At 48.2% G+C, this 126703-nt stretch overlaps 1 protein-coding gene and 2 long non-coding RNA genes across 5 annotated transcripts; 1 reads left to right on the top strand and 2 right to left on the bottom strand.

The window, feature by feature from the left end:
* Window positions 1-9822: 9822 nt before the first annotated feature.
* LOC148108164 (uncharacterized) lies at window positions 9823-12230 on the top strand. The gene is made up of 2 exons (XR_015721154.1): window positions 9823-10386; window positions 10910-12230. It is a non-coding gene; the product is annotated as an uncharacterized LOC148108164 (long non-coding RNA).
* A 6994-nt stretch (window positions 12231-19224) lies between these two features.
* Window positions 19225-21032, bottom strand: LOC148108163 (uncharacterized). Its single transcript, XR_015721153.1, has 3 exons — window positions 20852-21032; window positions 20275-20343; window positions 19225-19946 (listed from the first exon to the last, which is right to left on the bottom strand). It is a non-coding gene; the product is annotated as an uncharacterized LOC148108163 (long non-coding RNA).
* Window positions 21033-21295: 263 nt separating this feature from the next.
* On the bottom strand, window positions 21296-100870 carry LOC148108162 (focal adhesion kinase 1-like). Of its 3 annotated transcripts, XR_015721159.1 has the most exons (9): window positions 100690-100866; window positions 98982-99097; window positions 95985-96082; window positions 51625-51791; window positions 31327-31494; window positions 29928-30065; window positions 26853-27001; window positions 24749-24985; window positions 21300-22339 (listed from the first exon to the last, which is right to left on the bottom strand). XR_015721159.1 is itself a non-coding variant. In XM_087853871.1 (5 exons), the coding sequence occupies exons 4-5, from the start codon at window positions 62022-62024 to the stop codon at window positions 51621-51623; spliced, it is 366 nt and encodes a 121-aa protein (XP_087709997.1). In that variant the 5' UTR covers window positions 62025-62056; window positions 95985-96082; window positions 98982-99097; window positions 100690-100859; the 3' UTR covers window positions 51479-51620. The 3 variants fall into 3 exon arrangements, 1 of the variants encoding a protein (XP_087709997.1); XR_015721158.1 differs by having other exon boundaries at window positions 21296-22339; window positions 29928-31494; window positions 100690-100870; XM_087853871.1 differs by lacking the exons at window positions 21300-22339; window positions 24749-24985; window positions 26853-27001; window positions 29928-30065; window positions 31327-31494 and adding an exon at window positions 61830-62056 and having other exon boundaries at window positions 51479-51791; window positions 100690-100859.
* Between the last annotated feature and the right edge of the window lie 25833 nt (window positions 100871-126703).

Here is a 126703-nt window from a genome sequence, read left to right as displayed (position 1 = left end):
TTGCCCCCACCATCTTGGACGTCAGAACCTAGACATCTGACCTAACTCATACTGATCCTGAGGCCCCATTATCCAGAAGCAGGCCGTGAGTGATTCCAGAACAATCTCATTCCAACATTCACTCCATGTGTGACCTTGAGCTTGCAGCCTGGCCTCCCCAAGCCTGTTTTCTCATCGGGAAACATGACAACTCCACCTATCTCCCATGGTCTCCTGAGGACTCAGGGTCCTATTACTCTCATCATTGTTGTGGCCCTCAACCCAGCCCAACCCCATCACTGAGCACAGGTCTGTCCTCTGGGCTCTCCAGGTTTGTAGAGGCCCCCACCTGGACCAGCTGTCAACACAGAGAGAGAGGGTGTGTAGGCTAGGGAGTCTGCTTGGACACCACCTGCTTGCCCCCTCGCCGCCAACGGCATCCGCACCTAGGCTGTCGCCACATTCATGCCAAAGGCTTCCCCTCCCCAAGGAATGCTTCAGACCATTCCCGACTTCATCCACTCAGGATCCTATTCCCTCCCACCCCTCGTCTCTTTCCAGACCTGCACCTTCCAGGCTACCTTGATGAGCAGGTTCCTGCCCTGTGCGCTGTCCTTGCTGCACAGCTTTTGAAAGATCCTCAATGGCTTCCTGAAGAGAGGCAAGGGAGGCACGATCAATGGACGAATAATGTGGCAGGGTTGAGTGCGAGTGCCTTTTCTTTGAGAACCCCAGAGTGTCAACCTGCCTGGTTGAGGGTTTCTTCTGGGATCCTCTGAGCACTAAGGTCTTTGTAGGACATGGGAGGGAGCTCTCATGTGGCTCGTCCTGGGCCTCCCTTCCCATATTCATTGAGAAACACTGTTTGGGTCAATTTGGGGTTCAAATGGGCAGAGAGCTTAGTGGCTGTCAAGGAAACACGTGAAGAGATTTAATGCAGTTCAGCCCCGTGTGGGACATTTGGCAAAACTGATTTCTAAAGCGGGAGGCATGGTGGCCTCCTCACCAGGAAGGCTGAGAGACCTACCCACCAGCCCAGGTCCTGTGGTCAGGGTTTGCTGCCTCCCAGAAGGTCCAAGCTGCCTGAGGGGGAAGAGGACAAGCCTCTGGGAGCTCCCTCGTCCATCCTGGTCCCTCCATGGAGAGAGGCCTACTCACCTGGAAACCTTCCCCCACGTGTTCTCGAGGCGGTGAATGGAGACACTCTGTAGAGCCGAGAGGATGGCATGTAAGGACGAGTAGTTCCTCAGGGTTTGACAGGCCTGGGGAGGGAAGAGAATGGGATGTCACTTGGGGAGCCGGCACCTTATTGGCTCTCAAGCTTCAGTCCCCCTCAGGGGAAAGTGCTCCTGCTGGAGGAAGCCGCTGTCCAGGGACCTGCCGAAGGGCACACGTGAGGCCCAGAGGAGGAGGAAGATTTTACCTCACTCCAAGGAAGGAGCCAGGCAGAAACGGAGCATCCCAGCATGGGGCCATGCAAGGCAAGGTCAGCATGCCCCTGGACAGAAGAGCCTAGGGACTGCACAGTCCCTAGGGCAAAGACCAGGGCCTTCCACCCTGACACCTGATCAAGGGAAGAGCAGTGCCCGAGACTCAGGAGAGCACCTCGGCTGGGCTTCCCGTTGCATACCTTGGCCACCTTGATCCAGTGCTCCACCACCATGGCCCTGTCCCGGGCTGTCATGCTCGGGTTGCCAAGGCAGGTGGTGATGACACACTTGGCCACACCATTGAACTGGGCGACAGTGGCCCGGACTGTGGGTGCCAGGTGCTCATTGCCAGGCTTGTTGCGCTTGGACCAGACGGAGCCCAGGCACTGATGGGGCAGCAGCTTCTTGAACAGCTCCTAGAGAACAGGCGGACCTTGGTTCACCCAGCCATTTCCCATGCAAGACTCATGTCCTACGTAGGGGTCACAGGTCAGAGCTGGACCTCAGGGAGCTGAGAATCTGGCCTGAGCCTGGTTCGAGACTGTGGATTTCATTCCATTGTTTTTCCCTGAGGGAACCCAGTACACAATGACCCAGGAGCAAACAGAGCAAGGGAAGGAAGGAGGGCATTGGCACCCTGATCATGCTCAGGAACTCCCAGCTCCAGGTGGCACTGCAAGGTGGTCCAACCCAAGGGGGCTTCTTCCCCTCCCCTCCAACTGGTCATCCCCCTGGTCCTTCCCCCCTTTCAGATGCACATTCTCACACGGGAGCTGCAACCACACGTTTTTCCGTCTGCCCTGTCCTCATGGACACATCAGATGCCTAATCAATGCTGAGGGTACTCATCCTCCAAGTCACATGAGTGGGTGACCCATGGACTTGACTGAACACAGGGAGCTGCCCTCCTCCACCCACGGGACCAGGGCCTGCCCATTGGTCTCTCCATTCTGGCTCATTTCTTCTCCCTAGTACCTCCGTATCAGTGCTTATCAGGGTCTCTCGCTACAGTCCGCAGCTGGATAGGGAAAGCTTGGGGCTAAGCGCCTTGATGGGTTGACAGGGTTGGGAAGTGGTGGAGCTGAGATTTGGTCCCAGACCATAGGAGTCCACATCAGGGAAAGGCAGGTGTGGGGCAGGTGAGAGCAGAAGGAAGGCGTGCCCCTGGCCCACCCTGAGAGCCCAGCTGCTCACCGCATCCATATACGTGAGCTGCTCTGCCACCAGCCTGGGAGGGAAGTCCAGGAGGTCGGGCTTCTCCTCACCCAGCTGGTTCTTTGGGGTGACCCAGCGGTGGCAGGAAGCCTCTGGGGCCGCGGTGGGCTCTGTGGCTGTTGCTTGAGTGAAACTTTCCAGCAAAAAGGGTGGTCCAGCTGACTGCTGCTCAGCACCCGGCACACATGCAGAAGATGGGAGCACGGGTTGCAGTTCTGGAACAGCTGACAGAGGGGAGGCTGGCTCTGACACCGCAGGTGACAGTTGACACAGAGCCGGGGTCGCCTCTAGCTCTATAGGAGGCCCTGTTCCTGGCTCTGCCGCTGGAAGGAGCCCTGGAGCTGGCACTGGGGCAGGAGACAGAGAAAGGTTCATCCACATCACTGACTTTCCGGATGCCTTTGCAAAACCAGGACAGACCCCATGGCCTTGAAAGGAATACCCAGCCCATGAACCACATCCCAGTTAGCCTTCCCAGCTTGCCATCCCCCTTACCCTCCACCTCTGCCTCAGTGAGCGCCAGAAGTTCCCGCTGCATCAGGAGAAGGGGGACATGGTTTGTCAGGTCCCAGGCATGCCACTTCAGAACCATGGCCCCATGCACATAGGCCACCTTGATCTCGACACGGTCACGGCCCAGGGACTGATAGATAGCCTGCAAATTCTGGTCAGGCCAGGTACCCAAGAAGGGAGACAGGGTGCTGGGGAGAGTCATATGTGGAGCAGAGTCAGAGGCCTGGCCTTGCATTGCACATGCTACTCCCACAGCACCGTTCTTTCTGTATGGGTCCCAGAGGATGGCCCCAGCCCCCTTCCAACCCCTCTCTAGCTGCCCTCGTAGTGGGAGGCCTGGTCCTCCAGAAAACCTGAATGAGTCTGGTTTTTCCACTTCTCCTCTCCTCTACCTGGCCATGGGCCTGATCTACTCTATCCTCCATGCACACCAGTATCAAGGCTCAGGTTGGAGGCAGATTTGTGAGTGGTCGGCTCAGCACACCCTCGGTTCTTGGCCCCTGTTGGGGTGGTCAGCGGGGAGGGGCAGGCAGAGCAAGTTGGGACCGTCAAAGGGATGGGTGTTTCAGGCACCCACTGAGCCCAGACTGTGCTCTGCCGACCAGAGGGCCCGGGACCCCGTCCACAGCCTTCTTTGACTCATTTGCTTCTTCACATGAAGCCCCCCAGATGAAGCCCACCCACTGGAAATCAAGAGATCGGTGAGATCCCTGGTTTGGCAAATCCCTCCCCAGCCACCACCCCTGTAGTCCCCCACCCTGCTCTGTGGAGGCAGCCAGCCCTGCTTCTGGACCCAAACCCCTGTCCCAGTTTTACTTGATCATTTCATCTGTCCTATGATCCAGCTCTAGGTGGATCCTTTCAAAGCTAGAGGAGGCTACGAAGATGTCACATCTAACAACCATTGGAGATGCGTGCTTAGGGTGTGCAGAGTGCCTATCTGACCCTCTGACTAGAACTGAGACCCAGACACTGTATCTCCTCTCTCCATTCACATTCCTAGGTGCTTAATATACATTCTTGAACGACTACTTCCCAGCCCGCACTTTCCAAATCCTGAGTGGCCCGTGGGCTGGTCTGCCTGCTCCCAGTGTGCCCCTGAGCTGCTCACACAAAGGACAACTACCAGAACCATCTAGATGGAATCTCAGAAGTCCTTTGCACATAGAGAAACTGCCTGCTTTGCATTTCCTTTCGTCAACCCAGAAGGGCCACCGGCCTGTGAGGGTTGCACTTGAGAGCTTCTTGACCGGAGAGAGAGAACTATTAAGCAAGAAGATGCCCAGCACGTCCAGGAGCCCTTTCTACAGAGCCAAGCACCAGAGTAGCCCGTGCCATGTTTCCTCCCATGATTTCCTACAGTAACTGTATGAGGTTCATCCTCTTAACCACCCCACTTTTCAGAAGAGGAAAGGGAAGGTCAGAGAGGGGTAGTGCCATTCCCGAGATGTACACCCAGTAGATGGGAGGCTCACCCTGTGCTGTGCATGGGGTGGGCACTCACCGATTGAACTGCTGGCCCAGGACCTGTGTGGCTGAAGTGAACATCTCGTACATGCAGAAGATCGTTGAGGTGGTTGAGATGCTCCCATCTGGGAAGGATGGCACCAGGGACTGTACGAAACGCTCCATTGTGCCTTCTCGGAGCCTCAGCATCGTCTGGGCCTCATCCAGGGACAGGGATGATTCCTTTTCCCACCAGGTAGAGAAGGGGGGTGTGGGGGGCAATGGAGTCAGCTTCAACACCACGAACCACCAGGATGATCAGGGTCTGGGGCTCAGACCAGAGAGTCCCATCCCTTCGGGAACTTGTGCAAGAAAAGGGACTTGAGGGCCCACCTAGAAAAGGCTCTAGGCTTGAAAGTACAATTGCCTTTAGGGGTGAAATGAGAAAGCATTGGTCACTTCAACACATCTTGTTAGCTGAGCCACCACAGCCTTTCTCTCTCTGAATAGGCTTTATTAAGAACTGTATGCCTTTGAGTCATCAGTCAACATCCCTACTGCAGACAGGAGAAAGCAGAGGCTTAGCATCTCCAACGCTGCTCAAGATCATAGACGTTGGGCCTGAGAACTGTCCAGAGCATGGAATGCATGGCATTTCCCTATGCTGCTGCGGCCTGGTCTGTTCCTAAGGTGGGGAGAAAGGTTCAGGGGAAATCCACCTTCCTCGGCAGGCCCCAGGGGAGCTGGTTGTTTCTAGTGTGGGTTCTGGCCTTGCCGTGATCATCTGTGGGTCCTGAGATTGGACATCAATCTGGACCTGTTCTCACCCCAGACCAGCATTGGATGTTGTTGTGGGCTGAGGCACCTGCTGCTTGTCAAGGGAGATGGAGTAGCTGAGCCTTTGGAGCAAGCAGCTCCTCAAAGATGGCCTGGATTGAACTCTGAAAAGACAGAGTCCACTACCTGGGCCAGGAGGCATCAGAGGCCTTGCACCCAATCCGTGCTTGAAAGGCTGATTCACGGTGGCAGACAACCTCCCATATGGAGGTCCAAAAAGACATATGAGGACACAGCTTGTGACCCGGGGGACATACAATGAGTCGATGTGCTCTGAGAGGTGATACGTTACAGAGGAACATATAGAATGGCTTCTTCCCACCGTTCCTTTTATGTTCAATCACCCTGTGTGGGGTGAGGATTCATAAGGCCTTGGACACGTTCTCCAAGGACAGTGGAGCTGGGTTCTACACAGGATGGCTGGGGTGAGTCAAGAAAATACTCAAAACAGTAGCAAAATGCAAAGACACTCATGGCTGCGGGAAAAGTCACACAAAACAGAATGAAACAGAATAACCCACGCCCCAAACTGCAAAAAACACGAACACTATTCTCTACCATTCCCACCTATGGGAAGAGTGTCTTCCTACTTTCTCCCACAGCTGGTGGTGGAGGTGTGGATACTGGGATGACTTTGTGGTTGGGCCTGTGGGGCACTCATGTGGAAACACCATGGGAGGGCCCCAGGTTTGTCCCCATATTTGTGTGGGGGCCCTGGGTGTGTGGAACCCTCTTCCCATTCTCACCTCAGAGCGGCACTGATCCTGGGTGGCCTGGTGCACCTGCCACTTGTCTAGGGCGTTGTAGTTGAAGTCCCAGACCAGCTCTTCGATGACCTCCTGGGTGCAGCTCTGAAAATGCAGTGCCCCATAGACATGGGGTCAAGAGACATTAGTGTCCTCCCAGGACATTGCCACAAGGGGCCACCCGCATTAGAAATCCTGTTCTCCAGTTGAGGCAAAGAGGGGCAGCTGAAAAGACATCGAGCAAGGAGGTAGCCGGATGAAACTCTAGAGCTCATGATTAACATCGAGGTAGTTGAGCTTGGTCCCCAGTGCTCAGCTTCTCATCCCGCCTGCTATGACCTGGGGTGTGAACATGAAAGATGGGCCAGGCTTCCAACACCTGGCTGCTTCCTTCTGCCCAGGAAGGGTGTGTCCCACATCCTCTGTCCCCTTCTCTACACATAGACAACCAGCCCCCCACCCCAACACACACACAGGGACACACATAATGAGGGGCAAGAGGTGTGGGCCTGCTGAGGTGGCATCACAGTTGTTGCCTGCTCTCCAGTGGGCTGCCCTGAGCTGCCTCGTGTTACCTGTTGGTGTCTCCTGCCACATGTCCAGAGGGCTCGGAAAAGCGGGCTGAGCCGACGTCTACAATTATTTGCAAGTCTCTCTCTCTGGGCTTGCCTGGGCCCAGAGACCCTGAAGGGAGGAAGGCAGCAAGAGAACATCCTGTTCTCTCGAACGTCTCCACCAAAGTGAGCTGGAGAGCAGGTTGTCTTTTGAATCTGGGTGCCCGGTTACCAGAGTTCTAAGTTCAGTTGGGGCCTATCACAGAGGAAGTGAGGTCACTCTTTCAAGATTCTAATCCCTGGGACCATGTGTTCAGTCAGACCTATCCAGAGCCCCTTCTTGGCAGTTGACTCCTTAGCTTTCTCCCCCATGTCATCTCCTTAACTGGACACAATGAGCCAAAAAGGCCATAGCCACCACTCTCTGGAAATGGAACTAGGGTCTGAAGCTTCAGGAGGCAGAGCTGAATTCAGACCTTACGTTCTGTGTTTCTTTGCGCACTTGTGTGTCCTATGTCATTGTGTCTCTCACGTAGTCCCCACTTTCCCAGCCTGCAGTGTGGGGATCAGGCTAGAATCTACTTCCTTGGCACATCCTCTGGTGTCTGTGGATAAGAGTATTTATTACATGTGTGGGGTGGTCCCCTGTGTATCTGAGGCACAATTTTCAAGATGGAAGAATTACAAGAAGGGGTGGGACTTGGCATGGAGTGCTGCTCAGAAGAGGCCTGGGTTCCAGCCCTGTAATACTGCAACTGTCACTTTCCCTCTTGGCCTCATTTTAAGGTGGGCACCATGATGGTCTGGAAAAGCAAGAAGATGCAGGCATTGTCATCCTCTGTAGTAAAACCATGCAATTGTTTCCCGTTATATGAAGAACGAGACCCCGTTACCTCGTTTGGGTCTATGAGGGGAGCGGCTTTCACCATGGCTCCTAGGGATCCTGACCTGTGGTATAGGCATCAGACTGTAACCGCTAAGTGGTCAGTGACTGGCTTTTGACCCACAGGACATATTCAACGTGATGAAGTACCATGCCTAGAGCTTGTCTACATGTCATGCAAAGAGTTTCTCACTCCCTAGTTACTTTCCATCATGTTCCACTACTCACTCCTTCCCTTTCCCTTCTTCTTCTCTCTCTCTGAACCTGAACCAAGCACCGATGTTTTGAGCTGCCATCTACAGAGGCTCACAGGACAGAGAACGGAGGCAGTGCCAAGGCCAAAAGACACACAGGAACTCAGGTTCTGAGTCCAGATGGCATCCCGAGTCACGTGAGCCAACTTATGACAAAATCCTCTTCCAGTATGGCCCTGGTCACAGCCGCAGCCACTGACACACCTTGAGCCTGGGGAACCATGCTAATTTGGGCCCGCATTCTTCACCCACAAATACTGTTAGAAATTAAAGCGATGCACCTGCACATGCAGGGTATCAGGGCAATGCAGTCCCGGGGCAACTCTAGATAAGTAACAGTCTCCCAGGCCTCAGCATCTGTCCCTGCCTTCCTCCCTCCCCTCTGCTCTCCTCCTAGTGTCCCTGCAGCCACCCTGGCTGCCTTTTTCACTCCTCTGGCCAAACTGGCTTCTGTTATTGAGTGTCTGCAGCACAAGTCACTTCTTCCTGAAACGCTGCTCCCTGACGTGTGCAGGCCTAGCTCCCTTTGGTCAATCTGTTCTCAGCAACCTCAGCCTCAGTGAGGCCTTTCATATCTTTCCATGCAGTGACTCCCCAGCCTTCCTCCGTAGCACACTTCATTCCTAGTACAGAGCGCTTGCTCTTTTCTTTTACGTGCGTTCACTTTGGAGCTTTGGTCCATGTGTAGACTGGGAGCTCCTAAAGCAAAGGAGCCCTAGGTAATTTCAGCTCCGCGCACGGGCCCAGCAAGATACCTGGCATAGGGCAGTGCTCAGTGTGTAGTTACTCAATGAATAATTGAGAAGATCTTGGAGCCCACCTCCCCTCTTAAGCACCTAGACTGCAGAATGCTACTAAAACTTTCAAGCTGTTTCTGGGCAGGGGCGACAACCACAATGGCCTCTGCCTGACTCTTCCTGCTCCAGTTCCTCCAGCAGAACTCACCAGCTACCATGGACAAGGAAGCGCCCTGCACCCAGTTCTCCAGCTCTGGTGGCACAGCTCCACGCAGGCACACCAGCAAAAAAAGCCATGCCTTTTCTCGGGGGTCCTCAACGCAGTGCCTTTGCAGAGTCACAAAGCAAAGGAGCAGGATCTCTATTTTTCCCTTCTCTGTGGAATCTGAGACAAAGAAGAGAAAAGGAGGAAGACTAACTCAGAACAAGAAATCAGATAGAAGTAACCAGAAGCAGAGGGCGGAGGGGGTGCGGGAACTGAGTGAATGGTGAAAAGGTACAAATTCCAGTTTCAGATCAATAAGGAATAGGGATTTACAGTACACCCCAGGACTACAGTTCATTACTGCTCTATGGTGTATTTGAGAGGTGTGAAAAGAGCAAGTTCTGAGAGTTCTCATCACAAAGAAAAACCTCTCTTTCTTTTCTTTTTACTTCATTTTTGTATCTCTAGAGATGATGATGGCGGCGGACTAAATTTATTCTGGCGATCGTTTCACAGTATACGAAAGGAACATCATTACGCCAGGTATCTTAAACATACACAGTTCTGTATGTCAAATGTATCAAAACAACTGGAGCAAAAAAATATTTTAATATTCATAGAGAGCATCAGGAAATTGGACATGGTAAAAAGAACGTCACGTAAACAAAACTGAAAACAGCAGAACCGAAAGCCAGTAGGTTATCCTAGGGGTTAAAAACTTCAAGCCATTGGCATAGAAAGTTGATTCTGAAATTAAAAATCAGTGAATTAAAATTAAAGCAGATGAAATAGAATTTTAAAATGTTGTTCCATTTAACAATTTGTCAAAGAATAGAAAGTCTTAATAAGTGACGTCAGATAGTAACTTTTGAAAAAACTGTTCATGTTTTGGAAAATTCTGATTGTAAGCTTCCAAGTGGGCACAGAATGAGAACATTTTGTTTGATCAAAGTCGCCTCATGGAAAATGGCTGAAGCAAAATGTCTGAGATAGGACCTAAACAAAAGGATATAAATGGCTAGACGAAATTGTCCTGAGTTCGTTTCTCCGTATTTGCAGTTTACATTTATTTTCATGTCGTTAAGTCCATTAAGTTCATGGAGTACATTCTAAGGGTATTCCATGCATTAATATGTTTGAACAACCTCCCTGTAACCCAGCTTCACATCTCATTGTATCTTGTAAAACTCAAACTCTATACCATGAATCAGAAACTTCCGATGACCGCCTACTTCCAGCCCTTGGCAACACCATTCTACTGTCTTTGGCAATTTACTCTAGGTAGGTCCTAAGAGTGAAGTCAAAGTGTGTATTTTCATGAATACTCATCTACTTAGCATAATATCCTCAAGGTTCACCCATGTTGTGGCATATGTCAATGTCTTCTTCCACTTTGAAGAATCAATGCTATTCCAATATGTGTACATACAACATCTGTTCCTCCCTCGACAGATACTTGGATTGCTTTCATGGTTAAGCTATTATGAATAATGATGCCATGAAAATGTGTGTTCAGATATGTCTTCAAGACCATGCTGTCAATTAATTTGGGTATACACCCCAGAAGTGGAGTTACTGGAACACATAGTAAGTCTAATTTTAATTTTTTTTGAAACTACCATACTGATTTCACAACTATGCTGTTAAACATCCCTACCACACACATTGAATAAGGCTTCCATCTTCTCCACATCTTGGCCAACACTTGCTCTTTTTTCCCCTTCTGATTGCTTTTTTTTTTTTTTTTGGAAGAGTCATCTTAAAGGATGTAAAATGGTATCTCATTGCTTTTTATAATTTGCATTTCCCTTAACATTAGTGATGTATCTTTTCAAATTTCTTTTCACGTGCACATCTTTGAGGATATGCCTATTCCCAATTTGCACATTCACGCATTGCATTCATTTTGTTGTCTGTTGTTGAGTTCATGTGATCTCTATTCATTCTGGATATTGAGCCCCTGCCAGATAGACAGTTTGCAAATATGGTCTCCCATCTTGTGGATTGTGTTTTTACTTCATTGCTAATGTCTTTAACGTCACAAAGATTGTAAGTATTCTGAATGTCCTGTACGTGAATTTATTTTTCTTTTCTATCCTGTGCCTTGCAGGTCATATCCATTAAAGCATGGCCAAATCCTATTTTGTGAAGCTATGAAAATGAATATTATTGGGCTGCACTTCCGAGATGAAAAAGGTTCATTAGTGGAGTAAGAGAGCAGCATGAACTGGAGAAGCACTGGCATGATGATGGGGTCATGACGCTATGTGATCGCAAGAGGATAGGAATATGTATGATGGGCCAGCATGAGCTGTGTACTGGAAATGGGACCTTGTCCATTTTGTGCAGCACCTACGTGGATGATGGGAGCAGTGAGACATATGACTGGACGGATCCCCGAGCTCAGCCCTTCTTCCAAGTTAGACTTTCATTGCACTCTGATCCATTAACGTTTGAAGAGTTTCTTAATCAGATGAGGGACATAGTCTTACATGCTAGACGGTGATGAACATGGTGTGTGGGCGTGTCTGCAAGGAACTCCGTATCCCTCCCGTCTTGGTGAGCCACTGTCTGGAGTCAATGGCAAAGAAGGTTAGAGTACTAAATTACACTGGGGTCAAACCAAAGGGGAACAGTATGTCCCTCCTATGCTGAGCTGAAGTCAGGCAAGACCTTTATATGTTTGCTCTGTGTTCCCAGTTCATGGTCCCTAAGTTTTTTTTTTTTTTTAAGATTTTTATTTATTTATTTATTTGACAGAGACAGCCAGTGAGAGAGGGAACACAAGCAGGGGGAGTGGGAGAGGAAGAAGCAGGCTCCCAGCAGAGAAGCCTGATGTGGGGCTCGATCCCAGAACGCTGGGATCACGCCCTGAGCTGAAGGCAGACGTTTAACGACTGCGCCACCCAGGCGCCCCATGGTCCCTAAGTTCTGCATGTTCCTCTCTGGGAGAGAGGAGATGGACATGTTTGAGGGGGAGCTGGAGAGCTGTATCACCACCAGGAATGAGACCGAGAGCCGACTCCCAGTCATCGTGCAAGTGAAAAAATGGGATCAATGTCATCAAAGAGAAAACCATCAGCCAGCAGTATTCATGCCGCCTGTGAGGAAATCTTGTCGAGAGGCACTTGTAAGTGATGGAGGGTGCACACCTGTAGTAACTCTGTGGCAAGTACAGATGTTACCTGCTTGAGGTGACCCACCTTGAAGAAACAAAGTTTTTGCCACCCTGTCAAGGGTGCTCAGAATGGACTCGAAGGGCAAGAGGCCTGGAACTGAAAGCATGTTTGAAAGTCTCTTTAGGGCTGAAATGAAAAAGGCAGCATGCCCTGAAAACTGCCTCACCTTGAATAGGCTAGCTCCCTTCATTGCTTGTGGGAAGAAAAGAAATCATCCGGTATTTTTCGTATTGAAAACAAGAAAACACAGAACCTTGGATTTCTGTTATTTTTTTATTGAAATTCGATTAGCCGACATACAGTCCATCCTTATTTCAGATGTAGTGTTGAATAACTCATCAGTTGCATATACCACTCAGTGCTCATCACATCACGTGCCCTCCTTTATGCTCCTCACCCAGTTGCCCCATCCCCCCACCCAACTCCCCTCCAGCCACCCTCAGTTGTTCTCTGTGCTTAAGAGCCCCTCATGGTTTTGCTCCGTCTCTGATGGCTTCCCGGTCAGTTTTCCCTCCTTTCCCCTATGATTATCATCAGTTTTCACTCATATGTGGAACGTAAGAAACAGTGTAGAGGATCATAGTGGATTTTCTTTAAAAGGATGTTATTTTCTGTCTTTCCATGTTTGACCGCATTTCACTTTTCTTTAAAAATGACACGTTCAAATGATATGTCCATTGACCCTGGAGGGTTGGGCGTTCTTCACACTTCCTCAATGAGTTAGGACCCTGAACCAGGTGTCAGGAGAACCTCCTCTGTGTTATTGTTCCCCGGGTGCCCTTGTTGGGCTTCAGCTTCCTTATCTGTAACACGATGAGAGATACGAATGCTAAATATTTTCCGAAAGTTGTTCCCGCTCCAAACTTTCGATGGCTACCAAGAGTCGAATATTGCTTCATCCACGAGACAAAGGTTAGGAATCGTTATTTCAATTACTTCGTAAAGACACACAACCAAGTAGAATGAGAACACCAGAGGAGCATCGCTCCAATAGGACTCGAGTGAAACTCTGCTCCAACTGCCAGTAGCATAGGACGTTACCTTTTATGTGAACACAGAGGTGGGCCCTGGCCTTTCCATATAAACAGACTGTACTTTTGTCTTTGGACATTTTCATTTACCTTTCGTGTGGATTGACGTTCAGCCCGATGAGACCTCATGAGGAAACTCTGCGTATTCTAAGCTTAGATCTCATAGGACCGATTTTTCTTAAGTTTTGAAACTACACTATAATTGACAGACAGTGTTATATTCCTTTCAGGTGAACAGCAGGGACTCAATAGTTCTGTACATTACACAGTGCTCAGCACCATAAGTGTACTCTTAATCCCCATGATCTATTTCACCCATCCCCCCACCTGGCCATCCCCAGTCTGTGCTCTACATTTGAGACTGGTTTTTTGTTTGTTTTCTCTTTGTTCTTTCTTTTTGTCTCTTAAGTGCCACACAGGAGTCAAACCCATGTTAACATAACACACATCGACTTTAAAGCTTACCTCCATTTCATGGTCTGGATGAAATGTGCTGACTATACCACCACGTTGACTCCACAGTGGCTCCCAGGGATCCCCACCCGTGCTATATACCTCCCTGTCTATCCACTGCCTGGTTGCTAATAGGTTTCTGACCAAGAGAATATGACAAAACATTGTCACTTTCCTGTTACTCTCTTCTGTTCCCTTCCTTTCTTTCCTGTATCCCTGCACTGGGGAAGCAAGCACTGGTGTTTAGAACTGCCCTACATAGAGGCCCACAGAGGAAGGAACCTAGGGAGTGCCCAGGCTAATAGGCAGAAAAGAACTCAAATTCAGGATTTCGCTTAAACCCACTTTGTTGAGTCTGAGCTAAATCCTGACATTAGTCACATCAGTGACTTGGGAGCAAATCTTACCACAGTTGGGCCTCGGGTGAGGCGCAGACTGCATCACACAGAGACCTGGGGGCAGAAACACCCAGTCTCAACTGTGTGGAGATTCCAGCCCCCCCCGAATTGGGAGCTAGGAAATATCACGCTTCAGAAGTGCTAAGCTTTCTAGTAGTGTTCTCAGAGACAAACAGATAGCTAACTCAGGTAACCTGGCCCTCCCATCCACTGCCATCTCTTGTTCTCACCTCCCAGCCTCCACCAGCCACTCTGGCCACTTTCCGAATCTTCTCTGGTCAAACTAGTTTCTGTCTGAGAGATTTGGCCCCAGTGGTGCCCTCTCCCTGACACACTGTTCCCAGAGGTGTGCAGCTCTTGCTCCCTCTTGTCAATCTGCTACCAGCAGATGTCACCATGTGGAGGCCTTCCAGACCCTCCTCTCCTGTGACTCCCTAGCCCTCCCTACTACACTGTGCTGGTAACTGGAGTATAATATCTGCTCTGTTCTTTCACACATCTTGCTTTCAAGGTGTTCTCCATCAGAACAGCAGAAACAACTTGGCCATTTGCAGACTGCACTGGGGCGCACCAACTCACCTGGCACAGGCTGAGTGCTCAGAGCATAGTTGCTGAAAGAAGAAATGGGAAGGTCTTGGGGCCCTGCCTTCCATCCATGTCACCATGTCCATTCCTGAGCCCGTTATGCTAGCACTGGGATGGGCAATGTGAGAGGCTAGAATGGATATCAAGTGGCCAGGATGTACTCGGCTGCTTAGTGCCTTTTCCAGGTTGAATGCACTTGGGTGGATGTCAATGTGTGATGCAAAGATCATCATACCTGGTGCCCACTCCCATGGGTCCACCTACATGTCTGTTCCCCACGACTAATTGTCATAAATCTTCTTCCTCCCAGTCCCTGACCAACGAGCCAAATCATCTACCACTGCCACGAGCCAATGTATATTCTTTCCTCAGGCTGCTTTTCTTTCCATACCACCTGAAAGAATTGAAAGAATTTTGAAATGCTCGAAAGAATTTCCCGTCGCTGCATTCTATCAAGACTACCCTGAACGGGGCTGTAGTATATCTGCAGCCACTTTCCATCCTGCAGCCACATCCAAGCCCATTCAGCCATGGACCAACCTCAGTCTTTTCCCTCCTCTGTCGCCTGGAGCAATATTGGGTCTTCTGCCCGTCCTCTCTGAAGCTCCTCTGGCCCGTTCATGGGGACTTGCGAGGGAGCCCGTGCACCACACACAGAGTGGCCCCTAGCACCTGCCTCTGCCCACGTGCCAGGGCTGACTCAGGAGCTCAGGCTCCCACCTTACCCCCTTTCAGCCTCGGCCATCCCTCTTGGAAGGACTTTGTGCTCTGCACACATCGCAGAGATACAGGAGGGCACAGGAAAGAAAACCCACTGACCTAAAGAAGCTCCTAAACTATTGACCTCCTTCCATCCTGCCTCCATATGCCCTGGAAGAGAAGAAGAGGAGAGGCCTGCAGGTGTGGACAAAGCCCTGCCCTGGCTGTTTATCTTCCCGGCAATAAAAAGACCTCCTCGTTGCGGCCAAACTGTTGCTGAAAATTCTGTTTTCAGTGGTGAAACAGATAATTTTGGTCAAATGGCCTGCTGGCGCTGTTTGTCAGGGTGGTCCGTGGACAAGTGGCCTCAGCATCCGCAGAGGGCGTGTTGGAAATGCAGAGTCTCAGGTCGCTCCCAGTGTTACTGAATCAGAATCTGTATTTTCACGAGATCCCCAGGGGATCCGGGCCTAAGACGATGTCTCAAAAAACCACTGTTGAATGTTCCCCAAAGAGAAAGCTAATCGGCACCTTGATATACCAAATGGGGAAGGCATGGTTGTTTCCTGGGCCTTTTTGGCAGTTTCTAGCATTCTAGAATTCCATAAAGGGTTGATTCCCCGGTGGACATGGTGGGAGTTGTTGTGCAGGAAAGGAAAGAACACCATACCTGCTGGGAAATTGAGCAAGGACGGAAGCTATGCATGGGCCCAACAGCAAGAGCTCCAACGCGCCAAGGCTGATCCCCTGCTCTAGAGCTCTCTGCTGTTCTTATGCTAGATCCCTTTGTGTCAGGTGATGGGATGGGAGATTGTTCTTGCTTTTGGAGCTGGCCTGTATTGCTGTAACTGGTCCTCTAAGATTCACTTTTGTTGTATCCCAAAGTTTTGGGACGCTTGTCTTGTCATTGTTCTTGGATTCCATGTAATTTTTTTTCCTATTTTGAATTCCTGGTTGACCCACTCATTTCTCGGGAGCGTGTTCTTTCACCTCCTTGTGTTCATGGTCTTTCCAGGTTTTTCTCTTGTGGTTGATTTCTAGTCCATACCATTGTGGTCAGAAAAGATGTATGCCATGACTTCCATCTTTTTGAATTAGTAGAGACTTGTTCGGTAGCCTAATATGTGATCTGCTCTGGAGGACGTTCCATGTGCAATCGAAAGGAATGAGTATGTGCTGTTGGAGGATGGAATGTTCTGCATGCGTCTGTTAAAACCAGTGCATCACCCAAAGCCACTGTTTCCTTGTTGATTTTCAGTTTGGATCATGTGTCCATTAATAGAAGGGGGCTGTTAGATCCCCTACTGTATTGTATTACAGTCAATTAGTTGCCTGCTTTTTGTTATTAACTGTTTTATGTATTTGGGTCCTCCTATGCTGGGTGTCTAAAAATTTAAAATTGTTCTATCTTCTTGTTGCATTGTCTCCATGATTGGGACACAGTGTCCTTCTTTGTGACCCACTACTCTTTTATTTTTTATATTCTGTTTTGTCTGATAGAAGTATTCGTACCCCTGCTTTGTTTTGGCAACCAGTTGCATGCGAGATGCTTCTCATCTGCTCACTTTCAATGTGCAGGGGACCCAGTAGGTCTGGGGGCTCAGGCTGAGTACCTAATTTCGGACAAGTCAGTGTAAGTGTGCAAACTGAGACTGAGTGTGTAAACTGTTGAATATTAGTGACAATGGAATATTACTCAGCCATCAAAAAGAACGATTTCTCAACTTTTGCTGCAACATAGACGGGACTGGAGGAGATAATGCTAAGTCAAGTCAAACAGAGAAGGAAAATTATCATATGGTTTCACTCATTTATGGAACATACGAAGTAGGAAGATCAGTAGGAGAAGAAAGGGAAGAAGAAAGGGGGAGGTAAACAGAAGGGGGAATGAACCACAAGAGACTATGGACACTGGGAAACAAACTGAGGGCTTCAGAGAGGAGGGGAGTGGGGGATTGGGATAGGCTGGTGTTGGGTATTAAGGAGGGCACCTATTGCATGGTGCACTGGGTGTTAGACGCAAGTAATGAGTCATGGAACTTTACATCAAAAACTAGGGAAGTACTGTATGCTGACTAACATAATAAAAAAAAATTATTATAAAAGAAATAGAGATGATGGACTTCAGAAAACATGGACCTAAAAGTCATGACGGACAGCAAGGAGAGTGTGGGGTTTCTCTGGTCAAGGATATGGCCCCTTATCCTGGCAAGAAAGAGCCCGTCCCTGATCCATCAGATGCCAGCCAGGGAACAGTAGCTATTGTGCATCTGACCCAGAGCCTGGGGCCTGGAGGGAACTGCTGCTTCAGAAGAACCGCATAAGGAGATGCACGAAGGCTGGAAATCCTGGCTCCTAGGTCAGCATAGATGTTCATGGAACCAGGCTCAGGTGTGCCCTTTAAGGTACCCCTCCCATCTTTTCCCAACACACAAAACAAGCAGGAAAGGGTATCCAGAGATCACTGACAAGAATCCCAGAAAGATTCCAACTTGGTAAACGGCCAACGGGGAGACTGAGGCTGGAAAGCCCTGCCTGCCCTGAGTCCATCTGCAAATTATCTTCCTCTGGCTTTGTCCCCTTCACACACAGGATTTGATCTCCTTCCGTGTTTTTCCCCACTAGGTGCTGATGCAGTTCCAGAGATTGAACTACAATACAACAAGTTCCAAATACGGGGGCAATACAAAACCAAACACTAAACCAAAAAAGCATCTCAACGGAAGAAGCAGGACACAGTCTTCCTGGCCTTAGAGCGGAGAAAGGCAACCCCAGTCCTGGGGCAGGAAGGAGTTCTGGGGCGTACAAGTCTTAAAGACTCCCACTTTCAGTGGTTTTTGCTATTCCTGGGAAAGTCCCTGCAACCTCTAAATCTCAGGAGTTCTGAGGAGCTGTCTCTGCTGTTTACCCAAATTCACTGACTGAAATGGACGCGTGCTCTGAGTAAGGGGGATTTGGGGGTGCCCTCCAGTGGCTAGGGAGAAAGGCTGGCACTTCTCCTTCCTCCCACATACAGTAGCTGATGACTCTGGGAGATTTCCTAGGTCAGGAACGAATATGAGAGTCTGTGCAAGTTTTCCATTACTGCAGGAAGTAAAAGACCCAAACCACACACCTGTGCTCTAAAACAAAACAAGGGCTTTACTCTCCTAACATGCAAATCTATCACGGGACTGTTTAAAACAACTAAATGGTGCCCCCTACATAAGGAAATAGATGGGGGGAAGGGGTGTGGAGAAAATGGGCGCAAGGATGCAGCTGCTGAGGAATCCCTGCAGGGCCACTGGACACTTGCTCAGCCCTGAGGTTGACTGCGGCCAGTTCTTCTCCTTCTTGAGTGCTGCTGACCAGCTAGGACCGGGGCTCCAGCTGGCAGGACAGGGTGTAGCTAAGGACAGAGGGACACCTGTGAGTTGCCCAGGAGCTTCCATTCAAGAGTCCCTGCCAGTGTTTGCCCACAGCTGGAGTCTGGCGCCCCGGCAACAAGGCCTGAGGCTGCCCAGGGAAGGAGGATCCCAGGAGTGGCCAGCAGAAAGAGTCCACCCCGAACCTCACCGACCCAGCTCCTGATGGGCCTCACCTCTCAGCCTCGCTGAGCGGCTCCATAGCCTGGAACCAGGCCCAAAAAGGATCCTCGGGCAGTAGGGTGTAATTCTCGGCAGCCACCTGGAGCAGCATGATGTCCGTCATGACTTGATATTCCTGAGCAGAGAGAGAAGCACAGGATGTATAGGGAGCCTGGGGGGGCAGGGAGCTGCAGGGTCTGGTGAGGGTTGAGCAGCGGGACCGGGGACCCGTCCCCCGTCCTGGCACACATGGCCATCCTCCTCCCTGCAGATTCATCCGGTCTCCACCTGTTCTCAGAGGTGAGTATCAGTAGCCCCTCCTCCGGGAATCCTCCTGGATGCCATGCTCTGTCCCCATCTCCTAACGGGATGGGACTTGCACTGCTTTCTTCTCAAGGGATCCCAGGAAATGTGAGGTGGAGGGCATGGAGCCAAGCAATGTTCTTCCCAGGGACATCTCTGAGGCCCACTCCCTACCCTTCCCTGCGGGAAGCGCCACATATGCTCACCTTATTTCTTTTGTGGTGGTTGATCTCATTCCCCTGGAATGCAGACAAAGTCCATCAGAATGAGGCCCCTGGTTCTTAGGAGCACTTGATTCCCATCCCTTCTCATGCTGCACCATGGCCAGGACCCGTGAGGGGCTGTGCATACACAGATAGCGGGCCTGGGATCTAGGCCAGGCTCTGGGGTCCAGAGAAAGGAGGACATGGGGCAGATGGACTGGCTACAGGTCGGGACCCTGCAGCACCACCCTCTCAGAAGACAGTAGGGGAGGCCGAAGCCTCAGGCAGGAAGGGGCTGCTGCGGCTACGGAGGTGCTTGCTGACGTGGAGGGTCCTGACTTCATTCTCCCCCCACGAGCAAACTCACCGGGGGAGGCTGAGGTCCACTCAGACAGACCTCATGCAGCTTTGCCTTCAGGAAGCTCTGCTGCTTCACCAGTCTTCGGCACCGGGAGCCATGTCCTTACTGCAGTCTCGCCTCACTCATCGCTGAGATGGACAAGAGACCCCGGCCTCACAGACGCAGCTCTGAGGCTGTCATCAGGGTAGGTTTGCCGAGTCCTGAGAGCTCAGGGCTCATTACAGGGGTGCTCTATTCCCAAAGGTCCAGATTCTGGTCCATCCCCCACAATCTTCAGGCTCACCCACCTCCAGATAGACCTCCACTGCGGTATCCAACATCAGCAACTTGGTGAGGAAAGTGCCAAGGAAGGGCACGACACCCTGTGTCCTAAGGGGGAGAGTGGGATGAGTCACTGTTCTCTGTTGCCCACAAGGACCCTCCCCTGAAAAAGCTCCAGCCTCCTGGCCCACCCCAGGTGACCATGTGGAGCAGCTGTCGACACTAAGAGAGACGGTGTCAAGGCTAGGGAGTCTGCTTGGACACCACCTGCTTGCCCCCTCACCGCCAACAGCATCCTCACCTAGGCTGTCACCACATTCATGCCAAAGGCTTCCCCTCCCCAAGGAATGCTTCAGACCATTCCCGACTTCATCCTCGCAGGACCCTGTTCCCTCCCACCCCTCCTCTCTTTCCAGACCTCCACCTTCCAGGCTACCTTGATGAGCAGGTTCCTGCCCTGTGCGGTGTCCTTGCTGCACAGCTTTTGAAAGATCCTCAATGGCTTCTTGAACAGAGGCAAGGGAGGCAGGATCAATGGACGAATAATGTGGCAGGGTTGAGTGAGAGTGCCTTTTCTTTGAGAACCCCAAAGTGTCAACCTGCCTGGTTGAGGGTTTCTTCTGGGATCCTCTGAGCACTAAGGTCTTTGTAGGACATGGGAGGGAGCTCTCATGTGGCTCGTCCTGGGCCTCCCTTCCCATATTCATTGAGAAACACTGTTTGGGTCAATTTGGGGTTCAAATGGGCAGAGAGCTTAGTGGCTGTCAAGGAAACACGTGAAGAGATTTAATGCAGCTCAGCCCCGTGTGGGACATTTGGCAAAACTGATTTCTAAAGCGGGAGGCATGGTGGCCTCTTCACCAGGAAGGCTGAGAGACGCACCCACCAGCCCAGGTCTTGTGGTCGGGGTTTGCCGCCTCCCAGAAGGTCCAAGCTGCCTGAGGGGGAAGAGGACAAGCCTCTGGGAGCTCCCTCATCCATCCTGGTCCCTCCATGGAGAGAGGCCTACTCACCTGGAAACCTTCCCCCACGTGTTCTCGAGGCGGTGAATGGAGACACTCTGCAGAGCCGAGAGGATGGCATGTAAGGACGAGTAGTTCCTCAGGGCTTGACAGGCCTGGGGAGGGAAGAGAATGGGATGTCACTTGGGGAGCCAGCACCTGATTGGCTCTCAAGCTTCAGTCCCCCTCAGGGGAAGGCGCTCCTGCTGGAGGAAGCCGCTGTCCAGGGACCTGCCAAAGGGCACACGTGAGGCCCAGAGGAGGAGGAGGATTTTACCTCACTCCAAGGAAGGAGCCAGGCAGAAACGGAGCATCCCAGCATAGGGCCACGCAAGGAGAGGTCAGCATGCCCCTGGACCAAAGAGCCTAGGGACTGCACAGTCCTAGGGCAAAGACCAGGGCCTTCCACCCTGAGACCTGATCAAGGGAAGAGCAGTGCCCGAGACTCAGGAGAGCACCTCGGCTGGGCTTCCCATTGCATACCTTGGCCACCTTGATCCAGTGCTCCACCACCATGGCCCTATCCCGGGCTGTCATGCTTGGGTTGCCAAGGCAGGTGGTGATGACATACTTGGCCACACCGTTGAACTGGGCGACAGTGGCCCAGACTGTGGGTGCCAGGTGCTCACTGCCAGGCTTGTTGCGCTTGGACCAGATGGAGCCCAGGCACTAATGGGGCAGCAGCTTCTTGAACAGCTCCTAGAGAACAGGCGGACCTTGGTTCACCCAGCCATTTCCCATGCAAGACTTATGTCCTACGTAGGGGTCACAGGTCAGAGCTGGACCTCAGGGAGCTGAGAATCTGGCCTGAGCCTGGGTGGAGACCGTGGATTTCATTCCATTGTTTTTCACTGAGGGAACAGGGTAGAAGGACAACAGCCCCAGGCATGTAAAGCTCCACTTCCCAACAGAAGCAAGGCACTTCAATATCCCCCTCCAGTCCTGCAAACTATGTGCATTATTCTCTTTTTCTGTGTTGGAACAGCGCCACACTAAGATTCACGCTGCTCAACAACATGATGCAGCTGTGCGATTACTGAGAATCTATTTGTTTTAGGCTTCTAACAAAATATCTATTTTCTCTCTTTTGAACATATATCTCACTCAGTAGTGACAGCTCAAGTTCTTTTTCACAATGAATGATTCAGAAATAAGTATCAAAAACAGATTTGAAGAGAACAGAAGAGACAATTAAAAGATACAGAAACATCCTACTTAATAAAAGGCCATGTATTTATGTTCTGAGTCGAATTTTAAAGCTTTTAAAACATTTTATTCCTATAAATCCATCTTAGATAGCAACTGGACCTCACAGAAGCACTTAAATAAACGTTTACCAGTTGTATCCTGGCGAACAATATTTCTTGCTTTCTCAGCTCCCCGTGCCCCAGATGTGGTGGCGCTCCTCGATAGCACTGGCTCGGCCACATCCGGGTGGCTCCGCCAGCTGAGAGAACAGGATCTCCCCACGGTGGCTCCTTTCGGAGAATAGAACACAGCCTGATAAAGGATAAGAAAAGAAAAATAATCTAAAGGCTGACTTCCTTATCATTCATTGCATAGCCTGTGTTACTCAGCAGATTTCATAAATCCAACTGTATATAATCGGCAGCTTCTCTTGTTGCAAAATTAGGTATCACTTCTCTGCTTTCCTCTCCTAGAGCTCTGGTCAAGTATTTCAAATGAGTGGTCAAGGATCCAAGAGAAATACAGGAGATAAGAGACCAAGACAGAGATTTCTGCACAGGTAATGTGCTGGTGGCTGCCACCTATGGGTGGTTTTCACACCCAGGTTCCTGAGAGTATATTTTGTTTCCACAAATCCAGTGCTTAGAAGGCAAGTATTTTTATAATGAACATTTGAATTTATTTTTATTTTTAATTTAAAAAATTTTTTAAAAAAATATATTATGTTAGTCACCATACAGCACATCCCTGGTGTTTGATGCAAAGTTCGATGATTCATTAGTTGCGCATAACACCCAGTGCACCATGCAATACGTGCCCTCCTTACTACCCATCACCAGCCCATCCCATTCCCCCACTCCCCTCCCCTCTGTAGCCCTCAGTTTGTTTCTCAGAGTCCATAGTCTCTCATGCTTCATTCCCCCTTCTGATCACCCCCCTTTCTTTATCCCTTTCTTCCCCTACTGATCATCCTAGTTCTTATGTTCCATAGATGAGAGAAATCATATGATAATTGTCTTTCTCTGCTTGACTTATTTCACTTAGCATTATCTCCTCATAAGCAAGATGATAGATCAATCAGAAATATTTGCCAAAGGCATTAATTACATAATTGAATTCATTCTGTATCATTCCATAAACTGTTTTTCAGATTGTTTACCTTCCTATAAATAAATACAGCCACTCACAGACTGCAGCGAAGATATTATAAGAATCAGTCCCATTAATGACATGTTTATATGGTTAAGTAATCACCATAATTGGTTCACACCTCCCCACATCCACATCCTCTGTGGGCCTCTCCCACAATGACCCTGGGCTTCATCACATGACTTGCTTTGCTAGCAAAATGAGCAAGCAGAGATTTGAAATGCGTTGGAAAATCTGGGCTTGCCCTGTTGCTGCTCCTGGAAACCTAAAACCTCACCAAAAAAGCCTGAGCTGGCCTGCTGGGCAATAAAAGGTATGTGACCAAGTCCCCCCATCACTGCCCCAGCTGACAGCTGGCCAACCCTAGAGCTGCCTGGCTGATTATTTGACAGCCTAGCTGACTACAAACACAGAAGGGAATCCAGCAGAACTCCCAACTGTGTCCAACCCAAACTGCCAACTCATAAAATCATGATTTAAACAACTGGCTGTTCCTTTAAGTCACTATGTTTTGGGGTGATCTGTCACACAGGAAAAGCTGATACAGTCTATAATAAGGCTATTGTTGAGGCTATAGTCTACCCAAAGCAAGCAATGTATACTTTATGCATCTTGGGAGAAGAAACTCCTCCCAAGTTTTAGGACCAAGAAAAGCTATGTATCACCTAAGCTGTCGATGTTCCCCATTTGTAATCTGTGATCCTCTGCTGTAACCCTGTGAAGATCAGAGTCACATCTAAGCTTGCTCCCCTTCTCCCTCCCTAGCAAGAATAGGGGGCTCTCTGGCATGCATTCTGGCATCTTAACCACTCCGGCAACTCCGCTCCCTTTAAATTTGCCCCAGTGTCCTTACCCATTTTATCTATTGTATTATAGGTACTTCTATGAACTGCCTCAAAATCTTTACACAATAAATTGGAGTACAAGGGAATTAATCCCAAGACTGTGTCACAGCCTTAAAACAGTAATGAAGACAAATTGTTGTCCCCAGTAGAAACCACCATGGATGTTTTCCACCTTGATCTGACTCGAGGTCTCAAAACAACTTTTATCTAGAAACAAAAAAAGCCAAAATGACTCCCATCTGAAACACTCAGAATTTTTCTACCTTGCCTAAGCAGGCACTGGAATACGTCTTTCTAGTGTGGTGCCCGGAGCTGGACTTTCCCAGCTTCAATTTCTGGCTTTCCCACTTCTCAGCTAGGTACCTTGAGTGAGCCCATCACCATGGACTCTCTGTACTTCAGTTTCTGTCTGTGATACCTGGATAGTAACTCAGAAGTTACCAAGAGGGCGAAGAGAGAGAATACATACAAGCACGAGCCATTATTATTATTCCTGTTGCTACTACTGCTACTCCCCTTCATCTTCTTTCTTCCTCCACAGCCCCTTCATAAATTCATCATCCTTACTACGAGGACAGAGTGCTATGAAACACCATCCGACACCACCATTAAAAAGACACGGCCTGTATGGTTTATTCCAAAATTCCATGCATTAATTGCCTATATGTATAGACACACTCCGCCTCCATCTCAGACATCTGGTATTTCTCTGTAAGAGTAGAAGTACCTTTGTCTCGCTGCTTCTTTTCCTTTTGTTCACTTAGTTTGTCTAGAGGTAGGTTTGTCATCTCAACTCCGTAACAGTTCTCGCCAGCACTGCTGTCTAGGAGTCCATGACGTTGGCCCACTCGTTTATGAGTTCTTCCCATTCCGTGAGGGAGGACAGCACACCGAGGAAGTCATCCCAGAGCTCTTGAGAAATGTACACACACAGGTTTGCTCGGATCCACGCCACCATGAGTGTCTAAAACCAACAAGCCAACAAGAGAACTGAATCACCCTCATTTGGAAGAAGAATGAGTTTTAACAAAATATTTTAAATTACTAGGAATAAAATGAACTTTAAAATAAAAAGCACTTGATCTTGATTTTCTTTTAGCGTCTCAAAATTTATTTGATCAACTGTAATCAGGATCTGAGCTACGGAGAAATCAGCTATTATCATGAACAAAGCTACTGGTTCAAAATCCCCTGGTGTCTGCAGCTGGTCCCGGCTGTAACTTGGGAGAAGACAAAACTCTCGGTATAACAACTATTCTACTTCTTTTTTTTTTTTTTTTAAAGATTTTATTTATTTATTTGACAGAGAGAGAGACAGCCAGCGAGAGAGGGAACACAAGCAGGGGGAGTGGAAGAGGAAGAAGCAGGCTCCCATCAGAGGAGCCTGATGCGGGGCTTGATCCCTGAACACCGGGATCACGCCCTGAGCCGAAGGCAGATGCCCAACGACTGATCCGCCCAGGCGCCCCTGGAATTTACATCCTAAAATAATCATTTTGATTCCTGTGGTTTCTGTACCAGTGAACTTGCTACCTGATGGGATTCCTTTGGGCCCACCCTCCCTTCATGGGAGAAAGGAAAAGGCTGGACTCCACAGCCCTAGGGGCCCCTGCCAGGTCAGTCCTGCCTCATTTCTATGCTTTCCAGCAGGTGCACACAGAGCTTTCCCTTTAGTGCTGACTCAAGGACATCCAGAAAAAGCATCCAGGGGACACCTGGGTGGCACAGCGGTTAGGCGTCTGCCTTCAGCTCAGGGCGTGATCCCAGCATTATGGGATCGAGCCCCGCATCGGGCTCCTCCATTGTGAGCCTGCTTCTTCCTCTCCCACTCCCCCTGCTTGTGTTCCCTCTCTCGCTGGCTGTCTCTATCTGTGTTAAATAAATATATAAAACTAAAACTAAAAAAAAAAAAAAGAAAAGAAAAAGCATCCAGAACACAGGTGTGGTAACGGGGCCCCACTGAGGACTTCCAGGAGGGAAGTGGCCACCAGAGCTGGTTTGCAGCAGCCCTGAGCACTGAGCACAGAGGCCAAAGCCCACTGACAGCAGGGCTGACCCAGCCAGGCCGCCCCAGGGCAGCGATGGGTGGGAGGAACACGTAAAGGACGGGCTGGAGAGGCATTTTACAACTAGAACTGAGGGGCATGAAGAAAGAGGGTTACAGAGTGGCTCTGAGGTCTCTGTTGCTGACAACGTCTGAAAGCACCTCCTAAGCTGGAGTGATGCGCTCATCATGGGACGGGGGCGTGGGAAAAACCCACAGCACTGTGTACTTTCGGGGTATTATAAATACAGAGACACCAAACAAAAACAAAGGAGAAAAACGAAAACATTTCGCATAAGCACATTTTCATGACGCCACTATATGTTTGACGGTACTATTATTCGGTCATTCTGACAGTCTGTCATTTCAGATAATTGGTTTACCAAAGTGAATTCAAAGCTTCAAATTGGAAGCAATAAAAATCAGTTAACAGCATTTCAGAGCAATTAACAACCGCTCCTGGGCTTATGAAGAAGGATAGAAAACACCAGTTGCATTGCTTTTCCACAAAGCAGTCTGATGACAATTTAAAATGGAAAAATCTACTATTAAGTAATATGACTACTTTTCATTCAGTAACATTTTTAAAGCCAATAATAAAAATAAACTATCAAAGTGCTGGATACTTACCTTCTTCATAATTCACAGAAACTCTTACAGAAGATTGATTATCATCTTACTGTTCACTTTGTAAAGCCATCAGTAAGTGGAGGCTTTGACGTTCTAATTATTATGTTGAAAAACAGAAACATGTTTTACAGAATTAATGAATTTGAAATAAACTTACCATGTCTTTTTATTCATTGTAAGCTCCATTATCATGCGCCTACGAATAATCAAAACAGCTTTACAGGCATCAGCTTGTTCTCTTAAGAGCATGGGAACTTCAGGACATGGTTCCAACAAAAAGACGTTTGCTGCATTGGTCAAAAATACCTTGAAATCAACAAATTTTACAGTAAACATATAAATGTAACTAAACACATAAATCTGAACAAATTTTTCTTAAAGATAATGATATTAATTTCCCTCTACTAAACAATCACCTTGGAGTCATTTCAACTAAGGCAAGTGGTACCAACAGATACTCAAGATTCTTTAAAATGCTTCTCTTAGAATCACCTGACACACTTGAAAGACCTTTCCTAGAAAAAAATTATTAATACAAATTAATAGTGCAACTATAGAAAATTTATGAATCAGAAAACTTTCTGAAGACTTCTTTTTACATTACCTCAAAAGAAAAGGGGAAAACAGTAAGATAGGATCACTGCTTCTGGGTGAGAAATTTTGGGGTCGGGGACGGGGAGAGGAAGAGGAGCAGTGGTCAGACAGTGGCTGGGAAAAACCATCTGATTGCTGTGGAATCTCCCAGCACATGAACTTTGCAGGTAGGAAGCACGGCCAGCACCACCCAACACGGGCGCAGATCTCCAGTAGCTGTAGGGAGGCAGGAAACCGGCACGGCCACATGGTCAACAGTACAGAGCTTCCAGGTGCATATACCTTGACTAGGAGAACGATATTAGGCAGTAGGATATAAAACCTATGTGAATTCTTGAGATAAAAACAGATTTAAAAAAACTTAGATGACCAGCCAACAGCTCTACACTCTACCTCAGACCTTTGGGGTACAAGTTCACTGTCCATTCCTGTCAGGGATGTTTCAGTAGAAAATGGTGAGACGCACAGATGTGGCCTGTTACGTAGTCGTTAGTGACTGCTTAGGGGCACTACAGTAAAGTTACCACTGTGTTACTACTGACACAGACGACACCAGTGACCCTTCAGTTTAGGAGACTGAGTTGTCAGTCTGGTGATGAAGGTGGATGGGTACCATCTACCTAGATCCTATGCCTTCTTAAGTCTCCCTTGTGTTCAGCAGTACAAATTCAAAGGATCTGGGAACAAACAGAATTCTCTGGCTCACCTGGGAATGAAATCTATCAACACAACATCTTAAAATAGATGCACAAATGGACTGAAGAAATTAAAATAAACATGCTCAAAAGTCAAGTGGGTGAATTTAAATATTGACAGCCTCTAAGATTATCTTGTGCAAGATTAAAAAGGTGTCAGGGCCTACTTTTCTAGAAAGAATTACTAAATAAGCACTGTAATAATTGGTAACAGATGATAACAGCAATTGTGAAGACTTTCCTAGCTTTCAAGTGGGAAAAAGGAAAACAAAGAACTTTTTGACTAACCAACTCTAGCAGTGGTAGTATAATTTTAGTGGCCATTTTATTTTTTTACTACCCTGACTGAGATCAAGACCTGAGCTGAGAGATCAAGAGTCGGCGGCTTAACCGACTGAGCCACCCAGCTGCCCCTCGCGGCCATGTGTTTGGAAGACGTAGGGCATAGACGATCTGCTGCAAGACAGATCTTTCCCTCAAGGTATTTGGTTTCTTGATGTGAATTGGAAACTTTGCATACTCCCAAGTAAAAGTGAGGAGTCTTCATATATTATATTCTCCGCTCATTTTCTTTTTTAAAAAAGATCAAAACGCCAACTCCATGAATCTTTCTCACTACCATGTCAGTACTGGTTAAGGTAAAAATTAAAAAGAAATTAATACGTCCAAATTGTACCTCTCAACAGCAACTGGAGAAGAGTACTAGCTTATTCAACCTGTACTTGGCCACTTTTTCCTAATGAACCAAGGAAAGGACCAAAGATACTGGATACAAAGAGAACAAACACAGCTATTAGAATCCAAACTAAACATTTTTGAACACTGTTATGCTACAATCAAGTGGAAAATATTTTTTCTTGGTTTGGCCAAGTTGATGTAACTCATCCTTTCAGAAAACAAATTAACACTCTCCTGAACCTAGGGAGATACTGGCAGTGGGATGGCTGAGGATGGCATATGGCAATCCACTTGGAGGACAAGGAATACCAAGGGACCCAGGCTAGGGACTCCGGCATGCACTTCTCTGGTGAGGGCACAGATTTTCCTAACAACTGGCACCAGAGTTCTCTGAAGCTACTCAAGTAAAATCATCTTCATTTTGTTTCAAGTTGATTTCCAATTATTTGCTGATTTTCACTGAAAAATGAGAAGATTCAATAGTTACAGAGTATTAAACTGCTAATGAACCTGAAAGCAAAAAGGATACCATGACAAGGAATCCTACTGAGAGATGGATGACAAAAGCATGTCATTGAAAATTGGGCAACAGGCAAGCTATGCCTATGCTACCTCAGGTGGATATGGGGTAGAGGGTGGGCGCCAGGGAGCAGGGGAAAAAGAGGCATTCTGTGTTTTCACTTAGAGACCTAACAACCTTCCACGTAGATGGGGGCCAAGAGGTAATCAATCTCCCAATCCCCATTTTTGAGGTAAAATCCTGAGGTCTGGGAAGATTAAGTGATCAGCCAAAGTTGTTCTTTCCAATGTTCCCAAATGGCACTGGTTCTATTTAAATATTCATACAGATAAAGATTTAAAAAGTAGAGCATTTATCATCAAACAGGCAATTTTTAAGAAGAATATTCTTTATGGGATTATAGAATCACCATGCTTATCTTGCAAATTAGAGTCCAGATGACGGACTAACTCCCCATATGTGTTCAGGACATGCTTTTTAAGATTTGGATCTCAGTCATTTCACATTCACTGCGTAATAATCCCTCTCAAAAACCTGCAACCGGCTCATAGGTCTCCTTCGACTAGAAAAGAATCTTTACAAACTGAAGATGAGCGGTCAGGAAGAAAACTCAGAATGAGAACTTAAGGGCTGTTTACTGACAGGTAGATACAAATATCCCCGTACTTTAATGATGCTATCACAATAAACAAAATGTTCAATGGACTCCAAGCGGAGGTCTTTATGTTTCCGGCCAGCCACGTACCTGCAGCATAGCCTGGGCCCCGGCTTTCCCGTTCTTATTTTCTTCTTGCGTCACACATCCTCTGCTCACTGCACTCGTGAAGGAGTATGTTCGTCCCCAACTGGAAGATCGCTTATGACGAGAACCGTCAGATGAGGTCTTTAGAAGATAAAAACCAGTTCACGGAGGGGGAAGAAGTACATGTTCACATATTTAATTCCTTACACTTACTAAAATTCATGAGAATAGAGGTTTTAGAAGGGCGAGTCTTTTTTCCATTTTGTTCACCACCTCCAGCACCTCAAACAGTGCCTAGTGTTTAGTATGTGCTGAAGAAATAAACACAGGTCCAGTGACTGAATGAGTCTCTAAAACAGATCTTTAAAATGTGTGATAAATTCCATTTGCTTATCTATTCGTTTTGACCTCATGACCAGTTATTAAAATGATTTCACCAATATTAAAAAATCAAAAATTATGGAATTAATATAGATATTTAAAAGTGATATGCCTTTGATTACAAATAGTCTTAAATGTTTGTTGTTAATTGCTGCAACACCCACTTTTAGAAATAATTTCTCAGGGGCGCCTGGGTAGCATAGTGCTTAAGTGTCTGCCTTAGGCTCAGGGCGTGATCCCGGTGTTCCGGGATCGAGTCCCACATTGGGCTCCTCCGCTGGGAGCCTGCTTCTTCCTCTCCCACTCCCCTGCTATGTTCCCTCTCTCGCTGGCTGTCTCTCTGTCGCATAAATAAATAAAAATCTTTAAAAAAAATAATTACTCAGACTAGTTTCAAAACAGCATGCCAGAAATAGAAACATGACAGATATTTTGTTTCAGGAAGAGATCCCACTGTGTCGTTTTAGGTTTTTCCAGCCTCTAGCTTTACCTAACCAGGACGAAAAGTTCCATTCCAGCAGCACTCACTCTGAGGACAGCACCCAGCCCTGAAGTGAGGCTTCTTAAGAGAGGAGATAGCACTCATTATTGGGTTAGTCCTTTCGGCTGCTCTGGGCAGGCCACTGCACAAGACAAGACTGCCAAAACATTCTAAATTTAGTTTCTCAAATGCTATTTGTTTAAACATGTCAATACCAATACGGCAGTGACATTTTTAGTCTCATACGCAGACGTGTGAACATACGATGGTTCATAAAACAACTCTGCCGCCACAGTGAATGACGAAGCTGCCATGCACAGCCAGACCTAGCCTGAGGGGAAGGAGTGACCAATGATCCTGAAGACAGCCCAGAAGCAGCCTCACTGAAGCAGGTCCTCACGGAACTCAGCAACTGGAGAGCAGCAACTACGATAAAAGAGCCCCGCTGGCCTGTGCCCCACTGACTGGCACCCTCGCCCGATCGGGTAGACTTTGCTAAAATACGTGTACTCCCAGCTGAAACAAGCGACAACGTATTACCTCTTTGCTGTCAGTCTCTGAAAATCCTAATTTTTCAGCATCTTCTAGGGCAGCTTCTTTTTTATCTGGTTCTTCCATGAACACAGGTTTGTCCTGGAGGATCCACTTTCTGTACACTGGAACTACCTTCCTTGTTACAGCGATGTCACAGGAAGGCAACAAAAACGCCTAAAATAAAAAGAGAAGACTCCCTTTAACTCCACACCTGCTCAGATCACTGTAACAGACGCATAACAGACATTTCTAATCACCACCACCAAGTTCAGACTTTCCTCTGAAACAGACGGAGCCAGATATTTTTGTGCACACCAAACTTGCTGAAGAAAAAAGGCATTTTCAATTGGGCCAGAAAATGTCATGCAATTTACAAATAACTTCTGTATTCTGAATATTTTTTTCACAAAACTAGCCAACACGCACGCCTACACAGATACTTTAAGTGGCTACATAAACCATAACAGTTGTACAGCCCAATGAATTAGAAACTGAGTATAAGACAACAGACAGACTACTGCAGCCAGCTGCAGCCAACTGTCACTCCTCCGCTAACTCCATGTGCAGGGATGTCGTGCTGGTGACGGAAGGATTATTTACACCACAGAAGTTGGCTAATAACTGGAGCCGTTCTTTTTTCTTCCCCTTTGTCTTTCTCTTCCTTCCTTCTTTTTCGCCCCTCCCTTTCACCTTACCATCCCTTTCTGGGAGCCCACATTCACCAGCATACCAATGAGTCAAGACTGTACTCAGGTGTCTGTGCTCACTGGTATGCTAGTGAATGCCGCTCGCAGAAAACACATGAAAGAGAGCCTCTGGCCAGCTGTAGCACTGTGCACATTGATGTGAACTTTCTTTTTTCCGATTTCTCACATTTATTTGAGAGAGAGAGAGAGAGAGCATGTGCCCAGCAGGGGAAGGGCAGAGGATGAGGGAGAGAGCAAGCAGACTCCAGCACTGAGCACAAAGCCTGACACGGGGCTCAATACCATGATGCTGAGATCACTGCCTGAGCCAAAACCAAGAGTCAGACTTTAGCCGACTGAGCCACACAGCACCCCATGAACTTTTGAACATTACAGACTCTCTTTACACATATGCATGTAAGACTTCTGATTTAATGTAAGAGTCCAAACATATAAACAAAACGGTAAAGGAGAAATGTATTTGCCTTTTGAGTATTAGCTCTAAGGAATATTTCTGACTGAGGGGTAAACACAAAGGAGAGGAACTCAATACTACAGAAGTGTTTTCATTCCATAGATGAAAAATTAAGCTGAGGCTCAGAACACATGAGATATTTTCCCAAGGTTACAAAGTAAGTTAGCGATGATTCTAGGTCTTGAAATCTCAAGATTCAGAGATTTCATACTGTCCTTAATGTTTATGCTACAGGATCCAATGACAGGCAGACTTTAGTGTAACAAGGATTCATGCAATATATACATTTCCATCGATGTCACATCAAATTGCAGAATAGAGGAGTCTGTGTTATAACAAGAAGGTAACATATCAATGTAACAAATATTCTGACATGTATCTCAAGAAAGATCAATAAAGACAAAGAAGAGTATGACAAACTACAATGGTGTCCCACTCTAATGTTGTTCCAAATTGTATTACAAATATTTTCACACATATAATAAAGTAGAAATACTTTAAAGTGAATACCATGTACTGCCGCCTAGATTCTACCATTAGCATTTGCTAGATTTGCTTACCACATACCTATCAACCCACCCCTATTTATCCTTCTTTCAACCCATTTTATTTTTGATGCATTGCAAAGAAATCTGCAAACATCAGTACATTTCACCCCTAAACATTTCAACATGCATATCACTTCCTTAGAGTTCAAAATTTCTTTATGGTACTTTACATAAAATTTATAAATCAGGAAATGCACAAATGTTAAGTGGACCATGTGATGAGTTTGGACAAATGTAGACAATGAGGTAATCCAAATCCAAAATCAAAGGTATATCATGTTATCCTCCTCCTAAGAAGCAAAGAGAAATGTTCTCTGTAGGAAAATAAGGTCACAGTAAAACCCAAATGATTTGTACAAACTGTCTGGTTAATATGATATGTAGCATATTCATTAAAAATCAGAAATATGAGAAAAGAAGTCAACATTAACAACACCACAATAAAAACCAGACAATACTTTAAAGACATAGGAGATCAGGATAAAGAAAGTTTCAAAAAGAAATGGAAATGGAATTGAAAAATAAAATAACCAAAATGAAAAACTCAGTGGGTATGGATTGACAACAGAATGGACATGGCTGAAAACAGGATGAAAAAACCAAAGGAAACACCCAGAGTGAAGCACGGTGAGACGAAAGGACGGCCTACTCAGAAAGGAAGGCAAGAGAGAGAACACAATGAAGAGCTGCTCCTATACTTGGCTGCAGAGGCACAAGGAAAGAAGATTAGCAAAAGAGGGCAGAAATGATATTTGAGGAGAGAATGCCCGAGAATTTTGCCAAAATTGGTAAAAGATGTCAATCCACACACTCAAGAATCACAAACAAGCAGGGTAAATACAGAGTACCTTACAGTAAAAGTGCTGAAAACCAAGAACAATCAGAAAATCTTACAAGCTTCCAGAGGAAAAAAGAGACATTTCCTCCAAAGGAGCAACCACGTGACCTCACATGACTTCTCAAAGACAATGCAACAAATATTCAATGCGCAAAGAGAGAACAGATGCCTGGGTAGAATTCAATATCCAGAAAAACTGCACTTCCAAACCAAAAGCAAAATAGAGAAATTTTCAGATACAGAAATGAGAAAAACTTTTACCAGGAGATCTGACCTAAGGGAAATACTAAAAGTTATTCTTTAGGCAGAAGGAAAATAATTCTGGATCAGAGATTTAGGAAGAGATAAAAGTGCAATAAACAGGTAATTATTTGGATAACTCTAATTGGATAAAATATATATATGAATATATATATATAAGAATAAAACTGGGTAAAATAATAAATATGAAAGAGATAATATATGTGTACACATATAAATAATATATTCATAATATGGAATTCAAATACAGATGGTCCTCAACTTAGGACAGTTCAACTCAGAAGTTTTCAACGTTATGACAGTGCGAAAGTCACGCATAGTCAGTAGAAACTGTACTTTGAATTTTGATCTTTTCCTGGGCTAGGGATATGTAGTATGACACTCTCTTGTGGCGCTTGGCGGTGGTAGTGGTACAGCTCTCAGTCAGCCCTGGGATCGCAAGGATAAACACCTGATACACTTACTACCGTTTTGTACCCATATAACCATTCTCTTTTTCACTTCTAGTATGGTATCCAATAAATTACATGAGATATTTAACACTTTATTATAAGTAAGGCTTTGTGTTAGATGAGTTAGTTTACGTCCATCAGCTCCTCTGTAAGCCTTCCTGTCTGTCTGCCAGGCTGCTCTCTGTTTATATCCTGCCTTACCCATCTCCTCTCTGCCAGGCTCTTATTTGCTTCTCTAGCTAGCCAGGCCAGCAGTCAAATAGACACACGTAGGAATACCTGGAATGATACTCTACAAACATCAACAGTGGTTGCTTAATGGCAGTATTTTGAGTGATTGGCTTGGGACTCTATTTGTCTAATGAACATTCACTTTTTAAAACATAAAGTTATTTTTTAAAACAAAACCAACACCAACAAAACAACACAATCGACAAATAACCTTTAGAGCAGTGCTTTGAACTTTTCAGACCCGTAACCTAAGTAAGACATTTTACGGAAACATATATGCATTTGGATAATAAATGTTGTTTTAGAAGGTTTACAAAGAAATACTAATCCTTAGAATATGCAGTGTACTCTGAAATGTTTCAGTCCATCCTATTCTATTCTATTCCATTATTTTAAAACAATACTGGCCTTTTTTTTAAAGATTGTATTTATTCATCTGGGAGAGAGAGACAGAGCACAAGCAGGGGGAGAGAGAGAGGGAGAAGCAGACTCCTCGCTGAGCTGGGAGCCCAGTGTGGGGCTTGATCCCAGGACCTGGAGATCATGACCTGAGCCGAAGGCAGACGCTTAACCATCTGAGCCACCCAAGCGCCCCAAAAGACTGGCTTTTGATACGTTGACTTCATGACCTACAAATGGTCACAACAGGTAAGAAAAACACTGGTAAGAAGACAAGTTTCCAGCGGAGTGACCCCGAGACCAGAACTGCCCCACCTGAAGCTTCTACCACTCACTGCTAGCCTGCCTGCTGGGGGCAGCAGTAAACTGAGGCTGCCCTGAGCACCACTGAACCTCGTCTCCCCTCACTTACCATCTGTTTCCACTGTCTGCAACCTACCGAACCATCCAGGCCAAGGACACTTGCACAGTTAGCCCCTGCCACGAGCCTCTCTGCGCTCGGGGCCCCTTGTCAGCATTTATTTCGACACCACACCCATGGACATCTGACCTTCTTCCATCATGCACTGTTCTCTGGTGCATACACACACATCTTACCTCCCTCACTGAGAACATGAGCTTGCTGAATGCACATTTTAAACCTTAATGGCCTTTAGGCCTAAATATTAAATAGTCTCTGAACACTTTAAAATTGAAAACGAAATCACTAGGAAACAAGTCACATTTTGCCATCCTGAAAAGAACAATAAAGAGAAAGACAATTATCATATGGTTTCACTCATTTATGGAACATAAGAAGCAGGAAGATCGGTAGGAGAAGAAAGGGAAGAAGAAAGGGGGGGTAAACAGAAGGCGATATGAACCACAAGAGACTATGGACTCTGGGAAACAAACGGAGGGCTTCAGAGGGGAGGGGGGTGGGGGAATGGGATAGACTGGTGATGGGTATTAAGGAGGGCACGTATTGCATGGTGCACTGGGTGTTATACGCAAGTAATGAGTCATGGAACTTTACATCAAAAACTAGGGATGTACTGTATGGTGACTAACATAATAGAATAAAAAAATATTATTAATTTAAAAAAAAAGAACAGACAAAAAAATCCCGCCCCCCCCCAAAAAAGAACAATACATCATTGACCACAAGAGGGCAATAGAATGCAAATGTTAAAACCCATGCCCCTTCAAGAATCTCTACTTCGTATTTTCACATGCACAACCCTTACAGTTTAAATTTCACATATATGCTTTCAAATTAGATTTGATGAAGAATAATGAGAAGGTGTAAATAAAATGTTTTTTGCCTTCACGGCACAAAGATGTCTCAGAAGTTCGGTCATGAATACAAATGGCTAACAGACACATGAAAAAATGTTCAAAATCATTAGCCATCAGGGAAATTCAAATCAAAACCACACTGAGATACCACCTTACGCCAGTTGGAATGGCAAAAATAGACAAGGCAAGAAACAACAATTGTTGGAGAGGATGTGGAGAAAGGGGATCCCTCCTACATTGTTGGTGGGAATGCAAGTTGGTACAGCCACTCTGGAAAACAGTGTGGAGGTCCCTTAAAAAGTTAAAAATTGAGCTACCCTATAATCCAGCCATTGCACTACTGGGTATTTACCCCAAAGATACAGACGTAGTGAAGAGAAGGGCCATATGCACCCCAATGTTCATAGCAGCAATGTCCACAATAGCTAAATCGTGGAAGGAGCCGAGATGCCCTTCAACAGATGACTGGATTAAGAAGTTGTGGTCCATATATACAATGGAATATTACTCAGCTATCAGAAAGAACGAGTTCTCAACATTTGCTACAACATGGACAGCACTGGAGGAGATAATGCTAAGTGAAATAAGTCCAGCAGAGAAAGACAACTATCATATGATTTCTCTCATCTATGGAACATAAGAACTAGGATGATCGGTAGGGGAAGAAAGGGATAAAGAAAGGGGGGGTAATCAGAAGGGGGAATGAAACATGAGAGACTATGGACTATGAGAAACAAACTGAGGACTTCAGAGGGGAGGGGGGTGGGGGAATGGGATAGACCGGTGATGGGTAGTAAGGAGGGCACGTATTGCATGGTGCACTGGGTGTTATACACAACTAATGAATCATCGAGCCTTACATCGGAAACCGGGGATGTACTGTATGGTGACTAACATAATATAATAAAAAATCATTAAAAAAAAAAAAAAAAAAAAAAAGAAGTTCGGTCATGAGAAGTCTGCAGTTACCTACTTGGCCCAAGCTACTTCAGAACTGAATTTAGATTGGAGTGAGGACTAAATGGAATGCAGAATTTAGAGCACCCTCTTGCCAGCGGTGCAATGTCAATAATGGATGCAGACAAAACTTTCCATATAATAAATTAACAGTTTACCCAATAAAGGTAAAACCACATCAGTTTAGCATTATCTCACGTGCAAAATTTACAAGCTTTGTCAATCATATCTAGTCTTACAGTAAGCACTGGCGTCCAAGAGCTTAAAACATTGCTACAGATCAGGGCCTGCAAAGTATGGCCTGTCATCCAAATCCAGCCTGCCAAGTGACTTTCCTAAATAAAGTTCCCCGGGAACGCAGCCACGCTTCTTCGTTATGTGCTGTCCATGTCTCCTTTCTCACTACAAAGACAGAGCTAAATAGCTGTAACAGAGTCCGTGTGATCAACAAAGCCTGAAATACTATGATCTAGTCCTTTACTCTATAAAGAATATGACCTCTATCTTCAATTATATGACCGTAATCACTTGAACTCAAATTAAATGGTTAGAAGTACCTTCCGTGGGTACAACAGGAACGCAACAGGGCAACGTTAACGGACAGACTCGGGTAGATTTTTAAGTCCTGGACTATTATGATAAAACAATGTTTTGTCAGCATGACATATACAGTATAGGCTAGAAAGGGATGACACAGCAGGTGCGGGGCTCCAGGGAGCATGCTGCTAACCACGGCCAAAGGAAAAGGAGGGAGCAGGAGTGCGAAAGCCCCCTGCATGGCTTGTCCAGGGATGGCTCACTGGAGGAGCTGGAGACAAGAAGCACGGGAGGGCTGAAATTAATACGCACACAAGGACACGAGCCCCGTTAAACAAGTGGTCAAGTCATGAGGAGAAGCTGATGTTAGGGAAGAAAATAAGCTCAGCTCTGGCCTCGTCATCATCAAGACACCACTAGAAAGTCAGACAAGGTCACCAGGGGGCATTTTAAAAGGCAAGTGTGCAAACAAGAAGCAAGGTCCAGACAAAAAGCTTGAGTGAGAGTCTCACGCCACATGGCTGCTGGCTCCGAGCCCGAAGGAAGCAAGTGTGGACTTACAACGAAGAGGCTCAAGCCCAGAACTTGGTCAATTCTTGGAATCTGGGGTCAAAGAAAACAGAGGCCAGGAAATGAGACAGAGAAGACACAGTCAGGGAGTGAGAATATTACACTAATATTTTCTTAAGTTCAACCTTTTTATTCACTAAAATACAAAATACGTGAACACCTCCAGATTGCTGTGGATTACACTGGGACTTTCATTGTTGGTTGATTTTTCCTTAATGACAGTCTCAGAAGTGAAAGGGTTCATCGCTATCTAGAAGTCTTGCCCCTCCTCGGAAAGCTCTTCATACTGCGCATGCACCGGTCACGTGTGTGCACAGGGCTCCTCCCCTTCTCCCCACGGATCACAGGTCTCTGCCATTCAGGGGCCTCACCTTCTGTGCGTGTGCCCAGACTCAACAGCTAGTCCCCATCACATGCACACACCCACAAAAGAGCCAGGCTCTGTCTCCCAGGGCACCGGTACCAAGATGCAGGTGGCCAGTGGCTCCAGCCCACACCACAGGTCTGCTGTCTTCTCCGCTGCACCGCGGGTTCTGTTTCCTCTGTCAGAGCTTCTCCACAGCAGCACGACTAACATTTGAGGCCTGATGTTCCCTGTCGTGGGCGAGTGCAGGCCCTGTCCTATGCCTGTAGGATAATCACTGGCTACTACCCACTAGAGGCCAGCAGCATTGCCCTCTCTCCAGTTGTGACGACCAAAAATGTCTCCGGACAATGCCCCTGGGGGGGCAGAGCCAGCCCCGGTTGTAGCTCAGGGCTGCTAATCGTTGCCCGGCCTCTGGTCTCTCTCTGCCGTCTTCTTCCGCACTTGCACCTGCTTTCTTGTTTGTACTTCCCCTCCCTTCTCACTCACCACAGTGGCCACCACCAGGGTGCTGTACCAGCGTCATCCCTTGCTTTCCCCTTATTCCCCTCCCCAGCCAACTTTTTCCTCTTACGTCATAAAAACCTCAATCACACGTTCATGCCATGCGTGTTTGCAGGGAAAGTACAACCATCTGCAGAGCCTCCACAGAGCTCCCTCTGGCCCTTGGGACAACACCGGCCTGGGGCTCCTCTTTGCCATGTTCATTGGTTGATGAGTATTCAGCAAGAGCTTTCTTCCCACCTACCTCTGGGTTTCAAGTTTCTTACCGACACGTGAGGATATTTTTGGAATGATTTGCTCAGATATAGAATTTCCCCTCCACATGTAGGAATTTTACAAAAACAAAATCTTAAAGAATCATACACAAAATCACAACACTCCGCATGAGAAATTAAAAGCAGGATTAGAGGGATCATTATTCAGTCCAGTAATGTAGCCCAACTCATCAGTAGTATTTCTTGCAGGACTATGCGCAAAAGAACAAGAACAAGTCTCTTCAATTTCATGAACTTATCACACACACACACACACACACACACACACACACACACACACACACACACCTGCGTTAGCAGACGTCAACTATCCGGGAGCTGAAGAAGCCACACCAATTCAAAGTCCCATCAGCCTGGGGTGTTCTGGATCCTCTCCACCCCCACCTCCACCCGGCATTTCTCTTTCACCGTGGTCACTGATATTTACGGCAGTAAGTGTAGAGAGGACTGGGAACACCCTCATTTGATGACTGGCCATTTTGGAAATCTCCTTTTGTGAAACACCTGTTTTTTCTAAAGAGTTGTCATTCCCCCTCCCCAACCCCCATCTGACCTGTAGGCATGCCTTACATATTCAGGGCACGAGGCCATTGTTAGACTCCTATCTTCTGCCACTCCAAGACCTGTCTTTCACTCTCTTGGTGGTATCTTGCAAAACTTATTTTAAAAATCTTTTTATTTTAATGTTATCTTTTGAGGAAGAAAGTTCATAATTTTTATGCAGCCCTATTTATTCGTTTCCTTTTTAGGAAATTCTTTTAATGTTTTGTTTATAAAATATCTGCCTACCCAAACGTTATAAGAAGATCTATTTTTTCTAAAGTTTTATTACTGACGTTTAAAAAAATGTAATAGGGGCGCCTGGGTGGCACAGCGGTTAAGCGTCTGCCTTCGGCTCAGGGCGTGATCCCAGTGTTATGGGATCGAGCCCCACATCAGGCTCCTCCACTATGAGCCTGCTTCTTCCTCTCCCACTCCCCCTGCTTGTGTTCCCTCTCTCGCTGGCTGTCTCTATCTCTGTTGAATAAATAAATAAAAAAATCTTAAAAAAAAAAATGTAATAGTCTCACAAGGAAAACATGCAAACAAAGTAGTAAATACAATTCTTTTGGTTCAGTTAAGGGTGGAAAAAATGCAAGGTACACACAAGTTCTGCTAAGAGTCTTAAGTGTCCATCTTCATTAAAATACACAACTGCCGAACAATGAGTTTCCCTTCTACATCTACTCAGAGCGAGGTCAACAATTTACTGCAGATATTCTGCATGGGGCGGTCATTTGTGGAAGCACACCAGAGTTCATTTTGAACCGAGGACTTACCAGGCACTTCACATGCACTCTCTCCTAAGCCACGCAGCTGTCAGAGAACAGAGTGCAGTGAGCCACGCTTGGCAGGCCAGGAATCGGTGCTCTGCAAGCAGCAGCGGTCGGTCCCGAGCCACGCCTGGCAGGCCAGGAGACGGTGCTCTGCAAGCAGCAGCGGTTGGTCCCGAGCTACGCCTGGCAGGCCAGGAGACGGTGCTCTGCAAGCAGCAGCGGTCGGTCCCGAGCCACGCTTGGCAGGCCAGGAGACGGTGCTCTGCAAGCAGTAGCGGTCGGTCCTGAGGCTGCACGCTCAGGGTCAGACAGGACACAGGAAGCTTTCACTAGGAATGTCATCTCATTTAATGATAAGGAAACAGACTCTGGATCAAACACTGGGCAGCCTGGCTGCACATCCCTGCTGTGACCAGCCAGCACCCTGATGATGCTGACGATGGCCTCAACGGACACATCATGACTACTCAGGGCCTGACAGTGATGGTTATGAGGACGTGACCCACAGCCTCCTTGTAGTCAGCCATGGCCCTGACAGAAGCAGGAAGGACGTGGGCTCTGCACCGGGACCGCCTGGGCTGGGACTCTGGCTCCGTGGCCCATCCACGGTCTGCCATCGCCTCTCTGCACCTTGGTGTCTTCACAAGGTTGTCGGGAGCGCAGAACACCGAGCACACGCACCGGCACACAATAATCGCGGGCTCCACGGATTACTTATCACCCTAGTAGTCACTCCACAAATACTGACTCCAGCACCAACCCCATCCTAGGTACAGCTCCCGGGGTTGGGAAGACCCAGTGAACAGAACAGGCAAAGTGCCGGCTCTCTAAAAGTTTATAAACAATTTGTGGTGAAAGTCAGACAGCAGATACACAAACATCCGTGGGGTGGCAGGAAGCGTGACAAAGACAAATAAGCGAGTTAAGGGTGAACAACAAGTGAGGAAGCATTATTCCACACAGGGCAGCTGGCAGAGGACACTCTGATTCAGTGACATCTGAATGAAGATCTGAGGGGAGGAAAGGAGTCGTTCAGTCATGTGCAGGGACAAGAGTTCTGACCTGTTGGAAGAGAATGGGTGACAGCCCTGAGGCTAGAGGATGAGTGGGAAGGCAAAGGCAGCTCGAGCCCAGAGCGCAAGCACTGAGTAGGAGGGCTGCAGGGAGAGGTAGGATCGGGAAGTGGCAGATCACAGAGGGCCCTGCACGTCCTGACTACGGAGCTCGGAGCACTGGGAGCACAGCAGGGTCGTCACAGGATGTACGTTTCTCAGACCAGGCAGGTGACAGTGTGTAGGACAGACAACAGGGCCCAGAGGAAGAAGCAGGAGGCCCGGAGGCGAGCACAGTACCCTGGCTGAGAAGTAATGAACCAGGTTAGTATCTCACCCTGTTTTCACTGATGGGAAAGACGCTTCAGGGCTTTAGGTAAGTGGCCCAAGGTCCCACAGGTAGGAAGAGGCAGACAGGGATTCCTCTGCAGCAAGTACATGCACAAATGCCGCGGAGCAGAATGAAACTAAGAGAAGGCCCCTGTGGCTCAAAAACAGAGGAAGAGAACTGACCTTACGCTTGTGCCGGCAGGCCAGCTCTTCAGATCGTGGGAAGGATTCTGGTCCCTGCTTCAATCGGTACAGTCTGGCTTGTCTGTCCCCCCACAGCCCTGCTGAACTGCCCAAGGTTGCCTGATCTAATCGCATTCCATCACCCTGGTTCAGTCCTTAAACCACAGCACCCAACCCCCACAGCCTATTCGTCCACGAGTGCTGACATCCCCACTCCCCTCTCGTCCATGAAACTTACCATTCTCCTTACCCTTCCGTTACTATTCTAAGAGCCTGGCTGCATCCTGAGACACATTTCCACTATTCTGCTGTCTGCCATTCCATGGATTTCTGCATAGCAGCTAAATATAACAAGCCCCAAATACATCGTCCTTTTGCTTCTTCTAAGAAATAACTTCCTATTAAGGCCACTGACACTAACCTCCTCAATCTTACCACCAACAATGAGCATCAAGATATCCATAAGCTAATCAACTAATGGCGAGGTGGAGTAGGAAGTGTTTGGACAAAGAATCTGTTAACCTTGATACTGAGAAGGGTCAGCTAGCCAGTCTGTGTGTAGTGAAATAAACAAACCACCATTTCCAGAAACAACACAGATATTGTTGTTTCTTGATGGGTCCTGCAAATAATGTGGTATTGGACAACTCTTTCTTACAACAGACTTCCATTTAAAAATCCTCAAAGAAGGATAGAGATAGAAATTCATCATTAGGCAAAAATTACAGCAGTAATAGCTGTAAGAATCATCAATAGTACTGAGATTAATGGGTGAAAATCAATGAGAAACAGAATACCTGCATAGTCTCAATATATCCCCCAGCACGTACTTCTAATTACAAAAGAGAAAACAGTAACTTCACGGTGGAGAAACCTGGCCAGCACCTTAAACCAAGTGATCCAAGTGCAAATCACCTGTAAAAAGGAGTCGCCTCATCATCACAGACTTCCCGATAAGCTGTGCTGTGACGGCTTCAACAGCCTGGCTGTCGTACTCTTGCCAACAACACGCAACGTCAATATAACCATGAAAAAAACCCCAGACCAACCCCAATTGGCAGACACGGTACAAATAACCAGTCACGATTCTTCAGAAGTGTCAAGTTCATGAAGGACATAGACAGACTGAGAAACTGTCCCAGATTAGAGAAGACTTAAGGAGACCGTGAACAGCCACACGGTATCCTAGACCAGGAAAGGGATGGTAAGTGGGACACCTGTGGAAATCTGAGTAACATCTGTAGATCAGTTAATAGCACTGTATCCATGTTAAGTTCCTGGTTTCAATTACGTACTATGTTTATGAAAGTTTCAACATTTTAGGGGAGCGAGGTGAAGAGTATGCAAGGCTTCTGTCAACTATTCTTCCAACTTTTGATACATATTGAGAATCAAAAGAAATTCGCAGACTGATTGTTCCATAACCGTGGTAACAACACCCATAACACCCACCAGAACCGCTCTCCAACCAGCCTCTCTGGAGCCAATCTGTGGCCGCAGACCCACCGGACACGGACGGACACTGACCTATCTCCCTGCTGCTCGTATCTGGTGCAGAAGCATCCAGTACATGTTTAACACCAGCAAACTGAAAGTCCATCCTCGTTTTAAAGGTATCACTTCCAAACCTGTCAGAGCGCTCCTCTCTTTGTTGTCTTTCTGCTTTAAATCTCAGCAATGCAGGATTACAATGAAAGACTTACTTTTAAATGAAGGCATGAGCAGAGGCAGTGTCATTTCAAGGTAACACAGGAAACCATGAAGCATAAATGAAAGCTTCCTAAACTATCATTATTCATTTTCACTTGTCATCTTTGAAAAATGGCACCTTTCCTCTATAAAAGACTTTTTCTCCTGCCGAGGTCTGAAACCAGTGGTGTCCTTGCAGAGCGAGGGGCTGCTACACGGCAGGGACAGAGCAGCGCTAAGCAGGACCGTGTCTTGGTAACAATGAGGAGGGTACTCTGCACTTGCTCGGCAAAGCCCCACAACACTTCCTCAAAGGCCACACGAGCCATGTCTCAGACCTGGCCCTCGAAGCCCTGGATTCGACATCAAAAGGACTGGACCATTTCCCCCAAAGCTCAGACAGTCTATTTATACCTGACTAAGCCAAACAGACCACTCTACACAGGTGACTCCAGATACCCAAATTTAATTACCAAAATTTGGTTCATTAGAAAGATCTAAGTGCTAAACTTCGAAGTTGAAATCTGTCTGGTGGAAATCTCTCAAAACTGCAGGACACTGTTTGCTGCAGTATCGATTAGGACGGTATTGTGACGTCCTGGGGTGTCTCCCTTATGGAGACTTGGGGGGCAAGCTGCTCCTCCCAGAGAGGCTCTGGATGACTTCCCTCTGGTCCTTTACTTACATGAGCCACATTGTCTTACTTAACTGATGTGTTCCCAACAATATTCTTTTAGGGTTTTTTTCTTCACTTTATAAAAGCTTATCATGCTGTATGTCATCTTCTGGGACTTACTTTTTTTTAAATTAAGGTAAAATTCACATAACAAAAAATTAGCCTTTTTATAAAGTGTACAGTTCAGTGGTACTTAGTGTACTCACAACACTTTCCTGGAAGACTCAATTCTGCCACGAAGTTACGTAGCTAAGATTCGTCCATACTGCTGCACATCCCTACTGTTCGTCCATTTTCACTTGCATGACGTTCTTGCAACTCTAGCCCGGAACAGACACCTAAGAGTCTCTCAAGGACAAAATCTGCAGTGGAAGTGCATAGAGTGGGCAACGCCCGATTTTCAAGCTGTTCACCAGATGGCTGTACCCATTTACCTTCTCACCAGCAGTGCAGGCAAGAGCCTGCTGGAGCCACCGCCTCTCCACTGTCAACAACTTACTTTTGGCCACGCGGAGAGTGGCAGACGGATCGTGCGGCCCAGATGCCCATCTCCCTAATGGGCGAATGAAGCCGACAGTGGCTGCCTATGATTACTGGCCAGACTTGTGTTCTCTTTATGACGATACTGTCGTGTTTCTGGCCCATTTAGTGAATTGTCTGCAATTTTCATATCAACCGGAAGAACTCTTGACACCGTCTTTTGTTCATTACATATGTTACAAATATCACCTCTCACTTGCAACTTGCTTTTTGCACTTTTAAAAATATACCTTTTGATATACAGAAGTTCTTTATCTTAATAAAGTCAAATCTGCTTTCTTTCCATTGATAGTGAACACTTTGGGGGTATTAAATCTTCCTACTGCAGGACCAGAGACACAGTCAACTCTACTTTCCATTAACCTTTTTTCTCACTTGATCCATCTCACATGGGTGTCTGTGTATTATTTGAGGTAGGATCTAACTTTGTTGTTCTTCCCACAAGGAGAGCCGTTCATCAAATCAGCCCTTTCGTTTCCCCAGTGGCGAGTCATGATGCCTCTGTGAGGTCACACTGCCTGCCTCAGTTACAACCCACTGTGTTCTGCAAGCTAGCTCACAGAGGTGTTTGAAGAGCTGAGGACTCAGGAGAGCACGCTTCTATCTCAGGATTACTGGACCATATCAACAGAGCCTATAGCAGAGAGTCCAAAAAAAAAAAAAAAAAAAAAAATCTATGTTCAAAAACCTCCCGAGAATGGAGATTGACATCCAATTATTCTGGTGAGTCCTTTGACTAAGACCTTACTTCTCAAAACTAAAGCCAGGCGTGCGGCTGCCCTCACAAAGCCACCCATGAACTGAGAAGACGCCTGCTAGCGAGGAGAAAACACTATCAATCGTTCATTTCTTGTCCGTACCTGTTTTACACAGGAGTAGACAAGAAACAGCTGAGTACATGGACTCCACTCTCTACCCTCCACCAGTGGAAGCTGTAGGATGTCAAAGAAGCTGTTAATAAACCTCTCAGAACAGCAGGTTTCTCACAAGTAAAGTGGAAAAAGGTGAGTACCCACCCACTTGATAAAACTATCATAATAAGAATTAATTTTGGTAAAGTAAGCCAAGTGCTTCGCACAACACCCTCCACATAGTAAGCAACATGTATTAGTGTGAAAACACTGCAACGGACACACACTAGTAAAGAATACACGTTACTATTCCACCATACTGTGTTTCCTCTTACTTGACACTCTCATCACCACTAATTCACTTCTCACTTAAAAAGTTTTTACTGGGTGCCTACTACTTACCAGGCACAACTAGCTAGAAATGAGGCACAGATCAGACAGTAAGACCAAGGCCCTGTGGGAGAAAAGTCATCCAGTGGATCGGCAGTGGGCCCTACAGACAGAACGGTTGGAGAAGACCACAGGAAGAGGGGAGAGCAGAGCACTCGCCCTAAATGATGGGAGGTCCAAGCCATGCTGGAAACAGCAGGGGAGCACATTCACCAGAGTCCCAGCAGGTACAAAGACTCCAAGGAGCAATACACACTTGGCTTGTTCAAGAACCAGTAAGAGAGCCATGTGGCTAGGGTGGAGCAGGTGGAAAGTTCTCCAAGATAAAAGTCTGTCCCATTCACCAGGCAAGAAAGCTGGCGGCAGAGAAGATCCTGACCCAGTACTTTTGAAAAGGGAACACTGAAATGTCAGAGTGCAAGCCGCCGGAGTGCAGGAAGGGGAGTGAGAGCAAAAGGAGATGGGGTTGAGAGATGATCAAGACTCTCGAGTTGGCTCCACGGATGATGAGGAACTACTGGAAGCCTCTGCAGAAATGATTTACATATTTCCCTGGATGTGTATACTTTTAAAGACTTTTCAGCAAGTCCTATGAGCTCTACCTTAAAAAATCCTTGTATAACTGCTTTTCACTCCTTCTATTACTGCTTCCGCAAGCTACCAGCTTTTAGGATTTTTGTCTGGTTAGGCAAAAACTGGTTTATTGGTTTCCTGTAGGTCTATTGAATGAAAGTGTGATTTCGATGCCAAACGCAGGTCTACAGAGAAAAGAACGAGGAAAAAAGGTCACTGGAGCAGCCCCCAAATTTAAATGCTAAGCAGAAGACAGTGAATGGTCAGTAAAGTAGGAGGGTTGGGCACACAAGAGGTGAAGCACAGAACACTGTTAGGTAAGAAATGACTGACAGCATCAGCTCCTACAGGAAGGTGGACTGGAGGGCGAAGGGGAGGAGCCCATGGGAGGAATAGAACAAGGCAGCAAGCCAGACCCTCAGCAAACTGGGAGTTTTACTTGGAACCATGAACTATTTAGGAATGTGTTTTCAAACTGATTAACACATTGCCATGTGCAGGCCTCTGTATTTCCATGTTAAAAAGGATAGTGAAAATCATAATTTAAAAATTGTTTACTATTGTTTGTTTTCTTTTTAATTATTAGGAGAGCTAAGTTTTAATCTTTTATTACTATTTTTGCTTTATGTATTTTGAGAAATGTCTTTAGAAACTTACAAGTTTAATAGTTCCATCTATTTCTACTCTTCATAAATTCTTGTGAAATGAGCCTTTTATTACTATGTGGTTGTTCTCCATATCCCTAAGAATGTTTTTCTGTCTTGAAACTTTTAAAACAGGATATTAATAAAGCAATACCAATCCCCTCATCCCCCTGGTGAGTAGGTAGGAAAATTCTTCTATTCATCCATCCATCCTTCTCCTATCTATCCATCCACCCATCTCTCCATCCATCCATCCATCCATCCATCCATCCATCCATCCATCCTTCTCTGTATCTATCCATCCACCCAACTTTCTATCCATCCATCTACCCAACACCCATCCATCCATCTCTCCAAACACCCATCCATCTATCTTTCTATCCATCCATCCTTCTATCCATCTATCTATCCATCCATCCCCTTCTCTAACTACCCATCCACCCACTACCCATCCATCTTTCTATCCATCTACCCATCCACCCACCATCCACCCACCCATCCATCCATCTTTCCATCCATCCATCCATCCATCCATCCATCCATCCATCCTTCTATCCATGCATCCACCCACCCACCCATCCATCCATCCACCTGCCCACCATCCATCTATCTAAATAAAATTAAACAGAATAGAATGCCTCTGGATGAAAACCTTAGAATTCAGTGTTCTAGTGAGGCTGGGTATGGTTTTGTGAAGTACATATGTAGACCTATATGTACATAGTTCTGAGACACGCACATGTATATGTGTACCGCATCTTAAGGTAAAATATTTCTTCCTGTAAGTCACATAAAAATGTCTTCAACATCACTGTTTTAGATACCTGTCATAAAGAGCAGATAGCTGGACTCTATTTTTTAATCACACACTAACAATCTCTGACCAGTTACTGTTAGTCTGCTTGAGCTTATTTCCAAAGTCTAGTCTGTGACTCCTCTTTGTCCTGCTTTCCAGTCCCTTCCTTCTCTCCTTGCTGTGGGTCCCTAACACCTACTCACCCACATATTATTTAGCTTATAAAATCTACTTCTAATGTTTCATGGCTGTCTTAATATACAATCTTTTTATTTTTTATTTTTTTAATACATAATTTTAAAACGTGGTTGAGAGCTACAATTCTGACTACCTCTCTTCTGACATGCATCCACTATTTGGGTTCTACTTTTTTAATATAAAAAAATCAGTTCTTATCATTATTTGTTTTTAGAGCCAATGCTTACTTTGAACCACCCAATTTTTTCCCTAGTACTCCTTCCTGTATCTGAAAACCACTTCGGAAATCACTTTTCTTTCTCCTGAAATATGTTTGTAGGGTGGCAAACTCTCTGAGGAAAGTACCTCTGTCACCCTGCTCTTGAATGGCAACTGAATCTGACGAACAAATACAGGTTGCCAGTTACTTTTTCTCCCACTTGGAGAGAAATGTGGAGAATTGTGAATTTTTCCCTGGTTGCTTTTAGCATCATCTCTTTTTCTTTTGTACACTATTTGACTATAATCCACCAAAGTGTAGATTTATTTCATTAACCCTGTTTGGGATCTTACGTTAGTCCTATACCTGAGGACTTCTGGTATTTGCCACTTCTAGAAAATTCTCAGCTATTGCCATTATCTCTTTGGAGTATTTCTTTTTCCTCTTTCTTTCTATTCTCTTTGAGAGCCCTGCCCAGAAATGGGTTGACATTCTCATTCTTCATGCTACATAACGTGCTTTCATACCTACCACATGTTTATCTCTGTGGGCTATCTTTTGAGAAAATTTTCTCAGATCCACACTTCTGTTTACTAATTTTTCAGCTATATCTAATTTGCTGTTTTATCCATCCAGTGGTTTCTAGAACTTGTGTTTGGTCTTTTTTCAAATCTACTTGGTTCTTTTTAGAATAGTCTCCTGTTTCTTACTGACACTTTACGTTCCGCCTCCTTTGGCATGCACGGACAGGCAGTATAAAGCCTAACCCTCCCAGAAGCACCTACAGGGCCTACCTGTGCCTCCAGCCTCTTGTCCACACACCTTCACTGGTGCAGACAGCGCACTGTCAGACCACTTCTTGGAGCTAAAACCGCAGCAGTCCTCCTGAGATGGGCACGTTCATTGAAAAAGCCTGCACTGTGAAGTCAGCTACATTCAAGTCAAAGCTGTGTCCCCAGCTCTGTCCGTAATTGGAACTTAAATCAAGTTTGTTGCTTGTTTCCTCCGTCTTCACCTTGTAAGACTGGGGAGAGCTATGTGACATACATATTTTACAAGCTGCAAATGTACAAAGAGTGCACAGCTGGCCTGGCGCCTGGCTCCAGCCACGCCTCGGTGACGATACAGCAGTGGCGGCATCTTCACCACCTCCGTCAGCGTCAGGTTCAGCACTGCGTGTGGCAAAGTTCTACCTCGCCCAGTCTATGCTTGCCTTACTTTTGAGGGTTCAGGCTCCATGAAAAAGAGTAGTGCCCACTCACCTTTACTTGATATCAAGCAAAATAAATTGGCTTAAAAGAACAGAAACAGAGCTTGTATATGCAGCGGTCTACACTCCGCATCTTACTGAGCACTAGGGCTACCGTCATAATGCACTGTGCCTCTGACTTGTCCATATAAATTAAGAAGGTAATAGAATTGTATGGAATAAAAAAACCTGCAGGTATTTTTAACTAACTTCTAGGTATTCCTGGCTTTTAAACACTTATTTGATTGACTGGCAAAAGAGCTGGAGGTCAAATCTCTGCTAGCCATTGATGTAACCCAACCAAACTATATTATCACGGAATATCCTGTTAGCTTGTCAGTTCCAGCTGTTTGATAAAGCTGAAAATACAAGCATATTTCTCTGGTAAACTGTAACTAGGACAAGATCGCATTTGACTAGAGATTTATTAACCTCACATGTTTGTTTTTCTTTCCAAATGTGTCTTCTAATCGATTTGGGTGCTGAACTGAAAGTGACCAACACTGAGTACCGTCCCCAATCCACAACCACCTTTGTCTCTGTGACTGTGTCTACAAAAACGAGGGTGCCTGCGCACGGGGCTCACCTCCTCTCACACTCTAGTGTTTTACACATATGGTTTCCGGCTAACGTGTTGCTCTGCTTAACAGTGGAAAAAATTATTATTTTTTGGAGAGAACCAGAGAAAGGACAATTGTAGAGAATCCTTTTAATTCACTTTCAGTCACAGCAGTCTAAGGTCAGGACGAGTCACTACCTCATTTAATTGTAGCACGTGAACGTCAAGTACACACCCAGTCCTCTCAGGCGAGCCGGAGGGTACCGGGCTCACGAGCCGTGCAGCCCGTTCATGAGATAATTAGATGTGGTCTCCTCAGGGCTCAGGAAGTCCTGCTGCACAAAAGAATGCTAACAGGACAGAAAGGAAAAAAATGAGGAATTGAGCTCTTCGAGCCGAGGCTGAAACAAAGGAGTCCTGACAAGAGAAGTGTGACTAGCCAAAGGCCATCACCACAGAACCCCTGAGAAGCTCAGGCAGTCCAGAGTCGGTGGTGCCACAAAGACAGACGGAACAGAAGTCTAGAAGAGATCACTGGTTAATCATTACCAGCCAATTTTATTTATACAGGAGTCGTAATTACAATCAGTAAGAAAATTAAGCAAAGACGCTCATCCTCTTGTGTGTGATTTAATATGCAAACAAATAAGTGTGAGTCACGCCAAAGTAGGTATGTAATCTTACTTCCACTCCTCTGGTGGGTGTGCAAGTTCATACTTCTCCCTCACATTGGAGACATCCATATCCAAATGGAGCCAGTGAACCTCCTCTGACCGCAGGTGACTGAGGCGAAATCCATAGCAGGCCACGTGCTTTACTTTGTGACTGTCCGCTATCTTCTGAATGATCCCCTAAAACATACCCCCCACAAAAATGACTGTTATAAACAAACAGAAAAAAAACAACTGTATGCTAAAAATTAATGCAATGTGAATTTCTTTTAGTTAGTTAGCAGAAATCTTTGGTAAAAAGAGTATCAAGTTAAATAAATTACTTCATTTTTCTCAGGAATCTTTTTTCTCAAATAGTATTTTTATGAACAAGGAAAAGTTCTGAATAAAACACAAGAGGCTCTTCCCTTTTCATTAGTGATAACCGAGGCACGGAAACGTAACATGCATTTCTGCAGCTCTACCTCTGCGGCACCCCCAAAACCAGACCAAGCGTTCCGGCCGCCCCTGGAGGTCACGTGCTGAGAACTAGACCTAAGGAGGGGGTCCCACTTTCTGAACCCAGGACAGCATACTGGTTTAGACCAGGCTGCAACTTCATGTCATTTCTTAAGAAACACAGTTAGAAACATACAATGAAGGCCACGCTTCTGATAGTATCGATGATGTAGGAGAAGTTACTGGAAGCTGGGCCTACCCAATCTACTATGAGCTCTCTGTCACTTACAATGCAGGAATCTAAAATAGTCCCCAAACCTAATGCTCCTAACACACGTGCCCATGAGTTCAGAGTTGAAGGCGGCAGGGAAGGCTGCCTCGCAAAGAAGCTTATCCTGGGACGAGGGCAAGGAAGCCGTAACCCCGAGTCTTGACCTGTGCTCTCACGGTTGTGGAGGTCTCGTGCGTACAGGGATGTAAATGGGCAGCACATATGGAAGACTCACAGGGGAATACAGCAGAGACCATCCGCTCCCTTACGTGAAGGTGTGCTCATGATAACCACTGCACTCTTCTCAACACTTCAGGCCATTCATAATTTTTAATGAGGCTGCTATTAACATGCAAATGACTGCTAAAGAAAATCACTGTTTTTTTAAATTAGCAATTGACTGAAAGCATCATATTACTTGTAATATAAGGCACATCTTAAAAAGTTCCTACGTATACTAAATATGTCTATATTAGGGCATGATGCTGTTGATAATAAGAATGTTCCTATCCCTACTCATGAGAAAAGATAAGTAACGTGTCCTATATATGCAAAACCTGTCAAGGACCCAGTGTGTCCACACTAAAGGCATCATCACCTGCCCGTGGTCAGCCTCCCCTTCAGACTACTGGATCCCAGGAGAAGGTTGTGTATCAAGCACGGGAGACTGGCATCATCGGGGAGAAAGCATGGACAAAGGACAGGCTGGAGGCGTCAAAGGCAGATGAGCTCTCTGTGGGACAGGAAGGATGTGTGCAGCCTACAGATGTCTGGGTGAAACTGAAGTAAGCATAAATGTCCTTCCTGGCTTTTGATTCAAGGCCCAGAATCTGTCAGGCCACCACGAAAGACGCTGCAGGTTGTGTCTACCCAAGGGCACCCAGCCACGGGGCAGCGGGAGCCGAAACCCAGCCCGCCCCCTAGTCTTCACCTCTTGTGCTCTGGGGCAGGGGATCTGCCTAGGGGGAAGAGACAGCCATTTCGAGTAATTCTTTCAGCGGCAACTTCTGCAGCTTCTCCTTGCCAACAACACAAATCCCTGAGCTGCACAGGACAGGCACTGGCGCCGCTTTCGAATTCCCACGAAAGCGCTTTGTCTTCCTGTCCCAGCTCTGCCAATTCACTACCGAGAGCACACCGACACCGGTGGCCCTCACTAAAGCTCGGGTTTTAGCACATCTCTTTACTCCACAGCAGCTCCCTGCTAGCACAGACTCCAGAGCTGCCTCTCTGCTGTTAGGGCCGAAGTTTATGTTCACATCCGTCCCCAACCCTCTGTCTCACCAGGTCTATCCTTCGGGGACAAACGGTTTCTTACTGTTGATGTACCATCCACAGTCTGAGAGAAATCCTACCCTTTCTGGATGCCCTCCCTGATGACCCCTAGCAAAGGTTATCTTCATGACCTCTCAAGGAATGGGCACACAGATGCCTACCTGCAGAGAGGCAAGTGTACGGACGCTTAGTCCAGAGCTGTGGAGCCCAGGGGAAAGACAGGCTCCCAATCTGGAGTTTTATGGGATAGATACAGTTTTAGTCCATTCACTTGATCACGCCACCTGAAGACACCCAGTGTGACCTCAGGTTGGGTTCTGTTGAACAGAGTTCCCATCCTACAGAACCTCCTCATTAAACAAGGTAGCAACTTTCACTTTCCACTAAAAAATTAAAAGCAATAAACACACAGACATTTCCCTTTATTTCACGTTTTGCTTTTTCTTTATGCTTCCATACTGTGTTCTGTCCTGTTTCTCTAGAACTCCTGAATATCTCACTGCTGACTCAGTTTGAATGGTGGCCAAGATTATGAATACACAAGGACTTCTATATTTGAAGCTCAGTACATACACTCAGTAACTGAAATAATTTTGAGAACCAAATATTTGGTTCTGCATAACTGAAAAATAACTTTGAGGACTAGGTATTTAGTAAGGAATGCATACTCAAAAAAAAAAAAAAAAAAAAACCCCAAACCCAACATTACTACCATATGGAAAAGTATGCATGTATTATTTCTAGAAGACGTACATTCAGAAAAAGATCTCTAGGGAGATAACAGGACAAGGCTTTATAATTTGCCACTAATGGCAGCTGAATTACATTTAAATTTCTCATCCTGGTTTGATGTCCCAGGACAATCCTACCCTACAGTATATAAACCTACACTTTGCTACTCTGAACTATCCCTTTACTCATCTGTATCATATCCCAGAATTTGGAAATATATAATTTTCCTGATTAATTTTCACATGAGATATTCGCAGGAAAAGAATTCTTCTTGAGGATGAAAAGACACTAGCCAGTGTGTACACGAGGCTTCCATCTTATCAGGAACATAGCACGTAGCCTCAGAGCCATTCTACTACGGGTGGACAGTTATTTTCTTGTCAGCTTCCTTGCTCTGGGGGAGAAAGGGAAGTGGAGGTGCACGCAATTCTGCTATGAACGAGCTTCTAGCTGGCATCGTACACATGCAGCAGCACTGCTTAGAAACAGACGCACTGGGTCAAAAGCTACTTTAAAATGTGACATTTTGGAAGTATGGCCACCAGGGAAACTATACCAATTATACTTGGCACACAATGTTAGAGACTGTCCTTCACCTCATGCCAATGCTGGGTAAAATTAATCTTAAAGTGTTAATCGATGTGATGGACCATAGAAGGGGCGGCATTTCATTATTATAATTTACATTTCCCTCATTATATACTAGTGAGATGACACTGTACTTTCATTTCTAAAAGTTCTTTTTATGATTCTGCTTGGTTCCACTTGGTCACTTATCTTTCAGACTATGCTCTAGAAAGAAATAATGACCTTTCCACTGGTAGAAAGAAATCCTGCAAACCATTCCTTCATGTTCATCCACTCTTGAATGTTCACTCACTCTTTTGGTCATTTGCATCTAGCCTACATCTGGTGGTAAGACAGCACCCTTAGTCTCCAAAGCCTTAATCTAGAAAGAGAGAGGGGACCATGAACAGTCTGTGGGGAAGGTGGCAACAAGATAACAAGAGATACTTGCTGTGTCTAGCTGTCTTCTCACAGTGATTTGCAAGATGTCTTTATTATGAGAGAGATCTAAAACCACACACTGTGTTGTGAACAGTGCTCGTGTCTTTACTTCCTCCCAGGAGTTACAAGTGCACTCATCACTACTGATCTGTTTGTTACAACGTCCAGCCGTTATTTTTCTGCGTCTCTCTTTCAGATGCTCCTCACAGTAAGGAAACCGACAGCTGTTACTGTCCTCGGCTCCTCCTGTGCAGGTCTTTCTGTACCACAAAGAAGGCGTGGAGATCCACACCCTGCTCTCCAACATGAGTGCAGCCCTTCTGTCAGCTCAGCACTCACGCAGAAGTCGGCCCCAACTCGGCCAAGACAAAGCACGCCTGTGTCTATCTGCTCCCTACTGCTGCTGTAACCAATAACCACACACGGAGGGGCTTAAAAGAACACAAACGTATACTTCTCCGTTCTGGAAGATCCCAAATCTGAAATGGGTCTCACTGAGCTAAAATCCAGGTGTTGGAAGGGATGTGCTGCTTTCTGAAAGCTCTCGGCCGGCCTTCTCCAGCTGCTAGAGGCCCCTCTGTGCGTCTGCACTGCAGCCAACCCTTCATCCGCAGTCCCCTGCCTCGGACCACAGCCAGAAAAGGTCTGCGGCTCCTCATCTCCCCCATCTCAAGGTCCTCTTCATCTCGGTAACATCTTCAAAGTCCCTTCTGCCATGGAAGGTCACATATACACAGGTTCTAGATTAGGATGTGGACCTCTTTAAGGGCCATTCTTCTCCCTACCACAATCGCCACCTCTAAGCATCTAGTGATAAGAGAATTCTTTCTCATGCTCTTACTGTCCCATATTCTTCTTAACACTGCTTTTGAGTCTGTTTTTTTCCTTAAGGATTTTCTTTCTAGTTTCTTCCTGGATGATACTCTCCCTCCATTAAAGGAATAATTTAACTAAAATCTCTGTAGTCCTTTCCTGCACCAAAGTTATTTGAAAAACCATAATCAGCGTTCGAGCTTTTAAATGCGCATTCACCCGATCCTCTATCAGACAGAAGAAGTTTACGTTTGAGACACACATAAGGCATCTGTGACACCACCTAGCAGTGAACACTGGAGACCACGGGACTACCACACACTGAGTTCCCCAGGCAGCCCTCTGGGCTGAACTCAGGGAAAACTGCCTGCTGGCTGCCTTCCCCTACAGCCACTAGCCATTCTTAGCACAGCACTGTTCACAGAGCTCCTAACTCCCACAAACTCAGAGAATCCCACACTGTTCACGTGTCTGCCCACTCTGGTCAGCAAGCCGGTTTTAAATTGATCAGAATGCTTCTCTCTACTGTTATTCTTCCTACTACCAGTTGGTTACAATAGTTAGTCCTAATCCAACCAACTCCATGCACCTTTTAGCAAACTACAGGACTGAATTTCTTGTGTTCACTTCCTCTTGCAGGTTCAGGTAATTACATCACCTTCCTCTAGAGGCTCACTACGAGCACTGAAACCTCGCAGTGTACTACGTAGTCAGGAAAGGGCACTGGGCCTGTTAATAAACTTGAAGATAACTTTGAAGGTGACAAGAATATTGTCCAACAACTCAACTGCAACTTAATCTTTAGCAGCATTATATGGTATTTGCCCAGATTTGGTGTCTGGGTAGAAAATGGATTATTCTAGACCCTGTGATTTAAGGAAAATAGTAACAAGGTAGGAATGAAGGTCTGACAGAAGTTATCAGTAAGGACAGGTATGGCTTTCAATAGGTGTAATCTCTGATTATCAATTCAATTTCTTTTACGGTCATCAGTCTACTACTTTCTACTTCTGCAACCAATGTTCCTAATTTACATTTCTGTCAGAAGTACTCCATTTCATCTAGGATTCGTGTAGTTACTCCAATGGGGCTCTGTCAAGCACCAGTCTGTGTGCCTGCTAGGCCCTGCTGAAGATGCCGGGGACAATACCAGGAGGCAGAAAGGCCCCTGCTGTCACAGAGCTTACGGTCTAGGGAAGAAAGCAGAGAATAAAAGAGCAAACCAATCAAGAAACAAGATAATCTCAGCAAGGACCAATCATCATCAAAATGGGGTGATGGGCAATAGAAAAGGTGGCAGAGAGGGAGCTCTCCGGGGCTGGGAGGCCGAGGGAACGAGGGCAGTCACTGGAAATAAGAACAGGCCACAAAGAGCCAGATCCTGTAGGTCCTCGTAGGCTGCTGAAGGAATCTGGCTTTCCTCTGAGAGAAATGGGGAGTTGCTGGAGGTTTTGAGCAAATGACTGATTACAAGACTGGCATGTTAGAGAAACAGCGCAGGAAGCTGAAAGTCAAAGGGAGCGAGCTGGAGGAGAGAAGGTCATGGGGCGTGACAGGGAGAGGAGAGTCAGGGGCTTCTGAAGGACCTGAACGTTCACCCTACATGAGACAGGAAGCCACAGGAAGGTTCTGAGTTGAGGAGTGACACGCTCTGGCTTTCGTTTTCATAGGGTCACCTGGCTGCTGGGCTGTGAACAGACTCAGGGGTTCCAGGGGGACAGCGGGATGTCAGGAGACCATGTGGCTCGAAGAAGGTGTCGCAGTAGGGATCAGGTGAAGTGGGAGGATTCTAGGTGCGTCTGGTGACCGTGTGGCAGGACCGTCTAACGTACTGGGTGTAGGACGTAAGCAAAGGAGGAGGAACAGATGATTCTAAGTGTCTGAAAGAAGGGAAGCCCTCAGACTGACACACAGGCAGTCCTTTCAGAGTCAGAAGCGTAGAGACGGAGGAGAGGGGCAGATGCAGCTGGGCGGCACACAGGTCCCAAGTTCAGAGGGAGACCAGTCAGAATGAGGGCAGGTGTGGAAAAGGCAGAGCTGGATTAAACGGTGGTCACAGCTTGAAGAGACCAAGAAGATGGAGGAGAGGTGCACGGGGGCTGCACGGAGACCACAGCACGGTGGTGACCTGTGGCCGCCTGCATCCCTACAGCACTTCTTTCTGGGTTCACGGATCTGTTCTATTATGTCTCCTAACTGTTTTCTTAAAGACAGCCTGTGGGATTAATGGTCTACACCCTTATTTCTCTAAAGACATCTTCATTCCCAGTCTTCATGATTGGTAGTCTGTCTGGAAGACTTCTGCGGTACAACTTACTTTCCTGAGCCCTGAGAAGATGCTGTTCCAGTGTTGTCCTGCATCCAGCATTGCTGATGAAAAGTTTGATGTAAATGTCATTCTGTTTCGCAAGTAGGGGATTCCTCTGGTAGAATCTGGAATTTTCTATACACCCTTATTATTCTGAAGTACCACTACAATGTTTCTAGATGACCATTCTAATTCAATATAGTCCAGCATGAGTTAACCCCAATCTGAGCTCCGGAGCTGCCTGGGGCCTGCTACTGACCCGGGGCCAACGCTATGGCCGAGGTAGGTGATGTCTGCCTCCGTGGGCTGCTGCTTATTTAGGGGCAGGATGCACCAGTCTGCCAGCACTTGGCAGGAATCATGACCGGCGTTATGACTCGCACCTGATTTTGGTCGCATCTGGGCAGCCACACCAGTCAGGTTGAGGCAGATGACGTAGACAGAACGTGCTTACGTGCCCATCTCACAGACCCCCCCCCCCCGCCCGAAGAAGGTGCTGGGCCTCCTCCTACACAGGTGGCCACGTGGGCCAGGGATGGCCTCCGAGTGTCCGAGGCCATGAGGCCTGCACCTGAGACACTGCTTTGTACGCTTTGCCTATAAATGGTGGAGTCCTAGGAATCCTTTCAACAACCAAACATTTAAATTAATTAAAGTAGCACATATCTGTAAAAGGAGTAAAATTACTAACTGCAGCATGAGAAATAAAACCTCTATAATGAATTACAACAAGAATCCAGATATTTTCTCAACATCTCCAAAGGTGCTGGTTCTTGAGTCAAGCAAGTTACTTTCTACTGAGCACAACTGTCTAGCAGAAATGAAAATGCAAGCTGTACATGTTCCTTTAAAATTTCTAAAAATAAATAAATAGAAATGGGTGAATTCCATTTTAATAACATTTTATTTCACCTACTATATGTCAAGAACATGATCTTTTCAACAGGCAATCAAAACAGGTTATTAATGAGATATTTTACCTTCTTTTTTCACACTAAGTCTTCAAAACCTTGTATTTTTACACTTACAAGACATCGGCTGAGACTGGCTACGCCCGAGTGTCCACCTGCTGCACACGGCGACCGGAGCAGGCAGTGCAGCAGGGTGGGGTCTGAATCGAATTATTCAGCTCCTTTGGGTTGTTTTCTAATATTCGGTTACTTTGGATAACAGTAAGCGATCTCTTTTCAGAAACTGGGCGGCCTGGCTTCCTCTTTGCTACCATTATTAAATGGTCTGTTGCTTTCTACCAAGTGCCTATGCTTCCACTCTGAACTCAGCCCCCCACCCCATTTCTGCCGGAGGTCACTGGGCCTCAAATGCTGCCACGTTCCCTCCACTGTACCCCTAACGATATATGCCGGTTCCTTTATCTGTAGTGTTCCTTGTGTGGTGCTTCTTGGGGAGAAAGACTGCATGGACATGTGCTTCAGTACTGTTCTGTTCAGTTGTGCAAATCCATTACTTTAGAATTAAACTACTGCATTTTCAAATATTACAGCATTAAGTGAATGTGAGTGATGAATAACGCCCACCTTCCATCACAGGAAAAGCTGTGGTGAACCAATGCCAACTCAGAGTTCTTTGCCTCAAGGTGAAAATCATCAACTGATGGGACCTATTTAATTTCAAACATTTATCAATTACTATGAAGTAAAACCACCTGGTTCTCAGGCACATGGATTTGCTCATATTGATCTTCATAAAAGTCCGACGAATATGTTCTCATAACTTAGGAATGTGAATCTGGTTTAAGTTCTTCTTCACAATATAAATGTTTTCATCTGGTAAGTTTGTAACATTGGCTAAAGGCTTGACATGTGCCCAGGGATCATTGGTTTTCTCCTTGATATGGATCCTCTTGTGTATAGTAAATTTGATACCAAAACACCTTTGTCGCGGAGCCTTTCCACGGTGCATTTTCAGTTATAATCAATCTTGAATGTTTGCTAAATGTCTTGTCAAATTCACATCTCTGAAAGGGCTCCCCTCCTGTACAAATACTCGGAAGTTTATTAAGGCTGATGCAGTGCTTTAAGAGACTTCCTCATTCACTGTAACTGAAATTCACAAAGACTAGAACATATACTAAGAGCCTTCCCGTAAGCTCTACATTTGCAAGGTTTCTCTCCAATATGAATCTTCCAGTTAACATTAAGGTAGAACACTGGCTGCTGGCCTTTCTACCAAGTGACTCTGTTTATAAAATTAAATATAAAATAAAACTATGGGAAAGCTAGAAAAAGCCATCAAGCTTCATAAAAAGTTGAAGCTTTTTAAAACAAGAGACTACTATATTTCAATTATACCGCAAGTAGATGTTAGTACATATTTAAACCCTGAATGAATTATTCACCTTTGAATAATCCATCTGAACAGTGAGTACTGCAATATTATAGAGGTAATGGAAATTACATAGAACTTCAATGTAATACTGTGCCCTTCAATCTAAATTCTGTCAATCCCTTTAATTTGCTTAAAAGTACTTAAGGCATATAAGTTTAAGAGCAGCAGATTAAATAGCTTCATTAGTATAAAAAGAAAGGGGGGAAAAAAGATGTATCTGTTCATCCTGGCATTGGACACTGTCCTCCTTAGAGATGAACACGGAGTAGGCAGAGGGAAGGAAGGAGCAGTTTCTCTGTAACACCTGGCCAAAGTAAACACCTGCTGAAAACTGGCGTCCTGAACTCAGTTTTCAGAAACCACACCGCTACCCTCTCACCCCCCACTCTCAGCAATCTTGGCCCACGAAGCGCCTCTCACCTCTCTTGGCCACGATGCTCACTGACCGCCCACAGGCTACCACCTACACTCAACATTACTCACACAGGCAACCTCGCCACCAGGATTGCCTTGGGAAGCACACTCTGCACTGCAACTAAGGCCATGGGTGTCTCCTCCCCACCACAGTAGACAGTAAGCTGTATGAGCAGGGACCCTTTATATCCCCAGAACCTTGACAAATGTCTGGTGTGTGGAACCAATCAGTTTTTGAAGAACCTATCCTATCTGGAGTCATGCAGATACCTTCAAAATTCACTTTATAGAAAATAATTTATTTCCTAAGTATTAGAGGTTGTTTTAATTGCTTTGTTCTCTTATGTCCTAAGAAGTTTAAAAAAAAAAAAAAAAGGAGAGAAAAACATCAATAGCATTATATGAATAACATGATTCAGTTATTATTTTCCTAAGATATTTTACAATTAAAATTCTGTCAGTCACATATTAAGTGAATAAATAATATAAAGAAAAAGTTAACATCACTGTAATATGGCAATAAAAATTTTTATCTTTTTTGGTGTGTGCCATTAACCTAGGCCCATGTAACTTTAATGTCCATGAAGGGTCTCTCCCAGGAAAATGCACTTACCCTGACATCGGTAGCATCTCCATGCCTGATCATACTGGCCCAAGTAGCTGGCTCACTGCTGTTTTCAAAATAATGAAAGACCTTCAACACTCGCTCCATTGCCCCAGGGGAACGTTCCACTCCGGTACCCAGGTGAGTTTTGGTACTCGAATTTGGTATGTGATTCAAGTTTGGGTCAAGGTAAGCAGCTGCCATTATTTTGCTAGATGCTATGTATCTATCATACTCTAGAAGGGGGAAAAAAAAGCTGTCAGTGTACCATATTTGAAATCTATAAAAATGTGGTTAAAATCTATTAAAACATGATATACTGATCCTTATATTAACAACACTGCTCTATGTTCTTCCCCTGTGGTCATGTCATATGCAGAAGGTGAGCATCGGGAGAGCAGAGACCTGACTGACCAAGATAATCGCTGTACTCTCCTGCACCCAGAGCACTACCGAATTCACGATAGCATAACAAATATTTGTTAAATTTTCTTAACAAATTAAAAGACCAGAAGTCCTATTTTAGCTCTGTCAAACATTCACCATGTTATCTATGAACAATGTCACCTCACCGTCCACCCTTTTAAAATCATAGCCTTTAAATCTGTGGGAGGGGCGCCTGGGTGGCACAGCGGTTAAAGCGTCTGCCTTCGGCTCAGGGCGTGATCCCGGCGTTGTGGGATCGAGCCTGACATCAGGCCCTTCTGCTATGAGCCTGCTTCTTCCTCTCCCACTCCCCCTGCTTGTGTTCCCTCTCTCGCTGGCTGTCTCTATCTCTGTCGAATAAATAAAAATCTTTAAAAAAAAAAACCAAAAAAACCAGACCAACGTTTGGAGTCCAAGATGTTGTGAGGCAACCAGGACAGCAGGGGACATAGGTGGAGACATGAAGAGACACTGAACAACAGCTGCCTCTTCCCAAAGGGCATTTGCCAATTCTGGGCCTTCAAGAGCCTGAAGATCCAAGAAAAAGCCACCAATGAGAGAGAAAGCAGCTGAGCTTTTGGCAGTGAGAGACCAAGTTATGAGCATGGGGACCCTAGGACTCTGGTGAGCAGGACAGGGTGGAGAACTGAGCCACACACTCCGCTAGTTGTCCCTTTAAGATAGTTACCAATCCTGAAACCAAGCCCAAAGGGAGCCATTAGAAACTCAGTGAAGCTGAAGACAGGCAGAAGAGACTAGGAGTCCACCTGGGCCCAGCAGACAAAACGGGAACAGCATGACAGACAAACTCAATCTAACCAACAGAAAGCACTACACCCAAGCGCAATTCACCTCCACAAGAGAAGTACCCACTAACTACGCACAGGAGGCAGTCACTAAAATTGACCACGTGGCGGGTGAAAGAGCAAGATTCAATAAATATCAAAGGACTAAAATTATTAAAAGTATATTCTGTCTCTAGCATTAAAGCTGGACAACAACAAAATAATTAAAAAATCACCAACTGTCTGGAAAAAAATCACCGTTTGGAAATTAAGCAACATATTTCAAGCAACCCATTAGCCAAAAAGAAACTCAAAGTATTCTCAATTCGACAATACAATTAAAAGAAAGATCAATACTACATGCAGACAGAGCTGTGATTAGAATAAAATCTACGCTTTTATTATTTTTTTTAAAGACTTCATTTTTAAGTCATCTCTACACCCAGCCTGGGGCTTGAACTTACAACCCTGAGATCAAGTGTTGCACGTTCCACCTACTGAGTCAGCCTGGCGTCCCTAAGATCAATACTCTTAAATGCATGTATTAGAAATGAAGATTGGAAATTAATCATCTAAATATCCATATTTCGCAGTACAATTTGGAAGTTGAACAAAATCAAGGTTTGGTTTTTTTTTTTAACAAGAATAATGCAACTGATAGACCTCTAGCAAGACTAATCAAGGAAAAAAAAGATAAGGCGAAAACTAATGACATCAAGAATGAAGCAGAACAGATAACAGAATGTTAATAATAGGAAGTAATGATAGAATATCAGATATTATTAAGAGAATATCATGACTATGTCAATGAACATAAAAGTTGAGATGCATACACAATTCTTTTTTAAAAGATTTTATTTATTTATTTAACAGAGAAAGAGAGAGCACAAAAGCTGGCAGAGGGGCAGAGGGAGAGGGAGGAGGAGGAGTAGGCTCCCCAGTGAGCAGGAAGCCTAGCTTGGGGCTTGATCTCAGGACCCTGGGATCAGGACCAAAGCCGAAGGCGGACACCTAACCGACGGAGCCACCCAGGTACCCTGAGATGGGGCATACACAATTCTTTGCAAAGTACAACTTAAGCCCAAGCCATTAGAAACTGCTGCTGTACGAAACCAAAACCATAAATATAAAGCCTATTTAAATAGACCTATTCCGTTAAAAATGGTCAATCTGCAATTAAAATTCTTCCCACAAAGGAATATCTGAATTCTTCCAATAATTTCAGGAAGAATAATATTAATCTTACAGAAATTCTTCCACTGAACAAATAGGGAACATTTCCCAACTTATCTTATGAAACCAGCAAAACACTGATACAAAACCAGTCAAGGACAATATGAGAAAGGGTACGAATCAATCTTTCTTATAAACACAGGTGCAAAAATCTTAAAAAAAAAAAAAAAAAAGATCAGCAAATGTCATCACGCAATATTTTATAATGTATCATGACCAAGAGGGACTCGTCATAGGAAGGCAAGGGTGGTTAAACACTCAGAGGTCTCTGTTTGCGGCAGTCTTCGTCACACTGTCAGAGCACGGGAGCCACCAAGACACCCTACAGCAGGTGAAAGGATAAAAAACACTGTGGTCTATCCAGGCAATGGAATACTTAGTGCTAAAAAGCAATGAGCTACCAAACCATGAAAAGACTTGGAGGAACCTTCAATGCATATTACTAAGTGAGAGAAGCCGATCACACTATATGATTCCAAATATATGACATTCTAGGAATGGCAAACCCACAGAGACAGTAAAAATTTCAGTGGATGCAGAGTTTGGGGGGGGCAAGGATGAAAAAGTGGAGCAAAAAGGACTTTTCGGGCAGCAAAAAGATTATGTAGGACAGTATAATGAGGATACATGTCATTATATATCTGTGCAAACCCGCAGAACGTACACCACAAGAGTGACCCTACAGTAAACCGTGGACTTCGGCGATAACTGATGTGTCCATGTAGGTTCACCAGTTATAACAGATGTACCACTCTGCTGGGGGATGCTGATAATGGGGAAGTGTAGCAAAAAGCCTCGCTTGGGACTTCTCATTCCATAGTTGAGACCTGCTCAGGCATCAGAGCTCTGACACTCAGCACACTGCCCCAGGCAGCACTGCGGGGAGGGTGGGGGAGGGGGTGCAGGGCAGGGCTTCCTAAAATGGAATGCTAATCTCGCTGCTGACTATCAGAGCCTCGGCTCTCCCTTGAACACAGGAGATAGACACCTTTTCTGCTCTTGAAAGAAGTAGGGCAGTCCCAAGTCAGGGTGTGAGGAAACAAGGTGCTGACAAACCTTGGAGTTCAAGCTGGGCCTCACCCCACAGTCTGATATAAATACTCCATAAAATAGCACAGATGCAAGAGAGGAAGCAAAAAACTCCCAGGGTTCCCTAGCTGATACTCACTATAACACACCAAGATCCCACCAAGACAGCAAACTGATTATCCTTGAAATATGCCAGCCCTTTAATAAAACTTGAGATGTCTGCCAGAACATGAGAGAAGGAGCAAAGAATGCAAACTGATACAGCTCAATTTTAAAAACTTCAGACATAAACAAGTTTGGAGAGTTTTTAAGAAGTTGGTGATGACCCTAGTTACAGTAAATCCTTAAACAAACTAGACTGCTGTAAAAACTTTCCTCTCCCAAATGTTGTTCTTTCATACAAGATTTGGGTTTCTCTTCTCATCAAGAGTCTAATCTGAATACACTAAATTTCCTATATTGATTTTACTTAACAAAGAGCTAACGTTACTTAAATATTTAATGTTATATCAATACGGGACGGCCTGTATTTTCCAAAAGTCGCTGTGAAAGTGCCTCCTGCTCCAGTGTGACTCTGCCTCTCTCTTCCACAGGTGAAGGCCACGTTCCTTCCCCTCACATCTGGGGGGGCTCCTGACTCACCTAAGAAACATCCCGCGCCAGGTATTAAGAGGCAAACTAGGTTCCCTTGGTTCTCTTGGGCTGCTCGCTCATGAAACCCAACCACATGCTACCCAGAAGCGCAAGAAGCCCGAGAACTGAGCTCCAAGAACCAAAGCCTGAGCTGAGCTGCCCGCTGACAGGCAGCATCGAGTTCCGAGGCCCGTGGCAGAGCCAGCCTCCGAGTGGGCCCTCTGGCTGCCCGCTGTGCCCCCTGAGCTCCCGCCACATGGAAACAGCTGTCCCTGCGGAGCCCTGTCCAGACAACAGATTGGAACAAAATAATTCTTGTCATTTTAAGCCACTAAGTGTTGGGATGACTTGTTATCAGCAAAGATAACTAATATCGCATGGATCCCAACTAAAGGAAGCACAGGTGGTTCTCGCTTTGCACAGGAGTGTGGGGCCTACGATGACTTGACAAAAGTGGTTTGAACAGCACTTGCCTTCTTCTTCCCCTCGCTCTATGACTAAAGACACGGAGTAAGTATCTTTCCAATGCCTTGGCAAACTGTCATGCTCCTTTCTAAGTTTTGGGTCAGCCTCCATCATCGTAGCCTCGTACATTCAGTGTCGTAAGCCACCTCCGAAAGCGCCTCTGCTACGAACTTTCTTGCCACGTCTCCTCCTCCGGAACATCCTCTTTTTTCTCACAACTCTCTTCCTCACTTGTCAATAAGTTCACCTTTATTTGCAAAGCTCCTCTGACCACACAACTAGAAAGTCTGGCTCCACAGCAAAGTCAACATTCCTACAGTCAGCTATGTGCTTCTGTGACCGTCTCAGTCAGAACGCTGCACGGTGACCCGCACGGCGCAGGAAGCTTCTGCCGCACCGCACACCACACACTTACACTCTCCGTTACTTCCCGCCGCACTGCTGGGATTTCTGCGTCCGCATCACCTCCAGCTGTAGCACGCAGAGCCTGCCCAAACTCCACACGCCGGCTTTAAGAGCTGAAATAACTGCTGGGTCCACTGGCCAGAGTGACGCAACTAAGTCCGCTGGTTCCTAGGGCGGCTTCATGCAAGCCGAGGGCTCGGCTGCTCCCGCTCCACGGTCACCAGCTTCACAGGACCTCGGCCCGTTCGATTTCACTTCCAGTGTTACCATTTCCTGCTTCAACGCTGCAACTCATCTTTGTTGTCCAATTCCCTCCTGTGATGATCCATTTTTGTAAAATGTCACAGGGGTTTATCCCTGGCAAACAAGAAGGCACCACGACTACACATTTGCTGTCTGTGTATAAACTGAGTTACAGACGCAGGGTGGCCAGTCAGCAGCAGACTGGGAAAGAGCTACCGTGACCGGCCGCTGGTCACACTTCACATCTGTTGTTTCTATAGTGATCTGCAGACCGAGTCTGTACTTGATGCAATTGCCCACAGGTGATACCTGTGTTAACTAAAACGGAACCATTCTGTTGAGGACGGGTATTATTTAAGCCACAGAAACTGATATTCGTACATACTGGAACCATGCAAAGCATGGACTGCCGGCATAACAATTCAACTAATATCTTCATTACACAGACTGTTTTTTGGATTTCGGATAATATGGCAAACTATGTAAATCATTTACTTTACTTGAGATATCACTATAAAAATTTTAATGCTATATATCTGATGAAAATATTCAACATTAGACTTTAATATCAACTATACATTAATTTCTAAGACTGCTAACACCGAGACCTTGAAAGTAATTGGTGAATAATTTTTGGAGACTTAAAAAAATTCCTAAGGAAATGAGGAATGGCAAAATATAAAGAATACAACTGTGCTGAGTTACATACAGTCTTACTTAATTCAGCCAATTTAAACATATGTTATTTGTAAAACCCACATTAACAAAGTGTTGTTAAGATGAACATGTTTTAAATCTAAAGTTAATGTGACAAGTGTAGTTAAGTCATAGCAGTTAAGTCATCATAACCTACTTGTGTTTGTTTATGTATTTATGTTTTAAAGATTTTATTTATTTACGAATGTAGGTTATGGGAGATTACTGACTCAATGAAATGATCCAATGTCAGAATCATCCGCATCCCCGAGGGGGTGGAGAAAAACAGAGGTCTAGAAGAGATATTTGAACAAATTGTAGCTGAAAACTCCCCTAATCTAGCAAGGGAAACAAACATTCGTGTCCAAGAGGCAGAGAGGACCCCTCTCAAGCTCAACCACGACAAACCTACGCCACGTCACGTCATAGTGCAAATCGCAAATATTAGATCCAAGGATACAGTATTGAAAGCGGCCAGAGCAAAGAAATTTCTCACGTACCAAGGCAAAGGCATCAGAATTACGTCAGACCTGTCTACACAGACCTGGAATGATAGAAAGGGTTGGGGGGGGGGGCATTTTAAAAGCTCTTTCAGAGAAAAACATGCAGCCAAGAATCCTTTATCCAGCAAGGCTGTCATTCAGAATTGATGGAGAAATAAAGACATTTCAGAATCGCCAGTCATTAACCAATTTCGTAACCACGAAACCAGCCCTACAGGAGATATGAAGGGGGGTTCTATAAAGGTAAAAAGGCCCCAAGAGTGATACAGAAAAGAAAGTCACAACCAATACAAACAAAGACTTTACTGGCAACATGGCATCATTAAAATTCTATCTCTCAGTTCTTAGTGCCAATGTAAATGGTTTAAATACTCCCATAAGACGCCACAGGGTTGCAGACTGGATAAAAAGAAATGACCCACCCATTTGCTGTCTACAAGAGACTCATTTTGAACCCAAAGATGCATTCAGACTGAGAGTAAGGGGATGGAGTTCACGCAAATGGACCTCAAAAGAAAGCTGGGGTAGCAATTCTCATATCAGATAGATTGGATTTTAAACTAGAGACTATAGTTAGAGATGCAGAAGGGCACTATATTGGGGCGCCTGGGTGGCACAGTGGTTAAGAGTCTGCCTTCGGTTCAGGGCGTGATCCCGGCGTTGTGGGATCGGACCCCACATCAGGCTCCTCTGCTGTGAGCCTGCTTCTTCCTCTCCCACTCCCCCTGCTTGTGTTCCCTCTCTCACTGGCTGTCTCTATCTCTGTCAAATAAATAAATAAATAAACCTTAAAAAAAAAAAAAAAAAGAAGGGCACTATATTATTCTTAAAGGAAGTATTCAACAAATGGATATGACAATTATAAATATATATGCCCCCAACAGGGGAGCAGCAAGATACACAAGCCAACTCTTAACCAGAATAAAGAGACATATAGATAAAAATACATTAATAGTAGGGGACCTCAACACTCCACTATCAGAAATAGACAGAACACCCTGGCAAAAAATAAGCAAAGAATCAAAGGCTTTCAATGCCATACTCGACGAGTTGGACCTCATAGATATATATAGAACACTACACCCCAGAACCAAAGAATACTCATTCTATTCTAATGCCCATGGAACATTCTCAAGAATACACCATGTTCTGGGACACAAAACAGGTCTCAACCGATACCAAAAGATTGCAATTATCCCCTGCATATTCTCAGACCACAACGCTCTGAAATTGGAACTCAACCAGAGGAAAAATTTGGAAGAAACTGAAACACTTGGAGACTAAGAACCGTCCTGCTCAGGAATGACTCGATAAACTAGGAAATCAAAAATCAACTTAAACAATTTATGGAGACGAACGAGAATGAAAACACAACGGTCCAAAACCTATGGGATACTGCAAAGGCAGTCCTAAGGGGCAAATACACAGCCATCCAAGCCTCACTCAAAAGAATAGAAAAATCTAAAATGCAGCTTTTATATTCTCACCTCAAGAAGCTGGAACAGCAACAGAGGGACAGGCCTAATCCACTCACGAGGAAGAAGTTGACCAAAATTAGAGCAGAAATCAATCAATCAGAAACCAGAAGTACAGGAGAGCAGATCAACAGGACTAGAAGCTGGTTCTTTCAGAGAATCAATAAAATTGACAGACCACTGGCAAGACTTATCCAAAAGAAAAGAGAAAGAACCCAAATTATTAAAATTATGAATGAAAAAAGGAGAGGTCACGACCAACACCATTGAAATTGGAAGGATTATTAGAAATTTTTATCAACAGCTATATGCCAATAAACTAAGTAATCTGGAAGAGATGGAATCCTTCCTGGAAACCTATTAACTACCAAGATTGAAACAGGAAGAAATTGATTTCTTAAACAGGCCAATTAATTATGAAGAAATTGAGTCAGTGATAAACAACCTTCCAAATAACAAAACTCCAGGCCCGGATGGTTTTCCTGGGGAATTCTACCAACCATTCAAAGAAGAAATAATACCTATTCTCCTAAAGCTATTTCAAAAAATAGAAACAGAAGGAAAGCTACCAAACTCATTCTATGAGGCCAATATTACCTTGATCCCCAAACCAGGCAAAGACCCCCTCAAAACGGAGAATGACAGACCGATTTCCCTAATGAATATGGACGCCAAAATCCTCAACAAGATACTTACTAAAAGAATCCAACAGTACATTAAAAGGATTCTCCATCATGATCAAGTGGGATTCATACCTGGGATGCAAGCGTGGTTCAATATTCGCAAATCAATCAGCGTGATACATCATATCAACAAGAAAAGACTCAGGAACCATATGATCCTCTCAATTGATGCCGAAAAAGCATTTGACAAAATACAGCATCCTTTCCTGATTAAAACCCTTCCGAGTGTAGGAATAGAGGGTACATTTCTCAATCTCATAAAAGCCATCTATGAAAAGCCTACAGCAAATATCATTCTCAATGGGGAAAAGGTGGAAGCCTTTCCCTTAAGATCAGGAACACGACAAAGATGCCCACTCTTGCCACTATTATTCAACACAGTACTAGAAGTCCTTGCAACAGCAATCAGACGACAAAAAGGGATCAAAGGTATCCAAATCGGCAAAGAAGAAGTCAAAATGTCTCTCTTCGCAGATGACATGATACTCTAAATGGAAAACCCAAAAGAAGCCACTCCCAAACTATTAGAAGTTATAGAGCAATTCAGTAACGTGGTGGGATACAAAATCAATGCTCAGAAATCAGTTGCATTTCTATACACGAATAACGAGACCGAAGAAAGAGAAATTAGGGTATCCATCCCATTTACAATAGCACCAAAAACCATACGTTACCTTCGAATTAACTTAACCAGAGACGTAAAGGGCCTATATTCTAGAAACTATAAATTACTCTTGAAAGACATTGAGGAAGACAGAAAAAGATGGAAAAATATTCCATGCTCATAGATCGGAAGAATTAACATAGTTAAAATGTCCATGCTACCCAGAACAATCTACACTTTCACTGCTATCCCGATCAAAATACCGAGGACATTTTTCAAAGAACTGGAACAAATAGTCCTTAAATTTGTATAGAAACAGAAAAGGCCCCGAATCTCCAAGGAACTGTTGAAAAGGAAAAACAAAGCTGGGGGCATCACAATGCCGGATTTCGAGCTGTACTACAAAGCTGTGATCACAAAGACAGCATGGTACTGGCACAAAAACAGACACATAGACCAATGGAACAGAAAAGAGAACCCAGAAATGGACCCTCGGCTCTTTGGGCAACTAATCTTTGATAAAGCAGAAAAAAACATCCGGTGGGAAAAAGACAGTCTCTTCAATAAATGGTGCTGGGAAAATTGGACAGCTACATGCAAGAGAATGAAACTTGACCACTCTCTCACACCATACACAAAGATTAACTCCAAATGGATGAAAGACCTCAATGTGAGACAGGAATCCATCAAAATTCTAGAGGGGAACACAGTCAGCAACCTCTACGACATCGGCCAAAGCAACCTTTTTCATGACACATCCCCAAAGGCAAGAGAAACAAAAGATAAAATGAACTGTGGGACTTCATCAAGATAAAAAGCTTCTGCACAGCCAAGGAAACAGTCAAAAAAACTAAGAGGCAGCCCACAGAAGGGGAGAATATATTTACAAATGACACTACAGATAAAGGACTGGTATCCAAGATCTACAAAGAACATCTCAAACTCAATACACAAGAAACAAATAAACAAATAAAAAAATGGGCAGAAGATATGAACAGACACTTTTCCAATGAAGACATACAAATGGCTAACAGACACATGAAAAAATGTTCAAAATCATTAGCCATCAGGGAAATTCAAATCAAAACCACACTGAGATACCACCTTACGCCAGTTAGAATGGCAAAAATTGACAAGGCAAGAGACAACAATTGTTGGAGAGGATGTGGAGAAAGGGGATCCCTCCTACATTGTTGGTGGGAATGCAAGTTGGTACAGCCACTCTGGAAAACAGTGTGGAGGTCCCTTAAAAAGTTAAAAATTGAGCTACCCTATGATCCAGCCATTGCACTACTGGGTGTTTACACCAAAGATACAGACGTAGTGAAGAGAAGGGCCATATGCACCCCAATGTTCATAGCAGCAATGTCCACAATAGCTAAATCGTGGAAGGAGCCGAGATGCCCTTCAACAGATGACTGGATTAAGAAGTTGTGGTCCATATATACAATGGAATATTACTCAGCTATCAGAAAGAACGAATTCTCAACATTTGCTGCAACATGGACGGCACTGGAGGAGATAATGCTAACTGAAATAAGTCAAGCAGAGAAAGACAACTATCATATGATTTCTCTCATCTATGGAACATAAGAACTAGGATGATCAGTAGGGGAAGAAAGGGATAAAGGAAGGGGGGGTAAACAGAAGGGGGAATGAAACATGAGAGACTATGAATATGAGAAACAAACTGAGGGCCTCAGAGGGGAGGGGGGTGGGGGAATGGAATAGACCGGTGATGGGTAGTAAGGAGGGCACGTATTGCATGGTGCACTGGGTGTTATACGCAACTAATGAATCATCGAGCCTTACATCGGAAACCGGGGATGTACTGTATGGTGACTAACATAATAAAATAAACAAATCATTAAAAAAAATAAAGATTTTATTTATTTGACAGAAAGAGAGAGAGAGCACAGCAGGGGGAGGAGGAGGGGGTAGGGGCACAGGGGAGAGACAGAAGCAGACCCTGATGTGAGGCTCTATCCCAAAACCCGGAGACCATGACCTGAGCCGAAGGCAGACCAACTGAGCCACCCAGGTGCCCCCACTTGTATATATTTAAACTCAGAAACAGAGAGGTGGCCACTGGCCAACACTGTCATCTATAAAAGGAGGAAAACCTAGAAACAATCAGAAATAATCTTTTCCATGGATCCAATTAGCACACCTAAAACAAATATGAAAGAGATTCTATCTTGGGATCCAGATGGAAAACTGATCTTTTCCTTTCTGAATATTATAGTAACTTTCTACATTGGACATTTCTAACATTGCTAAACCCTTCTCATTTTTTGTACTTGACAAAAACCAAAACTATACAACTGCTTTGTCAATTTAGAATATTAAAAATAATTAAGGCATACCCTGTGCTGGATTTCCTAAATTTTTTTAAAGATGTATTTATTTATTTGAGAGAGGGAGGGAAGGGGAGGGAGGGAAACATGTGAGCAGGGCGGGGAGAGGGCAGAGGGAGAGAGAGGATCTCACACAGACTCCCTGCTGAGTGCAGAGCCCAACAAGAGGAGGGATGCAGGACTCATTGCCGGGCTCAATCCCATGACCCATGAGACCATGAACTTAGCGGAAACCAAGGGCTGGACATTCAACCATCTGAGCCACCCAGGTGCCCCTGGATTTCTAAACTTCTGATTGCTATGTTACGGAAGCCACCTCTGTGAGCTCGGTGGCTGCACTGATGGCTCTAACAGGCATATGTCCTCCCATGTAAAGCCTGAAGCCTGTACTAACACCTTGAAGGTAAAAGGAGAATCCTGGAGGCCCTACACACAACAAGCAGGTCTTATGTTTCTACTATTTCCGGTATCATGAAACAGTTGTCCAGTTCGATTTAATGAAGCCAGAAGGACTTCAATCAGATAACCCAACTGACCCTACCAAAACTCACAGATACTAGACATCTTTATCTTATGTTGGCTCAGTCTACTAACCTGTTCAGTGACCGTTCCAGTCCTCTCTGCCCTCCTACTATCTTTCCCTTTCCCTGTCTTTCCAAAACAAGCACATTAGCGGACAATCTGTCCAACTGTCTATTTGATTCTCTATCCCTACAACTTTCTAACAAGGACCTTAGAACTGAAGCTAGGAACACAAATGGTACTGTACTTCACCCCAAATCTAAGAATCACATTTCCTTTCACCTCCGCTACCAGAATATTATTAACCCCAAGACACCTAAACTAGGCTCCAGGTGCCACTAACTAACCAACAATACTGGTATTTCCCTGAGCCCCAACGGAGCTCAGGGACCCTGAGGAATCGGGAGGACACGTGACCCCGAGGATCAACAGTCTGGGCCAGCAGCCTTCCTCAGAGAACTACACCGACACTAGTATGGCTCTATTTAAATTCTCTCAGGGTATCTGTATGCCCCACCGAGACCAATTTAATTACAGACTGACTGTTAAAAGCCAGGTATCACATGCAATAGATGTATATCCTCTCAAAACATAACCCCCCAACTATTCTTTGTGGAACCAGGTGATCGCCCCCAGCGTACCTGATCAAATGAACTCTGCAGTTCCTTGTATTTAGTAACGGTCGGAGGGTCTGAAACCCTGCAGTTCCCCGGTCTGTAGGAGGGTCTCTACGCCGGCTCGGAGCTCCCAGCCGAGAGCACGGGACCATGTTACCGGTAGCTACGGCCCACGGAACACGACACCAGACCAAGCTCTAAGGGCTCACCTCACCAGCAAAAGTTCATCGGCTCACAGGCTTAGATGTTATAGTCATTCTCGACCATTCACTGGATAGCCAAGGCGGAACTGTACAACAGGTATACTGGGTCAATAATTTAGAAAAGGGGAAATAACTGACGGATTCGAGGGGGAAAAAAAGTCCACTTTGTTATCCAAGACGGACCAACCTGATCCAAGAGACTTTTTCTCTCAGGCCTTAAGCGAACTAGAAAACCAGCCATAATGAAGGTTCCCCCAGTTTCTCGTGACTGTTGTGTTAGCATCTTCTTCTGTGTTAGGTAGCTAGATATTTAAATATTGTAACAAAGCCACTGTGCTGAGCTAAGATCCAATTAACGCTACAGTAACAAAAGGAACCGAAATGGATAAAAAGGTGGTCTGGAGAAACCAGGATGAGGAAAATGGCCCAGAAGTGGCCTAACTAAAGAAGAAGGGCCTCCAAGAGGCCACTAGCCGAAGTCACCCAATAGAGGAACGTGTCACGCACACTGCACTGTTTCTAGGAGCACCCGCAGGGAACTGAGGCTGCCTCCCAGACGCCATCCATGTGCTCCAAGCAAACTTCGATAAACTGCAGCCAATCAGCCAGAGGTCAGATCAAGACACAAATGTAAAGGTGCTGCTTAATAATTTCCATCTTCTCTATTCTAACAGAACAATAACATTTAGTGATATGAATGCTGAAACAAACTGGCCTATCCACACAACAGAGCAGAAGAGCATTCAGCCATAACAAGGACAAAGTCCTGGTACCACTACACCATGGATAAACCTTGACGTCATTGGGATAAGTCAAAGAAGCCAGACAAAAGGCCGTAGGTTGCAGGAGCCATGTATATGACAATCCCAGAAGAGGCAAATCCAAGGGGACAGAAAGCAGGCACGTGCTTGCCAGAGGCTGGAGGGAGGGAGATGGGGAGTGCCTGGCTATGGGTATTGGGTCTCTTTTTGGGGTGACGGAGCCGGACAGCGGCGATGGTCGCACAACCCTGTGTGTATACTTAAAACCACATGGAGAATTTCACGTCACATGTGAAATTCTGTTATGTGAAATTTATCTCCATTTTTAAAATTTATTTTTTTTAAGTACAGTTTTTCTATGGCTCCAAAATCTTAAACACCAACAATGCTAATAAGCGTGGCAAAGATGTGGAGCAAATAGAGCTTTTCTATGCTGGTAGCTGGGCTATAATCTGATACAGGCATGTCGGAAACGATCTCTGCTACACCTGGAGAGCACCGGGACACACACTACAAGCAGCCACTTCACTCTTAGGTACATGCCGAAGAGACACCCAGGCGCAGGGCCACCAGAAGACGCATGCAGGGGGCGCCTGGGTAGCGCAGCGGTTAAGCATCTGCCTTCGGCTCAGGGCATGATCCCAGCATTCTGCGTTCGAGCCCCACATCGGGCTCCTTCGCTAAGAGCCTGCTTCTTCCTCTCCCACTCCCCCTGCTTGTGTTCCCTCTCTCGCTGTTTCTGTCAAAAATAAATAAAATCTTTAAAAAAAAAAAAAAGACGACGACGACGACGCATGCAGTATTCATAGCGGCGCCATTCACATAGCTCAAAACTGGAAACAACCCAACCATCCATCAATAATAAAACAAACTGTGGTATATTCTTAAATGGAATACTATATAGCAATGAAAAATGAGGAAGTGCTACATGCAACAACTTGGATGAATTTCACGGACATTATGATAAATAGGCAAAACAGAGTCATGGTGACAGAAATCAAAATGTTGGTCACCTTCCCAGGGATATTGATTGAAAGGAACCATGAGGGAGGCTGTTGGGGCTGGTGACGTTGTAAACACTGATATGGAAGGTAGTAGTTAAACCTATACCAGGATACACAAGATGTATGCATTTTACAGTACACACACACACACACACACAATTTATTTACAAAATGAGAACAAAAATTTTTCCCAGAAGACAAATGACCAAAAGCAACATGCCATGCCAAATGCACTGGCTAAAATCAACTGCCTGAGCCACAATTATCAACCTAACAAAGAAACGATTCACGTGGGCACATTTCATAAACGGCAACTGTTCTTGATTTTTACGTTTCTGCCTAGGCCTCTCTTCTAATTGTACATGAACATGTTATTGTGCAAAACAGGTAAAATGAATGATGCTTGCAAATACCAAATTACCATTCATTTACCATCTTCTATGAAAGGAGTTCTTTACACACGTACTGACATACATATGACAGAGATCTTTGAGAATCTGCTGAAAAATATGAACATTTTCAAGAGAAAATGCATATACATAAAAACACAAAATTTTGTATATGATTGAAAAGTTCATGGATCCCCTAAAACTCAAACTTGGACCCCAGCTCTAAGACCAACAGTCCAATCAACGGAGGCAAATGTCTGCCACTGCCAACACTCATTACAAACAAAATTACTACTTCCTGGGTGACTCTACATGCAAGGAGGACATAGGTCATCTCGTTTAATTTCATTTCCACCTCAACTGCTAGAGGTGGGTGGTGCTTGCCTGGTTACAGCGACATAAAAGTCTAAGATGAAAGACGCTGCATGTTCCAAGGACATAAGTCTCCTCCATGGCCAGGTGGTGACAGTGTGACACTGGGGCTCTGAAGTCCTTTCAGTTAAGGTACACCATACATCTAAACACTAGGGAGCCCTTTCACCCCCACCTAACAATGTTCTCTGCCCCTGAAACCCTCGACCTGGGGGAAGCAGCCCACTTTCATCAGTATGCACACATGCGCGTGCACACACACAACTACTGTAGTCCCCACACTAGGAGTAAAAGAGTGTACCCTGATGGGTGCGGCACATCTTGTCACACCTATGGCAGGAAAGGCCAGAGAAATCTGGCACATCCTGGAACGGGGCTTCCTACTGCAGCTTCCCCGCGACTGACTGGCAATGGGAAGAAGAAGGCAGGAAGACATCTTTTTCCTTATCACTCAATCAATGGTAGCTAACGTGATGAAAAGAAATAGAGGAAGTACGGCCAGATGGAACGGGTGGACGGCCGGTGGGAGCCTGGATTGGTGTGTCTGTGTCACACGACAGGACCCCCAGGTTTCCTGGAAATCACAGCAGTAAGGGCTGTCCCCTTAAAGCCAGGCTGAGGAGGTCCATGCCTGGTTCCTAATTACTTCTACTGAGCACATCAATCAATGATACACATTCTCGAGCACATCTTTGTTACTAATTGCAAATCTCCCAGAGAAAAGAAACACAGCTAAAGTGTTTTTCTATAATATTACTTTATAATTGAATTATATGTTTAAAAATGTAAAATAAAACAGAGTTAATGCAGGCGTTCAAAATCCATGCAGAAAACGTACATTAACTAATTCCTCCAGCACTGCAACATTTCTGAGCTTGTATCTATCATTGTGCATACTGCATCCAAACACTTTCCTTACAAAGAAACTATCTCAATACGAAGCCTTCAAAGAGCAGAAAAATCACGCTTGTAGCCGGGGGCAGGGTGCTCCTCCGGAACCTCTTCTCTACAGGCGTGAGCACTTGGCCTACACCGGCTTCAAGCACCCACGTTCTCCTCGCCATGTTCCACGGCCGTACTCCAGAGCAGTCTTCCCTAACAGGGCTCTCATGCTTCCCCCATTTCCTTGCTACCTCCTGTTCTTAGTAATGCTTCAAGCTTGGCTCCTGGATCCCCTGTGATGAGCCCTGCTAGGCAATGCGCCCTGTACTGGATCCCTGAGCCCTGGGAGGGTTACAGATGCTGAAGCGTCATGTCTGTTCCCCTGAAAGCACTTTCCAACTTGAAAGAGGTGTGACAACAGCGCCTAGCCCTCTGTGATGTCTAGAGACAGACAGGGAAAGCTCCTTGTTACCAGAGGAAACGAAGAAGCTGCACCCAGTGGGCTAAGAGGTAAACCGAGAGGCTGAGAGACCAAGTCAAGGAAGGAGGTGCCAAACGCACGACCTGGTCAAAGGAATAACCTCTCTCTGCACCCCAGTGCAGTGATGGGGGGAGGAAATGCCTGCTGAGAGGGAGTTCCACAGAGCTTATAAAGAAAGGAGGTGCAGGCAGGACACGCAAGGAACTCATGGCATTTTGCTGAAAAGGGAGAATGCAGACATGGGGACCCACCTGCAGAGAAGGCAGGGACTTCTGCTGGCCCTGTGCATGGCACATGAAAGCCACACAACAGATATACCAACTGGAAACAGGTCAGGTCAGGTTTTGCAGATGTTCACTGAATACATGACTAAAATCTCACTGTACTCGAACACAGTATATACTCAGCCTCTACTAAATAAGAAAAAACTTGGGGCGCCTGGCTGGCTCAATCTGTAGAGCATGAGACTCGATCTCAGGGTTGTGAGTTCAAGGCCCACATCGGGGGTAGTGTTTACTTAAAAAAAAAAAAAGGCAAAATTGACTCTAGTATTACAAGGTAAAAAACAAAAAGCCTTTTACTGAATATTGCCAATGTGCTAGCCACCTAAGCAGTTTTTTATATACATTACTCACTTAATGTAATCCCGATACAAATCCTAACAAGTACATATTAACCCTCCCAACACAGGAGAGAAAAACGAAGACATAAAAATGAGGGAGGAGCAGGGTCTGGATGGACCACCCTCCTCAATAAGCAGCTAGAAAACTGCACAGAACATGGGAAGCAGCTGCTTTTACCCCGACACACGCAGCACCTCACCATGACCTCTGAAGGAGGGGACAGATGGAGTGAGACCTGGCTCTCTGCCAGGGGGCAGTTTCTGGACAGCAGCGCAGGGAGGGTAACCCAAACAGAGCCTGATGAGCTCAAGAAGAACAGAGAGTCAGGACAACTAGAATTTGCCAGAAGTCGTGCAGAGAAAAAGTTCCAAATTCTCCATGGAACTCCCCTTGAACATTTGGGTATTTGAATTCATTCGTTCATTAAAATAGTCCTGTCCAGTGGTTCACAAAGAAAAAATTAATGTTTTTAATGGGCTTGGATCATCATCTTAACATTTCAGTCTCTTAAAACTAACTCCAGAACTTAGTGTGAAAAATTAAGTTAGGAGGGGCTACGGTATCACAGTGCTGAGACAGAGGTCTGGGCTGGCTTCAAATCCAGCTCCACGGACATGCGGTTAACATGCCAACAGGACATTTAACCTAGTTGTGGACACCAGTGTGCTGACAGCAGGACAGCAGTGACTTCACAGGACTATCACACGGATTGAATATAAAAACATATACAAAGACAATGTGATCTAGAATGTGCTACATACACAACGAGGAAGCCAATGCCAATGATTCATTTGGTCATGAACACTTGCCCACCAGGCAGCAGGAACTGATGTGGTCGGTCTGAGGGTCTGATCCGCAACCCCACCCCACACGGCACCTCCCAGGAGTAGCCTCATCTGGGGGCGAAGACAGTGAGCGGCTGCACGACTTGCCCCAGACCCTGCGACTCCCTGTGCTGGCTCACAGTCTGTCTTTCCTTCCGCACTAGACACCCGCCAATCCGAGGACGGTCCACGGACTAGCAGCACAGGCATCCTATCATCAAGAGGCTGTAAGAGCCCTACCACAAACCTACTTAGGAAGAGTCTGTGCTTTAGAGACGCCTCGGGGGGGGGGCTCAGTTGGTGAAACATCTGCCTTTGGCTCAGGTCATGGTCCCGGGGTCCTGGGATCGAGCCTGGAGTCAGGTGCCCTGCTCGGCGGGCTGCTTCTGCCTCTCCCCTCTACTCGTGCTCTCGCTTGTGCGCTTACTCTCTCCAATAAATAAAATCTTAAAAAAAAAAAAAAAAGAATCTGTACTTCAACAAAACTACCATGAGATCCCTATGCAAGTTTTGTCTGGGAGCCACAACATTAGGTACCTGTATCAAAACAAAGAAACGTTCTAATTTTCTTTACTGTATTTATTTACTTCCCACCTACTCATTCATCCCCTCGCCCCAACCAAAACCTATTATAGTAGACTATAAGGTGCTTTCCTGGGCATCAGGGTATCAGGACAGACTGATACTAGGAAAGAGACAGACTGGTCATCAGGACAGAGCAGGACACAGGAAATAGCCCCTGCCCCTATGGCCCTTATAAGAAAGACCAGCACAGACAAGTACATGAAGAACATGGTGTTAGGGGTGATGCCGGGAAAACAGGTACCGCCCAGACATGGGGCATGGTCGAGTTCCTAGAATATGAGTTCCAAGCCGGGATCTTGAGAATGGGTACGTCTAAAGTTACACCCAACAAAAGACATGGCTGCAGGTGTACGTTAGTGATCCAGGGAGTCAATGCAAAGGTCAACACGGCTTTAATTCAAACAGCAGAGAAGCTAGACAAGGCCCAGCTCCAGAGGCAGGTGGGGAGCCTGAACGGTCTTAGGATATGCACCTGGGCAGCAATTAAGCCCATACAGACCAATCTGAAAGCTTCTGTCATAATCCTGACAGCACTAACTATGGCCCAAGAAGTGGAAAGATTTGAGAGCTATAAAAAAATCAAGAGGACAGGGAGTGACTAGATTGCCCACATACAATTAAAGGAAAGTCAGCAACCATTTTTCTTGCTCAGGTAACTGAGTGGAAAAGTGATACCATTCCATGGAGATATAGAACACAAGAGGGGCAGAAACTGTCAGAGGAATGAGGATGAGCAAGAAACAGAAGAGTTACTTCGGTTTGGTATTTGTTACTGGGAACAATACAGCCCCACATGCCTGAACTCATGCGAATGGAGATGCTTCCTGCCTGGAGTCAAGGAGTGGGGAGCAGGGAGCTGGACTTCTGGAAGCTTACTCTGGGAAAGGGAATAAGGCTTGGTGGACCCCATCTGCTCTCAGGCTGGGGGGTGAAGGGGGAGGCATCTGATATTCTGACTGGGGCTCTTTGAAGTCTTCCAAAAAAACCCTATAATTTCACAGCTATAACAGAGTCTTTGTACTCCTAAGAAAGAGATGTAAATTTACCTTTGGGAAAATATTTCCATAGGTTCTTTGGCGAGCATTTTGCAAAAGCAAAACAGCATAATGACAAAGACTCCCAATGTGGAGTTAAACTGCTGTGCCTAATAAAAGAGCAATTTCCCTACTACACAAAGACTGACTTGGACCTCATCATGGTAAAAGCTGCTCCTGAGACAGGAAGGTTTGCATCTAGACTCAGGGCTTCCAGAGGTTTCTGTAGGTAATTGTTGATGCAACATTACCATGCCAGGACTGTTCTAAGAACTTAAAAATGAAATAATTTAATCCTCATAATAACCTTATTTTGGGGGGCGCCTGGGTGGCTCAGTAAGTTAAGTGTCTGCCTTCGGCTCAGGTCATGATCCAGGGTTCTGGGATCAAGTCCCACATCGGCAAGGAGCCTGCTTCTCCCTCTGCCTGTCCCTCCCCCTGCTTGTGTTCTCTCTCTGACAAAATAAGTAAATAAAATCTTAAAAACAAAACAAAGCAAAAGACCTTCTTTTTCCCCACTTTCCACATGTGGGAACAGAGAGAAGTGACCCGTCCAAAGCCACATGCCTCCTACATGAGCCTCACAGCCAGGCAGTCTACCTCAAGACTGGGCTCTTGCTTGCCAAGCCCTGCTGCTGCTGGATTCCCATCCTCTCTTGAAAACACTGTCACTGGCGGGTCTCACTCCTGCGTGGCAACACACAGTGGAGTGGCAACAGGTATTCGCCCATCATGTTGTTACCACACACCCCTGTCCTGGGCCAAGGGTCAGCTGGATATGGTATTGCTACTGCCTGCTTTTCCATGGCCACAATGCTTCATGTAGTCATCCAGCCATGCCTGTCCCCCAGGGGCAAATGAATGTGCCACACCACCCTTAGATTAGTTAAGTTGAAAATACTTACTTTACCAAATACTAGGCTAGGCACTGGAACAGATGTGTGGATATATATATATGACCCTACCCTGCAGAGCTCTCAGCCTAGTCAAGGGAGATACACACATGTGACTAATTACAACTGTAATAAATACTACTAAAAAATGGCAAGAGTAGGAAGAGTTGTAAAGGAAGAGACCTCACCCCTTCCACAGTTAGAACGTCACAGCTGCACAGGTGCCGCAAGGCCGCAAGGAGGCTGTCTTTCCACGGGAAGGGTGGAGGAGGAGAGGCCCAAGGGGTAGCCACGGGGCTTCAGTATCCAGGAACCTGCAATCTGGAAACCCTTACCCTTTGCTTCCAGAAAATGTCCTTGTATCAGATCTTTGATGATTTAATCCTTTTGTCTCTTTCTACAACTCTTATTATTTGGATGTTGGACCTTCTCAACTCATCCTACTTGCTTTCTTTTCTCCCTCATTTTTCTTTCCTACACATGTTCTGAGAGATATCTTCCACATTATTTCCCACTGCTCTTACTGAGTTTATGTCTACTTTGGTGCTTTCAATTTTCCTCTTCTTTGAATGCACTTTTTGAAAGAATTCTAGGGGTGCCTGGGTGACGCACCTGGTTAAAGCATCTGACTCTTGGTTTTGGCTCAGGTCGTGATCTCAGGGCTGTCGGAGCGAGCCCTGCGTCAGGCTCTGCACCCAGCAGCAGAGTCTGCTTGGGACTCTCCCCACCTCTCCCTTTGCCAACCCCCCCAAAATAAATAAATAAATCTTAAAAAGAAAAAAAAAAAGGATTCTGTTGGTCTTTCATGGATGCAGTTCTACTGAGATTTAAATTTTTTATCTTCTTTTAGCTTCTTTCTGCTTGTGGTTTCCTCTTTGTTACTCAAAACTGTTGTCTCTCTCTGTTTTGGCTTCACATTTTGAAAGCAAAGGCTGTCTTTATTTTTTTTATCGAAATATAATTGGCATACAACATATTAGTATTAGGTGTACATGTAACGATTTGACATTTGTATACAATATGAAATGATCACCATAACAAGTCTAGTTACCACTTGTCACCATAAAAAGTCACCCAAAAAAAGAACTTTTTTCTTGTGATAAGAGTTTTTAAGATTTACTCTCTCGGCATCTTTCAGGTATACACTACAATATTATCAACTACAGGGAGCATGCTGTACGTTATAGCCCCACAACTTATTGATAACTGGAATTCTGTACCTCTTGACCCCCTCACCCATTTCGCCCACCCCTCCAAGCCCCCCTTGAGCAACCACCGTTCTTTTCTCTGTATCTAGTTTTATTTGTTCGTTTGTTTTGGTTTTTTTGGTTCCACTCGTTACTGAGATCACAAGGTATTTGTCTTTCTCTAAAAGATTAGTCTTATTTCATGTAGCATAATGTCCTCACAATCCATCCCATGTTCTTGCAAATGGCAAGATTTCATTTTAATGGCGGAATAATACTCCACAGTATGTATTTATATGTGTGTGTACGAACGCACACACAATCTTCTCCACCTATTCACTCATTAATGGACACTTGGGTTGCTTCCATGTCTTGGCTATTGGAAATAATCCTGTAGTACACATATATCTGTTCAAATTAGTATTTTCACTTTCTTTGGATAAATACCTCATAGTGAAACAGCTGGATCATATGGTTAATTCTACTTTTAATTTCTTGAGGAACTTCCATACTGTCTCCACAGGGGCTGCACCAGTTTGTATTCCCACCAGCAGTGCATGAGGGCTCCTTTCTCTCCACATCCTCAGCAACACTTGTTATTCTCGTCTCGTGATCACAGCCATTCTGACAGCTGTGAGGTGATACCTCACGGTCGTTTTGATTCGCATTTCCCTGACGATGAATGATGCTGGGCATATTTTCACGTATCTGTTGGCCATCCGGATGTCCTCTTTGGAGAAATGTCTACTCAGATCCTCTGCCCATTTTTTTCAACACTTTTTTTTTTGGTATCGAGTTGTATGAGTTGCTTATATATTTTAAATATTAGTCCTTTATTAGATATATGATTTACAAATATTTTCTCCCATTCTTCAGGCTGCCCTTTTCTTGCCCTTTGGTTGATGGTTTCCTTTGCTGCACAGAAATTTTTAGTTTGGTGTTGTCCCACTTGTTTCTTCTTGCTGTGCTGCAGACGCTGTCTTTAAACACCTGCTTGTCGAGGAGCCCTGTACATGCGGGCGACCTGATGATCTCTGCACTGAGCAGAGAATCAGCTGCTTGGCTAGAGACCCCAGAACGTTAGTCTGCCTTTTCTCTTGGACCAGTCTCCTTATGAAAGAACGTTTCCATCTCCTGCTAGGATCAGGTAAAAGACTCCTGACAGGATTCTGGGAGCCAAAGAGAAAGAAAGCGTGGCTAACTTCACTTAATCCCCAATTTTGAGTGCAAGAATGCAATTTCCAGGGGCGCCTGCGTGGCACAGCGTTAAGTTAAGCGTCTGCCTTCGGCTCAGGGCGTGATCCCGGCATTATGGGATCGAGCCCCACATCAGGCTCCTCTGCTATGAGCCTGCTTCTTCCTCTCCCGCTCCCCCTGCTTGTGTTCCCTCTCTCGCTGGCTGTCTCTATCTCTGTTGAATAAATAAATAAAATCTTAAAAAAAAAAAAAGAATGCAATTTCCATAGTAAAACTGTTAACAACCTACAATGGGGAAAATAATGTACTACAATAGCATTTCAACTATTATGGCTTTGACGACTTTCAGTGGTTAGGTAGGCACATCCCTTGGATTATCAAGACTATTAAAGCATCTCTACCTTGAGCCATCCATTTACTTTCTATGGGCAAGACACCCTAGAGATTATAGGACACCTAAAACTTCACCTAAATCACACAAATAAACCTTTAAAAGAATGAGCCCAATCTAGTCCCTGAGCCTATAACTGAAGAAGGCTGTGAATTCTACCGAAGAGACAAGTCTCAGTGACGGTTCCACAGGCCGTGACGTCCGAGCAAGATCCCGACTGAGAAGCAGTGCGTGTTACTAATGTTAAAGACTATACCTGCCTCCCCCGCTCCCAACAAGTGACTCTTAAATTATTAGAGGCTCCTTGTCTGCAGAGCACAAGCAGTAACACCCACCATCCTAGAGGAGATAATGAAGGTAGAGTGCTTATTACCAAGATATATTAGAGACAATGTCAGCATCCAATCCGTGGCAGCAGTGCTTAGGAGGGATAACCTGAATTCTCTAGGCCGATGAAAGGGAAATGCTAAGATTGTTTTCAAAATGGAAAGCCTAAAAGGCCCCCCCCATTTAATTAATACTTCAAAAGTCCCATCATAGCCCTAAAAAGCATCTTTCCTGCCACACTTCAAAGCTTTATGAATCCTTGTCAAAAAAAGAAAACAACAGACTATCATTCCCACTATGATACTATCTGGTATGTTTGAAATCTGTAATTAAACCCAATGACCAAATGAAGCACAAGTGTTCCATAGAATTTTCCGCTAAACCTTGCCCTATAAAAAGACAATATGCATTTTCCTAAACTGAAAATATACCAGCAGTACACCATTCCATCATGATCTTACATAAAAGTTAAAACAAGCAGAATACCCGACAGTCTGATATTATCTTCTCAATGATTCTGTCAACTTTACAATAGGTAAGATTTTCACAGTAGAAAAGTAAAGTTAGTATATGATATTCTGGAAGTATTTTGTTTCTCTTAAAAAAATTTGAAATGGTTAACAAAACAGACCTTGGGGGAAATACAACATACGGCCTCATCCTGCTTAACAAGGTCCTAAGTTTTTTCCTTGGTTTTTGTTTGTTTGCTTTTAATATAAGACAGACTACGTATATCTTTCAATACAACATTTTTCTGGCCAACATAAATATAAGGAAAGTTTATATTCACGTCCCCTAAACTCATTACATAACATTAAACAAGACTGTGTGAAAAAGTCTCAAGCTGCAATCCAAATAAAATCTGCAGGTCACTGAAACCACCTACAGTCTGAAAAGCAAGGTGTCCGAAAATCAGGGGAACCCTCCCTGTGGAAGTGACTGCTGCAGAGCTCTTTCTTCCGTCAACATCCTGACACCTCTCACAGCACCGCACAGAGACATTACAGTATAAGCGATGGGGGTGTAAACACAGCTCCGGTCTGAAATGTTTCCACCTGCAGCATCAGCCACTGACGGAAGCTCATCAGATGTTCCCAGCAGCAGAGCCACACAGAAGGAAGCACTGGGCCTCTCTGGCACCCGCTCCAGTCCGACTCTGCAGGAGCCGCCCTCCATCCCCTGAATCCCTGCCCAGCGGCTCTCGGCCCCCTTCCTCAACATTCAAGCCTCAATTCTTCTCCTTGCTCCCTGGTTCTAGGAAATGGTTTCCTTTTCTGTTATAAGTTTTTGTCTGCATTTTTTTCTAACAAATTCCTTTAATGCTGTACCACTTTATTACACGTGTAATATTAGGGTATTTTTAAGCATTTAAAATCTCGTATCTCAGATTTTATATATAGTCTTTTCCCCGGGCTTTAGTAACCTGGCTTAAGATACCGTGTTGATGCGTCTGATCTTCCCTTTCCAAACTGAGCACAATGCCAGACCTCCAGAGCTGCATCGCTGCGTGGGGGCTGCACACACGGTCCAATTCTGCTAGTCCGGACTGGAGCCTAACGTGTGAGATGCACAAATCCCGAGCGCAGAGCTCCACGGCTTTCTACATGAGCACACACATACATGCGTGTGTGCATCCCCATCCCTGGAATACAACTACACAAGACATAACACATTCCTGTTGCTGCTTTACAGCCCTTTGTGACTAGTACCTCGCCACCAAATGGGACTAAGACTCCCAGTACTGCCACGAGAGATTAGTGTCCCTAACTTTACATACACTGGTCATGCAAACGGAAACGTAAGGGGACACGTCCCAGCTTGTTCTATGAGAATGGCGGTACTTGAAATGAGAGCACCACAAAAAGGTCACAAGAAAAAAAATGACAGATTGATACCCCCATGCAAATAGATACAGATTTCCTAAACAAAATATTGCCTATCGATCTAACAATATATAAAAGGATAATACAACATGATCAAGTGGGATTTACCTCAGAAATGCAAGGCTGATTCAACAATCGAAACGTAATTCACCCATTATTTTATAAAACAGAAAATTTCTACAAGCAATTCAATACACACCGAAAAAGCACTTGACAAAATGCAACACCTTCTCACGATTTAAAAACAAAAACAAAAACACAACACCTCTCAGAAAACCAGGAGTTAAAAGGAAAATTTTTACATTCAATGGAGGACCTCTACCAAAACAAAGACAAAACGAGGACTGAACCCTACTCGACACTGAGAACTTGCTCCCTGAGGCCAGCACATGACAAGAACACTGTAATGAAGGTGCTGGTCAAGGCGAGAGGGCAAGACAGAGAAATAAAAGACATAAAGATTGGACAGAAAAGGTTATTTTCAGATTACACGAGCATAGATTTCTTTGGATTTTCTACTTGCTCCAGTAAACCACCAGAACCAATAAATGAATTTATATTAAGGCCACGAGATAAACGAACAAGATGAACCACTGCCACACATAAGCCAAGCGCTGCCCCTTACAACAGCGTTGGAACAGCACGAAGCCCTCCAAACTGAGACGTACCGCACACAACTGAGGGAGCTCACAGACCTCGCTACCTGGACAGGTTGACCAGAAGTCACACTATTGTTCACAGGCCAGTTCGCCCAAATCGATGCACAGATGTGACAGGGCCCCAGGTGAAACAGAAGGGAACCCGAAGCCTGTCAGCTGCGGAAGCTGCTGTCACTGGCAAAGCACCGCCCCCTGACCAACGACTCCGCCGCAGACTGTGCGCAGAGGGCGACACGGACACACACACCGGAGCGTCAGAGCACAGGAAAGAAGCCAACGGCACGCTGGTCTTCACGCTCAAAGGAAAAACTTACCACCACTGCTTGGTTTTCAACATCAAACTCCTATACAACATTTAGAATAGGACTCATTTTCTACAACTTTTCAGGAAGAAAGGTATAGAAATGCAGATGTGTATCATCTGAAGAAGGTAAAGAAGATAATGTAGACGGGCATATAAACCTCCGCTCTGGGAGCTGCAGTCAATCACACTACCATTTATACAAATATTACTCAAAGGCAAAACAAAACCACTCAGTGATAATTGTTTCAAAATGGATTTTTCTCTTTAACTGAAAACAGATAAAGTTATGAAATACAGAAAACTGTTAGATTTACAATAAATTCCTAATAGTTTGAACAATTACAGATGAATTTGAAAGGAAAGATTTGTGAAAACTGCTTTAAAAACTCAGTGTCACTAACCATTCAGGCACTACAAAGAAGTTTTTTAATTTTCACAAAAACCTCCATGACCCTTCTCATCTGCCTCTAGTGATCTGAACCTCTGTCTCTGCAAGCAGACAAGGTGACTAAATCCATCAATCTACTCATCGGCTCACTACAGGAGTCTAGTAGTGTGAGGCCCTGGGGGTGCAGCATTAATCTGGAATGAGCAGTTCCTTGCCTGGTGGGGGGCGGTGCATTTCACTGCAGGACAGCAAACAGTGCAAACAAGTAGACCCCAGAGTGTGCCGGCTGGTGAGAAGGGCGAGCAGGAGCGGGCGCCGGGACAGATGGGGACAGTGGTGCCGGGAGGAGGGTGATCGGGGGGACGACACACTCTACGGGTTCATATAATTACTGCTCAACCAGGAGACTGGGGGCGGGGGCCATGACAGACGGACGGAAGCCTGCGATAAAGCATCAGCTGGTGCACACATTGCCTGGCGCGCGCTACGTGAAACGAAAGGTCCTACGTGAAACGAAAAGCTCTAAAACTGCACATGAAAAGAACACGGGGAAACCAGCGGCTTCTTCTCCAAACACAATGAGGAAAGTGAAACAATCTGAGAGACAAATTATAATACCCACCATATTATTTCTGTGCATGATGAAGTTGATGTTAATAATATTCAAACTAGGGCTGAAAGGGGGCTCACTGTACTCTCTCGGTTAAGATCTCAGAAGCAAAGGTGAGCCCTTCACGGAGAACACACTGGCCAGGCTGTGCTCCCGTCTCTGTCCAAGCACTGCCCTACTGCGGTGCTCCACCCTGCACCATGTGTTCAGTCCCCTAGCCCAGCCCGCCTCTGCAGCACCAGAAAGGCCTACTTAACACGAACTCCCCTCTTCTGTACACCTACCACATGCTGGGGGCGCAAGCACATTTCACTGACGCTTACCAACAATTCAGATTGACAAGGAAAGGAGCACATACTAGGAATCTAAGCTAGAATGGCTTGGTGGTTTCCAGGGTGTCCCCAGGTAGAGGGGAAAGGCACTGGTGACCAGGCAGCGGGGGACAGAGGTAGATAAGGTGTGCAAAGCCAAATGGTGGGTGAGCCTCCCAGGAAAAGAGAGAACAGTGTCAAGTGGGTGGACAGGGATAAGACAAAAAGGCTGGAACCACACCTGGGGAGCACAGATCTTTAGGGGCAGGGTAAAGGCTTACAAGAGCCCCGCCCTCACCCCTTAGAGACAGTGGGCGGAGGAGCAAGCCTTCCCTACTCACCTCTCTCCACGAACCTTAACGCAGCCTCCAACTATAATCAGCAGGAAAGCCCATGTTTGCCTAAACACTCCACACACAAGTTCATTTCCCAGTGCCTTTGCCCCCAGAATTCCTACAGTATGGAAGTCTCTCCCCACCGTCTCCACCGGCATGAAACAGCACCTCCTTTAGAAAAATGCCCCAGATTTCAACAATTCGGGATTATTTTCACTCAACAATCACTGAGTGCTGATAACATGTCAGATCACATGGATTCAAAAAGCAGTAACGTTAGAACCTGGCCCACGAGAACTGACAACCAAGGAAGTGAGACAAGCAAATAAAGAAAGTTGAATGAGTTACCAGCTAAGCCTGTGTGTGCAGAGCTGATGCACAAAGATGCCAAAGCCCAGCCCTGTGGTCCAAATGAGAGAGAGGGAGACAGGCAGACACACACACACACACACAGCCATGCCCTAGGGCAGAACCCTCAAAGTTTCCCCTTTAAAAAGAATGAATGTTCCAAGCAGAAAAGGAGAAACAAAAGCATAACGGGGGGGGGGGGGTGGCATGAAGAGGCACCAGCCGGCAGTGCTGAGGCTGGAGCCCATCAGAGCCGAGCTGAGGGCAAGGCCCGTGCAGAGGAGGCAGTGTCTCACAACATCGCTGGCATCAGGGCAAGCGGGGGACAGACTGGAGCTCAGCATTCATTCTCACTGAGGGGCTACTGTGTGCCAGGCACCACGAGCTGTTCCCTCATGCTGGGCACTCATAAAACTTCATCACTCTTCTGGAAAGCATTTAACACCTTTTACTGTAAACGTATAGATGTCCAGATTATTTACATAAATACAATTATAAAATAAATTCACACGCTCACATATAAATGTATTTTTAATCTGTCTTCCCCACAAGTCAATTAGCAACTTAAGCTGTCAGACCGGATGGCCACGATCCCAGAGGAGTGGCAGAGGCCCAAAGAGATTAATTCTCAGGGAAGCGATCAGGCCCTGGGAGCCCAACCGAGGCCCATCTGTTGAGAGAGCTAGAATGCGGTGTGTGCTGCTATAGGAAGAGACTCAACCACCAATCTACAACTCGCACCCCGGCACGATGACTGACTGGGCCGCCTCAGTGACGGGATATCCATAAAGATTTTTCCATGAACAAATACATGGAATCAACAGTTTAAGATGATCTCTTGGATTTAAGTGTCATGATATATTCTATGCTCAGGTTTTAAGAAAATATTAAAATTTATGACGGGGGACCCTGGCTGGCTCAGTCAGTAGAGTGTACGACTCTTGACCTCGGGGTTGTAAGTTTGAGCCCCACATTGGGTGTACAGATTACTTAAAAAATAAAATCTTTCAAAAAATAAAAAATTTATGACAGATGTTTAATGATCTGAATGTCACATTTTCCATGGAAATCTATTTAAAGGTCTTAAAGGAAGAGTCAGTAACTAAGTTAACATGTACCACCTAGCGAGACGCCACAATACAGGCTTTGTAGGTTAACAAAAAGTAAACGATCTCTTCCCGCTCTGCTTTTTCTCACCTTCTCCACCCAGAATGCCCTTCCCCAACTACCGCGAGCCCCACTCACCATGCCCGGACCTGCTCCCTCAGGAGGACACCGTCCCCCTCCCTCTGAGCTCCCCATCACTGTCTTCCCCATCACGATTCTCTACCTGGTCTCGCCTGCTCCTGCAGGATCTGCCCTACGCACCTCAACCCTGCTACCATGGGAGAGTAACCTGTCCAGCACGCAAGAAAACAGATGTCCCTGGGGGTGAAGACAGAAGGAATACACATGAGCAGATGGCAAATTTTATTAAGAGGCCCTACTGTCAGAGAGAGTGAGAACTCTTAAGAATATCAAGCAAACAGAAAAAAAAAAAAGTGGCAACTGTTAAGCTCAAGAAAACAGGAAAACAAAAAGTTGAATTAAAAGGGAATATAATCATGCTACATTCACCAGCTCAATAGTGAGCAACATTAACAAAGTCAAAACAATTCGCCAAATTATGGTTCTAAACAAAAATTGTGCTACAACTATGTGGGGGAAGATGGGAGTTCAAAATGTAACTTTTTCTAAAAGTGACGCATCGATGGCCCTGCCTCTACATAGATATTGCTGGGAACCATGGACGGAAATGCTACAAAAAACAGATAAGCAGGATTCCAGGCAGCTCTGGGAGGCGGATGGTGGAGGCAGGACAGGAGCCCGCTGGGTTCTGCATGAACCATTCAACACTGTTTTACTTTTGAACACATGCACGTACCACCCTCTGATAGAAGTGAAATTTCTAAGTAAGAAAAAGAAACAGAATCTCTAACAGAAGCACTTCCAGCAGGACATAAGCGTTTTCCTACAACTTTTCAACCACGCTACCCCCTTTCCCCCTTCAACAGTGTCTCTCCACCCTCAGGACGCAGGGCAGCTGAGGACAGCGTGCATGGCCTGAGACCTGGCGTCAGCCTGCCGGCTCCGTACTCTTGAGAAAGCTACTGTAAGCTCTGAACCTGACCTTTCCCCGCCCGTGACATGAAGACACCACCACGGACCTCAGGGACCCGGCTGCGTTGCTCAGCACCCAGAAGGTGAGTAAGTGTGAGGATGACCGTACACCCTGGACCTAAGTCACCCAGATGCAATCTGTCTCACTACCCTCTCCCCCTTCACACCACCGTCCAGGCGGGCTTTCATTCTGACCACGCCCCCACACTGTGCCGAGCACTTGCCAGAGTGTCCTCCAAGTCACCAAACCCGAAGGCCCAACCTCAGTCCTCATCATGACCTTTCCTGACACTTCGGAGAGTTGATCACATCCTCCTCCTGGACACTTCTTCCCTTCTTCCCATGGTGCCAGTGCTTGTGGTCTTCTTCACACCTCCTCTGTGCAAACACTGCTCATGTTCGTCCTTGAGCACTCGATGGCAGAGTGACCCGAGGCTCAGGCTTGCTTGTCTTCTCTGTGCTCACTCCCTCGGTGACCACAGACCGTCACTGCGTTTTCATGGCCACTTCCAGCTCAGACTTCTCTTCCAAGCACCAAATGCCTATTTACAACTGCCTACATGACATCTCTACTTGGATCCCTAACAGAATCACAAACTTAAAACGCCTACAGTGAGCTCCCCATCTGCCCCTCTAAACCAAGTTCCACCCACAGCCTTCCCCCCATCTAGTTGCCCAGGCCAAGAGCCTTCTAGACAACTCAACTCCTCCCCTTTGTCCTCACATGCCTTATCCAATCTGTCAGCAAATCCTACTGGTTCTACCTTTGAAATACATCCAAGGCCCAACTGCTTCTCACCACCTCCAGTTTTCCTGCTCCAATCCCAGCCTCCGCTGCCGCTCACCTGGTTCCCTGAACAGCGTGCCGACAATCTCCTGGTTGTCCTCTACTCTCCCCCACCCTCCAACCCCCACCACCAGTGTCTATTCCCAACACACTAGCCTTTCACACCACAGCCGAATCTCAGGGCTCAACACTGAGGGAGGGACAGCTGCCCTCCGGAGCCGACAGCCAGCACCACCTTACCCTAGCGACTCTTTGTTGGGACAAACAGCCCCAGAACCTCACAGTTCAATCTATGTCGATTGCTCTCAGCTGCCCTGACGCTAAATAACCTATCTTTATTCACCAAATGGGGGGTTTCAGATGGGTCTCCGGGCAACCTTCCTTTCTGTCTACTGCCTCCCCACACCCCATTAACCCTGAAAATAATCTCCATACATATTTCAGCAATTCAACTCCTCCAAAACTTTGCTTTGCTTTCCTAGAATTCTGATTGTAAAACACCTCCATCCCAAGTTCTGCCTTAAGAATGCAACACCCCAAAACAAATCAGGAACCAAGAACCTGATCCATCCTGCAGGGGCTTAAGTGGACCAGGGCACTCAGGTACATCAAGGGACCCGGATCTCAGAGGAACACCATTAAGTCGATGCTGTACAAAGCCAGGCTTACTCGTGTGGCCTCACCAGTTGTCCAGAATTGGGGGAAACAATTATAGAAACACTGGTTATAAGGTATTTTTCCTGGGTTTACATATTTTCAAACAGGGGTGGAGGGGAGGGGAGGGCCAAACTAGAAGCAGCAGATTATATCCCGGTGCTCAAAGTTCCAGTGAGCCAAGAATGGGCTCTTAGTTCCCTGTCAGGCCTTCGTTCTGCTGCACATCCCATTAAGAAGAAAAATTTTGTGTAACTTCTGCTAAATATGAAACTGTCTTGGGCTCTACCACGACGAACGATTTTTAATAGCTAATGCTGATGAAAAGTTATACTTGATATTCTCCCTCTTGTTTGGATCCACTAAGAAAAGAGAACTTATTTTGTGGCAAGCATTAAACACTACTTCATCCAGCATTTAGTGAAAACTACCCATGGGTCAAGCAGAAAACATGCAGAAACGAAATAACAAAATCTTTGCCCTTAAAGATGCAGAAACAGACTTGTACCCAATAAATATAGCCCACTGGTACAGGAAGAAACATCGAAATGTGCAGGGAGGGTGGGGAGGAGACAAGGGATGTAAACAGCTGGGCATGGCCTTCTCCAAAAGACAGCAGAGTCACACCTGGCACAGCACACAGAACAGGTGCCTCTCGTAGCCAAGAAAGGGTAGAAGGAATCAGAGAAAAGGAGCAAGACTTCCAGGCCTTACTTGGAAACTGAAACTTCGTGACACAATTTTCCTTCCCTTCCCTAATACCTAATCCTGGCAGAAACAAAAGTGGGTTTGGAGGAGAAAGGAGAACAAAGGAGGAAAGTGAACTGACCCCCAGAAGGAAATGGAAAAACAATCCAGGGTTCTGCCCCTTGGACATCTAAGACAAAGACACTTACCAAAGTCAAATTCAACGTAATTATAATGATTCTGAATTCTGAATCCATGAAGTCTAAGTTTATGGGGCTTTTACACCAAAGCAATGTATTGCTAAAATCTTACCAATGCTAATACCACAAGACAGATTGATGAATCTTCTATCAACGATCTGTCCTCGATTTACCACTAGGCCTACCAGAAAGAGCAGTCTTTGGAAATAAGACAAACTGGAATAGAATCTCAATTCTATAACCTCCCAACTGTGGAGTGCAGCACAAGTGCCAAGGTTACAAATTAACAAATCACAAATAACCCAATCTCTGGGGCTTAGTTTTCCTCTCATTAAAGTGGGGGAACTGCCACCGAATAGCAATTGCTAACATTTGTGAAAGCTGAGCACATTTCACATTTCTTACGGCATCCACCACAACCCTGGGAGAGCACCCTTTGTCAGAGGAAAGAGCTAGGTTTAAGTAGTCAGTGAAGAGTTCGCATGGAGAGAAAGCTAGGTTTCGGTAGTTAGTGAAGAGTTAGTAAGTAAGCAGCCAAGCCAACATCTGAATCCAGAGCCCGTAAGAATAAAACACGAGTAAAAAGCACAGGCTCCAAAGCCAGACTGAGTCTGAATCCCAGCTTTGCTTTTTACTAACTTAGTAACCTTTAACCTCTGTTTCAGTTATGCAAATGTGAAACAGGGGCGAAGGGTAGCCTCATTCAGGGGATTACTGCCAGAGACTCACTGAGGAGCTGGATGGCCCAGGGCTGACCCTGTTGGGGCACTCTTCTAGGGCACATGCTGCTACTGTCACAACTATCAGGGACAGCACTGTCATCCTGCCTGCCTCTCTCCACACATAAAAGGCACTAAACAACTAATATTTCTTCCCTCACCTACTCTGCAAAATCAACTAGCTTTTATTTGTTTCTAGTATACGTCAAAGAAACCTTAAGACAGATGAAAGAAAAATCAAAACAAAAGGAAAAACCAAAACACAAATGTAGCAAGAGAATTATACTCACAGTTCTGAAGGCCACGATAACTCTGTGAAGAAATCAAACGTGGGTTTAAAGGTAATGCTCCCGGTTTCTCTTTCCTCTTTCCATAGTCCTCAGAGAACCTGACAAGGAGAGACAACATGCGCATTAAAACCCCCTTCCTTTCACTTCTTTTAGCTCTACTGAACTCACCCCTCAGCCAGTTCCATCACCTCCCACGCAAGCCTACTGGGCAATGCCTGGGATGAGGGGTGAGAAGAGGGCACCACGTCCCTGTCTTCAAACCTATTTCTACTTAAGAAACACACAGGAAGGAGTGCCTGGGTGGCTCAGTCGTTAAGCGTGTGCCTTCGGCTCAGGGCGTGATCCCAGAGTCCTGGGATCGAGCCCCACCTCAGGCTCCTACGCTGGGAGCCTGCTTCTTCCTCTCCCACTCCCCCTGCCTGTGTCTCCTCTCTCACTGGTATCTCTCTCTGTCAAATAAATAAATAAAATCTTAAAAAAAAAAAAAAGAAAAGAAAAGAAATACATGTGTAGCAACTGGAAACTATTCAAACATATCAAAAATCATAAATTAACAGGGTGTGGTTGGCTAATAAGTGCACGATACAATGACAGAGTATAGACATCTGTTCCACTGCCTTCCATCAAAACTATACTAAAGAGATATTTTTTAAAAATGTTCTAAACAGGGGCGCCTGGGTGGCTCAGTCTGTTAAGCATCTGCCTTCAGCTCAGGTCATGATCCCAGGGTCCAGGGATGGAGCCCCAGGTCAGGCTCCCTGCTCAACAGGGAGTCTGCTTCTCTCTCTTCCTCTGCCCCTCCCCGTTTGTGCTCTCTGCTCTCTCTCCTGTGCATACACTCACTCCCTCAAATAAGTAAATAAATAAAATCTTTTTAAAAAATGTTTGAAACAGCACAGGGAGAACTGAAAGGAGAAAAAAGCCAAGATTTTTGAAGTACTGGGGAAATCTTCTAACATGGAAGATTGAGACCCAAACAAAAAAGTAAAAAGAAGAAACCTGGAGGAGACAGAAACTATAAAAGACTGAAGTAGAGTAAATGAGGCAGCAGGCCCAAGAAAGCCAGGTCCTAATTCAGCAGTGGAACACACGGAAACCACTTACACTTGCACAGCAGTGTCCTAGAAGACCAGAAGTGGCAGCAGCAGTGTAGACAGAACGGGGATAAAGAAGGCATAGCCCCAAATACAGAGGAGCCAGGGAAGGCCATGGAAGCTGAAACCAGAACCTCAACGCCAGGCACAACGTGACACCCCCTCACTCTGAAAGAAGATGGGAGGGGGCATTCCCCGGAAAAGTAGAGGCATCTATGGACTGAAGTCACCCTGCCCAGCTGCACTGAACAGAGCTGGACTTAATGACTGTATATACAGTGAACAGTGAATTCTCCAGCTCTCCTACAACAGACCACACACGCACACTGCTGGCTTCCAGATTCTGAAGTCAGAATTGTGCCGGAAAGAGACTGGAGAATATTTCTGGGGAATCTGATCAGCTCCAAAAGACAGATCTAAAGATACTAACCCTGGGGACCCCCAACACATGGCCCACCCAGAATACCCTGATGTAAAAGTCAAAGGGCCCCACCACGTCAGACAGGAGAAGGAAGGAAACAACCTAAAAGAAACAGAGACTATACAAACTATCAATAATATAAAGGTAAGACAACACTGCAATCAACAAAGAAAAACAGGATGTTCTTCTAGAAAAATAGAAAAAGAGCTCTTGGAAATCTAAAGAACCTTTCTGAAATCAGAAATAATAAACTAAAGAAAAGGTTAAGTCAAACTGAAGTCATCTCCCTGAACAGAGAATAAAGAGACACCCCCCCCCAAAAAAAGGCAGAAAAGGAGGAGCAAAGGAAGGAAGAAGAAGAAGAAAAGGGTATTAAGATAATTACAACCTTTGCCCAGGACAGCCAAGTTCCGGATAATAAGACTTCCAGAAAAACAAAATAAGGAAAAGCAAGAGAGAAAACCTCAGCACAGTAATGCCAAAGAGTATTCCCAGAACTAAAAACTCCCAGTTGCCAGAATGAAGGGACCCGCTGAATATGCAGCACAGTGGATGAAAACCGACCACACAAGGTACACCATCACGATATTTCAAAAGACTTGGACAAATTGTAAAACTCCTACAAGCGTCTAAAGATGGGAGGGGAAACAAGTTACATACAAAGGAAAAATGAGAATAGCTTCTGAATTCTAAAACAGTAACATGAAAACAAGAAGGCAATGGAGCAATCTTTGAATTTATGAACAAAAATGAATTCTAATACAGAACTCTATACCCAGCGAAACCATCAATCAAGTTTCAATCATGCATGGTCCCAAAAGGTTGGCCTCCTAAGCATCCTATGTCAGAAAGCCCCTGGAGAAAGTCTTCCACCAAAACACGAGCATCAACAAAAAATGAGCAAGGCATGAGCTTCCATTAGAAGGGATAAGGGAATCCCCAGGACGACGATGAAGGGAGATTCCAGAATGGTGGCTGTGTACCAGGAGAGAGGGAAACAAGTCCAAGCCGGAGCAGTGTTGCTCAAGAGGAGGGCATGCTGAAGGCTGTCTTCAACTTGTCCAAAAACACTGTACTATCTTTTTAAAGTAATTAACGCCACCAAAAGGAAGAAGTCAGTGAAGAAAGACAAAGACAAGAGTTGCCACAAACATAAAATCCAACTCTGGACAAAAGCCAAACGATGAGAACAAAGGAACATCCAGGGACAACACAAGAAAAGACCGAAGGAGCAAGCAGCTCAGAAAAGAAGAGAACGGAGATCTCCAGGAAACTGTCTGCCAGAAATCAAATGTGAAGAAGAGATGAGTCTGTATGACCATGAAGAAAAATTACTAAGAGGCTACTGGAAGGTATGGGGAAAATAGGTCTGGGGTAGGGGGTAAATTACAATAGGTATAAAAAGGGTTAAGAATGTGGGGGACTGAAGAAAGATGAGTACCCGTCATAATGCCCTGGGCGCACCTCTATCACAGGACTTACCCACTGTACCATCATCACTGACCGACTTCTCTGTCTCCCTCCCTCGGCTGCAAAGACCTTTGGAGAGGATCATTTCTCATCCAGTTATCACCCTGCAGAGTCCAGTACAACGCCTGCTACAAGGGTATACACAAAAGCAAAGGTTTTTTTTTATTTTTTTGCATTTATTTGGTTACTGAGTATCTACTACACATACCTGCTATCCTTCCGGAGAACTAAAATTCAAAGACATATGGGCCTTGCTTGCCTTTAAAGAGTTACAACTTTTTTTCACACCTGAGAAAACAAATATTTCTCTTATATCCTCATTCTCCCCAAAAGATGAAAAGTTCACCAGGGGCTTACAGAACTTTAATAGTCTGGCTATCACTAATGGATATGGAACCCAAGACCTGATGACACTTGCTTGACATTGTACGCATTGCGTAATATGAAAAGAGTGCCGGCTTGGGTATCAGGACACCTGCTTTCTAGTACTTTAGAATTACTCCTTTTGAAGAAGAGAAAATCCCAACATTTTACCTAAGAATCCCAGCGTTGGTCGTCTTAAGTACAGATCCCCAAATCCTTACACCGCCTTCAGCTTGAATGTATTTCAACCAGTTCCCATAATTACTACATTACTATTATCTTAGTCTCACTGCCAAAAACCCAGCTGCAGGCTAACTATGCAAGAATGAGACACTGTTGAAATGACTTAAAAAAAATTTCTTTTTACCCTTAGTGCATTAAGCTAAATCCTCCAATTAAATAAAACCAAGTAACACACACACACACTCCTCCTCCTGAGAAAAGAAAGGAAAGGAGAGAGAAAGAAACAGCAAGTCCTTCTTCCACCTAAGCCAGCAGCAGAGCTGGGGGCTGGGTTGGGAAGAGGGGTAAACTTGGAGGCACAATGAATCAACGAGGTCTCCGGGGCTTTCGCCCCGAAAACCACAGGGCCACAGCAAGTTACGCGCCAGCTGCGGGGAAGGAGCCCGCGCGGACCCGGGTGCGAAGCCCGCCCTTCCCTGAGGGCCAGTGAGTCCCCATATAGGGTCAGGGCTATTCCCCCGCCCCCCCCTCCAGGTCCCCAAGGATTTCCCTCTTCCTCCTCCTTCCTCTCTCCCTCCTTTTGTTTTTGAGGCAATTGGCCGGCTCCCAAGGAAGCCTGCTGGCCTCCCCAAGCCTCCGGCCTCCCTGTGCGCTCCGGCCTCGAGCCCCTCCGTCTCTCCGAGACCCCCGAATCCACCAACATCCCCATCTTTCACGAACCCCCCCAGGCCTTCTCATGTCCCCCAAACCTCCCCGTTTACCCGAGCCCCCGGCCTCCCCTCGTCCCCAGGCCTGCCAGAGCCCACCGACCTCCCCACAAGTCCGTCCTCCACCCAGCGCCGTTCTCCCAGAACCCGCCCCCTCGTCCCCCTTCCCTGGCCTCTCGTGTCCCCCCCGTCCTCCCGGAGACCCCCCAGTCCGCCCCACATCTCCCGACCCGCCCGCGCCCCGGTCCTCCCCACAGCGCCGTCCTCCCGGGGCCCCTCCCTCGTCCTCCCCACTTCACCGGCCTCCCCACATCCTCGGCCTCCCGAGCCCCGCGCGGCAGGGGCCCGTCTCCGCCATATCCGCCGCGCGGACCGGCTGGTTGGCCCCGCTAGGCCCTGCCAACCCCCAGCTCCAGGAGCCGGCCCGCCCGCCCGCGTCCCGGCCCCCTCCCCAGGCCCGCACTCACTCGGACCGCGCGGGGCGCCAGGAGGCGAGGGCAGACCACTCCGAGGCGGCGCCGCGAACCGACAAGCGGTGCTCCCTCCCACGCCTCACGCCGCGGGCGCACAGCGGTCCCTGCGGCGGCGGCGGCGGCGGCGGCGGGGGGCTGGCAGCGGCGGCGGCGGCGGCGGCGGCGGCGGCGGGGGGCTGGCGGCGGCGGCGGCGGGCTGGCGGCGACGGCGGCGGCGGCGGGCTGGCGGCGGCGGCGGCGGCGGCGGCGGCGGGCTGGCGGCGGCGGCGGCGGCGGCGGGGGGATTGCGCCCTCAGGGCGTGCTGCGTCGGCGTAGGTCGCGCATGCGCGGCGACCGGCTGAGGCGGGCTTCACCGCCAAGGCGCGCGCCCGGCCGCGTCCCCGCGCCGAGCTTCCGCCCCCCCCCCCCCCAGGACCCGGAATGCGCCCGGCGCTCCGCGCATGCCCAGCAAGCCACAGGGCTACGCTCCCGAGACCGCGCCGGACAGTCGCGCCGGGCATTCAGGACTGCGAGGGACTGAGCGCGCATGTGGTGGCCGAGTCCGGGGAAGCCTCGGCGGGGGCCGGCAGGGGCGGCCCGCCGAACTGAGGTCCCGGGGCTCCCACCGGCGGCACTCTGGGCCGGCGGGGTTGGACCGATCTCGGGGAAGCCCTCCCACCCGCTGCCCTGCCCCGCACAGCCCGGACGCGGCCCCTTTGCAGGGCCGCCCTAGCCCGCCGCCCTGCAGCCCAGCCCCAGGGCCGGAACCCGCGCAGTCGCGCCCCGCAGTGGGCCGGGGCCTGGCCCGAGTCCTCACGCGTGTCTTCGCCAGACTTCCTGCCCACCCCGAGGAGTTAGGTGTCCCGGGCCCCTCTGCACACAGGAGAGTGAGGCTCAGGGGTGTGTTCCGTGGCATCACAGCTAATGCTGGGCTGTACTTAGATTGGAACCTGGAAGACGGCCTGAAAGAGGCTGTGGGAGGCGGCTGGAGGTAGACAGATGTGGGGCCTGCGCGCTGGTCTCGGGGCTGGAGACAGAAGAGGAGGACCCCGGGGATCTGGGAGTCACCAGCCTAGGGCAGCTGAGCAGACCCAGGACACCGAGTGGAAGGGGCAAAAATGCACTCGTCCAGGGGCTTCTTCAGGCATCCTTAGGAGCCTGGCCTTTGTTCTTTAGGCCGCAGGCAGCCTGGGGAGGGTTTCAAGCAGGAAGTAATACCTGATTTGTGTTCTTTAAAAAAAAAAAAAAATGACAACCTTGCGGTAGGAAATGAAACCAGAGGCAGGGCAACTTTCATCTTTATGGTGTCACTTTGATCCTCACCACAAGCCAGGAGGCAGGTTAGGGCCACACTCCTTTTCAAAGGTGAACTCCTGAAGCCCAAGAAGGTAACCCAACGTTCTGTCCTCAGAAGGTATCATTTGACTCTAGTTGTAACAGAAGCAGGTAAAATAAAACAATTTTGCTTAGCAAGAGTTTTACTATATATGTTTTTGTTGTTCTTTAATGAAATGTGTTACGGTTATTTGTAGAATTTTTTTAACTCCATCCAAGTTTCCAAGGAAATGTGTCTCTGAATGTGAGCCCCAGGGCCTTGGTCCCCAGAGTTTGCTTCACCTGGAACTCTCCTCCCTCTGGAGTGTCTCACTCCCTACTAGAAAGTTAGCAGGGGCTTCACTGAGGAGGAGACCTTTGAGCTGGGTCTTCAGGTATGAGTAGGAGTTTTCTAGGTGGAAATGACTGCAGGAATACTAACAGCTAGATCCTCATTTCTTTCCCTACCCCATTTCACTTAACTCTCAGAACAACCCCGTGATTCAGACTCCATTAGATCCCCAGCACTGAAACAAGGACACTGAGGCCAAAGGAGCTCAAGTAATTTGACTAAGGTGATGAAGCAAATGATGGATGAATCCAGGATTTGGACTCCTATCTATTGGCTTCCAAAGCTGGGGTGCTTGGCCTCTAGGCCACCCTGTCTCGTGTGCAGAAGTATCGTGTTTGTTTGCTTTAGTCTCTTGTTTGACTTGTGTCTGGAGTGTTTATTTGAGGAAGACAAGTAGTCGAGCACCCTTAATTGTAATGTTCCCAATCCTAAAATATATCTGTATTTGTATATAGATACTGCAGATTTTAGATATAGATATAGACACAGATGTAGCTATATAGGTATATATCGATATATATATCGATATATATGACATAATTCTGCCAATGAGAACTTACAAAGCAGTAATAGGTGTCTTGAACTGAAATCTTACCTGACTTGAGCAGCGCAGCACAGCGCCACCCAGAATACGGGTGTGCATACTGCCACCTAGTGGCAGCCTATAAGAATTACAGGGACTGTGTGATAGAAAAGGTTTTACAGAATGCGGGGACTGAAAACCTGAAGTTATAAGAGAACGGGAAACATGGGACCCTGGCATTAAGTTGTTCAATAAATATTTGTCGATGAATAGATCATTGCCAGCCGCTTTTGATTCACGATCTCCACAATGTCCTTTCCCCCTCATTTTAAAAGTAAAATAGTTTTCCCTTGATTTTAGAAATTAAAAAGAAAAATAGCAGTCATCACTGGCTTTAGTACTCAGTACTCAGTTTCCAGAATGAATTCTGGTTAATGATCTTAATGCTTTCTTTCCATCTTACTTTTTAAGAAAAAAAACCATTAAAACAAAATAAAAGTGCTACCTGCTCATAACAAAGAATTCACAACATGCCAAAAATCCCCAAGATGGAATTGAGAACCCAGCCCCAGTCCCACCTGCCAGAAATAACCACTGGCATTAGGTGAACATCATTTCGGGGGACTTACATGCAAATACACAAACAGAAGGATGGGTGAGGAACAGATAGGTAGAAAGACTTACAAAACCAGAAGAATCATATATTGGTACTATTTTTATGTAATTGTACTTGAATTTAACAAAGGAAAAAGAAAGGGAAGCTAATGGAATTGCTGGATTCATATGAATAGTTCTTCTAGACAAGAGAGGTTTTCAATAAAACATCCCTTCAAGTTTAAGAGAAAAGACCGTGGGGACATTAAAAGGTTGACATCATTATGATTTTTCACAAAGACATATGATCATTGTTGTTGTATAGACTGACTTCTTGCTGTGAAACATGAGCTCCCTGGCCCAGCCACACTGGCACCAGCATGCAGTTTTGAGGATACAGAAGTCCTTTCATACCAGCTGGTAAATATCGGCTGCTGGACTCTGTCCACAGTGCTCTGCTCCCCAGCTACCCCGATCCACAGCCAGGAGCAGCTCCAACCCCATCTCCCCAGGATCCAGGGCTACAGGGAAAATGGGACCCTGGACCTTTCCCCAGGACCGCCTTCCACACCCCCTCTTCAAGCAGAGCGGCCCAGTTTTTATCCGTTGTATAGACTGGGCACCCACACAAGGCGTTGCTGGCAAAACGTATTCAGCACCCAAGGGGACTGAACACCACTGCTCAGGGTCAGTCCTCAGAGTCTTGCAGCTTTACAGTCCCCGGCCTCAGAGAATAGAGACCTTTCTGCCCAAGCATGCCTCGCTCATGAAGTCATCAGAGAACACGTCTGCAACCTGCGTGTAATTCCCTTGCACCCTAACTGGCAGCAGACACAGCCCTTCCGCGTGGAAACTCCCCCATGATCCTGCTCCAAATAGGGTGAGGCAGGTGTGGAGCCCGGGCGCACCTGCAGGCAGCGGGAAGGGAGTGAGCTTTGCTCAGGGTCGGCTCTGCACCTGGCCCCGCGCCCAGGTCCTTGTGCTGAAGCTCTTCCCCCATCCCCTGAGGGATGCTTTCTCTCCCCACCCTCCACCCCTGCTTACAGGTGAGGACGCTAAGCTTGGAGGAGCATGTGCTTGCCTGAGACCCTCCTGTCCCCTCCAGGTACAGCCTGGACGTGAACTCGGGTCTGTCTCATGCCAAAGTCTGCTCTTTCAGGGTAGCCTCCGAGGACACCCCATGCTGTGTGGAGAGGGAAAGGAAGTCAGGAGCTGCCCCCGGAAGGGGCTGGGAGTGGGAGCTCGGAGGACAGCTTCATGCTCCCTTCTGGAGACAAAGCGCCTGAAACATGACTTGGTACCTTTGTGTCCCTGAGCGCAGCAGGGCCAGACCCTGGAAGCCCCTGAGCACATGAGCAAAGGGAGCACGAGGCCCCAGCCCACGCTGACAGACAGCAGGGGTGGTCTTGGGGTCAGAGTGACCTGGGTTGGAGGCCGGCTCTGCCCCTTATCCCTGGGGCCTCAGGCAGATCACTGTCCTCCCAAGCCTTTAGCCGGATCCTGTCATTCTCACATTTGCAATGACCCCAGCTACAGCAGTGGACACCAACCCCGGGAGTTGGTCAGAACCAGCTGGGAACTTCCAACCGTGGCCTGTGGGTCAGAATCCAGAGCCCAGGGGCGCCTGGGTGGCCCAGCCGGCTAAACGTCTGCCTTCGGCTCAGGTCACGATCCCAAAGTCCTGGGATCGAGTCCCACATCAGGCTCCTTGTTCCACAGGGAGCCTGCCTCTCCCTCTCCCTCTGCCTGCTGCTCCCCCTGCTTGTGCTCTCTTTCTCTCCGACAAATAAATAAAATCTTAAAAAAAAAAAAAAAAAAAACCCAAAACCCAAAGCTGTGTCCTTGGTGAGCAAGTTCACAGTCATTGGCCCAAAGGAAAATCTGCAAGCCCCTTGCCCAGCATCTAGGCATTTTGTGGTTTTGGTTTCCACACCCATCCAGCCTGATCTCTTGCTAACCACCCTGCCCCACACTCGTGTCCCTTTTGCCCCAGACTCCTCCTGGCACCTCGGTCACATCCACATTGGAGCTCACACTCTCCTTGCTGCCTGGAACGTCCTTCCCCTACCCGCTTTCCTTCTGACAAACTCTTACTCGCTCTTCAAGGCCCCATTCGAAGGTCACCTCCTCTGTGAAGCCCTCCTTGACTACTCCCACAGCTATACTTCTACACCACATTCTTCGGTGGTATGGTGGGTATGTGGTCCTCGTACCTGTCTCCCTGTTAGACTGGCAGCTTTCAGGGGACATGGGCCTGACACAGAGTAGTGAAGGAATGAAGAAGTAAATTGATAAAAAATGCATGGCCACCTTTGGGTGAGGGGTCTAGCCCATAGGACATGTTCCCAAGGTGGGTTGAGGGCCTGTGGAAGACAGATCTTCTGGGGCTTTGTCACAACTGCCCAGCAGTGTAGAAGTTTCCAGGGAAGGCAGAGGCCTTGGGGTCATCAGATATTTATTTTCTTTTCTTCAACAAGTATGTATATAATCTATGCTCTTGGTAAAAATTCAGATAATCATGGAAGTGTGCAAAGCAAGCCATTCACACAGCCAGCCCTCCTCCCTACCCACAGAGGCCTGCTGGGGTATTTATTTTCAGTGGAAAGTTGGACTGGTTTCTCCCCACCTTGGGCCTGGAGCCCAGCGTGCAGGACTCGCCCTCAAGGGGACCGCTCGGGGCCCTCCGCCGCGTGCCCGCCTGCTGTCAGCCAGCCCCCCAGGTGAGCGCTTCTGAGCATAACCTGCTCCTGGTGGCTGGTGCTGGTCAGTCTGCCTGCGGCCGGCAGCCGTGCCCCCTGACCCTGTGCCCTCATCTCTAGCCCCTCAACCTAGCTGCCCGCGTCGTTGTGGGGGCTGCCGAGACCTGGACGAATGTTCATCCTTCCTGCCACCTCCTGCTTACCCTGAGGCTGGCTCAGAGGCAGGGCTGCCGGAGCTCCTGGTCCTGGACGGGTTGGGTGAGACTCCTGAACCCGACCAGAACCTGGGGTCCCTTCCTCCCGCCCGCCTCCCTCCCTTCCTTCCTCCTTCTCCTTCCAGCCCTCCCTTCCTCCCTCTCTTCCTTCCTCCCTCCCTCCCTCCTTCCTCCCTCCTTCCTTCCTTCCTTCCTCCCTCTGACCCTCCCTCCCTTCCTCCCTCTCTTCCTTCTTTCCCTCCCTTCCTCCCTCCCTTCCTCCCTCCCTCCTTCCCTCCCTTCCTTCCTCCCTACCTCCTACCCTCCCTCCCTTCCTGCCTCTCTTCCTTCCTCCCTCCCTCCCTTCCTTCCTTCCTTCCTTCCTTCCTTCCTTCCTTCCTTCCTTCCTTCTCTCCTTCCTCCCTCCTTCTCTCCCTCTCTCCCTCCCTCTCTCTCTCCCTCCCTCCTTCCCTCCTTCCTTCCTTCCCACACATTCTCTGAGCACCCACTCTTCTGTGGTGTGGAGAGAGCACCCACTCCCCCAGGAAGGAGACTCTCATAGGCCAGGAAGCTGACAGACCCCAAAGGGCGGAGATCTGTGCTGGGAAGCACGCGGACAGCCGGACCCACGTGCTGGGTCCAGTGCGAATGGGGGAGGATAATCAGGGGGACTGACATCTCATCAGCTCCCTCCTTCCTTCCCTTCTTCATCTGGAAGGGGACATTGCAACAATGAAGCAACATCTACTCATTTACTGAGCAGCAGCCTATCCCGGCCCTGGGAACACCGGGTGGAAAGGAGACCTCAGAGCCCCATGAAGACGCAGGGATGGAGGCAGGTGCAGAATGCAGGGGGACGTTTCCCAGTGGGGCTGGACGTGAAGGGTGAGGAAGGGCTGCCCACATGGAGGGAACTGCATAGCCGAAGGCACAGAGGCAAGAGAGCAGCGGCTGGTAGGGGAGCTGCTGGCAGCCCTTCCCTGTGGGAAGGAGGGTCTGGAGCCCTCACTGTAGGAAGTCTTGGCCAGGCTGGGGTCCCCTGACTCATTTCCTGGCCCCTTGGGCTCTCTGACCTCCTTTGCTCCCGGCCGTGGCCGTGGGGGAGGAAGTGGCACGGGCCTCTGGCTGCGCAAAGGGCCACTTTGACATCAGAGAAAGGGAGTGAGGAAGGAGGGGGGGGGCGAGCCTGTCTTTCTGGATGCAGCTCAGGAATCCTCTCCTCTTTCTTCTCCTCCGAAGCCATGGCAACCAGGCCCACAGCTGGGGGGAACTGCCTGCCCCAGAGCTGCTTAGCGGAGGGGGTAGGCTGGGGTGCAGGCCAGGAGAGGCCGCTCTGCTCTAGCCTCGGTTTTGGCGTCTGCAGTGTGGGGAGAGCGATGCAGTGTTGGCAGCACTGAACACGGCCCCCCAGGGAGCAGATGCCCAGGCAGGATTGTGGGGCAAGTCTGTGCGGTAAGGGAGGGAGCCCGTAAGCATTCCGTGGTCCCTTTCCGTTATGCAAGGCCATCGGGGAGTCCTGCAGCCCAGTGGCCCATCAGAGGTGGCCTGCACCTCTCCCGGAGCTCGTGGCCCTCCCCAGCCTCAGTCTCTGCCCTGGAGCACCCAGAGGACACCGGGGCTGCGCCACGAGTGGGGAGCTGGGGTGGTGGCGGCCACCCGTAGCTGGGGATCTGAGTGGGGGTCTGGGGCCACCACACTGCACAAACCCTCCTCTGCCGAGGTACTGGGGCTTTGCTCTTTCCAGAACTCGGTGGAAGTGAGGAGGCGACAGGGAAGGAGGGGGCAGCCCTGTGTCTGGGTCCTGGGGCTGCACCACAAATGACCACCAAGTGGCTTAGAAAACAGGAAATACCCTCCCAGGGTCTGGAGGCTCTGAAGTCAAGGTGTCCCCGAGGCGGGCTCCCTGTGAGGCTCTGGGGGAGCATGCTTCCTGCTTCGTCCAGCTTTGGGGCCCCCAGGCCTCCCTGGCTTGTGGCCGCACCCCTCCGTCTCTGCCTCAGTCTCCATGTGTCCTCCTCCCGTGTCTCTGTGAGTCCCCCTTCCTCCTACAAGGACACCAGTTCCTAGAAATAGGGACCGCCCTGCTCCCACATGACCTCGTGTTAACTAATGCCATCTGCAAACACGCTTTTCCCGAATAAGGCCACATTCCGAGGTTCTGGGGGATCATGAATTTTGGGGGGACACTTCAACCCCCTCCAACCTGTTGGGCAGCCAGGGTGGGGGAGCTGGCAGGGGTGAAGCCCAGGTCCTGGGGAGGAGCACTCCCACGGGGATCCCAGAGGGTGGGGTGGGGCGGGGTTTCAGGGGATGGTGGGTCAGTGCTGGGGGAGAACCAGCAAACCAGCAAAAGGAAGATGGGACTGAGCCAGGAGATGAGGGTCCCTGTTCCCCACTCTCCCCCCCAGCCACACTTACACACACACACGTGCATGCATGCAGGACAAGGTCATGTCCTTGTGTTTGCCTGCCATGGCCGAGGGTCCTGCTATCCCTCCAGGCTCCTCCTAGGACCCAGTGCCTGCAGAAAGTCCTGCCCAGCGACCCTGGGCCTTCCTGGGCTTGCCGCGGGCGCCTGGCTCCCTCAATGCCACCGGGCAGGAGGTGGGCGATGGGGTGAACCTCCCATCTCAGCCGCACCCTGCCAGGGCCTCAGTCGCCCTCCTCAGTGAAACGGGGTGATGCTCTGCAGGGGGCTGCTGGGGGTGACTTCAGCATTGGGCCCGTGGGGGTGTCCCCTCCAAGGTGGGACAGGCCCTCTCTGTCCCAGGGGAATGGGGATGACGCAGGAGTGGGGGGCCCAGCTCCTGGGCTGAGGGCAGAGCCTTGGGAAAGTCCTGCACAGGGTGGGGGGGCCTTCCTGGTCCCTGGGCTTCCTGGGCTCTGTTGGCTGTCACCACAGCACCCCTCACACCTGCACACACACTCACACAGACCCTCGCTTGCTCTCACTCACAAGCACACACTTATTCTTCCACCCTCCTGCTCACATGCTCTGCTCCACACACCCACACTGACCCCTCCTGGCCGCCATTCACGCCAGACACTCCCCTAGTGAGTGTGCAAACAGCATCTTCCAGGATGCCAGGTCTCCCTTCCCCCTCTCTGGGCTCCTCTCCCCTCCCTTCCACCCCTCTTTCTCCTCCCTCTCCTCCCCTTCTCCTTGCCTTCTCTCCCCTCTCCCCCCCCTCCTTTTGCTCCCCCTCTCCTCTCCTCTCCCCTCCCACTCTCCCCTCCCTTCCTCCTCTCCTTCTCCCCTGCTTTCCCTCCCCTCCCTTCCCCTCCCCTCTTTTTCCTTTCTGTCTGGGCCTCCCTGCCCCAGTTTCTGGGTTGTCCCAGTGGAACTCAGAGAACAGGCAGTTCCCGGCCCATCCCACTACTTCCCTCCTCCTGCCCTTCCTGGAAGCTTTGGAAACCAGAAGGAGGCCAGGACAGAGCAGGATGGAAGCCCAATGGAGCTGAGCATGGAGCTGAGCATGGAGCTGGGCAGAGACACAGCCCAGCACACAGTGGAGCCTCAAGGGTCCAGCTTCTGTCCTCCAGACCCTTTCTGGGCCTAGTTCATTTAGGGAGGAGGGGAGCACCCCAGCTTCTAAGCAGGTGTCCCCACCCTCCCCACACGCAGCTCCTCCTGCACAGATGGCCCTCCCCTGGTCCAGGCTTACCTTTCAGGGATGATGTGACAACAGCTCCCCCCACCATCCATGTCTGCTGTTCAGCCTCTAGGCTCACAGCTGTCCTGTGGTTGGTGGGACAGCTTCCGGGTCCCTGAGACACTCTCTTTTGCTCCTGTGCAGGGATGGGGTGGCCTGGGTGAGGACGGCCTGTGGAAGCCCAGACCCAGGGCCCACTCCCGCACCCACCTCTGAGCCCCACTTTCCTGGCACACGGGGGCTGTGTCTGGATCGCACAAAATAGATGCTTGGCCCCCGGGGCATTGTTCCTGAGCATACAACTTCATCTGACCGTGGAACCCGGCCCCAAGTCACAGGCAGGGAAGGGTCAGCTGCAAGACCCCATCTCGGCCCCTCCTTCCAGGACCGCGCTGCCCCTGCCACCCCACTGCCTGTCTACACTGTTTTGTTTTGTTTAAGATTTTATTTATTTATTTGTCAGAGGGAGAGAGGGAGAGAGCACAAACAGGGAGAGCAGCAGGCAGAGGGAGAAGCAGGCTCCCCGCTGAGCAGAGAGCCCCATGTGGGGCTGGATCCCAGGAGGCTGAGATCATGACCTGAGCCAAAGGCAGACGCTTAACTGACTGAGCCTCCCGGGTGCCCCTGCACTGTCGTTAACACTAGCACTAGTCACTGAGCACACAGACGTTCCACCCTCATCATCCTCAGTTCCCAGGACTAGGTTTATTATCTCTCTTTTCCTACACAGGCTGGGGTCAGAGAGGCGAGGTCGGGGTGGGGGTGCCAACCTGGTTGGCCTCTCCCAGTCCCTCCACTGTGCCAAGTGTTCCAACCTCAGGGCCTTTGCACTGCTGTCTCCTTGCTAGAGCTCTGTTCCCCTTGCTATGTGCCTCAGGGACTCCTTGGTGTTCTTCCTATCTCAGCCTGAATGTCACCTCCTTGGAAAGCCCCTCCCCCACCCCCGCCCCCGCAGCCCCCCTCACAGAATCCAGTGACCAGCCAGGAGGCACTTATAACAACGAGCCCAATGTATCCAGGCATTCGCTGGTTTTCTGCCTGTCCCCTCTGCTGCCTGTAACTTCCCTGAGAGCAGGCACGAGGCGTCGCTTGTCACAGGGCCCAGCGCAGCATCTGACACACAGTAGGTGCACACGGAATAGATAGGACCTGCTGGGAACAGTGCTGAGGGCTTCCAGACCGTGGGTCTCTGGCCTTGGTGGGGCCAAAGGCAGTCTCCAGACTCCATCCCCTGGAGGGGACTGACTGGGTCAGGCCAAATGGCCTGGGCTGGGCTGGAGTGTCTGGGAAGGACAAAGCAGGTCACAGCACGTGGGGCAGAGCCAAGCTGCAAGGCCCAGGAGCTCATGAGCCAGTGGCCGGGGCGGGGGGGGGGGGGGGGCGGGAAGGGCCCCAAAAGGGCTTGGTGGTCGGAGGCTGGGGCATGGGGCCCTATGGCACACGAACACTTGGGGTGGGACCCAGGGTCAACCCTATTTGCAGATTGTCCCCTCCCCTGGGCAGCTTATGGCTGGGCTCTGGCCAGCCTAGTCCAAATCCCCACCCCACCCCTTACTGACCATGTGCCTGAACGTCACGCCTCTTTGCTCAGCCTCCCCCAGCCCAGGGCCTGGAGACCGGGGGCTTTGGGGGGACCGAGGGACCCTCTCATGGGCCCAGCGAACACCAGGCCAGTCCTAGATGCTCTCCGTCCTTGCCCAGACGTGTCAACCGAGAAGCAGCAGACCAGGGGTGAAGGAAGGACCTCGCGGGGACTTAGTTCTGGTGTTTATACGGGGAAATGTAACATTGTGTCCAAATCAGCTGGTTCGGTTCAGACACCCGGGTCACAGAGCTTTTACTCTTATGCAGGGACAGCCAGCCTCCACGCTGACCTCCAGTGAGCCCGCTCCCTGGGACTCACATCGTGAAGTGACTCCCGTCGGGGGCGGGCTGACCCACGTGACCCACGGGGGCAGCGGGAGCGAGCGGCGTGGCCTCCGTCTTGGCCCCGGACCGCTGCTGCAGGGGAGGCGCGCCGGGCCGTGGGGACGCTCGGGCGCGTGTGGAGAGACCCGCGTGGGGAGGGCAGCCGCGTGAGTGCGGACAGCGTGGCCGAGGGCACGTCAGCCCCGTCCAGGCTGCAGGTGAGTGACCTGGGGCAGAAGCAGCCGGCGGCTCAGTCCCGGATCCAGGCCCTCGGAGGGAGGATGGGTGTTCACTGTGGGGACTCTGCTCCCCAGCAGAGCCGGCTGGCACACACGTTTGGTGGCCTTTTCCTTCCAGGGTCCCCCCGTTCTGAGAAAGCCGTCCCTGAGCCGCTGTCCGGCAGGAGGCCCCCCTCGTGCCCCTGTCTGAACAGGAGACTGCCGTCCTCCTTCCTTCTGATTGCAAGTGGATCAGAAGGGTGGCTCTGAACCCAGGAGCCAGGAGTAACCGGTTCAGGGGTGGCCGCTCTGCAGAGCCCGCAGTCTGACCTCAGGGAGCAGGATCAGAGGAGGAACTGAGGCGCAGGTGTCATGTTGGGCTCAGCCGGGGCACCCGGGGTCCATCCTGTGTCAGCTCCCGGGGAGCCTGTGGAGGGATCTCAGAACTGTCTTTGGGGCAGCATTTACCCACTGGCTTCTCCCCTGGCTGAGTGGTTAAGGGTGGCTGCACGGGCATGACTGCTTGAGCGTGGAGCTGCCCCCAAGGGCCTCCCACCTGGGGAGAAGCCTTGGGGAGGACGCAGGTGGGATGTATCCCGGGCCCAGGCGAGGGGCCGGCAGGTGACACCCTGAGTGGGCGCCTGCCCGGAGCTGTTCACCCACCCCAGTGTGGCTGGTGTGGGGTGGGGCATAGGAGATGTGGGTTGGCATCAGGACTGGTTCGATCCAGGGACCTGCAGGCCCCGCCCCCACCCTGCTGTGGAACACATCCTGGCAAATGACCCCGCACAAACCGCACAGTTTCTGTGGCACTGGGCAGGTGCACATTCCCTGATCCTCCACGGAAGCGGGCCGTGGCTCCTTGGGCTTCCCCAGTGCTCCCTGCGGTCCCACCGAAGTCCCACACACAGTGGGCCCACCAGCGCTTACGCGGGGCCACGAGCAGCCGGACCGGCACAGGGTCGTTGAGCAGAGAGATGGGCCCCAAGGCTCCGATGTTGTGTCTCACATGTTCCTTTCCTCCCAAACCACAAGGAAGCAGACCAGTCAGTACCGTGAATCAAGCTCCTTGAGTTTGGGCTTTGAGGGAGAAGAGCAAAGGCCCAGCTGTGCTCCAGGCCAGCCCCCGGGCCTGCTGGAGAGTGGATGCAGGAGAAGGGCAGGCAGCAGAGACAGGCTGGCGGCTGAGCCAGGGTTGCACAGGAGGGTGGGGACAGAGGGTCTTCTGGGTATGGGGGGGGTACCCACCGGAAGAGCGAGCCATCTCAAGAGCCCTGACAGGTGGGCCCCGCTGTGCCCCCTTCACAGAGGGGTGCAGTGCCCACTGCTGAGTGGCCGAGCTGAGACCCAGCCCTGGGCTGTGGGCCTAGCTCCGCTCCTTGCCCAGGACCCTCCTGTCCTCCTTCTCCCCGGTCCAGCCTCAGTGATGCGGGAACCGGCCCTTCTCCCGTGCCTCTGCCGCTGGCAGTAACGTGTATGAGCAACATCTTGCTTAACCCTGGGAACAGCAGGGCAGGAAAAGGGAAGGAAATGAAGCACGCCTGATGACACGGCGGGGGCCAAGCCCTGGGACGGCAGCAGTCACTTCTCACTCTGGCCGAGGGCTCTATCATCAGCCCATTTCACGGGTGGGAAAACCGAGGCCCCTGGAGTGAAGTGAGAGGCTCTGGAGCCGTGTCCCTCGTGCCCCGCAGTCCTGTGTCCCTTCCTGGAATAGACCCATTACCCCAGCAGTGTGATAAGCAGGGGGCATGAGCGAGGGAAGAAAAGCCCCCCAGCTCCCATGGCTTGGCTCCTTCCAGACCCTCTGTGCGTCTCAGCCACATGCAGATGTCATGTTGGCCGTTGTGACCCTTGGGGCCTCACAGAGCTGCTGTTGCCCCAAAGCCCCTTCACTTCCTTGTGGCCACACCAGATGTGCAGTGACGAGGTTTTGAAATCTCTGTGGTTCTTTTTTTCTCACATTAAAAATTCTATGTAATTATTGCAAAAAAAATGTAAAAATAGACAAAAAGAAAGAAAAACCACCTGTCATCCCACGACCATTCAGCAGCGCCCGTCCTTTGTTGATCTGTTCATTGAGCAGAGATTTACTGAGCACCTACTATGTGCCCAGGGTACAAAAACGAACCAAACAGAGACGTGCATTTACAGAGAGGGCCGCCTCAGTACCTCAGTACCTCTCATCTGTGCCCCGCCCCCGGCATGTCACGGCTGGGGCGCCGGGCAGCTCAGTCTGCGGAGCAACTGACTCTTGGTTTCCTCTCAGGTCTCATGACCTCAGCGTCGTGGGATGGAGCATCGCCTCGGGCCCCTCGCTGAGCAGGGAGTCTGCTCGAGATTCTCTCCCTCCCTCTGCCCCTCCCCTTGCCGGGCGCGCTCACATTCTCTCTCTCTCAAACAGATAAATCAAAATCTTTTTTAAAATAGAAGAATATCTTCTCTTTTTTAAATTATTTATTTATTTATTTTTAAAGATTTATTTATTTATTTTATGGGGGAGGGGCCGTGGAAGAGGGAGAGAGGGAGAATCCCAAGCAGACTCCCTGCTGAGCCTAACACAGGGCTCCCTCTCATGACCCTGGGATCAGAGCCTGAGCCAAAATCAGGAGTTGAATGTTTAACTGACTGAGCCACCCAGGAGCCCTAATAAATCAGTCTTTAAAGAAAACAAAGCGTGTCATGGCGTGGCTGTCTACACCGCGGTATCTCAAACAGCGTGCCTCCAGACCGCTCCCACACGTGCCATTTAGACGGGTATGGAGGGCATTCCACATCACAGATTTCCCTGCCAAGCCCTTCCAGGTGCAACCCTGTGTCGCCGGAGCGATGGCCCAGCTGCTGGGGTGAGTCTGTGGCGTGGAGGTGACGGGGCCCTGGCTCCCCACCCTGGGGTCTTCCCCGCCGTGCCCTCCTGTGGGGCACACTCTCGCAACTGGGCTCGCTCTGGAGGAGCCCCTCGTCCTCCCACGGGGCAGACTGCTGGCCCCTCAGACCAGAGCTCCCCTGCGACACTGAGGGCAGGAGGGGAGGGGCATCTCAGGAGGCAGCCTGTGCACTTGGCAGGACACTGGCCCTGATCTCACCACGAGGGAGGTGTTAGGACCCCCACTTCTCGGACGCAGAAGCAGAGCTGGAGCGGAGCGTGTCTCCTGCCTCTGGGTTAGCCACTCCTCGGGGCTCACGGTGCACCGCTGGCCACCTTGTCATGGAGAATGAATGATGGATGAATGAATGAATGCTCCATCTCTGGGCCCATCTGCCTGGGCTGCAGCAGAAAGGAGACTGGCTTCCAGGCCCGTATGCCCTTGGGCGAGCCACCTCCAGGTCTGGTAGCAGGGGACTCCGGTGTGGGGAGCCTGTTCTCTGGGACCCTGGGCATGAAATGCTACTTCTGCTGGCCTTGGAATCCTCAGCCCTCACGTGGGCATGATGAGGTTTCCCGGTTCGGGAGGGTTCAGGGCGATGCCGCTAAGGCCCCGGCACGGTGCCCAGCGGGCAGCATGTGCTCCACGGAGGCTCAGTGCTGCTGGCCTCGTCCTCACCACTTCCCTCGCTGCCGGGGCCGAGCTGCGCCCCCTCCAGCCCCAGGCTGATGGAGAGTGGGCGAGGTCTGCGTAGGTCAGCCCCCAGCCAGGCCCGGGTGCAGAGAAGGAGTAAAGACAGGAGACAGAGCTGCCCCACGTGCCTGGGACAGACCCCAGGAACAAGCAAGGTCAAGTGGGAGCTTCCACCGCAGGGCAGTTTCCAGCCATGAGAAGACCGGCCCACCTCCCCCAGCATGCCCAGTGACACACGTGCCTGCACACCTAGATACAGACGTGCACACACATGCATGCACACAGACACACTCATGCAGACGCGTGCGTGCACATATGCACAGTGACACACGTGCTGCACACTCAGGTACAGACGTGCACACACACAGGCAGACACGTGTGTGTACATGCACACACGCAGCGATACGCACATCTATACACGGAGACGGGAACAAGCACGCACACACACACACACTCCACCCCTGCTGCTTTACTTTGCTGCCTGCATGTATCCTCACCTAACATACTATTTATTTCACGTGTTTGTCATGAACTTGGGGTTCAGGTTTCCTGGACTCACAGCCGGGCTCGGCTCCCGCTCGGTCAGCTCGGGCTACTGTAACGGGCACCACAGACACTTATCCTCAGTCTGAGGAGGCAGGGGCCTGAGAGCAGGGAGCCGGCTGGGGGGAGCTCCTGGGGGGCTCCTCCTGGTTCAGTCTTCTCACTGTGCCCCCACATGGTGGAGCGAGGCCGGCTCCGCCCTCACGACCTAACCATCTCCTAACGCCCCACCTCCTAATACTGCCCCAGTGCGGGTTAGGGTGTCACCACGAATTTGGGGTGACACAAGCACGTAGTCCAGGGCAGCGGTGTGCTGGCTGGGGGGCCCTGGGAAGCTGCCATCCTCTCCGGCACCTGAGACTCTCCTCCGCAGACAATAACGCGTCTCCGCGCGGAGCCCCGTGGCCTCTGACTCCCAGGCGGCCCCTCAGCTTTGCTCTGGCTGCACCCACCCCACCCAGACTGGCACCCGCCACGCAGCGCGCATGCAGTCCATGCTCGAGGATGCGGGCGCAGCCCCGGGCAGCCTGCCAGGGCTCGGATGTAGAGGGCACGGGGCCCAGGTAGCCCCCGGCCCGGCTCCTGTCCATCAGGAAGTCAGAGCTGACTCAGGAGGGTGGACAGCTGGGGCCCAGGGCCAGGCCAGACCCTGGGGAACTGGTTTGAGACGCTCTTCCTCTTCCCAGCACAGCTCAGCATGTGGAGGGGCTGGGCAGGAGGGAAGGCCTGTAGTGCTGCAGGGGGCGGGCGGTGTCCTTCCCTCCTGAAAACTCTGGGTTGCCGAGCCAAGCCGCACTCACCCAGGCCTCAATTCCACCGCAGCAAGGGCCTGGGACTCCCCGGCCGGACAGGTGCCCTCCCTGGCATCACCTGGCACTTTCTCTTGGCCTCAGGGCCCCTGTGGCCTGTCCAGACCATGTTGCCACATGTGGACCAGCTGGGAGCCAGGGCTCCGGGCTCAGAGAACCCCAGGTCAGACCCTAGCTTTGCCACAGTCTTGCTGGGTCACCCGTGCAAGTCCCTCAGCTTCTTGATCTGTGAGACAGAGTACCCTTCTGTTTGTGTTCGTGGGATTTCCAGCTTTGCAAACACTGATCAGCTCCTACCATGCGCAAATGTGGCACGTGCTCTGAGGCGGGCTCGGTGCCACATGGGTTTGTGGCCAGCTGGCTCCCAGCTGTGGGTATATTCTTGGTCCCCTAGCGCTGCCCCTCTGTCCTGGGCTCCCGGGGGTGGGGGCCTGGATGTGGGGTCTCTGACCCTCTGAGTCCTCACCTACCTGCCCTGACGTGGCTGAAGTGGCCCCATTTCTGTCACCTTTGGGTGTTGGTCTACGCAGAGAATGGCCGCGTGCTCTGTGCTCAACAGCAAGGCCTCTGTGGGGCGCCCACTGCCGTGCCCATGGGGACCCACACTCTGTCACACTCTGAGGTGCAGAGATGTCCGTGAGGCTGCCTCAGCCCAGTGTGAAGGTGCAGGCCAGGGCTCCAGTCCCCTCTGTCCTCAGTTTCCCCGCATTCTCCGGGGTTTCCTCATCCCCACCTCACTGTCACAGGGGACTCAGCCGGGGACGGAAGCTGGCTGGCCTGCACTGTGGGAGGCAGGCCGGGCCGGGGGCAGGCAGGTGCCTCTCACCCATGTGTTTCTGCGGAGCGCGGAGCACGGAGGTGCGCGGCGGCCTGCAGCCGGCTCTCTCGTTCTCTGTGAACTGCTCCGTCAGCCCTTCCCCGGGCCGGGAGCTTGGAACTCTCCTCCAGGCCGCGGCCAGATCCGGGAAGTGCTGCAGGTGGCAGGAAGTCTAGGGGAAACCCAGAGCGGTTAGCAGCTCATGAGTATCAGCCCGCACACAGCACTGCTCGGATGTGGCCAGAGAGACAGACATGAGGAAGGCCAAGATGGTCCAGAACGCCCCACCAGGGGGCTGGTCCGGGTCCTTCGGGAGCAGGGAGCCACAGAGGGCTCTGGCTGTATGGACACTGAACGGGTATGGGGTGAAGGTAGAGACCACACAATATTCTGTCGTCCAGGGAGCAGCGGTGAGGTCCCGCTAGGGGCAGTGGCTGGTCGGCGAGGTGTCTGGGTGGAGAATCAGCAGGTGGTGGGGGCCACAGTCTGGGCTGCCCAGAGGTGAGTTGCCCTCCCCACCCCCATCCTCACGTGGGGTGTGGCACATGGTAGGTGCTCAGCAAGTGAGGGATGCCGGGTGGCTCACTAGCTGTCAGGTGCGGTGCCAGGTGCTGTCACGGCCCACGATGTCATCTCCCGAGACAAATCCCAGCTGGCCACAGGTCAGGTGAGGGCCCTTGGCCAGGTTGCTTCCCCCTCGGGGCCGGTCACATGGCATGCTGCTCCGGGTTACCGGGAGGAGCAAATGGAACAGGCATAGGAATGGAAGGGCTTGTGAAGGCTCCAGGTGATGGCAGTTTGGAGGGCAGCCTAGCTGTAAATACCCCCGAATCCCCATGTTAAAAAAAAAAAAAAAGAACAATTGGAGAGCAAAATCAAAGAACAGCATTTATGACAAGACTCAGATAAAGATGTCCCCATGACCCCCAAAATAGAAGTAAGTGGAGATAAGCTGACAGTGTTCAGGTTCTCCCCAGAAAAGGGAGCTCAGGTCCCTGTGATCTCAGTTTCCCTAAACCCATCTGGAGTTCCGTCACTCCACCCGTCAGAGGATGGGCCTCAGAGTAGGGGCTTGGCCCCCAAAGGACCCTACATCCATATGGGTGGAAAAGAAGGATGCAGCTGGGCGGCCTGACAACAGGACAGCCCTCAAGCGGCCCCAGGACCCTGCCAGCAGCGTGCACAGCCTCAGAGGACAGCCGCTGGCTGCAGGAGTCTCACTGTCCCAAAGCAGGTGAGCACAAGGGCTGCAGGAGGTGTGGGGGCCGAGCCTCGTGAACCCTCAGAATGACCAGGGAGCCCCGAATGTGAGACACCGAGCCATGTGTCTTGCCCGATGCAGGCAGACGCAGGCTCAGAGAGTTAGAGAAGCAGTCCCAGACCATAGCACCTAAAAGCTCAGAAACCAACTAATCTCACCCAAATGTGAGCAACAGAAAAGCACTGAGATTAAAATTCCATAATGATGTTCTTATGTAAAAAGAGAGAATAAAAGGCAGAATAATACCCCAGGTAGACAAGGAAAGCAGTCCAGAAAGACACACCACAAACCAGACCAAAGTTGTGACCTACCGTTTTCAGGACCAAAAATGATCCACGTGAAATGAAAAAGGAGAAAAGTAACCTGCTCTTCATTCCAAGGTGAGCTGACAGATGTTAAGGACACAGTAAAAGCCAGGAAAAGAGCAGTGTAGACCGGAGATAGAAAACCCAGGATAGGAGGCACCAAAATTCAGGAAAGATTCAAAACAAAGGAATAAACAACTGTGGAAATAAAGACTAAAATAGAAAGAGCACGGTAGATAAAGCCTTGCGAGAAACAAAACAGTGACTAGGAGGAACGCTCTTAAAATCCAAAAAGAAACAAAGGCGCAGGTAAAAAGCATTCCAGAGAAAGCTGACCCTCGCCTACCAGAGGTCCGTTGGCAAAGAAGATCCAACACAGAGGTAGCAGGAGCCCCTGCACGAGGCGGTCACGGACGAGGAATGGACAAACGCTAGCACTGCAATTCCAGACAACTTCCCTGAAATCGGAGCTGGAACTACGTATCAAGAGCACACCGTGTATTTGAGAATACAAACACATTCTAGTAAAATCCTTTAAAGAAAAAGGAGGAAAATCCCTCAGGAATTTAGGTAAAAAGAGTGAGGGACTTACAGGGATGAAAATTCGATTGTTTTCAGACTTTCCAATGGCAATGCTTCCTGCCAGAGGAAAGTGGAGAAGCATGTGTAAGATACCCAGCAAAGTAAATGTGAGCCCAGTACCGAGCCTCCAGCAAACCAGACCTTCCGGCAGGAGAGGTGCGCGGGCACGGGCTGCGGGGAGTCAGGGACTGCTCCCGCCAGGGTCTGAGGGTCCCAAACAACCATCTGGAGAATGAGCAACCAGGGAAAGTCTGGAAGGAAGATTGGCTCTAGGACCAAAGCTAAGAGACGTCTGTGAGGATCTAGGACTGCACAGGATCGCACAGGATCGCGGATCCTACCAACGGCATAGGCACAGGAGAGACATAGAAACCAGAGTGAGACTGGGGAGAGCCTGCGAGACGGTGGGTTGTCTCGGGAATCAGCCCTGTGGCAGTAACGCTGGTATTGTTACTCCAAGCCGGTGGAGTGTGGGATGAGGGAGAGAGCAAATGAGTAATTATGAGATACTGTGATGTGATTATCAGGTTCTTTGAGCCTGAATTCTAAACGTGCAAGGAAAGGGGTCACAGGTGTGCGACAGACTTTAAGTCAAAATGCTGGAGGCCTGGAGTTTGAGTTGGAAGTATCAGTTTGAACTCATGAAGCACTTTATAGTTAAAAGAAATATTGGTATATTTCCTAGCTCTGTCCACCAAAAAGCTTCTAATTTTTAAAATTTTCATTATTATTATTTTTAAGATTTTATTTATTTATTTGACAGAGAGAGACAGCCAGCGAGAGAGGGAACACAAGCAGGGGGAGTGGGAGAAGAAGAAGCAGGCTCCTAGTGGAGAAGCCCAATGTGGGGCTCGATCCCAGAACGCCAGGATCACGCCCTCAGCCGAAGGCAGACGCTTAACGACTGCGCCACCCAGGTGTCCCCAAAAAAGCCTTTTTTTTTTTTTAAAAAGGACTAACTCAGTATAAATGAGCGTCCCTGGAGTCCACACTGTGATCTTGAAATGCAGTTTCTTACAGAAATAAACCAAGGCTTTTTGGAGAAATGGCTGATTCGGGGTTTGCAGCAGGAAATAGACAAGATGAGCCTGGAGCATCTGGACACACCAGAGAGCAAGAAAGCCGCCACAGACCAGGGTCGTATTGAAAGATCTCTGGGTCCAAACTTGCAGACGTGTCCACTGGCCAAAGATGGTCAAGTTCAGCTGGAAAAAGCATCGTACTTGCAACTGATTGAGACTTTCAACTACGTCCACATCCATGTGTCCACGCTGAGTAAACAAAGACCCTGACTGGTCACCTGCATGGGGTGAAAGCAGGTCAGTTCATTACTCCCACACTGGCAACGAAAAGGAAAGACTCTAGTATTTCCAAAGGGCGCAGTTGAACCACCTTGTCTAGCGACGGCAATGGGAGATGACAAGGGGAGACAGAGCCTGCAGGAAAGCCATTTCTGTACGGGGCGGCGTTTGCTTCAGGGCAGGTAAGGCTATGACGTCACGTGGCCCGTCGAGCAGCTGAGGCGGGGCGACAGTTTCCTTTCCTGGCCTGGACGGCAGTTAAAAGGGATCCCGTTGATGACACTTCACTAAGTTGTACATAGGTTATGTGTGTTTCTCTGTAGATGTTTTATCTTACGATACAAACGTGAACAAAGAAAGGTGATTTTTAAGGTGGTAGACGCTGTTCCCCTCGTGGGGGAGGCTGGTTACTATTGCTGGAAAACCTGATTAAAGGCCAGTAGGAATAATCAGGGACAGCAGACCAAGGATGGCTTCCTGGAGGAGGTGAAGCTTGGAGAGTGGATGGGATTTGGTTTAGACCAGGGCTTCTCAACCTTGACACTGTTGAAATTTGGGGTGGAGAATTCTTTGTTGTCGGGCTGCCCTATGCATTGCAGGATTTCAGCAGCACCCCGGTCTCTATCCACGAGACACCAGCAACCCCTCCTCCCCCAGTTGGAACATTAAATGTTTCCAGATATTACCAAATGCCCCCTGGGGACAGAATTCCCCAGTTGAGAATCACTGGTTTAGAGAAGCATAAGCAAAGAAGAAATGAACAAGAAACCCAGAACTTTTGGGTGTGTCTGCTTGTAGGTCCTCCTCTCCTTTCTTTGGATTTTGGGCCTGTGAGAGACCAGAGTGGCTGCTGGTCCAGGCCCCATGGGAGTCTGTTTCCCACCCGAACTCCTGCAGGCCTGCCGGGAGTCATGGCTGGGGGCCCCATGACTCCAGCTGTGGCCAGAGTCAGGAGGCAGGATGGTCACAGACACCCCCTGGTGCTAGAACACGTGCTTCCACCCTCGCCAGCCTAGGAAGAACCCGGAGCCGGAGAGGGAAGTGCCAGGCTGTGGCGGAGCAGGGGCCCGCAGGGACAGCGTCCCTGACCCCAACAAGTCCTGTCTGTGCGGCCCGGAGCCATAGCCTGGTGCCATATGGGCTCTTCAGGCACTGAGCTCAGGCCCCTCATTTCACTGGTGGGGAAACTGAGGCACACCAGGGGGATGGAGCCGCCAGAGCAGCACTCAGGTGTTCTGATTCCCGAGGAAGCTGAGACCCCTGAATCATTGTGAAGCACCTATGATGTCATACGAACGTCCCCTGGTCGGTCATTTCTGAGCAGCTCCCGCACGCTTCGCCCTGGGCTGACTTCTCTCTATACCCCTTCATGGAATTCCGTAAAGCCCCCTGAGGCCAATTCCTTGCAGGGGCGGAGGACTGGAGGGGCGGGTGACATGGCCACTCTGTGTCCTGGGGCGTCGAGGACAGACTGCGAACCAGAGGCTGGGTGTGACGCGTGCAGCGAGCCGTCGGCCAGCAAGGCGGCTGCCGCTGCGGTAACGCCCCCTGTTGCTGATCACGTTCTAGTTCCGGACAGACAGAGAGACCCTCCTGTCCACACCAGGGAGGACTGCGCTCCCGGGGCCCCGAGTGCCCAGACCGCCCAGGGGCCGCCGTGCCAGGGGGTGGGGGGCGGCGGCGGGGGAGGGTCACTCAGGCCTCACCACCCCAGTTCCACTTGGATTTGCCTGAGATTTCATTTGAAGCCAAGAATCCTGCCATTTTAAAAACAAGTTCTTGGGGCGCCTGGGTGGCTCAGTCGGTTAAGCGTCTAACTCGTGGTATCGGCTCAGGTCGTGATCTCAGGGTCGTGGGATCGAGGCCCGAGTCGGGCTCCCTGCTCAGCGGAGAGTCTGCTTGTCCCTCTCCCTCCGCCCCGCCCCCGATCCGTGCTCTCTTGCGAGCTCTCTCTCTCTCAAACAAATTAATTAATTAATTAAATCTCTAAAAAACAAGTTCTCAAACCACAAGCTTAGATTATCTATGGTTAGAGACCACAGTGAGGGCTAGAGAAGACAAGACAGGCAGATGTCCTGAGGAGTGAGGACAACGTGGGCCAGGCGGGCGTGGCTGATGTCACGTCAGGGGCGGACTCTCCCCATCCTCTGTGGCTGTGTCCCAGCCCTCAGAACTCGTCACTGTGCTGCTGGGCTCACGGATTCTGGGGGCATGAGTTTGGACGGGGCTCAGGGGAACAGCTTGTCTCTGCTCCATGACACCCAGGGCCCCAGCTGTGACGGAGCTCATTCAGCAGCTGGAGGCTGCAGCCACCTGCAGGCTTCTTCACTCCCATGCCAGGGTGACGGGGCTCAGCTGGGACAGGCCGCGGGAGCCCGCCGTGCGGCCTCACCGTGGGGCCTTGCTTCCTCACCACGTGGCGGCCATGTCTGAGCATCCCAAGGGGAAACATCTGGAGACGAGTTGTCCGAGGAAACCAGACAGACGGTCCAAGGGCTTTCGTGACCCAGCCTCGGGAGGCCGTGCTGCGTGACCTCGGGTGCACAGTGCTAGAGCACTCACCAAACCGTAGACTCGAGGGGACAGGACACACAGCCCTGCTCTCAGCGGGATGAGTGCCCAAGATTTTGCAGTCATTGTTTTAAAAACCACCACACTGACAGTTACTGAGCACGTCCTCCGTGCTAGGTACCGTGTAAAGGCACGAACAGCCCAAACCATCTGAAGTTGTTGGCAGTGTGGGTGCCATTCTACAGAAGGGGAAACTGAGGCACAGACAGGGTAAGGAGAGCCTGGTGCAGAGCTAGTAAGTGGCAGAGGCCATGTCAGACCCACGTCCCTCCCCTGGTTGAAAACCACCTATTTCTGCCAAGTGCACTTAGAATAAACTCAGCCTCCCCACCCTGACTAGGAAGACCTTGGCTCATCTGGCCCTGCCTCGTCACTGCCTCCTCTCCTGTCCCATTCTTCCCGCTCAGCACACTCTCCAGCCACACCGGACATGACATGTGGGCCCGTTGGGGGCTCTGCCCCAGTCTGCCTCTCTCATCATTAGATTCCAGCTCCCTCGGTCTCTTCTCCCGCATCCTGGCTTCTGATACAGACTGAAAGGCTTTCATTGTTGTATTTGTTTTATGTCCCCCACCTGCTGGAGTGTAAGATCCAAGAGAGGACACTATGCCCTTCTCGTGGGTGGTGGTACCTTCAGCCCCTGTCACGGCCTGGCACATAGTAGGCACTCAGTGGACACAGTGGGGGGTGGTTGGTGAGTGTGTGCGTGTCTGACCCGGCGCCTGCTTCTCCACCACTGTGTAATCGCGCACAGTTGTCCGGCACGCTCATTCACTGGTGCCTGCTGCGTGCACAGAGTGGAGGCGTATGTGATCATGGTGGGCTCAGCGAGAGCCTGCTCCGTTGTGGGGGGCCTTTCAAGTCCGTGCTGCCCAGTTTTCTCTCTGGCCTGAACTGCTTCGAGCTGCATTTGACAGATGAAGAGATCAAGGCCTTGACCTGCCCAGGGCTGCGTAGCTGGCCGGCGGTGCCGGGATCCACACGGGGCCCTTGGGGTCATCCGGTTTCCACCTTCCTGGGGAGAAGCGCGGTTACTAGATGCAAGTGACTTGCCCAGGGTCACCTGGCTCCTACATGCAAAGCTGGGGCTGGAACCTGTCCCGTCTGTGGTTCCTGGGCCCTCCGAGGCCTGCCAGACTCACCTGCAGGACCCTCCAGCCGGCCTCCTCCCCTGCACTGAGGGCCACCCCCGTGGGATGTGCTGGTGAACAGGACCTGACTGACCTCAAGGAGCCGTCCTCCCCTAAGGAGACCAGAAAATCCTCTGAACGGATCTCCAGCCCCACACCAGCATTTCCTGTTTCCAGGAGAGCCGGCCCAGGGCTGTGTATGTGCCCTTCCGGAACAGCAACTGAGTGAGGTGCTCCCAGGGGACGGGCGGGCCGCAGACCTGTAGGTTCTGCACAAAGCAAGGAAGCATGATGTCACCAGAGGGAGGTAGACACAAGGACACTTCCTCTTTCGCTTCCACAGGGCTCCTGCCTGATTCAGAAGGTTCTCGAACCACAGAAAAGTTTCCCTCCCAGCCTGGGCAGGGGCTCAGTGAGCTTCTCTGGGGCTGCCCCCTTTGTGGGACAGGGAGGGTTAGAAACAGACAAAGCAGGCAGAAGTCTTCGAGCGCACAGCACCAGAATCCCAGAGCCGGGAGGGGTTTCCATGGCTGACAGCAGCCCCACCCATCCCGCCCCCTTCAAGGGTGGGAAGACTCAGTCCCCAAGGGTTCAAGCCACCACTGCACAGATAACTTGTTACCGCCATGAACAGACAAGGCCTCAATCCTGTGGTTTGGGGCTCAGGATACTCGACTTACCCAAGTCGCTTTCTCGCTGTGTGTCCAGAAGCCCACATCTCCGGCATCACGTGTTTACTCCCTGGGGTGTCTCGGCTGGAGCAGGAGGGACACCCCGATTAGGGGGACTTCAGTTCTGCCGTGGCAAGTCCTCTGTTCTCTCTGGTCTCAGTCTCCTCCCTGATATCAGGGGCCCTGGCAGCTGCCTCACAGAGCCACAGTGAGGACTACTGAGGCAGAGTGTGTGCAGATCTCAGCTTGGGGACCAGCCCAGAGTGGGTGCATGATGCTGCTTTCTGTACAACGGAGATCAGGATTATACCTTCTGTAGCCGTTAAGACTAGGCAACAAGTGACAGAAAACCTCTAATAGTGGCAGTTTATGCAAGATAAAAGTTTGTTTTTTCTCATGTTAGAAAAATCTGGAACTACAGTCGCCAGAGACCCAGGTGCCTCCGATCTTTCTGCACTGCCATCCTATCATCTTGTGGTACAAAATGGCTGCTAGAGATCCAGCCATCACATCCTACCTCTGGGGAACAGGAAGGAGGAATGAGGAAGAGGGTCATGCATTTAAACGTTCCTAGAAGTCTCACATAATGGCTCCTCACTCCTATTTTGAAGAAAGGATGGGAAATGTCATTTTTCAGTTGGGCACATTGCCATCTCCAGCAATATAAAAGTTCTGTTAGAAAGGGAGAAGGGGATAATGGATATTGGGAGACCAACAGTCTCCTACACACCCTCCTCAACCTCATGGTTAAGGAGCTCTATTAACTGTAATCGTTAACCAAATATAAGGAACTGAATGTCAGAAAAAAAAGAACTAAAATAGATTTTTTTTAAATGACCCTCTTTTCACAAGGATGGCACCAAAAGCAAAGAAGGAAGGCCCTGGGGCCCCTGGGTGGCTCAGTTGGTTCAGTGACTGCCTTCAGCTCAGGTCATGATCCTGGAGTCCCGGGATCAAGTCCTACATCGGGCTTGCTCAGCAGGGAGTCTGCTTCTCCCTCTGACCCTGCCCCCGTTCATGCTC

This window comes from Ursus americanus, chromosome 22 (genome assembly GCF_024610735.1).
Source record: "Ursus americanus isolate L20-20 chromosome 22, mUrsAme1.1.p, whole genome shotgun sequence".
Lineage (NCBI taxonomy): Eukaryota > Metazoa > Chordata > Mammalia > Carnivora > Ursidae > Ursus > Ursus americanus.
Note: the sequence above shows the minus strand (reverse complement) of the source record. Positions and strands in the feature narration are given on the sequence as shown.

Coding starts and splice junctions, on each gene's coding strand:
- LOC148108162 (XM_087853871.1), bottom strand. CDS start 62,024: ATGGCAGCTGCTTACCTTGACCCAAACTTGAATCACATACCAAATTCG. Junction 51,792..61,829: donor GAGATGCTACCGATGTCAGG/GTAAGTGCATTT, acceptor GGTATGTTTTAG/GGGATCATTCAGAAGATAGC.